The sequence below is a fragment of the Caretta caretta genome, chromosome 2 (assembly GCF_965140235.1).
Source record: "Caretta caretta isolate rCarCar2 chromosome 2, rCarCar1.hap1, whole genome shotgun sequence".
Classification (NCBI taxonomy): domain Eukaryota; kingdom Metazoa; phylum Chordata; order Testudines; family Cheloniidae; genus Caretta; species Caretta caretta.
The window spans coordinates 252,156,005-252,289,709 of NC_134207.1; the positions used below are offsets into that span (position 1 = coordinate 252,156,005).

At 43.2% G+C, this 133,705-nt stretch overlaps 1 protein-coding gene across 1 annotated transcript; it reads left to right on the plus strand.

The window, feature by feature from the left end:
* Positions 1 to 17,705: 17,705 nt before the first annotated feature.
* On the plus strand, positions 17,706 to 84,893 carry CNPY1 (canopy FGF signaling regulator 1). The gene is given in 6 exon segments (XM_048837596.2): positions 17,706 to 17,802; positions 34,455 to 34,570; positions 77,386 to 77,509; positions 77,512 to 77,588; positions 79,355 to 79,451; positions 84,441 to 84,893. Coding segments are annotated over 6 exon segments (549 nt in total). The 3' UTR covers positions 84,479 to 84,893.
* Positions 84,894 to 133,705: the final 48,812 nt, after the last annotated feature.

Here is a 133,705-nt window from a genome sequence, read left to right on the forward strand (position 1 = left end):
ATCAAAACATCTGTAACAAACCTGTGGGCTTATTACTGGGCATTGTGTTAGTCCCAGCTCAACATCCAGCCAGCAGAGAACTCTATGAACTTCAGGGTACAGGAAAGGGAAGGACATGAAGTCAGAGGTGATTAGGCTCTGGAGATAACCAGAAACTTCATTAGTGGTTTAGTGCAGGAGCCACAGGCCAGAGACAGCAGTCTAGGGGCTGGGGATGGTGGACAGAGAAACATCCTGTGCTGGCAGGGGGCCAGCAGGAGAATATAGGGCTGAGATTTGCTGGCCAGGGGACAGTCCAAAGGCATTACAATAATGTGGTTATCTGTAAACCCCTGTACTGAACTGCCCTTAGAGGCTGGGTATAGCTAGTGGGTATATCTCCAGTACATAGTAAACCCGGGTTTAGGGGACCCGCACCTGCAAACCCATTCTTTCCAAGCTAATGCTTGAGCACCCACACCACATTGCTATGCAAGGTTCATACCCGTGCCACTCCAACCACAATGCACTCTGCAGACACGAGTCTGACTTTGCTGGTTCTGGGGGCACATCCCAGGGTTCTTAGCTCACTTGCTAACTGTAGCTACTTTAGGTCTTGGTTCATGGTGTATTGTGGGAGCACTTGTCTGTCCAGCCCACAGCACTTGACTGGAAGTGCTCTTAGCCCACCAATACAACTGGCCAAGCCATTTTTGGGTTTGCATGCTCCCTGCAATTAGAGTCAGCAACATGGATTAAGCACCGGTGGAAAAACTTCTCATGCTCATGCTTTCCCTCCTGTTCTGGGAATCAGGCACCGCATCTGTGAGATGCATATTGTGGTGGCAGTTTTTGTCCTATTGAAGATTCCTCTTGGACGGGATACAGACACGGCAGCCGTGACCCAGCTGGTGCTGCTCACGCCTGTTTCCATAGCTGCAGATTCAACATTGTGTACATGGCTGCTTCTGAAGCAGGGCCATGAGCACAGACTGGTGGGATCAGATCATCCTGTGGACCTAGGATGACCAACTGTGGGTCCAAAACTTCTACGTGAAGAAGCAGACATTCCTGGAACTGTGTGATCAACTTGCTCCAACCCTCCAGCATGCATAAGGGAGGCCATGCTGGTCCAGATACAAATTGCTATAGCCTTCTGGAAGCTGGCTACCCCAGACTGCTACAGGTCCTTGGGTAACCAGTTTAGTGCTGGCAAGTCAACTGCAGGGGTTGTGGACTTTGGTAGTGCACTTTGGTAGTGGACTTTGTGCGGGGATGAGGACTATGATTTACCCAGAGGTTGCAGGCAAAAACAATATTCCTGAAATAACTGCCAGCTTTGAGAGATTGGGCTTTCCCACCTGCACTGGGACTAGCACTGATGTGCCCATAGGTTCTTGTCCACAAGAAGCAGAGTACATAAACTGGAAAGAGCCCTACTCCATCATTATGCAGGCCCTAGTCCACCACAGAAGAAGGTTCATGGACACAAACATGGAATCTACTGGCCAGGTGCATGATGCCAGAGTTTTCCTGAGATCAGGCCTTTACCTTCATGGTCAAGCTGGGATATTATTCCCATCAACTGGCATTGTTATGAATGAAATCATGGTCCCCAATGTTATTTTAGGGGACCCAACATATCCCCTTTTGGCATAGCCTATGAAACCATGCCCTGGTTTCAGAGGGCTTGGCAAAAGAAGGTTCAGCTACATGCTCAGTAGCTGTAGGGTGGTGGTGGGATGTGCATTTGGCAGATTGAAATCCCATTGGTGCTGCTTTTACAACTGTCTGGATGCCAAAGTTGTCAATGGTGTCCCCACAAGTGGGGCCTACTGTGCACCGCACGAGGTTTGCAAGACCAAAGGTGGGCCATTTTGCTAGGAGTGGACCCACAACACTGCTGGAATGGTGCACTCATCCAGAAAGCGCACCTATCCTTACTGGACCAGGATCCACATGCACAGTGGAAATCAGGGATGTTTTGTGCACTCACATAATGAGTTTGCATGGTGCCATGGATGAGGGAGAAGTGACAAAGTATTTGTAATTGTGTAACATTCATCCCACAATTTCTGGGGCTGGGACAGCTCAGGAAGATTATTTTTTGTGAAATTTTATTATGCATTTTAAATACACTTTTCATGTACCTCACCCAGCTTCTGGATTACTGTGATGAAGTTCCATTTTCATAAAACTCACTTATGTAATCTTATGTGCCAACTGAGCATTTTATTTTAAACAACCTTTAAATAACAGGTAATGTAAATGACCAGCTGCCATCAAGATTTAAAAAAGAATGAACAAAACCAGTGCCTATTAAGAAATCAAACAAACAAAAGTGCAAAAGGGTCAAACTATGTACACAGCCAGCATAGCAGTTTTGCTGTTTGTGTATGTCCTTTCTCCTCCTGTTCTCTTTGGCCCTTCTGGTGCATTTTTGCACATGTTGGCCACAACTGAATAGTCCTGGGGGAATGTAGAAGGTACATTTGACTGTTCCGTGTAGTGTTCATTCCTTGGGCCATGGACCAGTCAACCCTAGAATGTCCAAAGGCTGCAGGACATGGTAGTGCATGGACCGGGAGCCTGCAGCCTCGTGGCCATGAGAGCAAGGAACCTCTCAAAAAGCTCCTTCTGTTGCACTCTGTCTTCCTTCCCCATATCTGTTTCGGTCATGCTCCAGGAAGTGTGCTGCCAATCTCTCCTTCCACTAGACAGCCACTTTCTTTCCAGCCTTCTCTCTCGGTTACCCAACGTGCCCATTGGCTTTGACGAAAATGTCCACCATCATTTTATCCCTCACTGTCTTCCTTCTTGTATGATGGAGGGGAGTCTGCTCCCCCAGGTTCCTGTTGCCTTGTCTCTGCCCAGCTGAGGTGGAAGGGCCTGCCAAAGCAAATGGAAGAGAGCACATGACTGCCTGACCACAAGAAAAAAAATTCAACCATTTTCCCCGGGCTGTGTCACTTCACCATCAGAAGGATGATACTCTTTATCAATATTTTTGTTTTATTCATACAAAACTCACTGCGCAGTTCCAAAGGTCTTGCAAGCCGCATTACAAGCCAACACACATCATGGTAAGATTCGCATCACAAAACCAATTAACATCATTTATAAATCCATATGATTTTTTAATCAGGATGTGTGAGAAGAGTTCCTATGATGGGTGTTGTTACCAGCTAGGGTTTTACAATGCTTTTAGGGAAACTCGGAGGACATTGTTGTTCTGGAGGTACCTGAGTGAAAGTGTGAACTTCTGTTCCAGGCTAGCAGAGGAGAGACATCCATCTAGGCTGTCAAGGCTAATTCCCCACTCTGGCACTTGGAGTGCAGAAGGTGGGGGCCAGGAAGGACTCTAAAAATTAATACTTATATTAAACTTCCAAGGTTACAGCTTCTCTCTGACCTTGGATTGGTAGATGCTGCCACCACCAAAGTGCAGAACCCCTTTGAAAGCCCAGGAAGGTGCACTTGGGAATACCTTCCTGTGGGGTACCCTCAAGCCCTTTCACCCCCCCTTATCCGGGAAAGAGCTGAGAAAGAAAAAAAATCAGCTGTTGCCACCAGCTAATTAAAAAACACGTGCACAAACCTCGTGTGGCAAATTGCCAGCACTACTTTGGTGGGTCTCACGCTTTCTCTTCTCGGGAAGGGTTCAGGGCACCATTTCTCGCCCCTGAACTGGGGTATTAACTGCCCCACTAGTGTCCTAGAGGAGGGGAGTGGAGAGGGAGGGACCCAGGCCCACCCTCTACTCTGGGTCCCAGCCCAGGGGCCCTAGGGATAGCGGTAAACCGCTTGAACTAGCAGTTCCTTCCCCTGGACTACTTCCCTCTCCTGCCCTTCAGCTTGTGGGGCTTCCTGCCTTCCCTCTGCACAAACCAGGTCCCTTTACCTAGGGTCTTGGTCTTCTTAGCCCATCGCAACACTCCTCCAAACTGCTCTCTGCTTCAACACCAATCCACTCTGCTTCAACTCCTCCAAACTGCTCTCTATTCCAACACCAATCCACTCTGCTTCAACTCCTCCAAACTGCTCTCTACTCCAACACCAATCCACTCTGCTTCAACTCCTCCAAACTGCTCTCTATTCCAACACCAATCCACCCTGCTTCAACTCCTTTCCTTGTCTGATTGAAGCAGGGGGGTTTATCAGGTGACTGGCTTCAGGTGCTTTAATTGGCTTTAGGTGCTTTAATTGGCTTCAGGTGCTTTAGTTAATCTATAGGAAACTTTCTTCCCTCTCCAGGGAACAAGGCTCCCTTCTAACCCTCTCCTGCTGCTGCCCTCTGGCCTGGGCTTTCCTTGCTTTTTGCCCCTGCTTTCAGCTTCCCCCCCGACCGGGCCAGATGCTCTCCCCCATTCTCCCCCCCCCCATTTTCTTTTTTGTTGTTTTTCTGCTGCTGCTTGAGTGCCAGTCGGCTGCCAGCTGGCTGTTAGCCCCCCCCCTCCCCCTCGGATGCTGCTACTGCTCCAACTGAGGCCCCTCGAGAGAGGGGGAGGTCAGCTGACCCACTCCCCGGAGGGGGGGAGTGGAGGGACCCAGACCCAGCCACTTGCTGTTTGTTTGTGGACCCGTATCTGGCCGAGAGAGTCTCTTATCATCTGCTCCGGCATCCCTGGAATGCTACAGCTGCAAAGAAAGCCCGGAAAAGAAAGGGAAAAGCGTCCACTGGAGGAACACCACACGGGAAATCTACAAATCGCCGTGGAGGGGGCCTTAAGACTGTGCTCTCGTGTGGGGGGAGGCCTTGACTGTGTCTTGACTGTGTTCGTAGGGACACAGGGGGTGTGGCACGGAGCTGCCCCCTGATCCATCTGTGTCCTCCCAACCCCCACACTACTATCCTCACCACTGCCCTCTTCCACCGTCTTTGCTGGCTGTCTAACATCTGCCTCTGGACTCAGCTGCTCGCCCTGATTCCACCATGTGGGCCAGAAGCACCAGCCAACCAAACAGGACTCTCTGTACGAGCGTATGTTGGTTCATGTGCCCCCCCCCGAACTGTCCATCCCACAGCTTGTCCCTTTTTACCTGACCCCAACTCCTGTTAACCACCTGCCACCGCCCCCGCTGGGGCATCGGCAATGGAGGGCACTGGGGTGACCTCCGCCACTGCCATGCCCATTGCCTCCCCAGACTCTAGGGGAGCGCCCCCAGCTGGCAGGAAAGGCCAGGGCAAGAAGAAGAGGAAGGGCCCTGCTAAAACCACCAGGCCCTCCATGGCAGAGGCCACCCCACTGCTGCGGCCCTGCCACCGACCACGGCATCCTTCCCCGCTGCCCCCTCCACCAGCTCTGCGGGTGTTCCTCTCTCAGCCCCCAGGATGTATGCCCGGGCGGTGGCAGCCCCCCCACCTGCCGCCTCGTCATATCTCCCTCCCACCGCCTCCGCCACCATCAATAGTGGCCAGGGCCCCTTCCTCACCATGACAAGGAAGCACGGTGTCCGATGCCTCCTGGTGCCCACCTCGCCCCACGTGGAGACCTAGGTGCGAGCGTTGGCGAGGGTGGTGGGGCCCTCGGCCATTGTGGTGGCCTCCAAAATGTACAGGAAGGTCGTCTTCTTCTTAGCATCGGAGGCTGCCACCCGGGAAGCGGTGGAGAGGGGCCTGGCGGTGGGGGGGGTGTTTGTCCCCCTAGAGCCACTAGAGGACCTGGGTGTCCACCTGGTCCTGACCTCTGTCCCTCCTTTTCTCCCCAGTGCTGCCCTGCTACCCACCCTTTCCACCCTGGGGAAACCTGTTTCTGTTATCAGCCCTCTCCCGTTGGGCTGCAAGGACCCCACCCTCCATCACATCTTTTCCTTCCGCCGGCAAGTGCAACTTTTACTGCCGTCAGCGGCACGTGACGGAGAGGCGCTCGAGGGGTCCTTCCTAGTCCCCCATCAGGGGGCCCGTTACCGGGTGTACTTCTCCACGGGGGAAGCCCGGTGCTACCTCTGCTGGGCATCGGGGCATGTCCGGAGGGACTGCCCCTTAGCTCGGCAAGGAGGGGCACCTGGGATCCCCAAGACCCAGCAGGACATCGGCCCCGTCATTGCCGACGCCCCTAGCCCCCCAGTGCCCGAACCTGCCCCCCCTTCCTCTTCGGACCACCACTACTCCCGCTCAGGCCCAAGGGGCACCTCCCCTACAACACCCAGATGAGCGGGAGAGCCCCGCCCTCGCTGCTGACAATCTGGTGGGGTCTATGGAGGAGGGTGTGGCAGAGATACCACCAGGCATGGGAGAGAGCCTGCCCCAGGGAGAACCCTCCCTCCATTATGCTGCCCCACCTTTCCCCCCCCAAGTCCCTGAGCCATCGCCTTTACCCCCTGACACGACCCCTGCTAACCAGCCCCCAGATGATGCCATGGAGGGCCCGGCCCTAGTCCAGGGGAAGCGAGGCAAGTGGAAGGCTCGAGCTCCACCTCATGTACCGGAAGCGGAGGCCCCCCGGAAGACCAGGAAGGGGGGCACCGATGCCGAACCTTCCGCTTTGCCCAGGAGTGCGTCCCATCCACCGGTGTCAGCCGGGAAAGACATGGCAGCACCGGAAGGTAATGTCTCCCCTCCACGGGAAACCCTCCACTCCGAGACCCTCGAGGAAGCCCCTTCTGTCCTGACACTACCCGAAGCCCCCGTGAACCCTGAGGCAACCGTCATGGCGGGTGCCAGCAGGGAGAACCCCGGGGCGGCGGAAAGTGTCCTCTCCTCCATGTTCAAGGAGATCGAGGCCCTAGATCTGACCCCGGTCGCCCAGGGGGAGGATGAACTTTTGCCAGCAAACCTCGATCTGGGCGACCTCACTCCACCCCTCTTTTCCCCAGGCTCCCTCCCCATAATTGCTACTTCTGCTCCCACCTCCAAGGAGCCCCTGGACTCCTCCATCGACCCGGCCGCTGATGGCACCCCGCTGAAGACCACCGAGCCTGCTCAGGTGACAGCCGGTGCCACGCGGCCAGGACACGAGTCGCCAGGGCACCCCTGTTGGTGCGGAGCAATCAACTTCCTTCCTGGGCGGGGGCCCTACAGAAGTTAATCCACCTCCTAATGCTGTGGTCGCTAAATCCACCATAGAGCCCGTGCCCGGTATCACTGAGAGCTCCCTCCCCACCCCCTTAACCCTCGAGCCTGATCGGGAGGTGCCACCATCCAGCTGCTTGCCTCCTGAAACCCAGAACCTCACCTCTGCCCCTACCCCTGCCCCTACCCCATCCAGTTTACCTCCTGCAATGTTATTGCTGCCCCAGGGGCTGTCTCCTTCCCCTTTCCAACTGATGACCCCCAGGGAGTGGCCTTTGTGTTCTCCTGCCCCAACCCATTAGGGGCTGCTATTTTCCCTCCACTGCCCCCTATTGCCCCCGGGGTTGAGGCAGGCCTAGAAGCTCCAGCCCATCAGGTACCCCGTCGGGGGTCTGCACCCTGCTTGCCTGTTTTAGTGGGCCATGGGGCTGCACCAAGGGCCCCACCGGGGAACAACCGGGAAACCGTAACCCCACCCCCGCATGAGCTGCGAGGAGAGCTGCGGAAGTTTTTAGAAGGTGTCCGTGGCTCCCGCAACAAGGTACAACTTGCTCTCCAGTGATGGGGGGACTTTTCTCAAATCCTCCGGGCCACAAGGGCCCTCATGGGGGAAGGTAAAAGGACGGGGAAGCAGGATGCCGCTGCCTACTGGCAGGTTCGTGTCTTCCGTGACCAATTACTCACCTACGGGATGGGTCAAGGACTGTTGCGCGGCCCACTGGGGGATGCAAGCGTCCCTGCCAGTGAGGATCCCCCCCCGGCCCTCCCCATGACACTTCTCACCATCGCAAGTTGAACACCCGGGGTTGTAGGATGGCTCTCTGCAGGTCTCAGGTGCTCTCCTTCCTTCGGGAGGGAGGGTACTCTGTGGTTTTCCTGCAGGAGACCCATACGGATCTGACTGCCGAAGACAGTTGGTGGCTGGAGTGGGGGGACAGGGTCTACTTTAGCCATTCCACGGTTCGACAGGCTGGAGTGGCGACCCTGTTCTCCCCCGACCTACGGCCCAAGGTGCTAGGGGTCGCCGAGGCCATGCTGGGTCGCCTGCTGCATCTCCGGGTCCGTATGGAGGGGCTCATGGTTAACCTCGTTAACGTCTATGCCCCGACATTGGGCCTGGAGTGGCTGCAATTCTATCAGCAGGCGTCCGCCTTCCTCAGCACCTTAGATTCTCACGAGTGCCTAGTCCTGGGAGGGGATTTCAATACCACCCTCAAGGAGCAGGACCACTTGGGGACCAAGCAGAGCCCAGCCGCCGCGAACACCCTCCGGGAGATAGTTGAACATCACTCCCTAGTGGACATCTGGTGTGACCACCAGCCAGATGACACTTCCACATTCACCTTTGTCCGGGTGGGAGCCCATCAGTCAAGCCACTCCCAGTTGGACTGCATTTATTTATGACGCTTCCATCTCTCACGAGCCCACTCCTCCAGCATTCGGCCGGCCACATTTTCTGACCATCACCTGGCCACCATGACAGCCTCCCTCTGTGTGGAGAGGCCGGGGCTGGCCTATTGGCATTTTAACAACAGCCTGTTGGAGGATGAGGGCTTCGTGACGTCCTTCCGGGAATTCTGGCTGACCTGGCGAGGGCAGCGGAGTGCCTTTCCCTCGGCAAGGCGATGGTGGGACCTGGGGAAGGTGCGCGCCCTAGTCTTCTACGTAAGTCTTTTCTCCCCAGATCCGACTGACCCTGGCGATTGCAGACTGCTCTGGGAGGAGCTCCCTACGGTCAGCGTGAGCGACCGAGACTGGCTAGAGTTGCCTCTCACCCTGGCCGAGTTCTCAGAAGCCCTCCATCGTATGCCCACTAATAAGTCTCCAGGCATGGACGGGCTGACCGTGGAGTTCTACCGCGTGTTTTGGGACGTCCTCAGCCCAGACCTAGTCCCCGTCTGGGCCGAGTCTCTGCAGAGCGGGGTCCTCCCTTTTTCTTGCAGGCGAGCTATTCTTGCCTTATTGCCGAAGAAGGGAGACCTCCGTGATTTACGAAATTGGAGTCCTGTCTTGCTCCTCAGCACGGACTACAAAATCATAGCGAAAGCAATCTCGCTGCGGCTAGGGTCTGTGCTGGTGGACATGATCCACCCAGACCAGACCTACACCGTCCCGGACCGCAGTATCTTTGATAACCTATTTCTGGTTCAGGACCTTTTGGAACTCGGGTGTAGAGACGGTCTGTCGTTCGCCCTCCTGTCCCTAGATCAGGAGAAGGCGTTTGATAGGGTGGACCACGGGTACCTCCTGAGCACTCTGCGGGCGTTTGGCTTCGAACCCCAGTTTGTGGGTTTTCTCTGGGTGCTGTACGCTTCCGCAGAGTGTCTGGTTAAGCTCAACTGGACCCTGACCGAACCGGTCAGCTTTGGGCGAGGAGTACGGCAGGGGTGCCCCCTCTCGGGCCAGCTGTACGCTCTGGCGATCAAGCCCTTCCTCTGTCTCCTCTGCAGGAGGTTGACAGGGTTGGTGCTGCGGGAGCCGGAGCTGCGGCTGGTCCTGTCGGCGTACGCTGATGACGTGCTCCTCATGATCCAGGACCCGGGCTATTTGGCGCGGGTGGAGACTTGCCAGGCCATCTATTTGGCAGCCTCCTCTGCCCGGGTCAACTGGGTCAAGAGCTCTGGCTTGGCGGTAGGAGACTGGCGGCAGGCGAGCTCCCTCCCACCCGCACTTCAGACCATCCGATGGAGCGCGGGTCCGCTGCTCTACCTCGGCGTTTACCTTTCTGCCACGCATCCCTCTCCACCGGAGAACTGGGAAAATTTAGAGGGCGGGATGATAGAACGGCTCTGGAAATGGACGGGACTACTCCGATGTCTCTCCCTCCAAGGGAGAGCGCTGGTGCTTAATCAACTAGTCCTGTCCATGCTCTGGTACCGGCTCAACACCCTGGTCCCGGCCCCGGGTTTCCTGACCAACCTCCGGACATCGATGCTGGGGTTCTTTTGGTCAGGAATGCACTGGGCCCCTGTAGGGGTTCTTCATCTATCCCTGAAGGAAGGAGGACAGGGCCTGAAGTGTCTGCACACTCAGGTCCGCGTCTTCCGCCTCCAGGCCCTACAGAGGCTCCTCTGTGGTGCAGGCAGTTCGGCGTGGAGCATACTGGCGCATGCCATCCTGCACCGCATCCGAGGGCTCCGGTATGACCAGCAGCTCTTTTTATCTCCATCCGGGAGGTCTTCCGCGAGACCTCTCTGGGCTGCCGGTCTTCTACCAGGACCTCCTCCGGACTTGGAAACTGTTTTTAATGACCAGGTCCATGGTGGCCACCGAGGGGGCAGATCTCCTCGCGGAGCCCCTGCTACACAACCCCCAGCTCCGTGTGCAGGTGGCGGAATCCCGCTCAGTGAGCCAGAGCTTGATCCTGGCAGAAGTCACGAGAGTCGGAGACCTCCTGGACTACAACTGGGGAGACTGGCTGGATCCCCTGATGCTCGCTCGGCGCTTGGGGCTCTCCAGACCTCTTACCCCCCGGCGCGTACTTCAGGAGGTAAAGGCCACTTTGCCGCCCGATGCTCGAGCTTACCTCGACTGGATCCTGCTTGAGGGCACGCCCCGCCCACCCTCTACCCCAGGCTCACTGGACCTTTTAATTGGACCCCTGCCCCGTAAACCCAATCGACCCCCTCACCCTTTTACTGAGAGCTAGCTGCATGAACTGCAGCCAGTGTGCTTCCAAACTGCGCCAAGGAAACATCTATACACACTCGTGCTCCACTCCCTTCATGCCGTCACCCTAGTGTCCCGCCCTTTGGAGGTTAAGCAGCCCTGGTGGGCCAGCCTATATTCCACCTTGGTTCCGAGGCCCGTCGGGGACATCAGTTGGCAGCTCCTCCACGGAGCTGTAGGCATGGGCACGTACTTGGCGCGGTTCACCCCCATCCCAGATACTTGCCCCTTTTGCAGTGTGAGAGAAACCCTGGCGCACGTATATTTGGAATGCGCCAGGCTGCAGCCCCTGTTCCGGCTCCTCACAAATCTTCTGTTACGTTTTTGGTTGCATTTTTCCCCTCACCTTTTTTTTTATGCAATCCCCATCCGGGGCCTCACAAAGTCGTGGGATCTCCAAGTTAACCTCCTCCTGGCCCTGGCTAAAACGGCCATCTATAAAACCAGAGAGAGGAAGTTGGCTGATGGAGTTTCCTGTGACTGTGGGGCTGTTTTCCGATCCTCGGTCCGTTCACGTATCCGGATGGAGTTCCTCTGGGTGGCGTCCACCGACTCCCTTGATGCTTTTGAGGAGTGGTGGGTGCTGTCCGAGGTTCTCTGCTCGGTGTCCCCGTCCGGTTCCCTTTGTTTGACCCTTTGATTGGGGGACAGAGTAAGGGACCCCAGCCCCAGCCTTCGCTGCTGCAGACACCACCACCTTAGAGGGGTCCTTTCACATGTGGGTGCACGTGCCCCCCTTCCCCCCCCGGATTGTCCACCCCACAGCCGGCCCCTCTTGTTGGGTGCTTTCAAAGGAGAGAATTGTTGGTGACACTGGGCGTGGCGCCAGGTAACTTGAGGGGGTGGCAGACCTTGAAAGTCGATGAAGCCCCCTCGCTCTGGGCCACCAGGTAACTCGGAAGAGTGGAAGATCATGAGAGTCGAGGAAGCCCCCTGCTCTGGGCCCAGGCAAGCTTGAACACTTCCCTCCCCTGAAGCTAATGAGAAAACAATTGTGTTTGGCTGCTGTGTTTACACATTGCATATGCTGTTGTTTTTGTTTTGTAAGTGTGTTATACAAATAAAAACACTTTTTTGCTTCCAAAAAACCCCCAAAACACTCTCCTGCTGCCCTCTGGCCATGCTGTATCACACTCTTAAGACACAAAAATCCAATCCTGTTCTTAAAGGTAAATTTTATTAAAAGAAAGAAAGAATGAAAGAAAATACATCTGGGAACGCAGGCTATTGCTAGATTATAAAAGAGCAACTACTAGGATTAAGCACCAAAAATAGCTTTCCTGAGGTCCAGCTTAAAGGTTACAAGCAAAACAAAAGCACGTGGGGTTAGCATAGAGGAGTCCACAAGCCATAAAGAAATAAAAGGGATAAACCTAATCGCGTCTTCCTAGACATTTCCTGATCTTCTTACATATCTGGGGTTTCAGATGAGCAGTTTCTAGGTATGATACTGATATTTTTCATACCTGGCCCAGCTTCTTACAGCATAGCTGCTGCCTTGTCCCCCTTTTCCTGGGGGGAAGATAGACAAACAGACAGACAACAACAGACAGACAAAGGGGAAGTTTTTTTTCTTAATTTTAAAAAGTTCTAGCCTTTCCACTGGCTCTTTTGGTCAGGTGCCCACTCACTTCCTTTTACCTATGCATAAGAGTGAAACTTTTTAATCCTTTACAGCTAAAGCAAGTAAAGAACAGCCACTAAGAGTAATTTTATAGCTGGGTGGCTGGGTGTCCACAGAGGGGACCTACCACCTCCCTCCCCCTTCATTTATCACACGCCCCCCCAAATCACAGACAGTGCTAGCCAGCCTGGTTCAGGTCGGGTCCACACTGGCTGGGATTTCTTCCTGGAGGTTTAGGAAAACAGAGTTAATAAGATACATGCACCTCTAATTTGACTACTAATTAATGAAGAATTAAACTGTGTTTTCCACATTTCAAGGACTACAATGACTTAGAATACAGGGACATTTTCACCCGGCTGATTCTGGGAAACCTTCCCGGGAGAATGCATCAACCACTTCGTTAGAGTGTTGTATTTCAAAATCAAAGTCTTGAAGAGCTAAACTCCACTGAAGAAGTTTTTTGTTAGTCTTTTTGACGGCGTGAAGCCACTTCAGTGCAGCATGCAGGTGGAAACGCCATTCCCAAATGTATGGGCGTAGCTTCTCCAGAGCATATACAATGGTGTAACATTCTTTTTCTCAGACTGACCAGTGGCTCTCCCTCTCAGAAAGTTTTTTTCTGAGAAACACAACAGGATAGAATTGTTGGTGTGGTCTTTTCTGCATTAAAACTGCTCCTAAACCATGCTCAGATGCATCTGAGGTTACGACAAAAGGTTGGTCGAAGTCCGGGGCCCTTAGTACAGGCCCTTAGTAAGGGCCACCTGAAGCTGGTTAAAGGCTTTCTGACACTTCTCAGTCCACTGAACTGCATTTGGCTCTTTTTTCCTGGTCAGGTCTGTCAGTTGGGTTGCAATTTGGCTGTATTGCAGTACAAATAGTCTGTAATACCCATCCAAGCCCAAGAAGGATTGGACCTGCTTCTTTGACTTAGGGACAGGCCAATTTTGGATAGCATTTACTTTAGCCTATAGGGGGTTGATAGTTCCTTGACCAAGGTACGTTACCCTGGTGTCCAAGGTACGTTACCCTGTTAAGGCATATTTGACACTTTTTGGCCTTAACGGTTAATCCTGCCTCCCTTATGCATTGGAAGACAGCTTGGAGGTGTTCTGCCCATGAATCTGAGAATATGGCCACATCGTCAAGGTAGGTGACTGCAAATTCCTCAAATCCAGCCAGAAGGTTATCCACCAGTCTCTGGAAGGTGGCGGGTGAATTTCGCAGTCTGAAAGGGAGCATGTTAAATTCATACAGCCCTACATGGGTGATGAAGGCTGACCTTTCCTTGTCTGGGTCATCTAGCAGCACTTCCCAGTACCCCTTAATTAAGTCTAAGGTGGAGATGAACTTGGCACATCCCAATTTCTCCAATAGCTCATCTCTGCGTGGCATTGGATAGTTCTCTGGGTGAGTTACAGCATTTAGTTTATGGTAGTCCATGCAAAAGCAGATTTTCCCATCTGGTTTGGGAACCAGAACCACTGGAGAGGCCCATGCACTCTCAGAGGGGCGGATTACACGCATCTGTAACATGCCCTTGATCTCCCTTTCTATCGTGGTTTTGGCTTGAGGAGCCATCCGGTAGGGTTGGGCTCTAATTGGGCGAGCATCACCTGTATCAATGGAGTGGTATGCCCGTTTTGTCTATCTTGGGGTGGCTGAAAACACTGGTGTGAAGCTGGTGCACAGCTCCTGGATTTGCTGTCGCTGCTTACACCCAAGGGTCATGGAAAGGCTCATCTCTTCTACGCCACCGTTGCTTTTTCCTTCATAGTAGACTCCGTCAGGCCACTCAGCGTCATCTCTCTCCTGGGCTGTAAGCTGGAGAACCTTGATTTCTTGGGAATAAAAGGGCTTTAGAGAATTAACATGATATACTTTAGATTTTAGGGTAGGATCTGGAAACACTATGAGGTAATCAACAGCTCCCAGGTGCTCTTGGACAATAAATGGCCCCTCCCACAATGCTTCCATCTTATTGATCTAGAGCGCTTTCAGGACCATGACTTGGTCACCAACTCTGAAGGAACACTCTCTGGCATGTTTATCATCCCAGGTCTTTTGCTCTTGTTGAGTATCCTGTAGGTTTTCTCGAGCAAGGGCTAGAGAGTCTTTGAGGGTGTTTTGCAGATTGGTTACAAAGTCCAAAATGTTAGTTCCTGGAGAAGATGTAACCCACTCCCATTGCTGCTTCACCAACTGTAATGGCCCCTTAACTTCATGGCCATTAATGAGTTCAAACGGTGAAAACCCCAAACTGGGATGTGGTACAGCCCTGTAGGCAAAGAGCAACTGCTGCAACACTAGGTCCCAATGATTGGCGTGCTCATTCACGAATTTACATATCATAGCCCCCAAAGTCCCATTAAACTTCTCCACTAGGCCATTCATTTGATGGTGGTAAGGGGTGGCAACACAGTGGTTCACCCAATGAGCTTCCCAAAGACATTTCATGGTCCCTGCCAGGAAGTTAGTTCCTGAATCTGTAAGGATGTCAAAGAGCCAACTTACCCTGGCAAAAATATCTGCCAATGCTTGGGTCACGCTTTTAGCCCTGGTGTTGCTTAGAGCTACTGCTTCCAGTCATCAGGTGGCAAAATCCATGAAGGTAAGTATGTAGAGTTTTCCTCTGGGTGTCTTCTAAGGGAAAGGACCCAGAATATCCACAGCTACATGCTGAAATGGAACCTCAATTTTGGGGAGTGGCTGGAGAGGGGCCTTGACCTGGTCTTGGGGCTTTCCCACCCTCTGGCACACCTCACAAGACTGGACATAGGTAGAAATGTCCTTGCACATTCCCTCCCAGTGGAATGACTTCCCCGAATGGTCTTTGGTCCTGTTCACCCCAGCATGGCCACTAGGGTGAACGTGGGCTAAGCTCAAGAGCTATTCCCTATGCTTAGTTGGAACTACCAATTGTCTCTGAGGATGCCAGTCCTTGTAAAAAGAAAAGGAGTACTTGTGGCACCTTAGAGACTAACCAATTTATTTGAGCATAAGCTTTCGTGAGCTACAGCTCACTTCATCGGAAGCATACTGTGGAAAGTGTAGAAGATCTTTTTATATAACCCCCCCCCCCCCCAGGACGTTCTTGTTAAACCCTGGATTTGTGCTGGAAATGGCCCACCTTGATTATCATACACATTGTAAGAAGAGTGGTCACTTTAGATAAGCTATTACCAGCAGGAGAGTGGGTTTTGGGGGGGGGGGGGGTGAGAAAACCTGGATTTGTGCTGGAAATGGCCCAACTTGATTATCATACACATTGTAAGGAGAGTGATCACTTTAGATAAGCTATTACCAGCAGGAGAGTGGGGTGGGGGGAGGTATTTTTTCATGCTTCGTGTGTATATAAAAAGATCTTCTACACGTTCCACAGTATGCATCCGATGAAGTGAGCTGTAGCTCACGAAAGCTTATGCTCAAATAAATTGGTTAGTCTCTAAGGTGCCACAAGTACTCCTTTTCTTTTTGCGAATACAGACTAACACGGCTGTTACTCTGAGTCCTCCTTGTGCCAACCAGAAAGTGTCTCCTTGTGTAAGAGTCCTCCTTCTACAACAAACTTGGACCTATTAGAAGAGCTGAGAGGTGGTGGGTCGCTCTGTGCTGCCATCCAAGCTCCCTTGAGGCTCTCATCCACTTCCTCCTCTGCCTGGAACTGCTCCATTGATGCTGGAGACCTTAGTTCCTCGCTGGGTTGTGGACTTGGGCTTGGTCCATTGGTAGCAATGCAGGTGATGGGGGTGTCTCCATTGACTGTGAACCACTCTCTGCTGGTCACTAGGTGGTATTTAAGGATCCGGTTGAGTCCCTTGTGCTGGTTTATCTGCTGCTGCAGATTCAGGCTCTGTGGCGCCCTTTGGTGCTGGCTTCCCTGACTCTGGTAGGGTTGCAAGCATGGGCTCTGGTGGTGTCTGCTCCACCCATTCCGATCCTTGGACTCGTTCTGGCTGGGTCCTAGGAACTGGATCTACAACCGCTGTCATAGAGTCTGGTCTGGGGCCTGGTTCCACCACCTCTGGCTGGGTTCCCAGGCCTGGGATATCTGGGGACACAGACTGGACCCTTTTAGGAGGCTCAGAAATGGAGTTAGGTGTGGAGGCCTGTTTAGCCTGGCTGTGGGTGACCAACCCCACCCTTTCTGTTAGCCTCGCCTGGTTGGCTAAGTCTTCTCCCAGCAGCGTGAGAATGGGATAATCGTCATGGACTGCAAAAGTCCATATTCCTGACCAGCCCTTGTACTGGACAGGCAACTTGGCTGTAGGCAAGTTAAAAGAGTTGACCTTAAAGGGTTGCACCATCACTTGGGCCTCTGGGTCGATGAATTTGGGGTCCACCAGGGATTGGTGGATAGCTGACACCTGTGCTCCAGTGTCTCTCCACGCAGTAATCTTCCTCCTGCCCACGCTCACAGTTTCCCTTTGCTCTGGAGGTATTTGCTAGGCATCTGGGCCTGAAGGCTCTCGGTGGGATCCTTGTGTGATGAGTTGCAGTCAGCTGGTGCTCTTGGAGCATCTGGCTTTCACATGCCCCAGCTCATTACATTTAAAGCATCGCCCAGCTGACTGTGGGCTGGGGCAAGGTGTATGGTTGGAGAGTAGGGCGTTGGGCCCCAGTGCCCATCTGAGCTACCTCACTCCCCCACCAGACACCCCGCCACCCGCTGCTTGCTAGCAGCATCCCTCTTCACTCCTCTGCCCTCAAGGAGAAGCGATGTGGAGAGCGGGGACCTGGGAGCAGGGGAGGTGGAGTGCAGGTAGACAGGCAGCAGTAGAAGCAGGCGATGTGTGGAGGGGCCTCAGGGAAGGGGTGGGGCCACCGTGGTCCAGGTATCCCTTGGGACCTATTATATCCACCGTCCATGCTTCCATCCAATTTTAGTTTTAAAAAAGTAAGTATTGCCCTAGGTAAGGCCTCCCACTCCTGTGTTCCCTGGAATGCCCTAAGCTGCATTAGCTATAGAGTTTTATATGTTTTAGAGACATAACAATGTACAAATATCATTAAATATCTGTATTTTAATACGTTACTTTTGTTTACATACCTGTGTATATTCAAATTTTGGCAGAACGAGCGATGATTTCTGTAACTTGGGGCTTCTTTTTATAAACTATAATGTTATACTGAAAAGTGTGTGACTTTTTTTTTCACGTGGTCAGTTAGGCTCCAATCCAGCAATGTGGAAGGACTTCTGTATCCCTATCCTACTGAAGTGTCTGTCTGCAGGCATCTCATTGCATATCGGGGACCTTGCTCAATATTTGTACCATGTTTAAAGATATGGGGATCTGATCTTGTGAGGGGCTGATCACCTTCAATCCCTCCTGCTCAGCCTCTCAGAATTGGGCCAAATAAAAAGCTGCCTATAGAAGTGCTGAGGATGATTGTTGATTGTTTCCTTAGGCAGAGACTATGGAAATGGTTCTGCTTCTTTTGGCGTTGCTGATGCTACTCACCTTATCCAGTAACTATGTGGAGGGAGAGCAAGATCGAGAGGTGTTTTGTGGAGGTTAGTGATTGGTTTGTTTGGGTTGGGATTTTTTGCATTCTTATACTTTGACATTGCACAAATAAAAAAAACACGTATGCCAAAGTTTTCAAACGTAGGCGTTATATGTAGGCCCTCTAAACAGAGGCCCTCTATAAAAGCAGCCTGATTTCCAGAGGTGCTGAGTGCTAAAGATGGTCGGGAAACAGAGCCGGGATGGGGGAATTTTGCTAACTTTTTTTAGAAATGTTTGTTTCCGGTTTTTGTGCATTTTCTGACCAACTTTCCTAAGCACTCATTGCTCTCAAAATCTTGCCTCTGCCCTATGGAGGGAGGTCCAGCAACTTCGCTGCCTCCTGCTGGTAGCTGCGGAGTCTCTTCTTCCTGGAGGATACCAGGACTCTCTTAAAGGGCCAGTGCACCAGGGAAATTCCATGAAGGGCTACAGTCCTTCCAGGGCAGGAAGAGGGTGGCCATTTTCTTTTACATTAAAAAATAATGTTCTATGGTGGCTAAACCTCTCTGTTTAAGATACGATGAAAGGAAGGGAGACCATTCAGACCAAACTGCACTTTCCTACACAACATCCTTCCTAAGGAATCCCAAATCAGGGTGTGGTGGATGCACCGAGCAGCACTGGGGAGATGTTAGCTGGGTGTTTCTGGTGTGATAATCAGTCATGTAAAAGTAACATTATCAACACTTAAAGCTAATAGTCCTTTAAAGTGACTGAGGGATTTTAGCAGCTCTCTTAGTGCTGTATTTATCTCTCCGCACACTCAGTTTTCTTTGCAGTCAGGATTAGAATCTTAATTTTTAACCAAGTGCTGTCTTAGATCCTGTTGGAGACAGCAGAATCTCCGCAGGGAGACTCTGAATTGTTAGAATTTCATATTTTTCTGTATCTGCAGAGACCCCCTTGTCCTTGCACGCAAGCCCACCACCATCTATCATCTGGCATTGATACTTCAGTCACCACCAGTCTAGAAGAGATTCAAACCAGTAGCCTAGATAAGAGAGGCTCCACAGCCTCTTGTCACTTCCTTCAGCCACCCAATCCCCTCCCTAGCCCTTTAAATCGTACAACCTTTCTTTACAAACTTCCCAGCAGCTCTGCCTGTCTACTGCAGCTCTAAATTGGCACTTCTGAAAGCAGTGTCTCTGGAGCAGCTCCTCCTGAAATTGCAATTTGATGCTGTGCAGGAAGGGAGGTCTGGCATGCTTGAGAGGTAGCATGGAGGCATTTGAAACGCCACTGAAGTAGGCAGAGGTAGCCTGGCTTTGTTCATGAGTCTTGCCTATATACAGGGCTACCTGTATCGCACCTTTTATCCAAAGCTCTCTCGTCTTGTTGGTGATTCCACCTGGCTCCAAATAACAAGGCTTTGGCATATATTGACAGTAGCGCACACAAGGGGAAAAACTCTCCATCTGTGGTCTCATAGCAGAGAGACAAGTGGCTGAATTTCTTAACAGATGGCTTAACAAACTACAAGAAACACGGGTCCCCCTGAGACAAATAACCTGACATCAGATCGTTTCAACAACATATTGAAATAAATCCTCCCTCATGAATGCTGGGGCTTCAGATGCAGCCATATCTCAGTCCCAGGATCCCTTGACAAAGCCTTGGGTGATGCAAGCACAACAGTTCTGAGAGATACCACCCTGCATTCTCTGCAAGCAGCAGAAGGAACCAGGGTGCCAGGCTGAGCAGTGACTGAAACGGCCTACAGATGCACAGTGATTAGAGAAATTGGGAGCTGAGGTATTAGTACCTGTCAGCCAGTATTAGATCTATTTAAGCCCAATAACCTCTTTGTTCTGAGAACTGTTTGTTTTAACTTTGTGATAGTTGTATCATTTTAACTGGGTGGGAATATATTTGGGCTGCCTATTACAGGCAGAGCTGACACTGTTAAGGTTTCCTGACACTTCCCACTAATCCTGGTTTCAGTTCCTTATAACTTTGCCAAACTTTCACTGTTTGGGCTGAAATTCTCTATACCAGGTGTTTGCCTCAGGCTGAAATTTTGGGGAAAATTTCAGCAAAAATGGTTCCGTTGTTTCTATGAATGAGATTAGGGAAAAAAATGGGTTTTGCCTATGTTAAATTTTTTACAGCCTTGTCACTGAGAAGCTTTAATGCCCCCATGCTTTAGAGTGGGAATTTGACACTTGGCTCTGAGGTTTACCCTAGTTTTAGGATATGCCTTTTGCTGCTCCTGTAAAAAAAAAAATGGCCAAATTGAACATCTTTGAAAAACTGCAGTTCGCATATGCTCAGTTAAGACTTGTTAGAGTTTGGCAACTAAATTATCCAGCAATTGCATTTGCACTGAGTATGTTCCGGCTGAGGGCTGCAGGGGCTGAGCAGGACTTTCCCTACAATTCCTGACCTGACTGCTGTGAACCACTGTAATGCTGGGCATTGGAACTGAGAGCCAGGAGACTGTCTCAGCTATGCTCTCAGTGATTCCACCACTATCACTCAGGCACTGAGGAAGAGAAAGCTGTCTGAAATACAGTTGGGACAAGAGACAGACGAGGAATGAAAGCAGTGGTGCCAGAACAAGGGGATCCAGGGGGCCAGGGTCCTCCCACTTTTTGCCAGGACAGATCCTGCCTCCTTCCCCTCCCCTGAGGCCCCACCACCCAGCCAGGCCAGCAGCTGGTAGAGCCCGGCCAGGGAGCCCAGGCAGTTGTGGGAGCTGTGCAGACCCCTGAAGCAGCCCCCTGCTCATGTCCCCATTCCCCAGGCTCCCTACTCAGCCCAGGGTAGGTGGAGGTGGAGGGCCCATGACTCCATGCCAGCTCCCCACAGCTGCCCATGCGGCTTTGTCCCTGACCAGGCTCAGGGAGGGGGGTGGGGGCTTTGGACAGAGCTTTGGACAGCTTTGGACAGCTGTGAGGAGCCGTGGACCCTCCATCTGCCCTGGGCCGAGGGTCTGGGAGGCAGGGACACGGGCCAGGGGCTGCTCTCCTCAGGCCCCCCACACCATGGGCAGTGGAGGGTCCACCGCAGCTCCCCACAGCTGTCTGGCCGCGTGCGGGTCGTGTCATGGCTGGGCTGTGTCTCTGAGGCCCCACCCACTGGCCAGAGCCGGGCTGGGGACAGAGCCACACGGGGAGTGGGGCCCTCCACCTGCCCTGGGTGGAGGGTCTGGGTGTGGGGACATGGGCAGGGGGCTGCTTTCAGGCCACTTTTGGGAAAGCTTAAACACTCTTGAATGGAAGTGAGGTGAGGGGGTGGTATTATTCCTGTTTTACACATGGGGAACTGACGCATGGAGAGATTAAGGTCAAAAGTGGCCACTAATTTTGAGTGCCCAATTTAGGTGTTAGAAGCTCATTTTTCAGACTACTTAGCATTATATAGCTCTTTATGTGTTCCAAGCACAGCTCCCATTGACCTCATTTGCAGCAGGGAGAGATCAGCACTTCTGCAAATCAGACCTCAGGGTCTCATGTTGAGCATGCAGAAAATGAGGAACACACAGTGGCCACCCATGAAAAGTTAGGTTTAAGTAACTTGCCCAGCATCACACAGGAGCTCTGTGGCAGAAGCAGGGGTAGAATCCCATTCTCCAGGGCAGCATTCAGCTGTCTTCACCATGAGACCATTCTTTCTTTTCCTATAATCGCCTGCCTCATTCGCTAAACACCTTCCAACTTCCGCAACAAAGAGGCATGGGTTCTACAGATAACAGCCTCCTTCATGGGCCATCTTCATTCTGGCATTTCCTAACTTATGAGTGTTAAACTTTGCAACCTCAATGTTTTTTTTTTTTAATGTAGTTTGTGTGTCTGTGATTACTTATTGATGAGAGCATGGTAGGCGAGGTAATATCTTTTATCGGTAATATTGGAAATATCTTTTATTTTTATTTACTTATTTATGGCATAAAAAGCTGTGCTGGGTGTTTTACAGAAAAACATGATCCACACCTCAAACAGCTGTCCAGTATAAAATATATAGTTCCTGAGCCATAGATGCTGGCTGCTGCACCCCCTGGCTTGAAGTGGTTTCCATCGTATACAGTGTTTAGAGTTTGGTTCAATGACTCTCAGCACCCCCACTATACAAATTGTTCCATCACCCCTGTCTTGAGCAGTTTTATATAGTAATTTTCTTCTCAGAACATCTAATCGTGGCCTGAAATCAATCTATATTTAAAAGAAATACCTTCAAATAATGCTGATGTGCAGCCACCTCTGAGGTGGAATATGGCAGCTCTTTAACACTGGCATGCTGCACAATTGTCCAGGACGGAAAGTGAAGGAGAGAACATCTTACCACTCTCTTTAATCATATGCAAAAAACTCAGAACAGTTACCTAACCAACAATATAGCTTTTTTTTAAAAAAAAAAACAACAACTTGTAATTAAATAAATATTCTATCTCTTAAGAACGTACTGCAAGCTTAATTTCTGATGTTACAGTTAAATAAGGAAATATGTATCTGATTAACTGGAATCCTTTCATGCTTATTGCTTGAGTCAGAGCTCTTATCAAAAAGTATTTGAGATTTTAAACTGGGACCTGAGGACAGCCTACATCTCGTCTCTAAGCAGTCTGATAGCGTTGCGATATTCTGCTCTGTGGCTGATAAATATGTTTATTTATTTGTTGGGATAAAACAAATGGTGCTCAGATCTGAACCGTAAAATAAACATATTTTTCTGGCTACTTGTACTATATTATTTGTACTGTTACAAATTGTCAGCCTTGGTTCCTGAACTTCCACACTTTCAGCCACATAACTTGTGATTGAACTGTGATAGAATGTATATTTTAGAAAGACATCCGGTCTTGATTTAAAGATTCCAAATGATGGAGGGGAAAAAAAAACAGATTTTTTCCTTAGAATAAACAAGATCATCCCCCTTCACCACCACCCCCATTCCTTCTCTGGTTTTCATTCCCAGAAGACTGCATACTGTCCTCTTTACATCCTTTATCTTCCTTTCTGAATTTGAGGGTGGTTTCTGTTTTCTAAGTTGCTTTTCAGTTTGGTCAAATTGGAACAATCCCACCATATTCTGAAACTAAGAATATTTTCTGCTGAAGACTTACGTTCTCATTATAGAACCTGTTCAGTAGAGTATAAGTAGGTCATTTTCCAGACATAAAAATCTCCTAAACTCAGTATTTGTTAAAGAATAATTAATAAAGTATCTAAGATGCTTTGGCCAGATTAAGTCTAAAGCTTGATGTCTAGAGGAGTTAGTGTGCCACATTTGACCCTGTTTGCTAGACATTATGGTAATTTCATAGAAAGTGATATTGGCCTTTGTCCCAGAGGTTGCGTCTCCACTAGGGTTTTGGCAAAAAGTTCCCACAATTGCTACCACTAGTGTAGTTCCACTGATGATAATAATAGTGGGAGCTCTAGTGTAGACTGGCTACTGGGCTTTTTAGCACTGGTGTCTAACCCTGCTTGGAGCAGATCTAAAGGATAGGTTTATTAAATACACTTCTGACTGCTGGAGCCTTATATACACTAGTGCTTCCACTGGTGGGAAATTGTTGCTAAAAATTCCTTGTGTAGACAAAGCCTAATGTAGACACCCTTGACTTAGTATGTGGGAAAGGGAGGACTTGTCTCAGAATGTGCTTAACTCCTCCCTAGACCCTTGGTCCCTGCTGGGAGGTGGGATCTGTGGCAGTGCAGTCTTAGTGAGATCACAGTCTGAGAAAGGAGAGGAAAGCAGAGACGCCAGAGATAGCTGGATCTCAACACAGAACCCAGAGTCACATTCCTCCAGCCTCCCTGGACTGTCTTCTTCAGCTCTGGCAGCATGGCTCATAAAGTTGGCATCCTACCATTGGTTTCACCTCCCCTTCTCCTGCTGTGCATACACACTCCCCACCTTCACCTTGCATTAAAAAACCAAAAACACAGAGAGGGGAAATTCTTACTGCTCAGAATTAATGACCTGGCAAATTAGGATAAATGCCACATTGAGTCACTGTTCTCTGACACTCTCCTTTCCCTCTAACTAGCCATTCACTCTAGCCTTGTGGAGCCAAGCTTATATAGCCCTTATGGTAAAATCTCATAGTATTTAACAGTGATTAAACCTATAGGAGTCTATTGAAATGACTCAAAACTCTGTAGTAATAGAGAATGAGATCCTTTTTGAACCATCCCAGAGGAGTCCACAAGAGGATAGAAGCCATATTTACAGCCCACAAGTGAAACATTAAAATATGTATTGCATAAGAGCCCTAGGTCTTTAAATAATTTTGACATTTGCAATGTGATGGTATTTACAAGGGACCTAGCAAAATAAAGTCTGCTTTTGTATGAGGAAATCAGTCTGGTTTTGTTTCTTGATCCTGACAGCTACTACACTTACACACACACATTCTCTTTTTCTTTGGTAAGATCTTTCCTTTCCCATGGACTTAAGAAAAGATCTTGCTCCAACTGAAATCAATGACAAAACTCCCATTGATTTTAATGGGAGTAGGAGCAGGCCCTTCAAGCTTAGCAGCGTTTTGTTATGAAATCGCTATATGTACTTTGTGAGCCAGGTGGTTAAATAATCAGAAAGCTTTTCTAGCTGGTGCTAGAATATAGCTGAGATAGAGGAGAATTCCACTGTACCCCCAAGGAATGGTCTGGTTCCAAAGCCCATAAACTATGGCGATCTTAGTAGAAGATACAGTAACATTTCAGTGAGCTGCTTATTTTATTGGTAAGTTTTAGATACTGTAGAGTTAACAGATTTTTATCTTGTCTGAAAGATGCTTAGTCGAGGGCATACTTCAGTATGGCCCCATTGTTAGCAGACCTTCAACAGCTTGTGTCAAATATCAGTATAATGGACTTACACAGGCTATTGATTTAATGACAACTATTGCTGTTAGGAATTGATCTAATGTTTTCATTAGACTTAAAAAAAATGTTTTAACAACAAGTTCATTCAGAACTGGATAATTGCAAAGCCCTACACTGCTAAGGATCGCATTCCCTATAGAAGTGTAGTTTAGATGATCTTTTTGGAAGATAAGCAGACTAATAATAAAGGGAAGGTTGAGGGGAATTGGAGATAGTCTAAATCTCTTAACAAAAAAATAAATAAATAAGTGTTATTACAAATTGTATTATCAATGAAGCTGGCTGAAATTTTTTGAAGTTTTGACTAAAATATTTTAATGGAAAAAATTCACTCTTTTTTTTTTTACCATCTCTAACCATCAAAATGTTGCCATTAGCCACTTTTCGTATCCCTTTTTGACTATTTGTTTATTATTTTTTATTTCTCCCACTACTGATTGTCCACAGGGATTGAACCTGTGACCTTCAATACAAACAGCATAAGCCTCTTTTGCTTCAGCTAAAGGGAAAACTCTATTAGCTTTTAGCAGTAATAGGCTCTTTTCCTTTATGTGAGCCAGCCAGTCAAGGGCATTTTGGGGAGAGTTTTGCTCTGCTCTCTGCTCTCTCATGCATTTGTGGAACTCACCAAGAGCCCATGTTTTTCTAGAATGGCATGCTATTATTGACTGAAGTTAGATCTGTATATACTTCCTGATTAACTAGCTCAGTGGTTTGCAACCTTTTTCCATTTGTGGACCCCTAAAAAATTTCAAATGGAGGTGTGGACCCCTTTGGAAATCTTAGACAGAGTCTGTTGACCCCCAGGGGTCCACGGACCACAGTTTGAAAACCACTGAACTAGCTCAGTGCTAGAACAGCCAATGAATACGTGCAGAGAAGGAGGTTCCCTTGTGCAGCTGTTATGAAGGTTCATAACCCAGCCTCCCCTCCATCTTTCGGTGATGGTGTTTTTCTTCTGAAGTAGCACCACTTAAGCATTATTTACAACTCATTTTGAAGGGTTAAGTGAGATACAAGTGTTTGAATACGCCTTGTGCTGGCCCTTTGCACAGGGATGAATTTCACCTCTAATGCATAGTATAGCTGTAGGAAAAGACATTGGCACCAGAAGGACTAAATAATATTCATAATAATCTTGACAGGTTTTTAATTTTCTGAAAAGATACTGTACCATAACTGTAACAGACAGCTAGTACATACATAGTTAGATTCTTAACTCTGTTTCCACTGAAGTCAATGTGAGTTTTCCATTGAGTTCAGTGGGAGCAGGAGCAGTTACAAAGTTATCGATTTCAGACACATTTTTCATTTTATTCTCTATGCATGTTAAATAGCTTAATGTTACTATCTGAGCTATAACTACATAAGGGACATGGGATTCTATGTATGTAAATGTTAAAAAATCAGCATCATGTAAAAGATAGCATTTACTGGGTGTAAAGAAAAATTAATAAATATAGTTTTCAAAAAATGCTATTCCTGTCTTCAATAATTTATTTCCCTTTTGTCATCTATTGGATCTGAATATGTAAATTAATGGAAATAGTCTTCTGGTTTTGCAGTCGCCAAGACTGAGGATTCTTAATAACAAATATAACTTTGGAGAAAGGAATTTACTGTCTAGTAAGTCCGAGTGTGGTCTCACTTACGCGGCTTTCAAATCCGCAGTTATTCCTGATTTTCCATGGTACGAGATCAAACTCAGATGTGTGTAAAACTCTGGGCCAGATCCTGAGCTTGTGTAAATTAGCAGCTCCCTGGAAGTCAATAAAGCTATTTGAATTTGCATGAGTTGAGGCACTGGTTCTGTAGTGCTTCAATCTCCTACTTTTCTTCCTATGTCCTGTGCTATAATTTTCTTTCTTTTTAACTAAAGAAAACGAGGTTGGTTTGAGAGAAAGAGGAACCGACTGAAAGAAGGTATTGTGTGCTGAACGAACCCCTTGAGGCACATGGTTTGACTGCCTCATCGGAGCATGTTACTTAGCTCACAGTTGTGCATGTGAGGGCAGGAGACCCGAGAGTAAGTAATTTCCCCGTTTCTCTCTAAAATTGTGTTTAGTAGTACTCACAGGGACACCCTGTTCTTTTTGCCTGCAGAAATCGTTTTGCATTCCTTCAGCAACTTCAGCTTCTGCTTGATTTCTCTATCTACCTAGAGCTTGGAGTTGGGTAGATGGGGAGATAGGTTTGAAGTTATCCTCTTGTGCATGAATGTCTGCTTGTTTCAGATAAAACGTTCTGACATCTCAAACTTCTATCCTGAGCATATATTAGATACAGTCGCTTCATATATATATATTGGCCTTGTTCACAGTGTGATAGTTCAGTGGAACGTTCCCATTAAAAATACATTTTGTGCCTGGTTTGGAGGAGGAGGAAAATGTATAACCCAGCTTCACAGATTCACTCTGAGCTGGAAATTGGCTCAGCTTGAGGTGAATTCTCAAGTGCTGTATATATATGTTTAGAGACAGAGAGAGGAAGGAGGGTCCTGTGATTAAGGCAGTGGACTGGGATTTGTGAGATAAAAGTTCAATACTTGACTCTGGCACCCATTCACAGTGTGACCTTAGGAAAGTCGCTTTATCTGTTTATGCCTCAGTTTCCCACTTGTAAAATAGGGATGATAATATTCCTGCCTTCCCATCCTCCAGTCTTGCCTCGTTAGAATGGAAGATGTTTGGGAGAAATGAATTACTATGTCTTTGGACAGATGGGGTCTAGGTACTACTGTTATGCAAATTATATATTTAAAAGATCAGAGTAAACAAAATATGACTATACTCTAACTCAGCTGTCTGACTGGTTCACAGCTACTTAAATTAAGATCTTTGGTAACCCTGGCTATAGACTAAAAGATCTATTTTTCTTGAGCTTCTTCTATTAGTTCGTATGAAGAAAACATGAAGTGTTATTGTGTTCTGCCTATGTGATGCCTATTGATCAACTTGTGAATCAGGTTTGTAATCCTCTAGTTAATTAAACCATACTTCTCTTTTTCATGCTTCTGAATGCCCAGGAATGTATTCTGTGGTTTCAGGCCAGTTTGAATCCTATATTGGAGGGTCCTGTTTATATTTGCCTATAATTCTTCACTTCTCTCAGTGAGGCTTACCCTGTCACTCTGGTCTCATATTTCACTTGATTATAATATTTTCCTCTTTCCTTCCTTAAGCACACCTTTAAACATGTGTTAGGCTGGTATTGGGAGTGGGGAATATTAACATATAGGACTAAATTAATAGGCAGCAGGTTTAAAACAAACAAAAGGAAGTATTTTTTCACACAACACACAGTCAACCTGTGGAACTCTTTGCCAGAGGATGTTGTGAAGGCCAAGACTATAACAGGGTTCAAAAAAGAGCTAGATAAGTTCATGGAGGCTAGGTCCATCAATGGCTATTAGCCAGGATGGGCAGGGATGGTGTCCCTAGCCTCTGTTTGCCAGAAGCTGGGAATGGGCGACAAGGAATGGATCACTTGATGATTACCTGTTCTGTTCATTCCCTCTGGGGCACCTGGCATTGGCCACTGTTGGAAGACAGGATCCTGGGCTAGATGGACCTTTGGTCTGACCCAGCATGGCTGTTCTTATGTTCTTATGGGTGATAGATGGTGGACAGGGTACTTGGAGCCCCTGCCTCCCCTGCCATGATACTGAAGCTTTCTGTTCCTGGGCCAGATTCTCTAGTCAGTTATTGGGATGCTGTTCCCTTTGACTTCAGCGTGAGTCAGACCATGTAACAGAGACCATGGCTAAGCAGCACTGGGAGCAGTACTGTCACCCCAGAAGAGGTGTGACCTTGGGGGCTGAGGGCATGGCTATCAACTGGCCCCTTTGCACCTGATAGTACCTGAAGGATGGTACTGGGGAGAGCACACTCCACAGTTTAGATGTGTACTCAGTGCCCCCTCTGACTGCAACTCTCCAAATCCATAGAGCCTTCTGCCCTTTGCAGGCATAATGCCTTCAGCCAGTATGGCTTGGGATTGTGAACTCCACACCCCCACACCCAAGCTCCGCTGGCTGTACAGGCCATATTTGACTCCTTCCATTTACTTGGTAGTTTTTTTATTCCTTACAAGTAGACTCCTCCTCCCCACCCCCAATCCTGTTTGCAGGCAGGCCTGTCTGCTGCTGATGTGGGACAGACAGGCTAAAGACAGAGTCCCAAAACATTCTGAGTGTGGGATCTTTCATTCTGCTGCTTCCTTCTTCCTCTGGCTAACTTAAGGCTGCCTCTCTCCTTGTCCGATGCCATGGCAGTTGTGATAAGCTTAGCTCAGGCACTTGAGCTAACAGTCCCACAGTAAACAGGAGCAGCCTGGTAGCAGGGGTCCTCTACTCTGAAACTCACTTCTCCTTTTCTCCCTAGATTTGGTAACTTTCAGTGCTTGCTGCCAGGTTATTCTGTTTCCAGGCTCTAGGTTTGCTTAGAATTCAGGAGTGGAGGGAAAGAAAGGAATTTATTTTGGTGTGTGAAGAAACTGTTTCTTGGTCATTTTGGTCAATGCAGATGTGTACGTATTCCTAATGAGCCAGATCCTTAGGTGATGAGCGTCTCATTGATTTGGATGTAACCCACTGATTGTGGGCTCTCAACAGGCACTCTTATACATAATACAAAAATAAAAGTTCATAGATTCCAAGTCCTGAAGGGACCACTATGATCATCTTTGTAAAGAAAGATGACATCCGTATCCTGCATGATATTGAACAGTACTACTCTACCCAGATTGATGAGATGCCCATGAACGTTGCTGATCTTATTTAAAGAAGCAAGAAACGTTGAAGACCAGTAGATGGGGAGAGGTCCATTTTAGACTTTTACTTTACAAGCAGTCTGAGTCTTATGTGGTATTTTTATTTAACTATGGTCATCTAGTCTGTCCTCCTGTGTAACACAGCCCATAGATCTTCCCCAAAATAATTCCTAGAGCAGATCTTTCAGAAAAACATACCCTCTTGATTTTAAAATTTCTAGTGATGGAAAATCCACCACAGCCCTTGTTAAGTTACTCCAGTGATTAACTACTCTCAGTGTTAATAATTTACACCTTGTTTCCAGACTTAATTTGTCTAGCTTCAACTTCCAGCCATTGGATTGTGTTATACCTTTCTCTGCTAGATTGAAGAGCCCATTAATAAATATTTGTTCCCCATGTAGGTACTTTATATATTGTATTCAACCTTAACCTTTTCTTAGGCTTTGTCTACACTAGCACTAGTTTTGGCAAAACTTTTGTAGGTCAGGGAGCCCCCTCCCCCCACAACTGACATAAGTTTCACTGACAAAAGCATGGGTGTGAACAGCGCTATGGCAGTGGGAGATGCTCTCCTGCCAACATAGCTACCGCCGCTCATTGCAGGTGGTTTAATTATGCTGGTGGAAGAGCTCTCTCCCGTCGGCATAGAGCGGATACATGGGAGACCTTATGGCAGTGCAGCTGCAGCGGTACAGCTGTGCCACTGTAAGGTCTGTAGTGTAGACATCGCCTTAGTTAAGATGAATAGATCTGAGCTCCGGGAGTACAAGTATAAAGCATGGTTTTCTAATCCTTTAATCATTCTCATGGCTCTTCTCTGAACCCTCTCCCATTTATCAACATCCTCCTTGAATTGTGGGCACCAGAACTGGACACAGTATTCCAGCAGCAGTCACACCAGTGCCAATTACAGAGGTAAAACAACCTCTCTACTCCTGCTCAAGCTTCTCCTGTTTATGCATCCAAGGATCACATTAGCCCTTTTGACCATAACATCTCACTGGGGGCTCACATTCAGATGATTATTCACCATGACCCCCAAATCTTTTTCAATGTCACTGCTTCTGAGGATCGAGTCCCCCATCTTGTAAGTATGGCTTACATTCTTTGTTCTGAGGTGTGTACATTTACATTTGACTACATTGAAATGCATATTGTTTGCGTGCACCCAGCCTACCAAGCAATCCAGATTGCTCTGTATGAGTAACCTGTCCTCTTCATCAGTCACCACTCCCTCAATTTTTGTGTCACCTGCAGACTTTATCAGTGATTAATTTTATGTTTTCTTCCAAGTCATTAATAAAAATGTTAAATATCATAGGGCCAAGAACCAATCCCTGCGGGACCTGACTAGAAACACACCCATTTGCTGATGATTCCCTGTTTACAATTACATTTTGAGACCTCTGAATTAGCCAGCTTTTAATCATTTAATGTGCACCATATTAAAAATAGCTGACCCAGAGAGTATTTTCTTTACAATTTGTGGGGAGAACTCAGAATGAACTGAGGAGAAAATTGGAAATGGGAGTGTTCAGCAGGCAATAAGAACCACTAGCCAGAGGGTGCAAACATTTGGGGCTAAGGGAGGCTGCAGGAATTGGGAGCATGAAGATTCTAAAACCAGACTGTGAGCCTGTTTCTCTTCTCACTGGCACTGGATAAATCAGGAATAACTGTAGCTCATTAATTGTGTTACACTTCTGTAAAACTGATATAAGCGAGGGGAAGGATCAGGCGCTGTGCTTATACAAGGAACTGAGGAAATTCTTAAGTATCTGGGAAACTGGAACTGCATGGACTGTGTTGTATACTGGCTTGAGTTCAGACAATCAAGAGTTGAGTCTTCCCTGAAACTCACAATGGAGTTGTAACTATATATGCATCAGCCAGGGGAGTTTGCATTATTTATGCACAGGAGACTGATGAATTCCAAGATAAAATGTCTTGATCTGGAACTCAGTTACATAACTTTTTAAAAATGTGTTTTCAACCCATTACCAACAACTGACGTTGAAGATCAAGATGCATAGTTTCTTATGGACATTTGCTTTTATTTCTGGTGTGCTTTCCTGGAAAATCATAAACCTGTAGAGATATAGCTGACAAAATGGTAAAGAACTACATATTTAGTTTTGGCAGTAAGTCAGACAGACATCTAGGCAGTTCCCTTCCGTTCAAGATGATAACTCAGAGACGTGTTTATTATGTCTCCAGGAATCCCTGTTATTTTAGGATCCTTTCCAGACTACAACCAGTGCTAACTCGTCAATATTTGGAGATTCTTGTCTCTGCTTTGGTTTCCTATCTGGCCTGGAGTACTCAATTGCTGGCCTCCTTTCAACCTTTCCAGTTCATTTCCTGCTTCCATGCAATTTCTTGGGGAGGGCTGTGAGGCAGTCTAAACATTCGGTCTAAAATCTTCATCAGTCCTGGTGGGTCTATGCTGGGTTAACTAATTTTTGAAGTGTATTAATCTGCACACAGCTTCTTGTGGAACCTAGTTATCTTGGCAGTGTGGTGAATCCTTAAATACAGGGCTGATCTCTATGCTCAGCCTCACTTTGACTCTTGAAAATAGCTTGAAGTCCAGTCTTGCAGTGTTCAGAGCTCCCCTTAAGAGGTGATGAGCGCCTTCAGTTCCACCTGAGGAGGCACCTGCAGAATGGGGCCCCATCCTCTCTTACACAGAAGTAATGGATTCTGCTTCCTTGGATTCCCTGTGATGTTCCTTGCCTCTGTCCTGCTACCAGGCCCCCTTCCTAGTTCCTTCTGACTTCTGGAGAGCATGTTTTCTGTAGGAGCCTTGTTTCCAGTTGCTCTCACAGTAGCTGCTTCCTGAGCCCCCCTAAAAGGGGAGGTTTGACAGTGAGGGAAGGCAGGTTAATACAGCTACTTCCATTGCAACTTTGGGAAGGAGAGAATTTGGAAAGACATCTCTAGGTCTGCAGAGCCCCCAGGGAGGGATTCCCATTGTTCATGGATTAGAGTATGGAGTCTTAACGCTTTTGTAGTTCTATATTCCTTTGTGCTTCTTTTAATAGGTAGTACAATCATTGGCTCCACTCAACAGATAAAAATCCAATAGTGGGCTGGGTAAGAATGTAGCATTTTTGAGAAACTGGGCCATATTCTGCTCCAATTCACATCAGTGTAAATCCAGAGTAACTTCATTGACTTCACTGGCATTACTGTGGATTTACACCAGTACATCTGAGAGCAAGATCCAACCCACTAGATCTACAGTGTAAGGAGCACCATTCAGCCCACAGGAGTTGTAACTCCTACCTAACTTGATTAGCTAGCAAAATAGTTACTGTTCCATGAGTACACCCAGTGCCATATAAGCCAGAGGCTTCCCTCAGGCAGTGAACATATGAGCTTAGTTGGAATAGATTTTGTTCTCTTTTGACACTTGATTGGGAAATCAGTTACTTCTGTGGGGGAGAAAAAGTGCTTGTATTGGACAGATGGTATTCCCCTTCTGAAAGACGCAGAGTCTCTAACTAGCTAAGAAACTCAGACAAGGACAGGGCTCCTGGAAGCCATTCTTTTGTCACCACCCAGTGGAATGATTCAATTTGGGACCGAATGCAACAACCGCCAAAAAAAAGGGGGGGGTGAGGTGGGGGGAAATCTGGGGCAGCCCTTCTCACAAGCATGATGGGCCACCATGACTGTATCACCTGTGCTTTGTGAAACCCGCTTGGTTTCAGAAAAGAATTCAAAGGCCGGGCCTTAACCTGCAAAGGCCCTAATGGATTGGGACGGACTATCTCAGAGACTACTCTGTAGGCCAGCTACCCTGTAGGCCAGCTATGCATCACTACCCTGTAGGCCACTACCTTATCGTCCACTACCCTGCCGGCCAACTATGCATCACTAGAACATTACAGCTGGGGGGACAGCTGTTTCCATTGGGATATTTTTAAAATGGCTTTTTATACAGTTTGTTTTTACGAAGTCCAAATTTTGAACAAGCATATGTAGTGTTTCTCCTAAAATTAAGTTGTGTGCGCAATGTCATGGGAAATCAACAGACGGCACTATTATAAATAGTGTTATAAATGTTGCCTATTTGATTATATAGCAGTTAGGGCTTGAATAAAATGCTTGCTGCCAGCTGTGGTGCAGTTCATGCTGAAAGATGTACATACCACCATAAAGTTTGTTCTGCCTTTTTTTCTTTCTAAGAATCCTTGTAAGGGACTATCTCCTGCCTGCAGGTTGTACCCAGGCAAGCAAACAAAATATTTCATGGTGCCAAAACGTTACAGTGTGTGTTTATACTTTTGAATACAATTTATAAACAGTTCTGCTAATATTTCATCTATTTTCCCTGTGTTTTTCTTCTCTAAATCGTTATTACTGGTGAATAAACAGAATGGGAAAAGACATATTTGGTGCACTTAAGCACAAGATGAGGTGAGGAGTGAGGTGAGGAGTGGACTCAAGTGTGAGGGACTAGTTGCCCCGTTTCTGTGATGTGCTGAACTGTTAGCTCTGTCGCTAAACTGAAGGGATTGTGGGGGAGACTTCCTCCTTTTGGGGATTGATCCCCTTCTCCCATCCCTGCTAACTCACCCCTGCCAGAGATGTCAGCCCTATGTCTCATAAAAAGATCACCTTTCTGTACCCTCACCCCCCCTTCAACGGACACAAGCTGAACACGGTGCTGTAGTAGCTTGAGGGAACAAAGCAGAAGCATTTCTCGCAAAGTGCAGTTTAATATGCATTTATTTGCCAGATGGTGCTGCCTTCCCTCCTTGGCTATGGCTTTGAGAAAGCATTTTGTTTAAACGATAAACAAATGAATGGATCCCCATAGCACCACCTCTCTCCAAACACATGCAACTGCCATTCCTGGGATACAAGGCTTATTGCAGGCTACGTAAGGACTGTGTGTGTGTGTGTGTGTGTGTGTGCACACACATACTTGCACCTCATTAATATATTGTCAGCATCTAACTGCCCCCTGCAAATGAAAACCCCTATCAGACAGGCTGATATGGTTTCTCTTGTGACAATGAGTTTTCTTTCTTCCTCTTTAGCTTGCAAGGCACTGGTCGATGAGCTACTGTATGACATTAGGAAGGTGAATCCGAAGAGGACCACTGACATAGGGTCATTCCGAATAAGCCCTGACAGGACACAAGAGAGGACTAGGGTAACAGGAAAATGATCTGACAGTACATAATTGCTGATATGTGCAATTACCAACCACTTATCCAAACAGCAGTTGGTCTTAATCTTCCAACCTTTCTCTTGCTAAGGGTATCAGACACTAAATTGCTTCTGTTTCCTTTGAGACCCAAAGTAATCTTTAGGCTTCAAATTGAGGTATTTTCTTCTTTTCAATACCTACATTTTTGGCTTTTTAATGTTTCGAGCAGTATTATTCCACTATTAATCTTGACAAAAATAAATCAGTGCTACACATGCTATTAAAAGAGAGAGAGAGAGAGAGAGAATATATATATATATATATATATATATATATCCTGTCTAGAGACTGACATCTATCTAATCAGCTTTTGTACTCTGTATCTGAAGTGAATCTATTCCCTTCCTTAGAGCCTGTTTGAAGGTACTGAGTGACTTCAACTCCCATTGACTGCAGTGGAAGTTAAGGATTCTGAATGCTTTGCCAGACCAGGCCCTTAAAATCCACACCCTTAAGCAGCATTGTTAAGCCAACCTAATTCTCTGTGTAGACTATTTCACTAGGAGGGTGGTGAAGCACTGGAATGCGTTACCTAGGGAGGTGGTGGAATCTCCTTCCTTAGAGGTTTTTAAGGCCTGGCTTGACAAAGCCCTGGCTGGGATGATTTAGTTGGTGCTGGTCCTGCTTTGAGCAGGAGATGGGACTAGATGACCTCCTGAGGTCTCTTCCAACCCTAATATTCTATGATTATATGATTCTAGACAGTGCTAGGGCAATGGAAGAATTCTTCTGCCGACCTAGCTATCCCTAATCAACCTCAAGGAGGTGGATTAACTGTGCAGATGGGAGTACACTTCCCATCAGCAGAGGTAGGGTCTACGCTGAAGCGTAACAGCAGTATAACTGCAGTGGTGTAGCTGTGCCACTGTGGCATTTTAAGTGTAGACGAGACCTTAGACTGTAAGGTTTTAGGGCTAGGACCATGTCTTCCTGCAGTGGGGAGCGTACTGGGTGGCACTGGATAAATAATAGAAAATAGCATAATTGAAAAGCCCTTGGGAATGTTCAGCCAGTCGAATCATTCAGTGAATATCCTAGGATGAGTTTTCAGAAGAGAGTGGTTTTCTTACAGAATGGCCCTGTTGTAAAGATGAAGGCTTGCTGATCACTTATGTCAGTGCCCACTCCTGATGATGCTTCTCAGAGCTGGCCTTATTATATGTAAGCCCCCAAGCTGCCAGTCTGAGGGATCAGGGAATTAATTGTGTTCCCCTCCCGTTCTGCTGCTGGAGGAGAAGACTGAGCTGGCCTATGACTTGTCCAGTCATCTTAGGATTGAATGGGTATGAAGCTTTCTAGACAGGGCCCCAGAGATCACATACATTGCTGAAGATGAGAGCTGATTCTGATCACAATGCAACTCCAATAACTTCATTTATATTATAGTAGTGCTTAGAAGCCTCAACTCTAACTCAGGGCCCCACTGTGGTAGGCATGGTACAAACACATAGTGAGAGAGATTTCCTGCCCCAAAGAGCTTACAAGCTAAACAGACAAGACATACTCACAATAGGAGTGGAAACAGAGGTGAAGAGTTTTGTCCAAGGTCACAAGCAGAGCTAAGACTAGAACCTGGGCTTCCTGGGTCCAAGTCCACCACCCTATCCACTGGACCATGTTGCCTCTTGCATTTCAATTCAGTTTTACACCAGTGTACCCAATATCAGAATCACCCACTAATACTAACCCTGCTGCATCTTTAGAGTAACTTTTTGTGTCTTCTCCTTTGAGCGAGAAGATCTGCTTATATGACACTTCAAAGTATAAGAGATGTCATTAGTTGCATGTCTTTTTACATAACATAAAATAGACGACTGTTCTAGGAACACAGATCAATGGATGAGCTAAGCAGATCTGACTGTAGCTTACATTGCCGTGTTTACTCATTAGTAGCAATCTTAAAGTGAGTGAGTGATTTTTTTCCCCTCCCTTAATATTAAAAGTCCAAGTATCTTTAATAAAATCCATGTTCTCAATCCCTACTCTCTAATGTAACAGAAAGGTTCATTAACCCATCTTTCATCATTTGTTTAAACATTATTTTATGACATTGATTTCTTCAGAAGTAAACAAACATTCGCTTGCCGTGCCCGTCAACTAATCTCAAAACTGAATGTAGTTTGCTCTTCATAAACAATGTTTCCCCTAACCCCAGCCTGTAGACAGCTTGCTATTGTTTCAATACCTTCTGGAGGAAAACAGATGAGTGTAGCCTATAGCATCATAACTTTTGGATACCGGAGGAGGAAATGCTTTCCAAGGACAGATATATTACATGGTTTTGTAGCAGAATTAGTTTTTGATACTGGCTGGGATCTTCAAAGGGGGCATAAAGGAGTTAGGTACCCAAATTCCATTGACTATTTGTGAGAGTTGGGTGCCAGCCCCTTTAGCCCCCTTTGAGGACCCCAGCCAGAAGCTTTACAGAAGTATATCCATTTTAGTGTAATTAGTGTAGTGCATATGACAATTAGTCAATGGCAAATGGAGCCATAATATTTATACTTCAGTATGAATTGACCCAAGATAACATTTTCAAAAGTGTCTAAGTCCCATTTTCAAAAGAGGAACTGAGGAGCCAAAGGGCTTTCTCTAAACAGCAGGTTAGTGCGCGGCCAGCCAGGGTGTGAATCTACAACGCACTAGCTCACCATGTGGACCCTTCCTCCATGCACTGTAAGTTCCATTGCACATTTTAATGTACTCCCGTTTCAAACAGCAGTACGTCAGAGCACACTGTGGCATTTACAGTGTGCAGTAGCAGGTCTGGGTGGCCAGTTAGGCCTGGCCTACGCTAAAAAGATAGGTTGACCCAGCTACGTCCCTGAGCGACATAGTTAAGCTGACCTGGCCCCCTGTGTAGACATGCTAGGTCGATGGATGAGTTCTTCCGTCAATCTAGCTACTGCCTCTTGGGGAGGTGACTTGCCTACACCAATGGAAGAAGCCGTCCGATCAGCATAGGTAGTGTCTACGGTGAAGTGCTAGAGCAGCTCAGCTGCAGCACTATAGCTGTGCCACTGCAGTGTTTCAAGTGTAGACAAGCCCTCAGTGTCTGGCAAGTTCGTGCGCTGCAGGTTCACTCCCTGGCTTGTCACACACTAACTCACCATGTAGACAGACTGTAGTCTGAAAGTCAGTCGGGCTAAGGAGCCTAACTGATTGTCGTGTCTGACCACAGCTGATCAAAAAAGGAGATTTTCACAAACATTTTCTCCCATTTTTATCTCAAAAATGTAATAGTTTGAGAAAAACATTGACATTTTGAATTTAGAAAAGTTTAAACCAGCTCGCTGCAGAGCTGGATTTTAAATATAAAATACAGACTGGGGCTGATAGGTCTTTCTTCACGCATGACAGAGTACGTGTTAGTGTTAGGCCCGGTGTGCGTGCACACAGAAAACACACCCATTTAACTAAATCGGGTTTTAAATTAATTTAGCTTTAAAGTGATACAACTCCCTCGTGTGGACCCTTTTAAATTGGTTTAAGAGTGTCTAGCCTAGGGAGTTGCATCACATTTCACTTAAATTCATTTAAGAGTGGCTGAAATCTATTTAGCTTAATTCAGTTGCTGATTTTGAAACTGATTTAATTAAAATGGTGTAATTTCTTTATATAGACCATCCCTTACTTGGGTGAATAAAAGAATCTGCCAAATCTCAGTCAGTCTTTGGAAATTCTTCCCCTCACCCCCCTTTTACTTAGTTCTGAGTTCTGGAACAGTGTCATTTCACCAAACCACACAAAGACAGGACTGTGATTTTGTTTGTCTGTTCTGGTTAAAATGCAATTAGCTGTCTTTCTCCTTGGTTTGTTCTATATGTTGTATATTATCCCACACTAAAGGGGATTTTGCTGTTGATATCAAGTGTGTAGTTACGTCTAGTAATTTAGACATAAGAAATTCCAGTCTTTACATAGTCATTCAAATTTATGTTTGATTTACATTGATTTATAACTTAATTTGGATTGACTTCAGATCTAAATTGTGAAGAAAGCCTGGGAAATTAGGAGTGGCAGTATGAGAGCAGACCATTTACTCTTGTAATCTTACCTTTGGCAGTGGTTTATATATCTGATGCTTGAGAGGAAGACAAAAGTAATGCATTCTGCCAAATATGCATTGTCCTGTATATGTGTCAGGTAAGTAGGTGGAGAATTCCTTCTCTGTGCCAGAAGACAATCACAGCGTATACACTGAAACATGAGCAGAGATATCTCTTGTAGGTATATACATTTCAGTACCAATATTGCTAGGTTAAAATATTAAATTCGTGATAGAAATTGTATCACCAGATCCAGATGATGCCAAAGAGACTAGACTGATAAATCAGACAGATGCATGCATCATTAAAGACTCTCTTTCTACAGAACATACTTATCCATTCATGGGACAGAAAGCATTCTCAATACTACATCTCCACATGTTGAAGAATTAGTCTACTCTGTAGTATATTAAAGTTGCCATTCACAGAAGGTCATCATCATGCCTGATATCCTGGTTTACTGTTACCAGACTCGGCTGCAGGTTGCCATGCCTTGCCACCACCTTCTTTTCCTCCCCCAGCTGCTTTCTATGGAGTGATAAGAGAGACAGCAGCAAAGATGTGGAAGAACCAGCAGGCAGTAATGTGCCTCTTGGCCTGCTACTTTTTTTTTCTAGCCACCCCACTCCCCCAAGCCTCCATTTTTTAAGGCAGAAGGTTCCATCTTGGATCTTCAGATCACTCTATCTCACAATGGAGTCTGCTATTACAAAGAACCACTCCATGCAGCACCAGCCAGGTTCAAAGTGGAGTTGGATGAGGTGTAATCGCTCTGATGGACCCTAAATGGCAACAAATAGATTATTCCATTGGCTGGTGCAAAGTCCATAATTTAACTACCATATTAAATGAATGAAATGTAACCTTGAGTTCCTCTAGAATGGCCTGTGTGGGGGCACATATGAGTGTTCAAGCAAAAAGGTCACATCTCTGTGGTATAACATGGAGTTGGAACTTCCTTCTCAACACTGCCATCACCTGACTTCAGCAGCTCTATAAACATGTCCGTAGGGGACATCTCTCTCTCTTTCTTCTCCTCACCCTCCCATTGTTTTTTCTTTAAGTGTCACTTCCAGATGTTTTCACAGTCTACATAATTCTGTGCCAGTGCCCTTTTTTGTGATATCTATGACGTTCTGCTTCTCGGGCTGGAGCATGTTCTCCAGGAATGCTGGGCAGTCTTACTCCCTAGTCCATAAATAGATGGCTGTTCTTTGTTACCTGTCCCCAAAGTCTTCTGTCACAGTCACTCACGTTTTCTGCCTTGTGTTTCTTTGAGCTTTTTTGTCTAACCTCAAGACATTGAAATTTGCACCCCTTTGATATTCTGTGAGGGTTGGAAGGGTTTCCCAATCAAATGCATGTCAAATAGTTGCTTTTCTATTTTCTACGCATTCTTCTGGTCTGGAGTTATGTCTGACATCCCTCACATGCCTCATCTCCTTCTTAGCTGGCAAGCTCTTCAAGATAGATTGTACCTTTCTCTGTTTTTGACACATATCTACTACAATGGGATGCCAGTCCTGACTGGGAACCCTGGATGCAATAATAATGCAAAGATGTAATTTCTGAGAGAATATTTACTTGCTATTCATCACGCTTATTGACAAGTCCTGATGCAACATGAAGCTGCTAAAAGTGATTAATCCATTTTAGTCATGCTGATTCTTCAGCACGGTTAAAACTTTTTGGAGGAATTTCAGGAAATATTAGTTTCATGGCCTTGGGAAAAAATAATTCTGTCCCTTTGTAGACTTTGGCCCAGAGAATCCTCTCCCGTGTTAAAATCTGGAATGAGGAAGTATATGGAGGATCTCTGTAAAGATTCTTTCATGGAGCTCCCCCACAGTATCATCCCATGCCCTCACAGAGAAGGCTACAGGTCCCATTCCCAAAACCAGGCAGATCTTCCTGGAGTCTAGGGTGCCAGGGCCATATACATGGAGACCCTGTGCCTCCACCCCAGCTCTGGCCCTAGGCAGCCCCTAGGAGCCATGCTACAACAGAATCCCCATGGCTGTGGTTGGCCCTGGGACTCCTGAAGGGTATGGGGCTCTGTGGAAAAGATTGTTCGGCCTAGGGCTAGGTTATCTTTTGCAGGGCTTCTCTTTAGGGGTGGGAGGTGGCTTGTGTGATTTCTCCAGTCTACCCATTCTTGCTGCCTCTTCTCATTCACCACATGCAGATCTTGAACCCACAGAGAGGTTTCATCCAGGCCTAAATGTCTGGGAGGAGAGGTGCCACCTCATCCCATCTCCTCCTCTCTCCTGTTGGGATAGGATGGGAGCAGAGTTTGGTAGAGGTAGGTTCCCCCTTTGTGAAAATCTCAGGGGACAATCTGGGCCTTTGTTTTAATTATTCTTCCTCCTGCTGCTCCTGAAACTCTAAGATGGCTTGTTTCTCTCTCACGGCACCTGTGGAAATGGCTCTCTCCTGTTCTCTTTCTGTGGGATCTGCAGTTCCGTTTTTAGGCCTGCAGCCTTGCTGTTCTGCAGATCCTCCTCTGAGTGGCATTTATTGCTTATTTCAATCTTAGCCTCTTCTTGCAGCTGTGGCTTTTCTCTGTCCCTACAGCTCCTGTATGAGCTTGATCTGTTTTCTTTCCTGCTGCAGCCTGAGGTGGGGGCAAGGCAAACAACCCCTCCGCTCACTGCAGAGGAGCCTCCCTTACTTATTCTTGCTTTCCTTTATCTCCGGCTGTAGGAGGCTATTGCTGACACCATATCAGGTGGTGGAGCCATCTGCACAGTGTAGCCTGATCTGTAGATTATGTATAAGAATCCCCAGTTATCACTGTGAGGATAGAGAGGTTCTGATCCCAAGATCAGGCCCCATATTATTAAAATTACTATATAGTTGGGAACCCTGATGTGTCCAGTTGCAACACTCCCACTATAGGAACTCTTCTATATTTACAAATAATGTATTAATACATTTAGCACAGTCACATACACTCTAACTCAGCAAGGTAGATAGAGATACTACAGAATGTACATCTGAACAGCCATACTCACACCATCCCTTGCAGAACAGCCTGAAATCACCGTCACCTTCCTCATCTTCACCAGTGGCCATCTTTCTGGCACCTGTAGAAAGGGCTACATTTCTCTCTCTTCTACTGCCCACAGCCTGGGATGTCACTCTTATAATATGTTACACTGACGCTACCATGTCTAATGCATATTCAGTAGAGGTTTCTCCACTCTTCCTTATTTGTATTTCCTTCCCTTTCTAATGTTGAAGTGTTCTTCTAGACTATTGATACATGTACTACCATTTCAGCTCATGATCGTATCTGATACTCCTTGCTTCAATGGATTTGCAGTTATTACTTCAATGTTCCTTGCAGTTGCATTTACAGCCTCCTATCTTTGAGCAAGCTCTTCTTAGTTCCTAAAGTTTAAACGTAACTGTTGATCTATGCCAAGGGTTACAGCTGACTTAACCACCCTTATGCAAACTTATGCTTCAGCTGATGTCTTACAGGATACGGGATACTGTAGGTTTCTTGCATTACTGCTTAATATAATGAAAGCAGCTAAATAAAGACAAGGCAGTAAATACAATAAAGGCAAGCCAATGGGGTACAACAGGGAAGCAAGTGTGGTAGGTTCTTGGTTAGTAATAACCTGGAAGTGATACTGAACAGTCAGCACTACAGTATTGTACATTTGTCAGCTCTGTCATGCAGTCGCGGATCTGAACTGGATTGTCATGCATCTAGCTGGGCTGTGGGGAGAAAGCAAATGGTTGCCTACAGTTCTGCTTGTTGGCCCCTAGATGCTGCTGTGGCATCTACAGAGCTGGCTTCCTTTCGCCTCCTCTCTTGCTGCTCCTCCTGCTGGACATGGGTGTGGAAGGAGCAGCTGATCTGGGAGGTGGTGGCTGTGGGGGTAGCCGCACACAAAAAGTTTTGATATCCTGGGCTCCAACCCCAGCCCCCATCTAATGCTCCCAGCACATAATGCCACCACCACTGGCAACCCAGCACCCACCTGTCTCCTCAGGAGCAATATTAGCAGCCCCAACAGCGTCCCACTGAGACTCCGCCAGCCACCCCACCTGTCACCATCAAGCACCCATTCACCTACCTACTAGAGGCAAAGCTAAGTTCTATAACCTACTCTCCAACCACAGCTTGGGGCACGGTGTATTTGAACTTAAGTTTGTGGTTAATTTGAAACTCATTTGAATAGAACTCATTAAACGTTTTGCATAAAATGCCACAACTAGAGCAAAACAAAACTTGACAGTAAAGGTATAATGAGATCTACGGCATTTCTCAAATGCTGCCTCGATGGCCTCATGCGGCCACAAGGGGCTTTTTGTGCAGCCACAGCCTCCGGGGGGGGGGGGGGAAGAGGACGACAAAGCAGTGGTAACAAACATACAAATATCACTTTTCACAGAAACAGACTTACTAGCTAGCGATTCTGAAAAAAGCAAAAGAAACAACAACAAAAAAGACAAGAATATGCAAGGCAAATTATTTGTTTCTATTCTGTTTAGGTCCAGTAAAGAACAGAGACCACTGTACATTATTTTTATTATTGAGTCTGCAATAAAAACCTACATAAATAAATTACAATGATTTGGACGTGTATACATGCATATTTATTTGTTTTTCCTAAAGTTAATTAAGTATTTTAAGAAAAATTGTCACAGTGACCACCAGCAAGAGTTGGTGGCTGCCCTCTGAGGCCGCCAAAAATTTTCTTGTGAGACTCCCTATGTGCGCATGTGCCGTCTGCCCCTCATGTAGTTGACCCTCCATGTTCTGCTCCGTTGGTGGCCTTCTGCAGCCCTTATGTGGCTGTGTGAGTTTCTCCCAATTGTTCTTGCAGCCTGTGACTTTGGGATTCTGAGAGAGGTGCCTTACCTCTTCTCATATCTTTTGCTGGGGGCATTGCTGAGCAACATAGATTAATGAAGATAAGTGTTAACTTCTTATCTGGATGTTGAGATCCAGAAATTTCAGAGTATTAAACTGCTTCCCATTTCTTATGAGAGTCTCTGGGGTGTTCCATTTCCTGTGTTTATTATTGTAAACCATGGCATGCAGTTTGTAGCGTCATCTCTTTGGCATGAAGTTCTTATTACCCACTTGCTGCATCTGCCTGATTTGATTATTTTAGTCTTTAGGCGGCAAAATATCCAGTGGGGCAAATCTAACTCCTAGACATCAAATAAACAATAAGGAATTACTTTGTCGCAAAAGGCTAGAAGCACTACTTGTGTCATAGTCGAAGAGCCTTATAACGGCACCAGGAAATGCCTATGTTGTACATTGAGAATGTGATGGGGGACGATATATAACAGTGGGCAAAATAGCAGCACATTGTGGTAGACTCGATGAAAACCTTTCAGAATCCCTGTGCTGGCATGTTAATCCTGGAATTACCCTGGACTGCAGGTTTAGCGGGTCTCACAAATGGGAAGAATCTTGTCTGTTTTTCATGGATAGTGAAATAAGTGGGAATGTGATTTAGAGACACTTCAGTAGATCTCACAAGTTCATTCAGCGTGAGAGAAAATTCCTCAAATAAATTATCATCATAGTGTGACAGGGTTGGGCCAGATGGCTACAGGAGAGTAATAGAAGGCAGATATATTAGCCCCAGGTTAAGTAGGTCCCTTTTCCCTGGGTAAGGTAACAGGGAAGGTGTTTTTTTTTGAAAGGTAATTTTTTATAACTCTTCACTTTTTCTAACCGTATATAACATGCACTGTGACAGGGTTGGGCCAGATGGCTACAGGAGAGTAATAGAAGGCAGATATATTAGCCCCAGGTTAAGTAGGTCCCTTTTCCCTGGGTAAGGTAACAGGGAAGGTTCCAGAACAATCAGGAACCTTCTGGAGACAATTAAGACAGACAGCCTGATTAGAACACCTGCAGCCAATCAAGAAGCTGCTAGAATCAATTAAGACAGGCTAATCAGGACACCTGGGTTTAAACAGGAGCTCACTTCAGTTTGTGGTTCAAGTGTAAGGAGCTGGGAGCAAGAGGTGCTAGGAGCTGAGAGTGAGAACGCGGACTGTTGGAGGAGTGAGGAGTACAAGCATTATCAGACACCAGCAAGAAGGTCCTATGGTGAGAATAAAGAAGGTGTTGGGAGGAGGCCATGGGGAAGTAGCCCAGGGAGTTGTAGCTGTTGCACAGCTGTTCCAGGAGGAACTCTAGACATCTGCAGTCCACAGGGCCCTGGGCTGGGACCCGGAGTAGAGGGCGGGCCCGGGTTCCCCCCAAACCTCCCAACTCCTGGTCAGACACAGGAGGAGTCAATCTGGACTGTGGGTTCAGAAAAACAGCCAAGCTGAGAGCTGCCGTGAAGCTCCAAGGCGAGCAAATCCTCCAATAAGCTCAAGACCCACCAAGGTAGAGGAGGAACTTTGTCACAATAGATTAAAAATGAATGTGCTTTTATTTTCAGATATTATCCGAGATGATGGAGTTGCATAATGGACAGTATGAACAGCACTTTTTAATAAAGGAAATAGTATATTTGAAAATGTTCTGTGTAGGAGATTGAAGTCGTTAAGCATACAGGCTTGGAATAGAAAGGATACTGATAGCTCCTCTCTTCTCCAATTTATAAAAAGATTACTAATAGTTGTCATAAAAATCTCTGCTAGGATAGCAGCCAGCTTACAGTCAGATAAAAAAGAGTTTAGTTTACATGATTTACCATCTACCAAATCCATATTAATGCAGATAAATTAAGTGATAGTGTACAGTAGGTCTGTAGAAATACAAGTTAAAATATGCTTCTATTGCTCATCACTGACATCTCCCAAATCCCTTTCATCTTAATAAGATGTCAGCTTCAGGGCTGTATTTCAGGCTATATGGTGTATTCTAGTTTTTGAAAAGGACTTTCCGCTCAGAACATAGGAATTGCCTTACTGGGTCAGACCTGTGGTCCATCTAGTCCATTATCCTGTCTCCAAAAAGGTCAGCATCAGATGCTGCAAGAAGAAGCTGGGGGGGAAACCCACCCCACAGTAGTCGGATATGGGATAATCTGCGCCCAGGAAGGTCTTGCCCTTTCAATTTTTTTGATTAGCGTTAACTAGTATAACTCTGGATGTTGTTATTTATATCTCATCTTTAATCTTGCTAAGTTCTTGGTCTCAGCAACATCCTGTAGCAACGATTTCCATAGTCTATGAAAAAGTACTTCCTACTATCATTTAGAATTTGCCATCTTTAAATTTCCTTGAAGACCCATGTTTTGGTGGGCAGTCACTTCGGTGCACCCCCTTGTGTCAAGGCTGGTGTCAATGCCATGGAATGGATCGGTAGGCGTATCCCTGCCTCAGGTTCCCCTAATGGGCTTTCAGTGAGCTCAGTGAGTTTTTTTTTTAATGTGGTGAACAGTGTCTCTCAGGGGTCTAATTTATTTAACCAACAGCTGAACAGACATCCAGGCAAGCCTTCACCCCAGCTGGAGAGCTGAGTTAATCTTAGTCTGTCTGCCCCACCTGAGTTCATCCATCTCCTCCATCCAGCAAGGCCCTCTCAATGTTGCCACCCCTCTGGGGTTGGGTCTCTTGCCATCACCAGTGATCTCTGCACTCCAGCCCCACTCTCATAGATCAAACCACTGCAGCTCTTTTCTGGAGTTGTATGTTGTTTTCAATCTGGACAGCCAGCCCCTGTCTGATAAGGTCCTTTTGCTTGGGCTAAGACTCCCCAGGGTTTCAGGTACTTATAGCTTTTCCCTTGCAGAACCTCTTCCCTCTAGAAGTATCTTTCCTGTGTTCCCTTTCCTGGTGAACTCCCTAAGCAGCTCTCCTCAGAAGTCCCTCTCCTCAGGAATTTTCTGTCTTCTACCAGGCTCCTGGCTGAGTCCTCTTGACCCTTTATTAGGCCCAAGTGTTCCTTAGCTAATCAACTGGTGTTCAGTCACTAAGGCCATCAACTGTTCACAACTGGATCTGGGTTGACTCATTCTTCTTAAAGAAGCTTGTCAGAGGTAAGCTGTGTGTCTGACCCCCTCAGAGGGCCAGCTGTGGACTTGAGTGAGAGGAGCAAGATGGCTATTGAGTTTAGGCCTCTGGCTGCTCTGCAGCTCCAGGGCAGAGACCTAGGGGATCTGCAGGGAAGGTCTGATTCCCTCCTACAAGGCTTTCTTTCAAGGGGAAAAGAGAAGAAGAAGGAGCTGGAAGAAGAAGGGAGGAGGACAGAAGGAGGCAATGACAGAGGTTGCAGTAGTGGAAGGACACAAAGAAGAAGTATTGGAGAGCAGTTTGGGGCAGGGGAGAAGGGGCCTGTTTCCCAAGTCTGAAGGTGTGGAGAAGGGCTTCTCTGGGGAACCTGTTCCACCAAGGGGAGTTCTTGCAACCAGTAACCAGGGGGCTTCTGAGAGCAAGGAGCAGGTCAGAAGCCAGGAGAGGATGTTGGGGTTCAGGAAGACTAGTAGTTTAGAGAGGTTTGGAAAGGAGACCTTGGAGGAGGTCATGGGCTGTACAGCAGTAACAACCACAGGACTTGGGCAGGAGGACAGGCATCATTGGAAATGGTGGCTGCAGTGAATTCCATAGTGGAGTAGGAAGAAGAACAGCAACAGAGCAAGGCATGGCCAAGGGTGTGGAAGGAGGACAGGGGTGTGAGTCAGGCCACCCTTTCTCACTTGCCTGGTGGCAGAGATTGAGTCACAACATCTGGCAGTATTAGTTGATACAGACAATGGAGGAAGCAGTGGGTGTGATGATGGCAGGGGAAAGATGGAAGCCTGGGGTGTGGGAAGAAGCAGTCCAGGTGCCTGGTGAGTCACCAGTGACCAGAGGGAGCTGATATGGGGCTGGTGGCAAAGGCAGTAGTGACTCCTGCGGCTCTTGGTTTGGGGGCTGCACTGAGCAGAAAGGCAGATGTGGACATGGAGCAGAGGAAAGGGGGTTAGGATGAACCAGAGCGGACATAAAAGCAGAGGAGGAGGAAGGAGTGGTGATGGAGAAAGAGGATCAACCAGACAAACAGGATAATCTCTTTGATTAGGGAACAATTATCTCCCAAGATGAAAGGGAGGATTACTGATAAACTGAGGACCCAGGAAGGCAGGGATGAGATGGGGAATTCTACTGCTCAGACTCTCCAGGACAGCTGCCAAGGTTGATGGGGCATGGACTCAGTGGCAGCAGCAGAGCAGGGAGCTGCCTGGGTCATTTTAGGAGCTGAGGCCCCTAGCACAGAAAAGGACACTGACAATGGAGGGGTTGGAATGAGACACTGCATTTGCCACGAGTAGGTGAGGTGCTGTGGGGTTGGTGGCAACTTATGCAGAGGTCTTGAAGCAACTGGGAGGAAGGGATGGCAGCCAACAGGCAGGGCAGGAGGCTGATTTTGGGAGGGGGGATGGCATAGAAACAGGGATGGGGGAAGGAAAGCAGAGGTACAGGGACAACTAATTGGAGATGGGCAAGGAGGTATGCGGTCCATTTGCGAACATGTCTCTAACAATGTTAGAAAGAGATCTCTGACTAGAGAATCTTATTTTGAAAGGCCTGGAGTTTGTGTCTCTGGAATTCAGTGGCAATTCAGCTGCTAGAGTCAAGGGATGTTGACCCTGCTTTCGGAATAACTCTCTGATGGAGAGTTTTTGGAAGCAGTGTGGGAAGGTTTGGGATAAAGGGGATTGGCAATATGTGGTGGCTGTTTGGTTAACTGCCCCAGACATAAGGAACATCACAGTTCTCTTTAGAAACAATTCAGCTCCCCATGAATTGACTGAAGACTGGTTAATGTGGGCAATTGGCAGAGAGAGAAAAGAGTTACTGTTGGTTGGGATTTGGACAGGGGAATACGTGTTTCTGAGGAGGAGTATGGAAGATAATAGATTAGTACACTTACCCAGTTCAGTGGAGCTGGAAGTGGACAGGAGCTATGTTAGCTATGTGGGGCAGCCCCACATCTCTTCTAGGTGTGGGTCAAAAGAACATTTTTTAGGTTGTTCTGGGGTGCAGTCTTCAGATGTTGGGAATATGGCCATAGGGTGGCTCTGTGCTCCAGAAAGAACAAATGCTCACGATGGTGTGCGGGGTGGGGGGTGCGGTGGAGGGAGGCACAGAGTAGAAGGGTGTACTTAGGAAGCCCATCCAAGGTGGGACCCTGATTCACAGTCAGGATTATCTGGGGCACCATCTTTGGTATTGGATCTTTCAGTGGTGGCTGGGGAGGGCTTTGAAGTGGAGACCCCCAGTCTATTGGGAGAAAGACTGGGAGGGGCTGCAGAGGCAAAGGACAAAGAGAAGGTTGTGGAGAGGAGAATGTTTTTTGTGCATATTGGGGGAGTTTGGGGGTCAGCAAAGGGCATCAAGGATTGAGCAGTGATAAAGAGTGCCCTGTAGGACTAGGGAGGAGGCAGTTGAGAAGGGAGGTCTAGGTTGGATATTAGGAAACACTATTTCACTAGAAGGGTGGTGAAGCACTGGGATCAGTTACCTACGGAGGTGGTGGATTCTTCATCTTTAGAGGTTTTTAAGGTCAGGCTTGACAAAGCCCTGGCTGGGATGATTTAGATGGGGTTGGTCCTGCTTTGACCCGGGGGTTGGACTAGATGACCTCCTGAGGTCTCTTCCAACCCTAATCGTCTATGATTCTATGAGATAGAAGAGCAAAACTCAGAGGCAGAGTGAGAGAAAGGAGAAATGGAGGTTCCTAGAAGGAGAGATGAGGAGCTGGCGAAGGAGGATTCACTGCTGAACAGCAATAAGAAGGGTGGAGGTGGTGATCCCCAGGGAGAGAGGTCTCTGGGTAGAACCCCAGTAATGGCTCCGGATGCCAGGTTGGGCTGGTGGGGAGGAAGGGACTTCCTCTCCTCTCTTGCCTTCTGGGCTGCTCTCTTCAGGCCATTCCCTGTTGGTTATTCCCCTGACGATGTTTCCCCCTCCATCTCAGGGGCAGGCCATTCCACCTTCTGCTCTTAATGAGGGGCATCACCCAGAGGCCCCAACCCTACAAAGGATATTGATTGGATGGTGGGATATCAGGGGGTGAAGTGGATTCTCTGAGGCTAGGGGTCCTGGATTGTTTTACATCTCCTCTTCTTCCGGGACCTGTTACCTTAACTACAGAGTTGGGCAATAAATTCCCTCCTCTGGACAATTGGGCAGAAGAGATAGAAGATCAGGAATTAGCTGGGGATGCAGGTGCATATAGCACCCTCATCATGACAAGAGAGGCTCTGGAGTTGGTGGTGGATATTGGGGAGGGGGCTAGAAATGTGGCAATGTTGTTAGGTCAGCAAGAGAGGGACAGAAAGGAGGATAAGAAGTCTGGGGATGGTTGGAGGAAGAGCCTGGGGGAGTTGGCGGTGACATCTGGCTTGGTCCTTGGAAATCGGTTGTACTCAGTAATGGAATCACGCCCACTGACTCTCATTCACCAGCCACAGGAGAGTTTTGTGCCACTGGCACATTGTCTTCCCTGTGCCTATGTTGTTCAAAAGCCTTGGAGATGGAAACCCCCGTAACAAAGCTCAGAGCAAGAAGTGGGGAGGGATTAGAGAGAACTAAAGGGGGAAGGAAGAAAGGAAGGAGATTTGAGATACTGAGGATGGGGGATGGAAAAGTGCATGATTTTAGGGGGAGGCCTATTACATTTCTTTAGAGCACTCATGATGGTGTCTTTTGACTGTATGGGAGGATCCCACAACCCACATAGGCAGACTGGAGAGCCGAGCCCTCTGATGGTGAGGACTTTGCATATGAATAGTATTGGAGCACCAAGGACAAGTGGAAGATGGCACTGTTACAAGACCTGCAGCACTTGGATGTGTTATTGATTCAGGATACTTGATTACACTCTGAAACGGACTGTGAAAAGGCCCTATCCAGTTGGAGGAGAGAGTGGTCCATGTGGTCTGTGGGTGAAAGTGTAACTGATGACCTAAGTATATTAGTCTACATCTTCAAGAGCCATCTTCAGTCCTGGCTGTTGGAGTTAGTACTATCCATATACTCAAAGTCCATTGTTATCACTCTCCCAGGCACTAGGTACAAGCTCATTAATGTTTACAGGCACCTTCTCTCAGGGCGGGACAGAGAACTATTGTTGGAGGCTGTGACTCCTTTTCTTTTTACTTCTCAGATTGCTATTTTTGGAGGTGACTAACTCTCCTGCTCAGGCACAGGATGGTGGTAACAGTGAGGTGTATGGAAAGGGACATCAACAGACCAGGGGAGCAGATGTTCATCTGCTATGTACATTAGTGCAAAAAGTTGAACTGAAAGATGTTTTCTGGAAGAGGATTTAGAGACCACACCTCAGAAGCAGTGGGGTATGAAGGGGGGTGGATATACATGTTTTTAGAGGGGCAAGGAAAACTAGAGTTGATCAGCTGTACATACAGAAGGGACTGAAGTATGTAGGGTTCTGGATTGTCTCACTGGAGGTATCGGATCATTTGTTGGTGCAGGTCTCTGCGTTGGAGTATGGTCATTTGGTTTGGGAGGAGGATTCGGAAACTGAACTCAAGGTTCTTGGAAGTAATGAGTGGTAGTGACCAGGTGGAGCAGGGGGAAGAGGCCTGGATTTTTCACTTCCTCGCCAAGTTTAAGGATTCAGAGTCAAAACCTGAGGTATCTCCCTCCTTGCTGAGCTGGTAGGTGAATAGGAGGAAGGGGGTGAAGCTTGGTAGGGCGGTATTATCTTGGCAAAGGTGTTCCTGAAGTGGCTTGTGCAGGTGGCTCCAGAGCTGAGCCATCCAGTCTCCAGGACAGTGCTGTCAAGGGTAGGCTGCTAGCGGACTCGCTGTGTGATTTTCGGGGGTGTTCGAGGTCAGGGCAGCAGGAGCCTGGAGAGGGTCTGTATATTCCTTGGATCAAAACAAGGCCTTTGATTCGGTGCAGCACGAGTATTTGTGGGATGTGCTACTGCATTATGGGATTCTCCGCCCCTTCATTGCCTGGCTGTGGTCCTTGTACAAGGGGGCTGTCAGTTACCCTTTGGCTAATGGCTGGATAGGACAGAGCGATGTCCCTTTGAGGTGGGGAGGGAGGCAGCACTGTCCTTTGAGCCCTTTGCTCTATGTGTTCTCGTGGATTCTCCTGTTAGGCTCTTGGCAGCGGGTGATGGAGTGAGGGTGGGGACAGAGCTGTGTTATTTCCACTGGGGTTGTAGCTTTCATAGATGACCTATCAGTTGTGGTATCAACACATGAGGAGAGTGACAAGCTGTGGACTTGCCTCTGGTGGTATGAGCAAGCATGATGGGCTAGGTTAAATTTGATGAAGAGTGAGGCATTATGGTTGGGTGATATGGGAGACAAGGGTGGTGACAGTCCAGGCTTCCTGCCTTTGGCTGCAGAGTAGACAGCAGGAAGGTGTACTGAAGAACTTGGGGACACAGTTCTGCTTGGAAGATGTGTTCATGAAACAGAATTGGGAGAGGGCCCTGGAGCAGAGGAGTGGATGGTAGGGTGATGGAGGAGCTGAAATACACTTTCCATCTTCTACAGAGTATGAATGATTCATCAGTACCTGCTCTTCTTTCACTTAGCCAGAATGTACATGCTGACCTTGATGCAATTGAAGGGCAGAGTGATGGGGGCTGTTTCTTCTCTTCCTCTGGGGTTGGAGGACATTTCCCTTTATTAAGAGGTCTGTGTCTGTCAAGTGATGGAACATGGGAGTTTGGGGCTGAGACACCCAGAGGAACTTTTTAGGACCCTGAGTCTGCATTTTTATTTGCAAAGGATGCAGCAGGTCTTGAGCAATCAACCAGGTTGCATGCAGAATATAGTTCCAGTTTGGGTTCAGTGCCATCAACACTGTGCCATCAGTTGGTGGGCACCGTTGGAGGGATGGGGGAAGGGAAGTGTATGAAGCCATGGCAAGGATGGAAAAGTAGGACAGTAGGCAGGAAGAGCCAGAAGCAGCAGCATCAACAGATACAGGATAGACAGAACCAGCTCCCTAAATACCTGATTGCAGTGTTCCAGCACTTACAGAAATAGGGGATATGCTTGGAGCAAGTAAGGGAAGGACAGACTAGGCTGGGGATGTATCAGTAGGTATGAGCTTCTGTAGCTGGCTGGTTGTCTGGGTGATTTGGACATTTTGCGGGGCTTTGAGGCTTCAACAATCCCAGAGGGTCCCATTTAAATATAAAGAAATGGACTGGAGGCTTTGCCATGGTTAAGTGGCTGAGAGGGAATGCTGGAAATCTTGCAAAAACAAGATGGGTGTGCCTCAGGCAAGAGCAATGTCTGCAGGGGGTGGGGTCATGGAGATTATGGAGCATCTGTTGGTGGAATGCCCATAGGCTCAGAAGGTGCAGGCAGGGTTAGCGAGGGTACTTAAAGTACCAATCATCTTAGGTCAAAATTGGGCCCAGTGGGGATACAGGGATTTCTCAGCTCTGGCTAATGAGCAATGGGAGAGTGAGACCCTCTATATCATCAGCATGGTCTTATGCACATTTCTCTGGAAGGCCAGGTGGGAGATGGTGTCTCAGAAGAGCCCCCTGACATAGGCTTCTTTGGAGGAGTTGATGCAGACCACCCAGAAGGAGCTGGTGGGGCAGGGCAAGAGGGAGGAGGAGGTTTGAGGCATGAAGAGAGGAAGCACTGTCTGGAAAAGAAGAGAAAGTGGTAAAGGGACATCCAAGTTTAGTATGGTTGGGTTTGCATCCAGCCTCTTTCCTTTTAAGGTGAGGGAGAAGCCTGGTCTATGGGCTCAGAAACCTTTGGGAATTTGTTTGGGGAAAATGAGTGAAGGAGTAAGAGGATGTTGGGGAGTGTTTTAGCTCATAACATGGTAGAAATTGGAAAGAGATTGTTGTGTTGGGTGAGGGAAGTTATGCTGGACCAAGAATATGGTTCATTGTAGTTACACCAGCTTTCACAGAGACCAGTATGTTAGGGACCCAGGGTATCAGTATTGTGGAGTGACTGTGAGGATACTGTAAAAGCAGCAAAGAGTCCTGTGGCACCTTATAGATTAACAGACGTATTGGAGCATAAGCTTTCGTAGGTTAGGATACTGCTATTGCTGTTGGCTATGATTGTCTTTTATTTGCCATGAAGGGACCTCTTTCTGTGTATCGAGAAGCCAGACTTGTGACCGGGTATTGGGAGGACCCAGGAAGCGGAATCTTGAGCACTATGCAATGAACTCTCTCTGAAGGGATGGAGCACTTGTTATCGGACAAGGATAACTAGTTGTGGATGACTTCTGGTTTAACTGGACTTTTGATGTCAAAAGGACTGTACTGGAGGATGTGGCAAGTCATCAGTGCTGGTGTTCTCCTTTCAAGGGAGTGGGGGAAGGGTAGGGGGATTGTACTCTCTAGCATCAATTCAATCTGTTTTGACCTTCCTATTCTGTGTATTTTGATATTTCTGTTGTGTTGTCGAGAATGTGTTTGTTTTTATGTTGGTTGGTGTGTTTTATAAAAGATCTTAGAGGGGCAGCTACCCAGTGAAAGTCCCCTTGTTCTTGTGTTGTGAGACAGAGAGGACAGAAGCTTCCAAGTTACCTTCTCTATTCCAGTCATTATTTTATATATTTTGATCATGTCCCTGTTATTCCTTTCTACAGAAAATAGATTGGAATATGAAGAGGCAGCAGGAAAACAAAATCATCCATTTACTTCCATGTAAGTCACATTTCTGCCCGAATTTCAAGGCAGCTTTTGGTGAATGTGTGTGGGAGCCCCAAAGTGTTGGGGGTTGCGGGGGCAAGATAAGTGACAGCTTATGTGTTAATCGTTTTGGAGACTGCTCTGCAGCAGGCTCTGCGGCTTCCTTGTTGCCCAACCTTTCATCTTCCCACATAGCTGGGAGGAGACGAACTTTTGGAAGTGGCCTGTGTGATCAGCTTATGTGATCAGTTTATGTGAAAGTCACAAACGTATACAGTTATTGTGGCAAAAGCCACATTAGTTTTTCAAGGTTAAACCTTTGAAACATAGTTCTGCATGAACTGAAGAGAGGAGTATTTAATGGCTATTACAGTAATGCTGCACTGATTGCTGCAGAAGGCCCAAGTTCTTTTTTCAATTAAATCTTTGCTCCTTGATGGAGTCCAGTGGCTATAGGTTAAATTGCGACATGGGCTACATGGTTGTTCAAAGGAGTGAGAACGCCATAATCCCTTACGCCCCTGCATGAGCTACTCAGACATGGGATCCAGGCACATTGGAGTAAGCAGGCATGCCCACTATGGAGCAGGTGGATAGAGAATGGGAGGATAGTTAGCTCCAAACCACCCACCCCTCTAATCCTCCTGCCCAGTGCAGCAGAGCTGATGTGAAAGAAGGGGATGCATGGAGCACGTCATAGTTTCCTGCTGATTTAGGCCAGCAAGGAGGAAGCAGGGGAGAATTGTGACCTCAAAAGGGTGTCTCCCAATCAGAATCCCTCTGCTGTGGTGCAGTGTACACACCACCCTTTGGTTGTGCCTGAAGTCACAATCTAGCCCTGTGGATATAAAGGCCTGAACTGCACTAATACAATACATTTGCATAAGCCACCTATCGAAGCGTATTTTAGACTTTAAGGACCTGTTCCATTAAAACAATTCCCCTTCTGAAGAAGACAATTTTTGCCGCTCCCAAAAAACTTCCATTTGGACTGGGTTAATTGCAAGTGGAAGTGTGGAACTGAGGCATTTAAAAATTTAATGTCTGTTAAAAAAGGAACTGTTCTCCAATTTATTTCCTTAAGTTAGATAAAATAGGCTCTTTGGGCCTTATATGCCACTTATCCTGCATTCTTAACCCCGCTCCCAAAAATATCAACCTGTCAAATCTGAAGCTGCTCTCACAAACACCATCAAAATGGTCTGAACCTTTCAGGTCTGAACATTCACTGTCCCACCTTCGCAAAAGCTAGACTGAAATGGATGTTTGAGTTCTCAGCTTGCCTGCCTAGGATTGTCCTGCAAATCAGAACAATTGAACAGCAAGATCTCAGATCCACCAGGACACACCCATTTTCACTGTTTTCATTGTTGGTATCCATGGTCATATGGAGTGCTCATGACCACACTAAAAGGTATCTCCAGTGTTGCTATTTCCTGGTTTTATGATTATGCGAAAAGCATCAAGAGAAAAGGGTTAGGTACACATTTTCACTTCTTGAGACCTGGATCTATATGACATCCTGTAGGCCACAATTCTAATGTGTCCATTACTCTTAGTCTAGGCACTATTGGACAGTTGTCCTCACAGTGCCATGAATATATGCTACAAATAATAATAGCCAGTAGTTATTGGGTCCACTGACCTGTCTTCTGTGCTAAAGGTGCCTTCTACACAGTATCAGGAAAAATGAAGTTCTTTCCTTTGAAATATTCTTTTCCATTGTGTTTTACATGCTTGATAGAAATATGGTATGGAGGGAAGTTATTTACAAAATATTGCCCGGAAACAATAAAATGAAAGGCCTGGCCAGCATTCTAATAGTGCAACATGCGGTTCCACAAGAGATTCATATGGGCTTGCTCCCCTGCTGGTAATGGTGAGGATCACTGTGTGGACAGTGATCTTGATGGATTTTTGCAGGCTAGTATAGAGCCTCCCTTATTGAGTTGAGAAAAAGCAATGACAAGATCTGAAGGCAGCCCTGGTCACCCATCTTCATCTGGAAAGCTGGGTTGCCCAGCTACAGGGGTTTTGTAACATGTAGACACGACAATGTGAGTTGCAGATGGAGAGCCTGCAGTTGTTTTCTTGCTTTGGTGCCCTAAGGTCATAACCCATACACGATTTTAAATAGCACTTTTAAAATTAATGTATATCTCTGCATCCAGTGTGCAGCTGTATCTTTAATGCTTTGCATAGAGTAATGAAAGTGGAGGCTCTGTTTCTCTTTAGAGACACAATTTACAGCCACCCCAAAGGTAGCCTCAAAGGCATGGCCATCTTTCTGAAACTCACCACTGAGATCTCTCCTAGCACATGCAGAAAGCACTGCTCTGTACAGCTGAGAGGTTAAAATTGACTACGGGGAAAAATAATGTTGACTCCAGGTAGAAGGGAGCTGCTCATTTCCCTCACAGGGGGATAACTGGATATGTTGAAAAGCAAAAAAAATGAAGAAAATAATAGGGCTGGGAAAACTTTTAAGGGAAAGCTACAGTGGTTGCTATTTAAAATACAGCTAATTTACTAAGTGTTCCCCTCTGTCTGTTATGCCTGTCTCTTGTGTCTCATTGTTGTTTGGGCAAGGAGTGTGTGTTGTGTGGTGTTTAGCACAGTTATTGAGTGATCCCTTGTTGAGGCCTTTATATATTATGACATATATACACAAAGTATTTTTAAACCTCTTCATAGAAATTCTTGTCACTTTCCATATTCCCCAAAGTGTGAATGGCTCTAGTCTCCCTCATTTGGAGGTACCATTTTACTGATACTTCCTAGCAAGAAGGAGGGTCTAAGGATGTAGTCTGAGATCAAGATACAGTTTAATATACAGGAATATGTATGTGTGGCATTCAGGGTTGTTGCTATTCCCAACGACCTCCTCCTTCTCCTAGACACTAAATAGTGAGGACATGCTTTATTTTTAGAAGCACTTAATACAAAATCTGGCTAATTGTTTTCCTACATCTCCCCATCACTAGGAAATCAATTTAAAAGTAGAAGAAAACAGCTCTGACATGACCTTCTACACAGGGTCATAGGTACTACATTGATTGTGGAAATATTGAGAGTCTAATACTCAAATGGCCATTCATGGACATTTTAATGGGAAAACAGAGGCAAGAGATTAAGCTACTTGCCTAAATTCACCCAGTAGGTCAGTGACAGAGCCTAGGTCTCCTGAGTCCCAGTCCTCTTCCTATGTAAGTACTTGTGTCCCTCCCTTAGGAAACTTCCAGAACTCCAGGCATTTCATAGACTCTTCTGCTTAAGGCATGGACACTTAGAAAGAAAGCCAGATACCAACTGCCAGGGAGACCCGGACCTTGTGATTAGCTGCAAATCACTGTGATTTCTTCTTGAGAATTCTGTTCTTCTGCTGTGTTTGTAACATCCCTCCTGAAGTGGCTACTAAGGATACTAATATCCAATCAGGATAGTATTTACTGTTTCCATTGTGGCAGTGCCTGAGGGCCCCAATTGTCGACCAGGGCCCACCTGTGTTTGATGCTGTACAAACATAACAAAAAGACTGCCTGCCCCAGGGTGCCTACAACCTCAGGCATATTTATGGAGAGGATCCAAATAATTTGTCTGGATGTGTGTCTGTGTAAAATAGTTTAGACGAGAGTTTATCCTGGGAATTTAGAAACTAGAAGATTAAAAGAAAAACACATTCATACGATACTCAATCTGAAATTAGACATGATCTAAATTTCACAGCACTGTCTCATGAGTCTTTGGTCATTTTTTCTTCAACACTTTTTTCTTCAGCATTTTTTCTTTCTTTTTTCTTTGAGGACTCCAAATTTCCCATCGGTATTTTAGTTTTTACCCACTGGAGAACAGGGCAGTTTTCACAAAGGAATTTTATAAAATTATAAATTAATCTTTGAAGACTGAATTTCCAGCAATGCCATGGTGATTCAAGTAGTTTATCTGATGGGCGATTCACATTTTTATTACTAAACAATTAGCACACAAATTTGGGATTTTCAAAGGGCCCTGTGGGATTTAGGCACCCAATCCCATTGAATCCCTTTGAAAATCTCAGCCTAAAGTTTTAAGTGCTAAGTGCTTCCCTGCATGCAAAGACCACCAGAATCTGAGGGTGGCAGAGCTGGGTGGCTCTCAGTGGAGCATTGAATTGATGTGGGGCTGTAGGGGTCAGAATGAGGGGGAGATCCTGTGCTCTGAGATGCAGGCATCTTTAGCAGTTGGCAGACCTGCCAAGGTCCAGTGGAGTAGAGTTTCCCTTTTGTACAGTGAACTGGAGAAAGACATAAAGAGATCCAACAGAAGGGGCTGGCTCATATTGGGCCCTGGAGTAAGAATGCACCTGCGCAATGAGGAATGACTGGGGGTTGGGGAAATGTGGGGTTGGGGAACTGGGCAGGGTGAGGAAGGGGCCGGGAGCTGGTAAAACTATCATAGCTGATCCGGGAATAACATTGCACACCTGGCAGAGAAAGCTTGAACTCACACTCAAGCATTCACTGTAGAACATGACCAGCTTTTCAAAGACCATAACATGACCCTGGCATCAGATTAAATCAGAGAGTTAGAAAAACTCAAGAAAATTCCAAAAAAGCCCCTTAATTATGTGACCATTCAAGTTGTTAGGTGCAATTAAAGAGTAAGATGCACTATTAAACATGTCTCTTTAAAAATACATAAACCCCACAAACATTAAAACTATGCAAATAACAAGCTAAAATTAATAAAAAATACTGACACTAACCTTAGCTCCCAACTCACAAAGGAGATAATTGAGAAACATTCTTGATGACTAACACCCATCAAACCTTTTCTTTGCCTCTGTAATATAACACTGGCAATAGCTACAAAGTCAAAATGAACCTTATTTGCTCTTCCCGTAGTTTCTCTGGGAACGGTATATAAAAAGCGTAATACCTTACTTTTATTTATACCAGGGTAGTAAAAACATTGGTCTTTCATAAACCCATATACAATCTGCAAAATCATGGACATTTTAACAATTCCAAGCTATCTGAATGTCATCTGTTTCTCTCTAGTAGCCATCGCAATAGTATACAAGCACATCCAAATAACAATCTTTTTCCACTGAGCAACATAATTCCAAGTGCTCTAATTAGACAAAAATCATTAGAGACAAAGCTACTGTAAGAACATAGACTAAATATTAATCATATTCCAATTCACAAAGATATTTTCATTACGTTATGAAAGTGCTGGTTCTGACTCCATAGTTAAGATTGGGTTCCATTTTGCATTTAAAGCAGGTATTCAACCTCTTTTTTTGTTTGGTTTTGGTTTTTGGTATGAAAAATACAGTGTATCCTTCCTAAACCTGCAGCACTTACTCTTTTTGGTTACAGAATGAATTTTCCAAGAATTTACAAGTAAATCTGTTAACTGGTTTATAAATTAAAGTGAATTAAAAACTGGGTCCTTCAACACTTTTTTACCACTGTCTGTCTTTTCTTTGTCCTGAACAATCTTAACAATGAAACAACACAGATTCGTCAAACTTTCCATATAGTTAACTTAAACTAAAATCTTGCACATAGGCAATACATCAAGAAATTAAAATGATCTATTGGTCCCTTCTGGCCATTAACTCTATGACTAATTAAGATAGATACAACAATTGTAAATAACTTAATTATATAGACTGCAGACAGGCTTGGGTCAAGAGTTCACACAAGGGCAGCCTAACTAAGAGAAGGAAAGCTCTGATCTCCACCCACCCATTTATGGGTTAAATGAAGTCTGGTGTTGGACATTGGTGACACCAATACCTCCTGTTGGCCTCCTACAGCAACAAGGTGGGAAGAGAATGGGTATGTACTTAGTCTAACTGGGGAAAGACACTCTCACTGTGGTGCATATCAGAGACATCAGCTGAGACATTATAATTCTTATTGGTGCAAAGTAACTATATCAGTGCAAGCAGTTTTCTTCTTTATGTGGCAAGTTACCAAAGGGCAGTAGTAGATACTGGTTATAAGGAGTGGTGACACTAGCTTTATGTTTTTCTGCCAAGGACTACTGCTAATGGTGGGATGGTGTTTTAGTCCTATTTCAGATGTTCGCCTGCCTCTAGCCTGTCATGAGGAAGGGAAAGCATTGCTAGACATGTGCATTGCCAACTAATGCATGATAACCAATACATGGTTCCAAAAACAGGGTGCATTATTTGGTTATGTACTGCAATAGTACATATGTACTATTACAGAAAGTACAAAGTACTGCAAAAAGGCTCCAGAGGCAATCCCAGCAATTACAGGACAGTAAGCCTAACTTCAGTACCGGGCAAATTGGTTGAAACTATAGTAAAGAATAGAATTATCAGACACATCGATGATCACGATGTGTTGGGGAAAAGTCAACATGTTTTTCTATGAAGGGAAATCATTCCTCACTAATCTACTACAATTCTTTGAGGGAGTCAACAAGCATATGGACAAGGATGATCCAGTGGGTCTATTGTACTTATATTTTCAGAAAGTTTTTGACAAGATCCCTCACCAAAGGCTCTTAAGCAAAGTAAATTGTCATGAGATAAGAGGGAAGGTCCTCTCCTGGATCAGCAACTGGTTAAAAGATAGAGAAAAAAGGGGTAGGAATAAATGGTCAGTTTTCAGAATGGAGAGAGGTAAATAGTGTTGTCCTCCAGGGGGTCTGTACTGGGCCCAGTCCTATTCAACATATTCATAAATGATCTGAAAAAAGGAGTAAACAGTGACATGGCAAAATTTGGAGATGATACAAAACTACTCAAGATAGTTAAATCCAAAGCAGACTATGAAAAATTACAAAGGGACCTCACAAAACTAAGTGACTGGGCAACAAAATGGACGATGAAATTCAGTTGTTGACAAATGCAAAGTAATGCACATTGGAAAACATAATCCAACTATACATATAAAATGATGGGGTCTAAATTAGCTGTTATCACTCAAGAAAGAGATCTTGGAGTCATTGTAGATAGTTTTCTGAAAACATCCACTCAATGTGCAGCAGCAGTCAAAAAAGAGAACAGAATGTTGCAGCGGCACTGGAATAGGCGGGGCCTGGGGGCCATTGCCCTTCCACTTTCTGGCAGGGGCCCCGCCCCGCCCCTCCTCTTCCTCATGAGGTCCCGCCCCCTCAGCCAGGCCGGCATCTGGAGCCCAGCCTGGGAGCTCAGACAGTTGTGGAGCCCTACCTTGTGAACCCTCCACCTGCCCAGGATGGGGCGGGGGATTGAGAGCAGCCCCTGGCCCATGTCCCCACCCCACGGCGGCCTCCCCACCCATGGCAGGGCGGTCCGCGGTTCCCCACAGTTACCTGATGCAGATGGGGCAAACCAAGGAGAAAGAGGAGTGTTGGTGGACTGAAGATGTGCAAGTAACAATCTGAAATAAGAAAATGGTCCAAAGAGAAAAGTCAATGAAGCCATTGAGTGTAAATGAAAACAAATACAAAGAAGCAAAGTGAGCTTCCAAGTAGGCAGCAAAGAAGGCCAAAAACAGTGCCCTAGACAATTTGTATCCTGAGCTTGAAAATGATCCTCAGCAGGCTGGCAAAAAGCTATAGCATTACAAAAATGAACTGAAAGGGAAGGAGGATGGTATTGTAGTGCCATTTGTAAATGGTGTTTGGAGAGACTTCTGGTAACACCCAAACAAGTGAAAGAAAGTTGGAAACAATACGTTGAGAGTATATTAAATGAGGTGAACTGTTTTAGGACAGAATTGCTAATGCATAATCCTAATGTGATTCCTGAGCCTGATATAACAGAGGAGGAGGAGTCAGACAAGCAGTCCAGGAAATTAAGAAGAGTTGCAGCAGGACCTAATGAAGTGACAGCGAACCTGGTGAAAGTCTTGGGCAAGAGACACATAAAATGGAGGAGCAGAATGGTTAAAGCTGTATAGTGAGAGAAAAAAATCCCCCAAGACTGGTGCAAGTGTATCCTAGTCCCAATATATAAGAAGGATGAATTTGGAAACTATTGAACAATAAAGCTACTGTCCAATGGAATGAAGATACTGGAATGTATCCTGGATACTAGGACTAGGAGAATGGTGGAATCCCTCCTTAAACAAAAACAGTTCAGCTTTAGGAAAAGATGAGGAACCACAGATGCCAGGTTTGTAATTTGGCAAGGGATAAAGAAGTCGCTAGAGAACCAACAGGATAGTTTCTGAGCTTTTATAGGCCTAGAAAAGGCATATGATAAATAGAAGGATTCTGACACCAGTGCTAAGAAAATGTGGAGTGTATGAGGATTTAAAAACTATGGTGAATGCCTTATATGATCACCTAAAACAATGTGATTTGAATGACAAGTCCCTTTGAAGTGAAAGTACTTCAGGAAATATGTGTAGAAATTGGAGGAAGTCCTGAGGAGAGGGGAAAAAAAAGATTAGAGGTCTAGAAAACATGAATATGAGGAAAGATTGGAGAAAATTGGGTTTGTTTAGCTCGAGAGAGGACATAACCATCATTAAGTATGTAAAAGATTGTTGTAAAGAGAGGTTGATAAATTTCTCCTCCTTAACTAATGTGGACAGAATAAGAAGCAATGGGCTTAAATTGTAGCAAGGGAGATTTACTTTATACATTAGGAAAAACTTCCTAACTGTCAGGGTAGTTAAGCACTGGAACAAATTACCTAGGGAGGTTGTGGAATCTCCATCTTTTGGAGGTTTTTTAAAATAATTTAGACAAGCACCTGTCAGGGATGGTCTAGATCAGGGGTTCTCAAACTTCATTGCACCATGACCCCTTTCTGACAATAAAAATTACTACATGACCCCAGGAGGGGGAACCGAGGCCTGAGCCTGCCCGAGCCCCACTGACCCGGATGGGGCGGGAAAAAGCTGAAGCCCAAGGGCTTCAGCCCCAGGCAGGGTGGGGGCCTAAAACCTGAGTCCCAACATGCAGGCCTGAAACCCTCAGGCTTTGGCCTTGGGTGGTGGGGCTAGGGCTTCAGTCCTGGGCCCCAGCAAGTCCAAGCCAGCCCTGGTGATCCCATTAAAATGGGGTTGCAACCCACTTTGGGGTCCCGACCCACAGTTTGAGAACTGCTGGTCTAGATGATACTTAGTCCTGCCTCGGTGCAGGGGACTGGACTATATGACTGATCAAGGTCCCTCCCAGTCCTACATTTCTAAGATTCTGTGATGGACTACGTCAGCAGGGAGATACCAATGGACAATGGTGAGACGCTGTGATATGCAGATGACATAACGATAAGGGCATCCTCAAAAAAAGGCCTAGAGAAAACGGTAAACCAATGGTATGACCAGCTATGCAGGCATGGGATGAAAATTAACATGACTAAGGCTGAGGTCATACGGGTCAGCAGAGGTGCCACAGGGAAATCAGACATAGAGATCAATGGAACATAACTAAATCTGACTGACTAGTTCAAGTACCTTGGCACTGGGTTATGGAAGATAGCAAGCTTGAACATGAGATACAATGCTGATTGGGGGTGCTGGAATAATATGGAATGATATATTAGGTGTTGTGTATGACAAGTATGTGCCACTGAGACTAAAAGGCCAATAGTATAGAACAGCAATGTGCCCACAGTGCTGTATGGTGCAGAAGCGTGGACGATAAAGAGACAGCAGATTCAATGCCTACAGGTGTTGGAAACGAGATGTTTTTGCACCACAGTAGGAGTCACACAAAGAAACAAATTTTGAAATGAAAGTATTAGGATGGAAGTCAAAGAGGATCATGTGGCTGACTAAATCTGGGAAGTGGGTTTGGACACATGCAGAGAATGAAGGAAGAGGACCTGTTGAAAATACCATGGTAGGAAGGAGATGCTGAAGAAGCAATGGATGGATTGCATCAAAGAAGATGGTAAGCAGGCCTCGGACAGAAGAAGATGGTGGATGCTTGCATGATGACATGACCCCCGGTGATGGGATAAGGAGAAGAGGACGAATTCAAAATATCTCATGATAGCATTCTCTTTGGCTCTCTTGTTTATCATTTGTTTATGACTTTTTAAGTAATTTTTTAAAACTAAGGAAATTCCCAGAGAAAAAACTGTATTAAAATGGATTTAAAATTGAGAATATGTATCAGTAACTTAAAAAAAACATTACAGGGATATTGTAATTATCCCAAAGCCAAGCATTGCAAATCCAGGAACTTCAGAGTTAAGGTCAGACTTAAAAGAAATTCAAACATAGTAAGAAATTAAAAGGCATATAAGACTCCAGACCAACTGCAAATTAGGTTCCTAAATTTGTATTTAGGCACTTAAATAAGTGAAGGCTTTCAAATGTGCTGAGTACTCAGCAGCTCCCACTGAAGTTGAGACATTTGAAAGTCATGTTACTGATTTGGGAGGCTACCTTTAGGCACCCATTTTTTTAATCTTGGCCGTACTGTAAATTAGGTAACATAGTTTTTGTATGTGTTACTAAAAGTTTCCCTTGAGTTTTGCCAATTAAGGAGGGTTGGGAAGTTTTCTGAGATTATAATACCGAAGGAAGTAAAGATCGAAATGGCTCTCAGCCAGCTGGTGCCAAAACGTTTCAAGAATCCTCTTTGGTCACTACTGCCTGTCAATCTTGTTTGGACAGGAAGTACCCATCAGTTCCAGACTAGTGGAGTTGGGATGCAAAAGATAACTTACAAGTTAAAAGTAAAATTACTTTGTTTACTTCAAAATGTTCTGAAATGCCTTCTATTTAAATCTACAATAATTATCAGAAGATATGCTGATTAATCTATGATTTTCTCAGACTTGTGATTTTGGTGGTTGATATCATGCCAATGAAGTATAAATTTTTTTGTCAATTGGAAATGAAATGTGTGATATTTTTAATCTACGGTAGAAGCTCAGAGTTACGAACACCTTGGGAATGGAAGTTAGTCAGAACTCTGAAATGTTCGTAACTCTGAACAAAACTGCACGGTTCTTTCAAAAGTTTACAACTGAACATTGATTAATAGATTTATAGATACTAAGGTCAGAAGGGACCATTATGCTCATCTAGTCCGACCTCCTGCACAACACAGGCCAAAGAATCTCACCCACCCACTCCTGCGAAAAACCTCTCACCTATGTCTGAGCTATTGAAGTCCTCAAATCGTGGTTTAAAGACTTCAAGGAGCAGAGAATCCTCCAGCAAGTGACCCGTGCCCTGTGCTACAGAGGAAGGTGAAAAACCTCTAGGGCCTCTTCCAATCTGCCCTGGAGGAAAATTTTTCCAGACCCCAAATATGGCGATCGGCTAAACCCTGAGCATATGGACAAGATTCACCAGCCAGATACCCAGGAAAGAATTTTCTATAGTAACTCGGATCCCACCCCATCTAACATCCCATCACAGGCCATTGGGCCTATTTACCATGAATATTTAAAGATCAATTAATTACCAAAAACATGTTATCCCATCATACCATATCTTCCATAAACTTATCGAGTTTAATCTTAAAGCCAGGTAGGTCTTTTGCCCCCACTGCTTCCCTTGGAAGGCTATTCCAAAAGTTCACTCCTCTGATGGTTAGATACCTTTGTCTAATTTCAAGTCAAACTTGACTTAATACAGCTTTAAAACTTTACTATGCAAAAGAAAAATGCTGCTTTTAACCATCTTAATTTAAATGGACCAAGCACAGAAACAGTTTCCTTCCCTTGTCAAATCTTTTTTTAAACTTTCCCTTATTTTTAGTAGTTTATGTTTAACATGGCACTGTACTATGTTTGCTTTTTTTTTTTTTTTCCTTTTGTGTCTTGACTGATGCCTGATTGAGTACTTCGGGTTCCAAGTGAGGTGTGTGGTTGACCAGTCAATTCATAACTCTGATGTTTGTAACTCTGAGGTTCTGCTTATGTTACAAACCAGTGCTACTCAACTCACAGGTCTTTATAGCTCTGAATGGGGGTCTGATGCCTGTGTCAATTGTTGGGCAATGTATCTGACGTTAATGTGATAGCTGCTTTGGGGAGGAGAAATGGCAATTTGGAAAAGAAAAACATCAGAGACACACTCAGGCAGAGGGACTAAACCCATATTTGCACAGGTATGTCTGCTTTGATGTTGAAGCTTTCAGAAAGTTACTCTAGTGGAGGATATTCTATACATGCTACTTCATAATAAGCTTGTCATATTCATTGTGTATTTGAAAGGTTTAATTATTTGTGATTGTTCAATGTTCTATGTAAAAGAATAAATGGACACAAATCAGATGTCAAGAATTATAACATTCAAAAACCAGTCGGAGAACACTTCAATCTCTTTGGTCACTCAATTACGGACCTAAAAGTGGCAATTCTTCAACAAAAAAACTTCAAAAACGGACTCCAACGAGAGACTGCTGAATTGGAATTAATTTGCAAACAGGATACAATTAACTTAGGCTTGAATAAAGACTGGGAGTGGATGGGTCATTACACAAAGTAAAACAATTTCTCCATGTTCATCCCCCCCCACCCCCCAACTATTCCTCAGACGTTCTTGTCAACTGCTCGAAATGGCCCACTTTGATTATCACTACAAAAGGTTTCCCCCTCCCCACCCCCCCGCTCTCCTGCTGGTAATAGCTCACCTTACCTGATCACTCTCCTTACAGTGTGTATGGTAACACCCATTGTTTCTTGTTCGCTTTGTATATAAATCTCCCCACTGTATTTTCCACCGAATGCATCCGATGAAGTGAGCTGTAGGTCACAAAAGCTTATGCTCAAATAAATTTTTTATTCTCAAAGGTGCCACAAGTACTCCTTTTCTTTTTGCGAATACAGACTAACATGGCTGCTACTCTGAAACCTTTCAATATCAAAGTCTCTTTAGCTGTTATAGGCCGAGTGTCACTGTTACAAACATCTCCTTGAGCACTGGATGTATTCTGTTACTGTATGTTTGTGCATCTATAGTTGGCCAGATTTTCAAAGTTAGATATGTACAGTTCCCGGAGTAGATTTCCACATTCTTAACTCGTGCATGCACAAGTACTTGATGTACATGCAATTATGTATGCTTCACTTTGAAAATGTGGACTTACCTGTATGCTGTTATTTTATATGTCCAGCTGAACCCATTAAAACTTGCCATTTTGCCTTGAAAAAAGAAAATTATTTTTAGTATTTGTAGAATTACTTATACTTATTATAGAAAATACCCAGGAATACCCCAAATAGTGTAGTAAAGTTATTTAGCTATATCTAAGGCATTATCAAAGGCAGTTGGCATGTTCTTAAGGTAGATCACCCAGAAAAATATTTATGTGCTCTCAATGTTTGGAATAACTGTCTTTAGAAACACCCTATAAGACACAGCCCATCAACTTCTTTTGTAATTTTATTTATTAGCTTCATGCACTCATCAAAAAAGCAGTTGATATTTGTGGCTTTTGTCATATTAACCAAATTTAAGAAACATCTTAGTCGTACCTTTCCTCTTAAGTTAATCTAACAATGACGAGCTATAGATCAGTTATTACTGTTGATTCTTTTACCTGATGTTGTTGGTCTCGATCTATTTGTTATTCATAAAATACATTTCAGTGCTTAGCTAAAATCAACTCTGACTTTCTGCTTTCTTCAGAATGTGGGTTAATTCTTTTGGAGAAATGTGTGTAGTCCCAAAAGACTGTCATAAGAACATGACCTTTGGTACCTGTCAGTGTAGTAAAGAGGCAGTCTTTCCTGACAGCTGTGGTGATAATCCTCTTTGTCTCCGTTAAGTGATAGCTGATAAGTCTGTATAGAATTAGTTTGTAATGTTTATTTATCAACAGATCCCATTTCTCCACATGGCTAAATGGGTTGGCAGAAACTCATAGGGAAGGCAAGTTTAAAACAATGTTTATATTTAAATGAAAGTTTGTAGTTGCTCTAATTTGATTTGTCTTATATGTAGGTAGCTATATTGTAGGCTAGGAAACAGGCCTAAAACTTGATATTAATACTTATTTTATTAAAAAAGGGCAAAATCCATACCGAAACATAAGAATTTCTAAAATATCTTTTGCAAAAAGGAAATATGGAAGGACTGTCAGCTTCAACGTGTGCTTGTTTTCAACTGACTGAAGTAAGGAAGAGCAGTAAGTTAATTTCTTGCAACCATGTTTTTTTGGACAGCGTAGTCCCAATCTTGAGCTGTGCTGATACTCACTCTGCGTAGCTGAGCAGCAGAGCATGAAGGTGGCTTTAAGCCCACTTCTGCACTTCCTGACTATCTCTTGGACAGTTGGCTGCTCTGTAATTTAGAGCTATCCTGAACCTTCTCTAAACTATGCTGTCTTGTAACAGTCTTCTAGAAAGTGTCACATTGGCCAGGGATCACTAGGGGAAGCCTCATCTACACAATTAGGGCAGTTTTCAGGCCTATAGTGCTGCCTGAATGGTTCAAAGGAACCTTAATATGAACCAGGAACTGGCCCTATAATTCTTTGATTTCCATAGAATTCTGTTATGGGGGACATGTACTTATATCTGTCAATACCCATATTTGAAATGTGGCTCATGCAGATGATTTGAGGTCTGGTCTCAGCATGTTGCCATGTACACACAGAGGAGGGCTCATAGCAGTTAATAGATAAGTGTGCATTAAAGCACAGTTCTACTCAGAAAGGTGACTGTGTAAAAATGACACCTTCGTACTCAGCTGAGCTTGCATATATTGAGAGAGCTGATTCTCAGCAGCACACTTGGCTGGGTTTGAAGGGTGCTCACCTCATCTCAGTGCTGGGTCTTAAAGCATCTTCTGGGATCCACATTGCTGCAGAATACAATTCAAGATTGTGTGTTACTATAGAAAATCCTTCAAAAAATAGGCCTAATTACTGGCGTGATTACCTCTCGCTCTTCCCAGCAGTGCAATTCAACTGGGCCATGTCGGCTGTTGATCCATCTTGCGCAAAGGCCTAAGACTTTCTTTAGCAAGGGTCCTTAGTTGCCCTTTACTGAGGCATTCTCCCAGCCGTTCCAAGCTGAGAAACTAAAGTGACGCTGTGCTAGACTGAAGAAGTAGACAGCAAGGCCCCAATTCAGCAAAACACTTCAGTACCTGCTAAATCCCACTGAAGTCAATGGGTCCACTCACATACTTCAATTTCAGAACGTGCTGTACTGTTTTGGTGAATCAGAATCTAAATTGTCATCAGTCCGGAGAGGCATAACAAGAGAATTAGAGCTGTTTTAATGTCTCCCCCACTTCTGGCTCCAGATCTTCTGTGTTTTTATATGGCTACAATCATTTTGAAATCCTGCAGCCTTTCCTTTACCTGTGAAGTGTGCATACAGAAATCTTAGTCTGGACTTTGTGTGTCATTGTTCTAGTTGTAAGAGTAGTGCTCTTTGCTCCGGAGACTCATAGTAGACTAAGGGGGCAAGCTCTGGCTCACGTGTTGTTTTGGGTAGGGTGTCTTTCTTCAGTAAGGAAAGTGTATTGCCGGGGAAATAGAATACATTAGATTGCAACCCTGTGCAGCTTGGAATAGATAAGAGAGCCCCTTGCCAGGTGGCCAGGGGAGTAAGTCCATTCTCCCAGCTTCCTCACCAGCCGGTTCTGTCCAGTCACCTGAAGCAAGTTTTCAGCCATCCAAAAGTACATTCAATGGCAGAGTGCCCCACGGTGTGCCGCCTTCTACCTCTCCTGAGCTGAGCGAGCCTAGCTGGATAGATGAATGGGGTCATGAGCCAAGTCTCCTGCAGTTAACCATTATTTCCTGTGAATAAAGAATGGTTAAGGTTGAGTAGAATGTCAGCAAACCTTTCATCCCCGCTCCTTTCAGCTGTCTGTGTTCTTACCCACAAGCCATACAAAGTGTTCTGGCTTGTTTGTCAGATATGTGGCCAGCTGGCTCCTTTGCATAATGAGTGTGCTTTGGGAAGACCTGGTGTATTTGGCTGCACATCTGTGGAGACAGTTCCTGATGTGGTATAGTTGACCATTCATTTCCACGTTTTTCACAAGGAGTCCCAAGTGGTACTTGTGTACATTCCACACCCCCAGCATCTACCATGTGGGAGAAGGCTGCTCTTACTGACCCTCTATAATGGAAGGGGTGTTACAGAGATGAGTTTACTCATAATGCTCACTTACTTCCTGAACACAAACGTGACCAATGTCCACAATAATTCCAACAATCAGTGTCTTTAATTTAAAAAATCTCTGGTTCTAGGGAGAGATTTTAGGTGTTTAATGTTCAGTCTGTGGTCATATTCCTAAAAATCACAACCTTATTTTAAGCCCTTCCAGTGACCTTCTGAAATGATTCTGTGAGAAGGAAATTGAAAGGTGGCAATCTCTTGAAAGAATCTAGGAAAGGATAAAAATTTGCATGGTGCTGGGGATCTGATTCACCTAGGCCTTGTCTGAATTCAGAGTTACATCACTTTTACTAAGGGTGTGCTTTTTAAACCAATTTGGTTAAATCAGTGCAAAACACAATGTGGACACTCTTAATCTGGTTTCAAACCTACGGTATCAATTTATCTTAATTTGGTAAGGAATTGATAAACTAAATTGATATACGTCTGGTTAAAATTGAATTGAGTGTCCTCACTGAGTTTTACATCAGTTTAACTAAACCAGTTTAAAAACCAATTTAAAGGGGGCAATTTTTAATATAGACAATGCCTAAGTTTCAGTGTTATGCCGATGTAACTCCATTGACTTCAGTGGAATTACTCCTGATTTATATGGGAGGAGAATCAAGGGCCTGTATTTCTGAAGAGAGAATATGGGGGAGGGATAGTTGCTGTTTCTTGAACTTCTAGAAAGAAAATCTAGGAAGCATATAAACTTTCAGCTGATTAGAAAACTTTATTCACTGTCATATATAAACCTAGTTGAAATTTCCTTAGGGATTTCCCTTTATTTACATAGTTTCCTGTGCTGGAGTCATGAATCCATTGTCTGTACAGATGCTGTTACTTTAAAATCATTCCATTAATAGAACATCAAAAACAGATGCTTCCCCACTTTTGATGTCTTGCTCTTTTATTCAGAAGGTTGGGCACCATCATCCCTCTGCACCCAAATGTGCATGGAAGTGGAAAAGTTATTTGGAAAATCCGTTACACAATTTACAAAGTACTAACTCCTGGGAGAGAAAATCTTAGTGGCTACTCAGAGAGGGGAGTGCCCTGGAACTGTGCAGAGTTTGAGGGGGATACACAGGAAATCCTGGTACTAATTCCATGGATCTCAGGGTATTCCTGTAAAAGGCTGGCCCTCTGTGTTCTTTGGCTCCCTCCTATTACTAGCAGCACAGCTCAATCTGAATCATTAGTGACCTGATTCTGACTGTATAGTTACAATCGTCTGCATGGCTAGAAGCCATATACAGAACCCAAAGTACTGCTGTTATAGCTTCCCCAGTTTGCAAGGAAATGAACAGTACTTCAATCTCTGCCTTCAGACAGACACACCCAAAATCGTTTTCAGCCTCAACCACGTGGTGTTCATGAGAGGGTTTTTTTTTTTGTCTCAGGAGAGGTGAGAGAGGAGAATGAATGGCACATGGACTCCTCTTCACCTGCTTCCTAGGCCTATTTGGGTGGGATAGATTCCCTCTGTGCTGTAAGGGGCTTGTCAGCGACTAGTAGAAATATTGAATAGGGAACATCCTCCTCTGACACTTGAGGAACACTAATGCTCAGGGGCATGTACCTGATTTCTGAATGCTGCGCTAGGGCAGCTCAACGTTCTTTTGAAGAAGGTGTTAAATTTTAAGGAGAAAATGAAAGTGGGCGTGTAAATAAAGTTTGTGTTTTGGTAGGATGGTTTGCTTGGATTGTCCAGTTGTTACTTCAGGCACACTGGGCAGTGTTTGGATGCCCATTAGAGATGGTAAGCAACCGGTTAACGGTTTAGAGCAACACTTAGGAAAATGGATATCCGAGTAAACTGTATTTCAGCTGAAGAACAGGTGTGTATGGGGTGATCCTTTTTCTATAGTGATGAGGACTTCATATTATTCAGAATAACAAACACTTGCCCCTGCAGATTTTTAAGTGACTAGGTTAAAGAAGCGTTAATTAACCGCAATGATAGGCTTATGTTTATATCAGCCATATAAGTGCGTCTGATAGGTTTATCATACCATCTGCAATGTGTTGCCTTTTAAAAAAGAGTTACCTTTTTTTTTTTTTTTTGGTATTTCAGACCTTTTACCCTTTAGGAACATAGGCTTTCTGACACAGACCAGTAAAACTAAGCCTATTCCGGAAGAAACAGAGTCCAGATGATGAATGAGTAGTTTAATCATGTTTTGAAGTCCTCTTTCACGTCTATCCATGAGTTGAAGTGGCAGTGTGCTTGTTGGGATAATATTTCTTTTTGTATGGGTGGAGCTTCAGCTGCCATTATGCGGCTGCTTTTTCTTAGTTGGTTGATAGTGACCATTTTTAAACATTTAAAAAGAAGCCAAAACCATACTACTTTTTGGATACCACAGGAGAGTGAAGTATATTACTATGATTATGACGTTCAGTTCTGGTTAAGAGTTGTACAATAAATTTTTCTGGCACTAGTTAAAGTTTGACTAGCCTGCATTAGGCCAGAGATTACACATGTTTTGAATTCTGGCATTAACTAAACCAGTTTAATATTTGGTGCTGGCCTTAAATGAAAAGGAATGCAACTGTTGAGTTTGTGACTTGCTGTGGAATACCATAGTGTGAATTTCTTCCTTTGTAAGAGAGTTCTTAATTCCAGATATTAAAATGCTGGAGAATCTTACTGAAAGTGAAGTTACGCTGATTAGTTACACTACAAAAGCTAATGTATGTACATCTGCTTGGATCACGTCTTTAATAGAAATAATAATGGCTAACCTTGCTCATGGAACACTTCACTTATAGTGTATCTATACAAACACAATTGACATCACAGCTGAGAGCTGCTTTTTATTTTTAAGTAAACAATATTCCAATTGTCTGATTAACAGAGTGACTTCCTCCCATATTACAAGAATTTCACCTCTTTCCTTAATAACATGAACTCTCCTGCTTTTAAAGTAGAATTTGTTATGAATGGATACTGGAAAGGTAAATTCTTAAACTTTCCTTTAAATGTTCTGTTACACAATACAGTTTCTTTTATTGATTAAGCCCAGATGGTCTGCTCATGTAGCAAACAGATATTTTTACAAACCTTTATTATGCCTCATTAGAATTCACTCCTTTAGATGATTTCTAATTATATTGTCTAATAAAAGTAAACCTTAGAAGCTATTTGCATATTATATGAAGAAATCTCATACAACAAACTCACAGTGGATTCAATTAACATAATAGCTAATTATATATCCCATCAGCCTTTAGAGTAGCTCAGCATTCATGTTTCTCCTGTTTTAGCCTAGAGCAAAGGAGGTTTGAATTTTCACTTCTAAATATTGACTTTTAACTAATATCAAAAATGATTTGAACACTTTGTGGATGAAAAGATGGTGATTAAACTACATGAAACATTTTAAAATACGTGTTTAAAAATTATTTGAAACAATTTCCAATAAAATATAAAACTTTGCATATGATCAGTTCTGGCTCTCTCTCTATTTTTTTTAAAATATAACCAAGTATGTACAGTTTTATTGAAAATAACACTTGATTGTTTTGGAAAATGCATATATACTGCAGTTACATATTCATATCTCTTAACGCACAACATAATGCAATTGTATTCTTTTTGTGGCTGGTTGGGGTATCTATCAGGCAAGAAATTTACGATGAGATTAACAGAGACATAGTAATGAACTGGCATATGAATATCCTGTAACTGACTGATATTAAGGTATTGCCATAGTAGTCTGTAATTAATTCTCTAGCTGTCTTTTGAAATTGGCTGAAATATTCTGGGAAACAAAAATAAACAGCAAAAATTTTAGTGAACTTTTAAAAAAAATTAAAGGGTATCTTTTATTCTTTAAATAATATGGAGAATCAACAGATTATGAAATGATTAACAAAAAAATCAAACATTTAGAATGATCAAAGGCTGTGATTTATTTGAAAAATTAAAATAATTCATGCATTCTATCATCAATATGGCACATCAAATGTAATGACTAATTTGCTGGGTACCATATTTATATTTTTACAAAAAATAGCAGATAAAGTTTGGTGCAGGGTGAAATGGCTTTGTCCCATTACAATGATGGCTGTCTTTTCATTCATATTTTAATGAGGTTAGTATCTCTGAGACAGCTTTTTCGGGGAGGAGGCCCATGTCTCCGGTACAATTACAATAGGAGTTGCTTTATTGACAAGCACTATTCAAAATCTTCACAGTATAGGAAGAAAGGCTTTAGTTTTCTGCCACTTGTCCAAATACTTATTGCTTTTATTATTAAAACACTTTTTAAAAGAGCACTCAACTTTTGTCAGGTATAACTGAGTATTTTTCAACAAAATCTTTTATATTCTTTTAAATTCAAGTTGTATTTGCTTTTAATAAAAGCTCACCATCCAAAAGCTAATAAGTAGACACCAGAAATGAACAGATACATACATATAGCCTGTGTAAGGGTTTACCATATATATGCACATCCCATTCAATATAGTTTACAGGGACTGAGAGTCTGATTCCAGACAAACTAATAGTTATGTGAAAAAATAAAGTTATCCAGAGGTCACATGTTAAGTATAATTTTTTATTAACTTGGCAAGAAAAAATCAACAGTGACTGTTTTAAAGCAGAGTTCTTGTAATTATGATTTTATTAATCTACTTCACGAATATGCTACTCCTAAAATGATTTTCCTAAGTATAATAAGACAACATACTGAAATACAAAGAGAAGTTAAGAAAATGCAGTTCATATGTTGGCTTCTGAGAGCATTATGGGAAATATAATAGGTGGGGGAAATGAGAGCAAAAAATGATGTATAAATATAAGAATAAACAGGTTGCAAAATTCCTTCCATAAGTGTTAACCCCTGTAAGCAAAGTATCTAGGGAATTTTATCTGTAGCTGCTGTTACATGCATTGTGAAGTTTGATTTTCGTTCAGTATGTTTCAAAAGCATTTCCTAATGCAAAGGTGATTTGTTTTCAGCATATAGTAATAGTCTCATTCTCCATGCTCATATACAGTACTTGCCACTCATGATGTATACTCTTGCTCAACCACTGTTAACTTTTGTGATTGGATTGGGAGTTACTGACGGGTAAGGGGATGGGGAAGAGTGTAGTATGTGAGTGAATTCTTGAATAACAGTTGGCCTATAAATAGATCTCTTTTTCAGAACTTAAAATACAGTCTTGCTTGTATTAGGAAAACATGGTAGATCTCTTTTTATCTGCAAATAAATATAGTTAGTATTTCCATTAAAAATCCCCCCTGCTAGTGAGCTGGTTGGATTTATTGTCATGCAAGTAGGTTTAGAGGTGTGTGTATGTGCAGTATAGTATAGTTTATTGCTACTGAAAGCACATTGGGTCAGATACATCTTTGGTATAATCTCATTGACCTTAGTGGAAGTTACACTGGGAGAGAATTTGGTCTATTATGTTAAATCTTTGTCTTTGGCAAGAGGATTTGTAAAAGTTCTATTGTATTTGCAAATTCAGATGCTGTAGTTTTTCTTTTTTCGCATATTAACTATTTGGAAGAGGCAGTCAGACATATCCATGTGCCATGTTGTCTTGTTTTCCTCAACTTCTAATGGGTGGGAAAAAACCACTTGAGATTGGAATATATAATTCAAATCGTCTTTCTGGAACCAGGTTGTGCTGCCATTCGCTTTCCTTGCTTTATGATACACGTTTGCTTTTTAAATGTTAATATTGAAATTAATAAAATAATTTTCACGGCCAAATGCAACTCAACCCAACCTTACTGTAAACTAGAATGCACATCTCTATAAATGTAGATTATTTTAAACTAAAAACTGACTTTTTAAAAAATATATACAGTGTTTGCCTCATGCCCTTTTTGCTTTTTCCAGGTTTCATAAAAAGTAGATTCCACATCCAGAATGAGGTTGGGGGAGGGAGGATTTCATAATAGGACCTAGTTTAAGAAGAAGAAAAACCTTTAGGCTTTAATTTTAATTCTCCTGCCTCTATTTATCTGATCTGTGGCCAGATGGTGGTGAAGCAAGGAAACCCTTTGTGTAAATGAAGCACACATGTGAAAGTGCTTCTGTAATGTAATCATTGAGACCGGAAGGGTTCATACTGTGTCTGAAAAGAGACAATAGAGACTGGATATATCAACATTGCAGAAATCGAGTTCATTTGTGATTCAGCCCCTTTGACTATGGTTGTCATGAAAACTTCCTACTTTGATCAGCAGAGGGTGGAGAGAAAAATCTTCTAAAGGTCCAAGGATGCAGCACTGTTGTTTACTGTGCACTTGGCTTCAGTTCACGCCCCCTTCCGGAAGAAGCAACAGAGATAGGAGCATCTTGCACCTTGACCTGTCTAGACGGGAGAGAAGTTTTTTGTCCCCGTTACCAAGGGCGAGGAGTGCTCTTTGACCCTGGGAGCACTAGCTGTTGAGACTCTCACTAAGTATGTAGGTAGTGTCTAAATGTTTCTGCTGAATTCTTGCTTAATTCTGAAGGAAAGGGAATGGACAAAGACATGGACCAGCTGTTCGAAAATAAAGCTGAAATAGTAGAACCTGGGAGAAGTTAAATTTTGTAAGCTATTATTTTCTTCACAAAACCCCTGGGAGGTATTAAACAGCTGCATCTGAGTTGACGAACAGCAACTAAGGCAGACCAAGTGAAAGCAAAAGACTTTCTAGAACTCTACTTCAACTACAGAAACAAAGTACTTAAGAAATCTTTCACGGTTATGTCGATAAAATATCAACTGTAGTCTATGGTCTCTGTTTATTTGCTGCATGGTATATGTCTTTTTGAATGACAATATGTTTACAAATTAAAATCTGATAACTGCATACTAGAATTGGTTCAGTGTAAAAGGGATGTTTTATGCAAGAGTAAATGTTTTATTTTTCAGTGTCACCTTAGCTTTAGCTGACATTTTTAATTATGTATGTAATATAATATGGGTCAACAGTTATGCAGATTAAGAGATATGCACTGATTTTTTTCTCTGTCTATGACCCATCTATCTATAGAGGTACAATCTCTTAAAGTTATTTTTGGTAATATGTATAATAAGAAAAGAAAATTCCATTTTCCTCCCCCAATAGGTTCCTTTAGCAAAGTCAGAGACCTACTTAACGGAAGTATTGGAAAATATATGTGATAGAATGAATGATTACCAACTGCAAGTGGATCCTCAAACCCAAAAAAGGACATTCAAGAGATTTGCTCCAGGAAAGATGAGAAAATCTATGCAGATTTTAAAAAATTCTATTTTTATTCTGATGCTTACAAACCTCTGAAATTTGCGGTAAGCTAACATAACAAATTGGTAACATTGTATGTTAAAGTATTACTAGTGTATACTCTTTACTGTATGATAAATATAGCTTCAAGTACTAAATTCATGCCTATAGTAAATTGTTTTAATAATAACATATTCTAATATGCTCTGTTTTTGCCTGTCACAGTATCGCGTTAAGTGTTTTAAAATAATAATGTGGTTTATAATGTTATTTAGAAACAGATGGCATTTTAGTTGCAAGAATTACCCATGGATTATACTGTGTGTTCTCAGTTTACATGTTACAAATTTCCCAAACTGGAACAATTCAAATTATGTTTTACTTGGGGAATTTTTGTAAGTGATTAAATACAAATCAGTGTTACTAAGGAAGGATCTTTGTTAATTTCTGTGCAGGAAATAGGGAGTTATGGTGTTGGGTAAAAATCCAAATGAATACTACTGTAATTTTAATATTTATAGTTGGATTAAAGAAGGAGGAGGGCTGTCATCTTTTCTTTAGGCCTTGTTGAATGGAGACAAATTTCTGTGAGCTAATTCAAGAATGCTGGCTTAGGCTGAGCTAAACAAATGTTTAGGTGACAGTTTCATCATATCATTTTGTTTTGTTTATTCATTAAGTATCTTTCTAGTGTCAGGAAACACACAATATAGAAAAGAGTGTATAGGGCAGTGATATGCTGGATATGATTCCACATGTACTCAATTTACCACAAAAGCAATGTTGTGAGACTATTAAATCCATGAAATTAAGCCAGCGTGCACATTTAGTGACTTGCATTTTCACTGAGAAGTAAAGGTAATGGCTGAGTTTCAAAGATGTTGAGTGCTGTGAAATGTTGACGTAAAACAGCTTAAAAATTGTATTCTTGCAATGGCACATTCTAGAGCTAATTTTTCGAGAAATACAAGAGGTGTTTTTTTTTTTTTTTTGGTAGTGGAGTTATGACTTCTTTATTTAAATCAGAGTTTTCCTTAGTGTATTTTTTTTAATTGCAATCCATTTCATGGGGCTTCTACCCTTGTTTAATGATTAAACCATAGTCTGGGCTTTTGGGAAAGTACTTTATGTCCTTCGTAATATGTGCTCAGGATTGCCAAAAGATAACTGTAGATAATACAGCTCTTCAGAACAAAACGTCTCTTTAGACACACTCCACCAAGACTCTGCCTCAGCAGTAGTGTTGAACCCTGTTCAAAACATCAGAAATCCATCTTCTATAAGTGAAGTCAAATTACTGATAGTCTTTAAAATGTTTACAACATTGAAAAGAGACCACTTGGTAGATTACTGTCAATTTTGTTATCTATAGTGAAATCAAAGATGCATTAGTTTGATCAAAGAGCTTTATTTATCTGCATGTTGTGAATACTAGTGTAATAACATGAAATGGATTATTATTTAATTTAACTTTTGAGTGACTGTTCTTTGAGTATAGAGACTGACATTGAAAGGGGTTCTTTCAAAAGCAAGTAAAATGTGACCTGTAAGTGATTTCTTCTCCTAGTTAGTGTATTTTTAAAAAGACAACCAGACAGAGCATATAGTTAAATCTTAAGGAATATTTTGCACTGTAATTTTTCTGAAAATTAACAGTCAATCATTTGTTTGTACAAACAGGAAGTGCAAACCAAAATAAGGTTCCCCTTTCCACTGTATTTCTTTACAGTTCTGGTTTAGCAATCTTGTTTATTTCTTTGCTGGAGTGGTACTGTCTGTGTGTGTATGTGCATGTATATATAATATATATGGTCCTGTTTTATTCTTACAGTGTGAAAATATTATAGAAGAGTATGAAGATGAAATGTTCTCACTTATCGCCCAGGAGGCAGACTATCTAGCTGACAAGCTGTGCAGTGAAAAATCAGGTACTGTGTCTGATGTAACATGTGCTCTCTCTACAGCATTTTTTTCTCCCTCCCCCCACCCCGAAACCTAGTGTACTGCTCTGGGTGCAACAAACCACCTTGGAGGGGAAGTGTTACCTGCATAAACAACAGCACTACATAACTAGCTTAAAAATGGTTCGTTTAAAAGAAAGATTTTAACATCTGTTTTTAATTCTTTTGCACATTTTAACGTAGCATAATTTCAGCACTCCACATCTAATGAAGTGTGTTTTTCTCCTAGTGTTACACGGCCAGCACATTTTTACTCTGTGTATTTGTTTTGCCACCCCAAAGCAAGAAATGAAAATAACCTCTTGCAATAAAACAGAGGTGTGGGGGGAGGCTTTTTTTTAAAGTTTAGTTGTTTATTGCTCATAGTTCATGTTACAAGCGAGAATTAACATGCAGCTATCAATTTGTGAACAGAACTCTTCATTGAGATCAGTGAAGAGTTCTGTTTAAAACTTTAAATCTGCTGGCATGCTATAGATGTTTGTTAGAAAAAATGCATTTAAATATATTGGTATTCCTATGTCAAATATATTCCTCTCAAAAATGTAATGCCTCTTAGAACTTTGAAACTAGGAAAAAATGCCTTGATAAATGACATTTAGTTTATTTATTACGAAAATTCATACATGATGCTATTTGTTAGTCATGTTTTCAATGGGATTTTATTTTATGCAATCATTTTTAAAACCAAGAAGCACATCACTGACTGCACTTAATATCATAAAATTATAAATGTGGTGGGACCATCCTTTTGGGATGTGCTTTTTATAGTGAAAAGTGATAGAATATGCATTGAAATATTGATCTCAGAATCAATGTTTGTAATATTAGTATGTGTTTTAAGGTTCAAAGTCTTCAATATGTAGCACATACAGTAAAAGTGCTAAAGTTGATTTGATAGAAGTTAAAGGAAATAAGTATATAGAATTTGTTCATGTTAGTATGTATTTTAACATATGCTGAAAAAGTTTGATCTAGAGGACTGGAAAAATCCATTATTATAAAGTTTAAAGTTCTTTTTATCAGCTATGCAGATAAATCATTTAAGAAATGGAACTTTCCAAAAATGTTTCAATTTTTAAAAAAAATAATGTATGCTGTGGTTATAGAGCTATATTTGGGCTTAATAATCAGTAGATGAAGAGATTAGCACAAATCATTCTCAAAACACCACAGCTCCTTCAAAACGCACAGTATGGTTTTTGCTGTTCTGCTTGTTAAAGAAAAAGGCAATTCAAAGGTAAAAATAAAGACATAGAAAGCACAGTGCAGAAAAGCAATCATGAATATACTTTTCGTAAACGAATAAATTGGGTAGCTTTCTTCACCTTGCTGGCTGTTGTCACAATTGCCTGTAAACCTGGTGTAAAATAACTTGCTGTTTTGTACACCTTAGATAATAGGCCAAGTTACACAGAAATTATTTATGCTAAAGAGCAAGCTATTGAAATCTCTTTCTTTATTAACAAGATGTCCTCATTTTTTTTTATAATCATTTTGTTGGGCTTCAACTCAGCTGTATGACCATATTTTCTGCGCATATTCATTCAACATTATAACTTTGATAAAACAATTCCCTAATTTACAGTGGAGAAGATTCTCATTGTTACGTGTTAGTGTTACTCACATGAGCATCCCCATTGAAGTAGGTGACAGTTTACATGAGTAGGGAGAGCAGGTCTTGGAACTTGCGTGACTGAGGCAAAATCAAAAATTCTTTGCAGAAGGGGAAAAAGTTTAGTACTTCCTCTTACCAGCAATTAGCACAGACAAATAAGGTGCCATTTAATAAACAAAACAATGCAAATAGTTGCCACTGCAAATTCAAGTAGCTGCAAAAACCATAGTCACACTAAAAAGAAAACCTCTCTAACACTGTGAAGAAATGCAGAGGGAAATAAATTAATCTGCCATTCTTTGCATGATCTGATTTTACAAGGAAAAAAAGTCATTACGTTAAAGGGAAAAGATAATAGATTACTCATAAGAAGACTTTTTTAAAAAAGGCCACTATGCACAATTTTTAAAATTAATTAATATAATAAGCCATGAAAAGGGATAAAAAGACATTTATTAAACACCAGTGAAGTTCAGTGAAAGCAAGATGCCACAAATAATCTTGTGGCTACAGCTGGTTGAGGAAAAGTATGGTACCTGAGTGGTGGGAAAATGTCTGTCTGAATTTTCCATGGAATTTGGCATCAAACTCCCGAGAAAATGGAAATTGCAATTCTCTGAAAAGCATTGTGTTAAGATGTGTGCCAAGTATAAAACATTTATATGTAACTTACCAAGGAGTACAGTTGATAAGAACTAAAAGTGCCTTTTGTAATATTTTGTCTATATTACAATGGTATACTTCATTAATATGTTAAATTAAAGCAATATTATAGACATGTTCTTACTGTCAACTTTTGGCGCTTTGCATCCGTAGTTGTATGTGTGCATTCAAGATACCATTTTAAAGTTTGTGGGGGCAAAAATTATCATACCAGAGTGACCAAAGTGGACACAACTTTATATAAAGTTTTGCTATGGGCAAATAATTGATTTTGCTGCTATGCATTTCATCTTAAAGGAAAATCAAAATAGTCGGTTTAATCTCCATAATGTTAATTTGTTGAAAGCAAAGGACGTGAATGTGACTTATGCTGGTAACCTATAACAAACGTCCTATTATCAGTATAATAAATATATCCCTTCTAATCCATGCTAAGGTAAAATATTAAAGGGCACAATATCCTCTCCATGCATAAACATGATGCTAATGGGAGTCATGTGCACACTGAGAAGAAACTACCCACAAGACATGTTTAGTACTTCTTTTTTTAGTCGCATCTCTATTCTAGATGTTATATACATGTTCATAATACACTGGTGTTTCTTGTTTGATTAAAGAATGGAAAAACTTCAGTGAAGTGTTTTAGAAAGATCAAACTGTTTGATATTTGTAACCATAGATCAGTTTTCTGTCACATGTATCCTTTGATCACACAAAAAACTCTCTGCTACCCATTCCATAGACAAGCAACCAAAAGTGCTGAGACATGCCTTTAGATGTTCTGCAATTTTTCACATGCCCAGGAGTCTAGGAATTAGTTCTCAAACATATTATCTTTTTTTTTCAAGCTACAAACAGGAAGGTCAAATTTCCAGTTTGACCAATAAAATGATAAAGTATTTGATAAATAAAATCAGACTGATGTATCCTGAATTAAAAACTGTTGTCCAAAAGTTTTCATCCCCCCCACCCCATGATAATTGTGGAACACTGACATATCAGTTGTTTCTAATTCAAATTTTGTATTGAATTACGATAAAGTGCATAAAGACCAATGAGAAGTAGGAAACCAGCCAACAGTGGATTATATTAATGCATAGTTTAGTGTCAGTTGTTTTATCAGTGGAAAACAATACAAGCACTAGGAGTGAAAGCTATAATTAACGTAACAGTGAGACTTCTATTACAATCCTTTTTTTACGTGCTCATAACTCTGCAAAATTATTCTTTTTGGCGGAAGTTTTCCATTCTTGGTCTCATCCCAAAGGTGATTTTTAATTATTCATTTACTAATTATGAAATTTTGAGCAGATTCTATTCACCCATTTTTGAGTTATGCAAGGATGGGGGGGGTAAAACCCTTTTCTACTGTAAAAAGACTTTTTCTGCAATTGTATTACTCAAACAGTTGTGATTTGCAAGTTGATACTTTCTAGGTTGCTAGTTCTCACTGAGAACTAATCTCCAGGACAGTTTGCCAAAGCTAAAAAATATAACAGTTATAAGCAAAGAAAATACCTGTTTTGTGTATGTGTGGCATGTTAAATTTCTACTAGGTTAAGTATTATGATACCATTTACTGGGTTATGAAATAAAGCACATTCATTTGTTATACAGATGTGGTATTTTGTTGATATTTCACTGTGGAATTCCGTAGATTCACTGATTTTTTTGTTTTGTTTTGTTTTGACCATGCAGCTATGGAAATTCACAGTCAATACAAAGACTTGTGTTTTAGGCTCCTTTCCTGCAATGGAATCTGTTAGCACAGACTTCAGTAAGACTTTACAGGGATAGCAGGGTACATGCTGGCAAGTCTCATTACAGAATTGGGGCCACAATCTCCTTTTACTTTTTAAAAAAAATTAATTCAATAATAAAATCCCAAACCATATTTTAATGTAGACCTTAAGGTTACAATTAAACACTCAGAAGTCAGGCAATACACAAATTAAATTTCATATTAACCCGAACTCTTCACATTGCATAATAGTGAGTATTTTCTATCACTACTAATGTTGCTAAATGTAACTTTAGGACATAATATGCCCAGTTCTACCCTCAGAGATCAACACATAACTCCAGTCAACTTCAGCGAGAGCGTGGAAATGTCTGAAGAACGGATTGAAACCCATGTGTGCAATGTGCTTACATTAAGGCCACTGTGGAAACCTTGGGTGTTTCCTGAGTTTGAAGTGTTTAAATATGTATTTATTTTTGTGATGTGATAATTTTTGTGATGTGATAATTAAGGAATCTGTATTGCATGGCTCATAATGGGATAACAGTTGAATTAAAATGAACACACAGATTATTTCATAGCATTTAAAACGTTTTACAAAGACGCCACACCACATGCGTTTGGATAGATCTGATTCATACCATGTAACAGAAGTGTTGGCCCCTAAAATACTTTAACCTAACATATCTGAAAACCAGGGGGCAATGACTGGTAGTTTTAGAGTACTTTTAAAAGGGCCTGGTTGCTCTGTGTTAAAGAGGGGTGGATCATCAGTATCCAGGAAAAATACAGGCTTGGTATCAAAGCCTCAGTATTATGCTTCAGACACCCACTTGTCACTGGTTTATTATTATTTATTCAAAAGTTATGTGCTTTTAACAAAATGTAACTGTTTAAAACATTAGTAATGTTATGTAACCTTTTCCCCCCTCAGGTCTTTGTAAAGAATCTGCTACTCACACTGAGCTATAGCATCGACTAAACTATGAATTTTACAGAGTGAAGTAAGATGACAACCACAAAAAAATCTTCCTGTGTAATCAAATAGTGATTCTCTGCCCTTTTTGCCCCTGTAATATCTTTTGTTTTTTACATTTATATTTTTAGATGTGCATCAATTCCTGTTTGTTTAATTTTTTTTATGTTTTCATATTAAAATATTTATACTGAAGTTTGCATGGTTTTGGCAAGATCTTAGGTTTAACATGTAATTAACTATTGACCGATTCTATAGGTAAAACAATTGACTTCTCAAGATATTCATGGCAGGTGTGTTAATTTTGACAAAACCAATGTCTAATCATAAAAAAAAATGTACTATTTGAGTGTGAAAAATTATGGCTTTTGTTTAACTAAAACAAATACTTAATACAATTTAAGAAACCTATTACTGTTCTTGTGCATTTGTCCTTTATTTTAACAAATGGTTGATTCCAATGTACTTCCAAATATACATGAACAAATTTTACTACAAAATAGTTTTGAGTACCTGTTAGCTTTATATTCTCTCTATGGATGAAAGTGAGACTCTTTCCAAATATTTATCCTTTCCCTTATAAATTATATAAGTTAATGAAACACACATGATTTCTTTAAAACAAGCCGTTCCCTTAAAATTTCCAACCCTAAGTTTCAAAACTTTATGTACAATGAAAAGTTGAACAAACACTGAAATATTTAATCTGGTGGCAAAGCACTACTGATACATGCTGTAAGTGTTCAGAAAGGCTGCAATCAAAAGATATTAAAAAGTGATCTTATTTAATACTAATAATTACTGTAATGGCATTCAGATTTTAAACAAGCTTTTCAAAAGGAGAAACATTAAAGTACCCTTAATATACCCCACACAGGTAAAATGCATCTAGTCATTTGTTTTTAGTGCAAGGTATTTATTAACTAACACAAAGTATTTCTTTATATTTCTCAATATTTTATAACATTATCTAGTACAGTAGCTATGGGATATATTAATAATCTAGCTATCAAAATCTTTGTTCACTTTCTGAAAAATTCTGCTTAAAGTTATTTGTCTTTGATTATTAAAAATACATGAGCACATTCTGCAGTCATTCCACACGCAGAACACCGATGGTTGTAAATTGGCGTTTAGTGTGTGGAATATTCCCCATAGGATGCTGTATGAGAATATTTGGTTATGTCTCAAATATCTGTTGAAAATATTATTTTGAAAGACTGAACAACTTAGTTGTATTTTTGAGTTTACCAGGATAGCTCATCCAAACCATTATGAAGGTTCAGTAGAATGTTCAGAGGAAAAACAGATTGGTTTAACCTAAAAAGAGTTCTTAAAAATTTATGTCACTATAGTTGCAATTTGACTACCATCTAAGATATATAAACTGGCATACAATATTATGCAAACAAATCATGCATACTGACTAAAAGAAAGATTTAGTATCTGTGAAAGTTTCTTTTTGGCATATTTACAAACATTTAAATTTACAAGATGGAGTATTTATAAAGCCAGGCACAAATCCTCAAACGGTGTAAACTGGCATAGCACCACTGCAGCCAATAGAGCTATGCTGATTTACACCAGCTGAGGATCTGGCCCCATACAGTTATCACGCAAAGATATGTTGTATGATTTAATGTTCTCTAAAAGTGTTCTACTTTTTTTTGAAATGTGGAATATTTTCTGTCCTCTCTTATTGGCAGTTCAGTGTTATAGAACAAATTAGCAAGAGTTACAGTTTGAATACAACAAAGCAATAGTACTATGTAAAAGGGAAACATTTGCCATAGTTAGAGAACATTTCTCATTTTTCAATAATATAGTTGAACTATAAGCTTGCATGTATATATTAACATTACATCAAGAGCAAAAAAGTTACATTAAACTTTAAACTACATTTCTATTACATTATTCAACAAAAGGGTAAACTTGGTCAACTTTTACCAAGTTGAGGACTTCAGTATTGATATAAAACTGATTTACTTAGCAAACGCTCTGAATACGAACCATAAACAGTTAGGTTTCCAGTTGGTTTAATTTAGACTCATAGAGTAGGAAAAGTTTCAGAGTAGCAGCCGTGTTAGTCTATATCCACAAAAAGAAAAGGAGGACTTGTGGCACCTTAGAGACTAACCAATTTATTTGAGCATAAGCTTTCGTGAGCTACAGCTCACTTCATCGGATGAAGTAGGAAAAGGCCGCCTATCCATATTTGAGTATAAAATTAAATTGAAAGGGTCGAATTCCTCCCTTGTTTACACTTCATGCAATCCTATTGATTTTTTTGAGGGGATGGTAAGGGCAGAATTTGGTTCTGAGTATATTTTTAAAAAGAAATGTATTAAAATGTTATAATAAAGAGACACGCAGTCCATGTGGAATCTCATCTATTTAGAAAAAGAAGTCAGAAGTGGTTTCAGATAGTACCTCTTAACTGTCCTGCCAGTTTGGGGGATTTGACAATCACAGTTTCCTCCCTCTTATATAAATAAATAAGAATTTATTTCTCTCTCCATTACTGTGTGAAAAACCCATACAAAAAACAAAGGAAACTAATTATACTGGAGAAACAAACCAACTGATTGGGTATTTGACAGCCCCATTTTTTTTTTTTAATAAAGTAAATAAATTGGGGGATGGAGTAGAGGAGTAGAGGAAATATTTTCCTCAAATCTTTCTCAGTTACATTAATTGTAGACGTTGCATGTAATAAATATTTTCAGACTTTGTTTTTCATGCCCCCTTTAAAATGTTGATGTTACGTTATACTTTCTTGGCTAAGCGCTGAGAATCTTTTGTGATAGTGCTGTGTACTTACAGGATATGAATGAAAATCTGACTGTCTGTCTGGGGTGTTTTACTATTCATCAACGGCCATATGCCGTCTTCAATCCTTGCATACAGCCACTGAGGTCAGTGTGATTTCTGCTGCATCTAGAAGGTAGTACCGGTATATGGCCCTTCAGTATCCGTTGTTATCTTTTCAAGACTCTTTCTGCACATTTTCACTCTGTTTTTATATTTCACAGTGAAAACAGTATTGGGAGACTCTCATATCGATACTCTTGGTTATAAAATGTAGGCCAGAGTCACCACCACATTGCTCCAGTTTTACGCCAGCATCACTCCACTGAAATCAGTCAGGTTGCTCCACTGTAAAAATGGAGTAACACAGTAGTGGATCCCACCTAATATCTGCTGTGACCATCTTGAAAAAGACTTTTGTGTGAATTTTCACCTCTCGTTAGTACTGTTTTGCTACTGCAATTACTATATACTGAGAAATGTATTTCATCTTTGAGGCTCTCTCTAAAGCATCTTAATTATTGTTCAGTGAGAAATGTTGTGCCTAATAAAACACTGCATGCATTTTACCTTTTATAAATTAACAGATTATGTAAAAGACATCCTGGGTGTACTTGGGATCCCATCTATCGAGGTATTTATATCACACTGCTCACCATGATATCTGATTGCCAAGTGAAATATTGCTGCTTAGTGAATAGTTAGCTAATAAAAAGTAATCCACTGTTGTAAATAGAAAGTTTGGTTTACAGCTCTGATAGGTTCTTACTTTTCCAACACATGAATATTCACTCAAAACTCAGGGGAAATGGAATCAGGATACATTTCTTTTTTAAACCCTATCCCATCCTTATTTATACCATCCTACAGTCATGAAGTCATAGGGTTATGCAAGTATAACTGCATGAAGAATCTGTCCTATTAGTTCAACAGAAACATAGAGATTGTTTGGAAGAATCCAGGGTCAGTTTCTCAGCTAGTGTAATTAATTGAGGGTAGTTCTACTGGCTTCAAATGGAGCTATGTCCATTTGACCCAGCTGGGGTTCTGGGCCCCAAGTTTTTATTCAAGTGATGTTGACACCATTCAAATTATACATTTACTTGTTAATGGTTTATTTCATTCTCCATGCCAAGTCTACCAGGCAAAGAACAAATTTGCTGTGATAGATTTTAGTTTTAATGTGGATTACTCTTTGCTAGGAATGAGCTGAAACCACTACATTCATTTCACTTAGGAATGGCAAGTGGAATTGAACCAAGGTCCCAAATGGGAAAGATCAATATGTTATTTACTGAGATAAGCCCTAAAAACAAGGTTGTTCAATAACTAGTCATATTTTCTATTCATATTTTTCTCTGTGCTCTGACATTTGTTTATACATATGATAGCTTCATCAAAATACAGTTTTAGAAAATGCTTATTAGTCTGCAGTATTTTGGTATTTTATTGACATAAGGTGTAATTATGTCAAAATATTCTGAGCCAAATATTAACTTGTATGGTATTCCTAATGCACATTAAGTTTATCACAAATTAGGGCATCCAAATCTAAATTTAATTAAATACTATTAATGGCTCTTACATAGTGAGCTGTATGAAATGCTCTGCAATTATATTATACACATTCATATGCAGCATATTTTGTTATGGTAGCTAAGTAGATAATTAGTATTAAGATTATTCAGTTGCTAGATAGCTTAAGCTATGTTAGTCTCTAATAACTGCTCCTACATTTATATGCTGCTGTTGAAGGTAAATCCAGATATACATCAAGTAAGACTACTTGAATTACATCACTGAGCCAGGTAAGGTGGGCAGTGTTCAGAATTGTAGCTTTCACCTGGGGGAGGAGGGGGTGGAATAGGAGACAATCTTTTCCCAAGAGGTTAGAAACGGGCATGAGAGGAAAAATGATCAAATTATCTTGGTATGTTCTTCTATTGTGAGCAAAGTGTCAATTTAAAAAATAATATACACCCTAAAGTGTCTAATCCAGGACATTGTGAGATCATACAAAAGATGCAGGGGGGCTTTCAGTAAGGAGAGAGCAAGGGGGTTAGAAAATAAATACAAGATGGAGTTGCTACACTTAATGGCTTTCACGGACCTAAGTGCCTGAGCAGGGTTGTAGGATCACATATTGCTGTAAAAATGTTGATTAACAGCAGAATTGTGCATAATACAACCTAGGTTAATACAGTGACTTTCTTGAGGAGCATCTCAAGAAAGCTTTCTGTTTAAAATAACAATTCACAAAGCTCATTTTAACTGATTGAAAAGCTTTTGAAAACAAGGATGTCTTCGTGCCTTTAAACATATTTACAGAATTGTCTTGTCTAATGGCACTCAGCAATGAATTCCATAGCCTTCAGGAGCAATTGATAAAGAGTCTGGTAACTGCCTGCTCCAATCTACTTTCGGGAATGTTAATAAACGGGTACCTAAGGAATCTTAGGTGTGTGCTGTGGAATACAGGGAGCTAAATGTCAGCTAATTAAGCAGAGCTGAGACCATGAAGGATCTTGTGAGTTAAAAGTTAAATATTAATATCAGTTTCAAACTTTATGAGAAGCTGGCTTAGTGGCAGAGGAGCAGATGGGATATATATCCAGCATGTTCATGACATTTTATATTGCTAGCTAATCTTGCAGCAGCATTCTAAACCAGCTGAAGTTTTCTTAGCCCACATTCTGGAAGAACAGCCAATAAAGAATTATAACAACCCTGGAGGTGACACAGGCATTAATGAAGGAAGAAAGAAAAGATTTCAATATGTTTCTCAAGTGGTAAAAATTCTTCATTCTCATATTAAATGCGAGATGAAGGAAAGGTGGGAGCTCAGAATGACTCAGTACCAGGCTAAATACTAGTGTATATATTTGGCTTTTTTCTTCTTTTTTTGTGTGAGAGAGGGAGCTGATCAATTGCATTTTCTGCTAATGAGAACCTCTGTTCTATTGGAATTGAACTCCAGCCAGTTTTGATGTCACATAAGCACTGAAGCAGCAAAGAGATGCCACTGCTCAGATCTGTGGTGAGGGCCAAATAAATCTAAAACAGTGTCAACTGTTTAGTAGTCAACACCCAATTACAGCAACTTACTATTTAATAGAGTCAAATAGAGGCAAATAGTTTTCAGTGTGAATTTGGGACTCATAAAAATGAGCTGGCTAGAGCCATTTAAAATAAAGGAGAAGCACTATGTAAAGTTTCTCACAAAATATCACGTCTAATGTGCATTATATATGCTCTTGTCATCATTATTAATTGTATTACAGTAGCGACTATAGGTTCTAACCAGAATCAGGACCTCCTTGTGCTCGGGTAAGAGATGATCCCAGGCCCGAAAAGCTTACAATCTCAATAGACAATGAAAAGGTGGGAATATTATTATTTTCATAGCTAGAGAACTCAGAGAGATTAAGTGACTTCCCTGAAGTCACAAGCAAAGCCAGGAATTGAACCCAGGACTTCTGAGTTGCGGGACTTGTCTGCACTACAGCTACAGCAAAGGAAGAGGTTTTTCCATTGCTGTATTTAATCCACTCCCTCCTGAGGTGGTAGCCGTATCAACAGGAAAATTTGTCCGTCGACCTAGTGGTGTTTATGCTGAGGCTTAACTACATCTTATTCACACCCCTAAGCAATGTAGCTAGGTTTAGATATAAACCAGGCCTCAGTCTTGAGCCTTAACCACACAACTAGGGTTGCCAAGTGTCTGGTTTTCGACCAGAATGCCTGGTCGAAAAGGGACCCTGCAGCTCTGGTCAGCACCGCTGACCAGGCCATTAAAAGTCTGGTCGGCAGTGCAGCGGGCTAAGGCAGGCTGTCTCCCTGCCCTGGTGCCACACAGCTCCCAGCATGTCCCTGCGGCCTCTAGGCACTGGGACGATCAGGGAAGCTCCATGTGCTGCCCCTGCCCCCAGTGCCAGCTCTGCAGTTCCCATTGGCTTGAAACAGCAGCTATGGGGCCAGCGCCTGTGGGCACAGGCAGTATGCACCATGCAGAGACACCTGGCCATGCCTCCGCCTAGGGGCTGGACATGCCAGCCACTTCTGGGAGCAGCGTAGAGGCAGGGCAGGAAGGGAGCCTGCCTTAGCCCCACTGTGCCACTGACCAGGAGCGACCTCAGGTAAGCGCTGCCTGGCTGGAGCCCTCACCCTGACCCCCCTCCCACAACCCAACTCCCTGCCCCAGGTCAGAACCCCCTCCCATACCCTAACTCCCTCACAGATGCCGCACTCCCTACCTGCACCCCAACCCCCTGTCCCAGGTCAGAATCCCCTCCTACACCCAAACTCCCTCCCAGAGCCAGCATCCCAAACCTCCTCCCACACCCCAACCCCCTCCTCCAGCCGTGAGCCCCCTCCTGCACCCAAACTCCCTCCTGAAGCCTGCACCCAACACCCCCTCCTATACCCCAATCCCCTGCCCCAGCCCTGAGCCCACTCCCGCAGTCCAAACCCCTTGGCCCCGGACCAGAGCCCCCTCTACACCCCAAACCCCTCAGCCCCAGCCCAGAGCCCTTCTGCATGCCAACCCCCTGCCCAGCCCAGTGAAAGTGAGTGAGGGTGGGAGAGAGTGAGCAACTGAGGGAGGGGGGCTGGAGTGAGTAAGGACTCAGAGAAGGGGCAGGGCAGAGGCAGGGCCCCAGGGAAGGGGCAGGGTGGGGGGACAAGGGTGTTCAGTTTTGTGCAATTCAAAAGTTGGCACCCTACACACAACGATCCTTCCTGTCCTAAACAGAGGACATGAATTATATGGCTTTGTCTTTTAGACAAACATATCCTTAAGATCAAGAGCAGCTACCAAGTGCATGTTCACTGCTACCCAAGAACTCAAGGGCTAGTGTTTTATCTTGCTTTACCACCCTAGGGTATGTCATGATGGTCAGACAGTGTCCTGCATCTTAGTGGGGCTTTTCAAGTGTGTTATGGTAACACATCTGAAACTGTGTTAGCTGGCTGTGTTATAGCCTAGGCTCTCCCTCCATGAAAAGACAGGGCTCCAAACATGTTTACTTGCATTTTAATGGGGTATTTCAGTTGTGTTTAAGCTAACATGATTATCAGCGGGGAACACACCACCATCAAGACAGGGTTCTAGGCTCCTCTGGAAGATAAACAAGAGCCAGTATCATTCGCAATCCATGAAATGTATGACTGCTGCTAGCATATTTGAAGGTTTTGTCTGACGCATTCAAATGGCTACGAGAGCGGATACAGGAGAGGTACAGATACAGCCTCACTCTTGGCAAGCAACAGGAGGGCTGCTTTCGATGCCCACTTAGAATTGTTTTCTGTGTGCAGGTTTGTCCTTGGCATGTAGGATGTGGTTTTTCTCCCAGTGCTGTAGTGCCCTTGAGCAGCGCTGTCCTCCATTTGGCTCAGTCCACATGGATCCCTGAGGAACAACACCACAGTTATCCTGTTAGGCTCAGACAAAGCATCGACTGACAAAGGAAACAGAGTATGAGCAGATTTTATGTTTAAACTGACACATGCAAAGAGAGCACCAGAAAGCCCTCTGTGAGCCCCCAGGTGCTTTGCACCTAGATTGCTGAAGGTAGGGGGAGATAAGGTCATGCTTCATATTAGGCTTTGAAAATGAATACACTCAAGTATGAGTCCCCCTCTTAATTCCCCCCGTCGCCAAATTTTCAGAATATAAAACTGAGCTGCCTCAGTTGGTAGACGTTGTCAGTCCAACGATCGTCCTCTGTCCAGTCCCATGGCTTTAATTCTAGTCCATCAAATCCCTGCTCCCCACAGTGCCCTGCCCCATTCCTCTACAAATGCCAGAAAGCAGCAGCCTGACACTTCTCCCTCACAATCTTGTTTACATACATCCCGAATCAGTGGGTCTGGCATCTGGCTGCTTGTTAAGTATGAACTGTGGTAACGCCCCCCTCGGCAGCTCAACAGTGGAACCCAGATAAAAATGTTAGAGGTGGGAGAGCAATAAAGAGTCCATATAGTTCTGGAGATGGGAATTGGCCCTTTTTTTTAAGGCCTGGGTTTGTAAGCCCACCCTAGGCCATTAGAGAAATTCAAGAGTTTTGGAGGCTTGTGGACCCAGGTCATCTTTATATAATCCATAGCATTTATATTATGCTTTTTCATCTGAGGCTATCAAAGCACTTTACAAAAATGGAGACGCCAAGGCACACAAAGGCAGTGTCATACCATGATTCAGTGGAAGAAATGAGAATATAACCCATGTCTCCTAACTCCTAGTCTAGTGCCTACCCACTGCACCACATTGCTTAAAATGACTTAGCTGGGATGATGCACACCTTCATGGCCTCCAGGTTTGATTATGTACCTAGGTTTGACCAGAACACAGCACCCAACTGCTCAGCAGTATAGGCAGTCAGAAGTACATTAACCCAGTGAAACTCTTCCTTTACTGGTTCCCTGCACAATGCTACACCAAATTCAAGGCTTCAGCCCTCCTCTTTCAGAGTCCTTGATAAGACTGGCGCACGTTACCTGGAGGCCACTCCATCCATCACTAACTGTGTGACTCTGTTTGACAGTTAGTGGCATTGTACAACTACCGATTCCTAATATTTTATCCAAACCGTTTGGTTCCCATTGTCTTTCCCATAGTTTTGTTTCTGTTGCCCTGTGGTGGGCTCTTAAGTGCTCAGGCTGAAAACTGTGTCCATGCTGCAAAACCTGACACAGATCAGCACGTCTGCTCCCTTTTGTTTTTAGAAGAGGGACATACACTGAAGGCTTGTGTAGACTTTGCACCTCAAGCCTGCAAGGTATGAGAAAGCTGCAGCTTTTCCTGACGGAGGAGGTTCTTCAGGCACAGTTGCTGAGCCTGCTCCCACTTTAAGGCAGTTTTCTCAAGAGTTTCTGCACCAACAGCTACCTCAATGAAGAGGCTGTTAAACAGACTCAGAGGCGGTGAAGACGTGACTTACATCCAGCACAGATCCAAGTGAGAGTGCAGCCTTGTCTCCACTACACGAAAGGTAAGCCAACAATCAAAAACCGATATAATTACATTGCATGTTCACATAACGCTACTTCTGTCGGCAGAGAGCGTCCACAGTTGGTGCTCTAGCATCAACAGTGAGAGCAGTGCACTGTGGGTAGCTATCCTGCTGTGCTACTCGCCACCTTCTGCAGCTAGGAGGGGTGGGAAGGCAGAGTGGATTGCAGTGCTTGGGCTCAATGTCCCGTGATGCAGTTTTCTCTGTCCCAGCATTCCAAGGGCTTCCGACTGTGTTTCGCAGCATTTTTCAATGGCCCCTGTTTACTGTGCACCCACCATCTCTGTCCGAAAGGATGGCTCCTGTCCTGCTCTCTACTGTTGCGGTGGCTGTTATGAACACATTGTGGACAGTCCTGCAGTATATCATGAGCTTCCAATCTGAATGGGAATCAGAGGTGCCTGCCCTGCTGTGTACCATGGAAAGAAATAACGTCAGATTACTTCTGACGTTCACAGAGCAGCTGAACATGAGGGACCGTCACTTTTGGGATTGGAAAACAAGCACTGAGTGGTGGGATTGCATCATTATGCAGGTCTGGGATGATGAGCACTGGCTGCAGAATTTTCAGATGTGGAAAGCCACCTTCCTGGAACTGTGTGCAGAGCTCGCCCCAGCACTGTGGTGCAAGGAGTCCAAAATGAGAGCTGCCCTCTCAGTGGAGAAGCATGTGGCCATCGCTGTATGGAAGCTGACGACTCCATATTGCTACTGGTCAGTCACAAATCAGCTTGGAGTCAGGAAGTTGACTGTTGAGGCTGCAGTAACGCAAGCATGCAGGGCCATTAATCACATCCTGCTGCTCAGGACTGACTCTTGGCAATGTGCATGAAATAGTGGATGGCTTTGTGGCAATGGGATTCCCTATCTGCAGAGGGGTGATAGATGGCACGCATATTCCAATTTTGGCCCCAGTCCATCTTGTGATGGAGTACCTCAATAGAAAGGGCTACTTCTCTGTGGTACTGCAGGTGCTTCTGGGTCATCGTGGGCATTTCACTGACATTAACACTGAGCAGTCCGAGAAGGTACATGAAGCACACATCTTGCTGTATGCCTGTACAGAAAGTTCCAAACAGGGATTTTCTTTCAAGACCAGAAGATTCTAGTGGGGCATGTTGAAATCCCCATAGGGATCCTGGGAGACCTAGTGTATGCCTTACTCCCCTGGCTTATGAAGCCTTACATGGGAAACCTGGACAGCAGCAAGGAGCGCTTCAACAATAGGCTGAGCAGGTGCAGAATGACTGCTGAATGTGCCTTTGGTAGATTAAAAGCACACTGGTGCTGCCTTTATGGCAGGTTAGACCTAAATGAGGAAAATATTCCTGTGGTCATAGCAACCTGCTGTGCGCTCCATAGTACTTGTAAGGCTAGGGGTGAAAAGTCACCCCCGGGGTAGAGTGTGAAGGTGGATCACCTGGCTGCTGAATTTGAGCAGCCAGATACTAGGGCTATTAGAGGGGCACAACGGGGAGCTATTCAAATCAGGGAGACTTTAAGGCAACATTTTGACAATGAACACTAGTAATGTGTCTTTCTATACAGCACTCTGCCATGCTTTGATAACTTGCCGCCTTGCATGAAAATTGTGATGATTTCAGAATGGGATTTCTAGTCAGCAAATGATCAAATTGCCACTACATATTACCACCAGCAGCAACCACTATGTGTAGGAGACAAATAAAGATTGCAAAAAGAAAAGGAGTACTTGTGGCACCTTAGAGATTAACCAATTTATTTGAGCATGAGCTTTCGTGAGCTACAGCTCACTTCATCAGATGCATACCGTGGAAACTGCAGCAGACTTTATATATACACAGAGAATATGAAACAATACCTCCTCCCACCCCACTGTCCTGTTGGTAATAGCTTATCTAAAGTGATCAACAGGTGGGCCATTTCCAGCACAAATCCAGGTTTTCTCACCCTCCACCCCCCCACACACAAATTCATTCTCCTGCTGGTGCTAGCCCATCCAAAGTGACAACTCTTTACATAATCAAGTCGGGCTATTTCCTGCATAAATCCAGGTTTTCTCACATCCCCCCCACCCCCATACACACACAAACTCACTCTCCTGCTGGTAATAGCTCATCTAAACTGACCACTCTCCAAGTTTAAATCCAAGTTAAACCAGAACATCTGGGGGGGGGGGTAGGAAAAAACAAGAGGAAACAGGCTACCTGGCATAATGACTTAGCCACTCCCAGTCTCTATTTAAGCCTAAATTAATAGTATCCAATTTGCAAATGAATTCCAATTCAGCAGTTTCTCGCTGGAGTCTGGATTTGAAGTTTTTTTGTTTTAAGATAGCGACCTTCATGTCTGTGATTGCGTGACCAGAGAGATTGAAGTGTTCTCCGACTGGTTTATGTACATTGGTCAAACTGGACAGTCTCTACGTAAAAGACTAAATGGACACAAATCAGATGTCAAGAATTATAACATTCATAAACCAGTCGGAGAACACTTCAATCTCTCTGGTCACGCAATCACAGACATGAAGGTCGCTATCTTAAAACAAAAAAACTTCAAATCCAGACTCCAGCGAGAAACTGCTGAATTGGAATTCATTTGCAAATTGGATACTATTAATTTAGGCTTAAATAGAGACTGGGAGTGGCTAAGTCATTATGCCAGGTAGCCTGTTTCCTCTTGTTTTTTCCTACCCCCCCCCCCCAGATGTTCTGGTTTAACTTGGATTTAAACTTGGAGAGTGGTCAGTTTAGATGAGCTATTACCAGCAGGAGAGTGAGTTTGTGTGTGTATGGGGGTGGGGGGGATGTGAGAAAACCTGGATTTATGCAGGAAATAGCCCGACTTGATTATGTAAAGAGTTGTCACTTTGGATGGGCTAGCACCAGCAGGAGAGTGAATTTGTGTGGGGGGGTGGAGGGTGAGAAAACCTGGATTTGTGCTGGAAATGGCCCACCTGTTGATCACTTTAGATAAGCTATTACCAGCAGGACAGTGGGGTGGGAGGAGGTATTGTTTCATATTCTCTGTGTATATATAAAGTCTGCTGCAGTTTCCACGGTATGCATCTGATGAAGTGAGCTGTAGCTCACGAAAGCTCATGCTCAAATAAATTGGTTAGTCTCTAAGGTGCCACAAGTACTCCTTTTCTTTTTGCGAATACAGACTAACACGGCTGTTCCTCTGAAATAAAGATTGGTTATCTTTCAGAGAGTTTGTTTTCATTAGATACCAATTAACAACACACACCAAAGGCTTGATGGGAAGGGAGATAAGAGGGCAGGTCAATGTAGGCTCTCATAACTGCAGGTAAGGCTAGCTATCATTTTGGAAGCTGTCCGAAGGGGTGGAGTGAATGGGGTATTGAGACGTTCCGGGAAGTTGCAAGGAATGTGGGGGAGGAGTTTGGCGAGGGCATGGAAAGCAGTTCTGTATCAACTGCATGGGTGGGGGGCAAGCATACATGTTTTCTGCCTGGAGCGTGATTAGGGACTTCAATATCTTTGTTTACTCCTCCATCACTTTTATCATCCACTCCTGGCCACTTACAATGCACTCCTCACTCTTCTTTCTGTCCTGCCTTTCTATTTTAAATGTTTCCTTCAGGGTCTCTCTCCACTCCCTGTGTTCTCATTTTTTCAGCCTCTGAGGATTGAAGCATGTCTCAGAACATGACTCTTACCTGCTCACTTCCTTATCTGGTGGAAGCACTCTGCCAATATGTTCCCCTAAAGGCCACATCTTCAGAAAGACAATAAACAATACACAGAAGCATGATTGTAAATGCAGGCACAGCATTGAATCATGATAGTAAAATACACCTCTTTTTACATATGAATAACTTTTTCACTGTTCCTTGGCAAGCACACATCTTGGCGAACATCCTGGTGAGTTCGGGGTAGGGGGTGCGGGTGGGCACTCAAGATGGGGCAAAGGGTCTAGGTGTTTTCTTAAAAGGATCACTGCAGGTGACGAGAGACAATATTGTAAATTTTGCCACAGGTGGGGAGTAATTGACATTGATATCTCATTCCTGAGGGTAAGCAAGGATGCAAGGGTGCATCTCCTGCATGCATGTGGCTTCAGACCCAGCCCCTATGCTGCTCACCTGTCTGCCGCTTTGATCCCTGCATAAGTGATTGCTGATTGGTATGGAAAAGTTTTCTAAAATGGGGGAAGGAACAAATCAGCTCTGCCAAGAAAACTTCGTCAGAGGATTGGCGAATACCTCCAGGAAAGTTTCCTAGAGATCTCTTAGGAGGATTTCCGTGAAATCTCAGTGTGCATTAACAGTTCTGCCACATTACTTAGATGTACAAGGGATCATGGAGCACACGCAAACACAGCTAGTCTTGTACATTTCTATCCCTTCACCCACTTCTAGAATATACAGAGCAAAAGACAGATCTACCTCATATAACCAACCAGCATCAACTCAAAAAAATCACTTACCAGGGCTCTCCTATCATGCATGCCAGAGACAGACTGCTGGGACTGGCTAGACCCCTCTGGAGTGGAAAAGAGGTCCTGGCTTGCCATGCCACTGGATGACCCTGCCATGTGCTTCACATTGTCCTCAAACTCAACCTCCTCATCAAGGACTTCATCCTCAGGATTGAGTCCACTGTCTGCTGCCTCCAGCCCTGCTGAAGTATCCATGGGCTCTTGGTGGTGGAGGTGGGGTCGCCTCCAAGGATGGCGTCCAGCTCCTTATGGAAGCAGCAGGTCTTTGGCACAGCACCAGAGTGACAGTTTGCCTCCCTTGCCTTCTGGTATGCTTGCCTCAGCTCCTTTATCGTCACATGGCACCGATGTGTGTCTCGTTTGTAACCCTTATCCGACAAGCCATGAGAAATCTGACCATAGGTATCAAAGTTCCTACAGCTGGAGTGGAGCTGGGACTGTACAGCCTCCTCTCCCCACAGTGCCAGCAGATCCAACAACTCAGGTGTGCTCCAAGCGGGAGAGCATTTGCTGTGTGGTACATTTTGCCAGGGTGAGCTGGGAAGATGCGATGGGAACTCTCCACACCAAGCAAACAGAAAGTGGAATTTCAAAAATTCCCAGGCCTTTAATGGGGGGAAGAGAGGATACCTTTGTACCTGGGTCCAGGGCAATGGAATTCGAACTGCTGACCAGAGCAGTCAGGATGGGCATTGTGGGACATCTTCTGGCAGCCATTTACAGCAACCTAACCAAGCATGGTGTCTACACTAACACTTTGTCAATATAACTTTGCTGCAAAAAGCTCTATGCCTCTCATGAAGGTGGTTTTATTTTGTCAGCAAAGCAGGAGCATTTTGTCAGCAAAAGAAGCATTGCAGTGTGTACATCTCTATTGCTCTGTTGATGAAACCTGAGTTTTGTCAACAAAACTGAGTAGTGTAGACAAGGCCTGAGAGAGAAGTGGTATACATCCCAGTTAGCTACTGACCCTGTGTGCTCTCAGGAGTCAGAGGCTATGGTGCATGAAGAGAAGTGCCATAGATCAGAGCATTCTTCCTGTTCTCATGAAAGAGAAACAGGTCCAAAGAGTCCTCACTGCTGAGACTATTCTCAGACCTTAGAGACCAAAACACATGGGTCACATCTCAGTTTCAAGTGCTTTGATTCCTCCAAAGCTAGTGACTCTGGTTTCACAGTCTTGGCACTAAGTGGTTGGGTTCCAAGGGTGCAATCTGCATGACCCCACTCTACAGTATGTGTTTGTGTGAGCTGACCTCCTCCTCTTGCTCCCTCTCTGCGCAGGTCAGTGAAGCTCCAAAAGTTACCCCTCTGAACATTTTGGGATATTAGTCACCTTCTGGTCCAAGAGCTCTAAGTGCCCATGATGGGGGGGCGGGTGGCGATGCATGGTCTGGGACCCCCACTGGTGCTGGGGGTAGGGGGGATTGGCGGGGCTGGCAGGCTCCCTACCTGGCTCCTTGGGGCTCCCTGGAAGCGGCAACATGTCCCTCCCTCAGCTCCTAGCTCCGCGCGCTGCCCCGAGGGTTTGCAGCTCCCATTGCCTGGGAGCCGCAGCCAATGGGAGCTGCGAGGGCAGTGCCTGTGGGCAGAGGCAGCACGCAGAGCTAGGAGCTGAGGGAGGCACATGTCGCTGCTCCAGGGAGTGCCCCCAAGGTAAGTGCTGCATGGAGCCCTCACTCCCTCTCATGCCCCAACCCCCAGCCCGAGCCCCCTCCCACACGCACCCAAACTCCTGCTGCTCCTGGGGGATAGGGGCGCAGTGGCCCAAGTCTGCCCGATCAGTGGCTGGTGTGGCTGGCCCAGAGGCCACCTCAGCAACTCGGACGTCACCATGAATAGGTCGGAATATGAACAAGAGGCTGCTCGGCAGCTCTCCAACACCACTTTCTACAAGCCGTTACCCTATGATCCCACTGAGAGTTACCAAAAGCAACTACAGCATTTGCTCAAGAAACTCCCTGAAAAAGCAAAAGATCAAATCCGCACAGACACACCCCTGGAACCCTGACCTGGGATATTCTATCTACTACCTAAGATCCATAAACCTGGAAATCCTGGGCGCCCCATCATCTCAGGCATTGGCACCCTGACAGCAGGATTGTCTGGCTATGTAGACTCCTCCTCAGGCCCTACGCTACCAGCACTCCCAGCTACCTTCGAGACACCACTGACTTCCTGAGGAAACTACAATCCATCGGTGATCTTCCTGATAACACCATCCTGGCCACTATGGATGTAGAAGCCCTCTACACCAACATTCCACACAAAGATGGACTACAAGCCTTCAAGAACACTATCCCCTATAATGTCACGGCTAACCTGGTGGCTGAACTTTGTGACTTTGTCCTTACCCATAACTATTTTACATTTGGGGACAATGTATACCTTCAGATCAGCGGCACTGCTATGGGTACCCGCATGGCCCCACAGTATGCCAACATTTTTATGGCTGATTTAGAACAACGCTTCCTCAGCTCTCGTCCCCTAACGCCCCTATTCTACTTGCACTATATTGATGACATCTTCATCATCTGGACCCATGGAAAAGAAGCCCTTGAGGAATTCCACCATGATTTCAACAATTTCCATCCCACCATCAACCTCAGCCTGGTCCAGTCCACACAAGAGATCCCCTTCCTGGACACTACAGTGCTAATAAACAGTGGTCACATAAACGCCACCCTATACCGGAAACCTACTGACCGCTATTCCTACCTACATGCCTCCAGCTTTCACCCTGATCACACCACACGATCCATCGTCTACAGCCAAGCTCTGCGATACAACCGCATTTGCTCCAACCCCTCAGACAGAGACAAATACCTACAAGATCTCTATCAAGCATTCTTACAACTACAATACCCACCTGCGGAAGTGAAGAAACAGACTGATAGAGTCAGAAGAGTTCCCAGAAGTCACCTACTACAGGACAGGCCTAACAAAGAAAATAACAGAACGCCACTAGCCGTCACCTTCAGCCCCCAACTAAAACCCCTGCAACGCATTATTAAGGATCTACAACCTATCCTGAAGGATGACCCAACACTCTCACAAATCTTGGGAGACAGGCCAGTCCTTGCCTACAGACAGCCCCCCAACCTGAAGCAAATACTCACCAACAACCACATACCACACAACAGAACCACTAACCCAGGAACCTATCCTTGCAACAAAGCCGGTTGCCAACTGTGCCCACATATCTATTCAGGGGACACCATCACAGGGCCTAATAACATCAGCCACACTATCAGAGGCTTGTTCACCTGCACATCCACCAATGTGATATATGCCATCATGTGCCAGCAATGCCCCTCTGCCAGTCTCTACGTAAAAGACTAAATGGACACAAATCAGATGTCAAGAATTATAACATTCATAAACCAGTCGGAGAACACTTCAATCTCTCTGGTCACGTAATTACAGACATGAAGGTCGCTATCTTAAAACAAAAAAACTTCAAATCCAGACTCCAGCGAGAAACTGCTGAATTGGAATTCATTTGCAAATTGGATACTATTAATTTAGGCTTAAATAGAGACTGGGAGTGGCTAAGTCATTATGCAAGGTAGCCTATTTCCCCTTGTTTTTTCCTACCCCTCCCCCCCAGACGTTCTGGTTAAACTTGGATTTATGCTGGAAATGGCCCACCTTGATTATCATACACATTGTAAGGAGAGTGGTCAGTTTGGATAAGCTATTACCAGCAGGAGAGTGAGTTTGTGTGTGTGTGTTTTGGGCGGGGGGGGTGAGAAAACCTGGATTTGTGCAGGAAATGGCCCACCTTGATTTTCAGTCACTTTGGATAAGCTATTACCAGCAGGAGAGTGAGTTTGTGTGTTTGTTTTTTGGAAAAAAGGGGGGGGGGATGAGAAAACCTGGATTTGTGCAGGAAATGGCCCACCTTGATTATCATACACATTGTAAAGAGAGTGGTCACTTTGGATGGGCTATTACCAGCAGGAGAGTGGGGTGGGAGGAGGTATTGTTTCATGGTCTCTGTGTATATAATGTCTTCTGCAGTTTCCACAGTATGCATCTGATGAAGTGAGCTGTAGCTCACGAAAGCTTATGCTCAAATAAATTGGTTAGTCTCTAAGGTGCCACAAGTACTCCTTTTCTTTTTGCGAATACAGACTAACACGGCTGTTACTCTGAAACCTGACAGTACCTTAGATCACTTTTACTAAGTCCAAAGCATGTCTGAGGCATGTCTCTCTTGCAGACATGTGTAAGGCTGGAGTTTAACATTACACTCACCTTAGCAATGGAACCTGGGGCGCACTCTAGGAGAGCAGTTTTGCAATCTGTGTTTCATTGACAATGCTCAGTCCTTTTGAGGTTGTTACTGCTAATTAATCTCGTGGAGATGGCGATCTGTATGGACAATAATTAAGTAGATTATCAGTATGGACCCATGCTTCCTCGCTGCTTTGGAGACTCTACTGAATTCTAATACATAAGTGAGGTGAAGTTGGAGCCTTTTAAAACCTAGCATCAAATATTCCATTGTATGAAGAAGATTGTGTGGCCCCAAAGGTCACTGCTCTCCAGAATGTCAAGTCTCAGCACAGATGGTGCATTCTTTTTCCAGAGGTGAGGGATCTACTCAAACCAATTTACTGCTAATGCATGCAGTGCTGTTGTAGCCATGTCAGTCCCAGGATATTAGAGAGGCAAAGTGGGTGAGGTAATATCTTTTATTGGATCAACTTCTATTGGTGAGAGACAAGTTTTTGAGCTTCCACAGAGTTAAAGAAGCTTGAAAGTTTGTTTCTCTCACCAACAGAAGCTGGTCCAGTAAAAGATATTACCTCACCCACCTTGTCTCTCTAGTTACTGGTAAGTCATTTTTCTGATACTGTCAGTGATGCTGTGGTTCTTGCCACCTCCTAGCCTGATGCTGCCACAGGACAACATGGCTGGAGGAAATTGGACAAGGCTGAGACTCCTACACTGCACCGATCCCTGGTTGTGGGTTTTGGGCCCCTCAAGCACTTAGCAGCCAATATAAATTAGAGTAGCTCTCTGTAGTACAATTTCCACTGGGAGACTGTCCCTGTATACAGCAGCCCAAGGATGATGGATTATGCCTCCTTTGTATGTGGAACTGGAATGCTCCCCTCCTAACCCAGGGCGTGTTCCTCTGTCATAGGCAAGGGTCTGGTGCATTATGGTTTAGAATTTGGGAGTACATTTTTGAAGCTGGGAGTAGAGCTTTTAGCAGTTTGACTCCCACTAAAGTCACTGGGAGCTTCACAGCTGACATACAAGCAGTGCTTCCAATAATTAAACCCTCCTTTAATACCTATTATTTGTGAGCTACTTTCATGGAGCTCACACTTTAGTTAACTTTGTGTCAGACACTAGGACTGTACCCTAAAGTACTCTTCAATAGGATATTTTCTGTATTACATTTTTTTAAGTGTCATTTCTAACTCCCTTAGGGCTAGATCACCACACCCCTTACTCAGAAACACAGGGAAGTAATTCCTCCTTTATTCAGCCCTGATCACATTAAGATTCCAGCCAAGAAGGGTGAGGGGAATGGCAGTGGCTGCTTCCCACTGCAAGCATTAGGGTTGGAGAAGACCTGGCTTTGCAGTTAATTGGCCCGAGATGCTGTCCAAGAGCGCAGCGGGAAACTATGCCACGAAAAGGGCTGAAGGAACTTGCTTCCTGCCCAGCGCACGGGGGAGCAGGAAAGGACTTGAGACTCTCCATCACAATTTGTTCCCTGCTTACTCTAGGAACAACACAACTAAATGTTGCCTCAGGAAAGTCTATAATGGTAAAATGTACCTCATAGGTTGTGGTATAATCCATTCAGCATTACCTAAAATTTAATGATAGAGCCACTACTGGGACAGAACATTCCCTTCCAGCACTCCAGCTCTTGAATTATGGCCCCACCCTACTTTCTAACGCTGCTATAGACAAAAGGCCAGACTCTGTGGGCTAGCCAAAAATATTAACAAGCTGGAGCCAGCTACTGTGCACAGCTGATACTCCTTATCATACCTTAGCCACAACCATCTCACCCCATCTGCCATTGAGATCTTTATGCGGGAATTTTGCTTTGCACCTAATGGAATATTTTTCACACAGCCCAGTTGCACAAATAAGATTTGCAGACATACAGTTACCCAGTTTCACCACCACCACTTTTCTGAGCAAAGCATCCTGTCTTTATCAGTCTTGTGCTCTTCATTATCATTCTGTGGTCTGTTATCATTCTGTGGTGTATCAAGAAAATCATCATAGAAGTCCACATTTCCCTCCTTTCTGGTCAATTCCAGCAAGTGGAACTACAGTGGGGTCATCATACCTATATATATTCAACACCCATTTGTTCATTGCCTCACTTTCCAGGCTACTGACAACTTCACATCTGCTTCAGCTTTTCTCCAATGGTGAGACACACCCATACTGTTCATTGCTGGATTATCTGCCCCATTCAGACTACATGCTGCCCCCTCCCTCAACACAGGAGCTCTAATATCTTGTGTGATCTGCCGCCAGTCCCAGATACTTGAATTAAGACTTCTGCTGTGGATACTCCCAGCTGTGGGGCAGGATGCACTGACACCTACTTTGCATTCCATGTGTAACCACCCCTAAAAACCCAAGGGGAAGGGTGTATCACAGTATGGTTATTCTGGAGCTCATGCATGGAGCAGCATCCCATAAATATCAGCAAGGCCACCTCATTGTTCTCTTCAAATTCCAGTTTAGAACTCTCCTCTTCCATGATGCCTACAAAAACCCCACTGATATACAGCTGGTGTGCTGTGACCACAGCTTATCATGCTGACCAGTTTTGTCCCATTGTTATGTTGCACTCCCTCTGTCTGTTGTACGCACATGCATCTTGTTTTACACTGAAATTGTAAGCTCTTCAGGGCAAGGACCTCTTTGTACAGCACCTCGACTCTTGCTGTCCATTTCCCCCTTCATTTGAATCGTTTGTTGCTACCGTTCCCCTTTTGTCACAAGTATTGGCAATATTGAGCTAGCTCCCCATGCCATTTGTCCTCAGATATGTCCAACATTTGAAGACAAGCCACCTTTGTGATCTTCTGAACTACAGCCCACAGCATAGATTTTGTCATTCTTCTTTTCTCAGTCATTGGAGCTGGAGCTATGACTTCTTTAGTGGACAGGCTGTTACTTCTTCCTTCAGCTTCTTCTTGCTGGATTGTGGCTGTTGGTTACTGCACCTTGGGAATCCTTGGCAGGCCCGGCAGCCATCCCACACCAGTCTCCATGGTAACCACCCTAACCACCCGCACTCACTCAAGTGAAGTGATGCTGAACTTGCTCCCTCAGTAGTGACGTTGGCCACTTTAGGGGCTCTAAACCATCTGTTCCACCCTTACAACTTGTTTTCTGATCTGCGCTCTGTTCTGACAGAAACCCTGTAAGTGCTGCTTCTGCTATTTTTGTACTTTCATAGACTGCGTCATTTAGTGTAAGGGACAATTCTGCACTTGCAGGGAGATGGATGATCTAATAGGTCCAGTATTCTTTTCTACCTCTAATTTCTCTGGTGATAACGTTGATTCTCCGAGAGCAACCTCTAGGAATTTATCCTCACCCTCAGACTCTTTGTAACTTCCAGGCCACCCCTTCTGCCTAGGTGGATGTGTGCTTTTTTGGTAGTCTGCTCAGTTGGTGGCATTGAAAACCAATCATGCTAGGACATAGTAAGGCTTGTTCTTCTGCAGATGGAAGAGCAACAGAATTTAAAAATAATCATCAAAAGCTAGCATTGGTCTGGGACTCAGGAGACGTCTAGTCATTTCCCAGCTCTGCCACAGACCTCCTGGGTGACCTCAGGCAAGCCACTTAACTTTTCTGTGCCTTAATTTCCCCCTCCGCGAAATGGAGATAATAGTTATTCCCTACCTCATAAGGATGGTGTGTGGATAAATCCTTTGATGTTTTCAAGCTACTCAAATACTACAGTGATATGAGCCACATAAGGACTTAGATAGATAGGTAGAAGGTTTTTCCTCATATAGGTGAAAACAGACATTGCAGCTGCATGATTTGAAATTAATTGTCAGAAAAATCTCTCATCTTAGTATATTTTCAGTAAGAAGAAATAGCCTTAGAGTCCAGTCCTGAACCACATATGCACATAAGTAACTTTATCCTGAATACAAAGAGAATATTTGTGTGAGGGAAGTTACCTATGTGAATGTGGGGATGAGGATTGTGCACTTATGGAGAAATTTTCAAAAGTGCCTAAATGAATTAGGAACACAAATTGACTTTCGATGCAACTTGTGTTCCTAAATCACTTAGGTACTTAGGAGAATCCAACCCTTCGACATTTGTGTCATTTACTCACCCGTCACATTTTTCAACTGAGTGAGGGATTTCAACGTTTTACAAAAACTAAAACTAAACCAAATGCCAACATGTTGGTGTTTTGATTATAGAAAGGCTGATTTTTTCCATATTTTTGCTGTGATTTTATTATTCGTGCAAATTAAAAACTGCATCTGCTAAATGTCATGTAATCATCAGTACCTCCTATGTGAATCCTTGGCAAACATACTGTCATTTCATTCCTACCTTTCTTGTACCAGAAATAAAAGGTAAAATGGAAACATTAGAGGCAATAGCCATGGTGTTACTTCAACCTCTCTACTGGTATTTCTTTTACAGGTAAGATTTTTATCCAGACCAGGGAATGGAGCCCTTCAGCGCCACAGACTACAGCCAGAATCTGAATAGGGCTTTATATTCAGTTGCCATATGACACCAAAACTGAGTGAAATAAAAGAAAAGTTGGGAAGGACTGAAAGTCAATCATGAGGTAGCCCACATGACACTGATTCTCTGTGACAGAACTCCAGACACGAGTGGAGAAATGCAAGCAGAACAAATGGCAGAAAAAATGCCGAAAATGCAGAGGAAAATCTCACCAAAGAATAACTCAAAACAGCGAATTGTTGGTACGTGTCTCAGCCAATGACTAGCAGCCGAAATGCTGAAAGGCAACTGAGGAATTACAGGCAGCAGAGAGAGAGAGAAAAAAAATCATCCAAGCGTTAAGTAGCAAACAGTCCAAACAATTTTCACGACAAGAGGAAATGAATTTCAGCCCTGCTAAAGGTTGACTATCAAGAATGAACAAATAAATGTCCAAAGGCTACCGGCACAAAAGGGAGCTCACAGAAAACTGCAGGGCGAAACTCCCAAGGATAAAGGAGTGAGAGCTGGTATTAAAACAGCAAGGCCAGGAAGATTAAAAAAGTGAAAATGTAGAAAGCTGGTATTAAACTCATTAGGCCAGATCATCAACTGGTGTAAAATGGCGTAACTTCATTGAATCCAATGGAGCTAATCCAATTTACACCAACTGAGAAACTAGATCATCAATTTAAAATTGACCAAATCAAGTAAAACAAATCATAACAAACCCAATAAATTTCAAACTAATGTAAAAAAAACCAGCAAGAATGCAAGCAGTCAGAAGACAAGAACAGCGATCAAAGAAATATTCTGAACCCGCCTTTCTAAAATGCCTACCTTCAAAGGGAGTTCCCCGCATCCTAGTATCTTAGTCCCACCATCAGGCGTGGAGGGTTTTAGAGGCTCCAGAACAAAAGAGCTAAAAAGGTAACAGTAGATATATGTGCATAAAGGAGAAAACATAAGAACAGAAATGATAATCAAAACTAGTTGTTAAAGCAGCGGTCACAAAATTCATGGGATGCTCTACAATCCAGACACAATTCAGATTGTTGTTTCTGCCACTTTTATTTGAACAAATTCATCTTATTTCAACTGAAACGGATTAATCCGAATAGAACAGAAATGAAAACTTGATTCCATAAATACAAGCCATTAGTTCTAAAAATTCAAGACCTCAACATTTCTAAATGTGTATATGTGTGCATGGGTGTGTGCGTATGCACACTAAAAATCAGGAAATTCGCATCTAGAAGTGCCAATATTATCAGCTTTGAGACGAGTATCACAGTTCATTAGTAACTTCAAGACAGACCCTGGGCTTGTGTAACCACACTGAAATCAATAGACGTCACTGATTTCCATCAGCTGTGGATCTGGCCTTTGGTTTCAAAAGTGGAGCAATATGATCCACTAATGTAAAATGTGTAAAAACTGTGGCCACAGCACTTTGTATCGAGAGCAGTCTTTTTAGCATGCTTGCGGGAATGTAAAGAATTAATCAGTGTTGAACATAATAAAAGTATTGATATCTCCTTGTCCTTTCTAAACAACAGTCTTTAATCCAGCAATATAATGACGATGGTAAAAGCAGCTTTGGTAGCAGAAGCAAAATGTCTGTCCAACGGACAGCAGAAAATCTGTCGACAAGTATATGCCAGCAGAGTAAATTTATATTACCAAAAGGTATTGTTCAAAGTAAGAACAGGCAAGTCTTAAAAAACAAAATCCATATATGGTACACATTCTATTTTTTTTAAAAAAGCAGCAGACTGGAGATGAGGAATACTGTACAAGCCACCAGAGCGAGAAGAAGCAGGGGGAATCTTATAAGAAGCCATAATTAAGCTGCAAAAGCTACAGTTCTTCTGAAAATGAAAAACAGAGAGGACAAGAAAGAGCCAACGTGGCTTCATAAAGGACTGCTCAAAGATCTGAGGCTTTTAATTTTTTTTAATTAAAAAAAAGCTGTACTTGAAATGGTAAGGCAAGAGGGGGCGTGGAAGGAAATCAAACTAGCATATTCAGGTTTGGTTAAGGATTATAGGAAAATAATAAAGGTAGGGGGAAAGAAAAGTTAAAAGCTAGCCAAAGAGGTTAAAAATGGCTTTTAAACTCATATCAAAGAAAAAGAAATTCTGGAGAGACATTAGGCCATTAATTAATAAGGAGAGGAATTAAGTTAATGGTGACTCAAAAATGGCTGAGCCACTGAACTTCTTTTTAAAATCTGTCTAATAAGAAAAGGGAAAGAAGTCTGGATAACTGAAGTTGGAAGGAATGAAGACCTAGTAAAATAATTAATATCAAAGAAAAGAACACTTGGAAACTTTTAAATCTAGTTATTTATTCAAGTAATTTTTCCTTTTTGTTTGTTTGGGGTTTTTTAAGATTATCAGAGATGTTTGCATTTATATGAAATATATTCATTATTAAAATTTGCCAAGAAAACTCTGAGTTCTTTGTGTGTTGTGTATTGTTCGTGAGCACTTTATTGCAAGTATTCACTGCTCAAAATTCCAGCTGTGCTAGTTAGTTTTCAGTGAACACTTAGAAATATAAAATTTGACCTATTACCTGACTGAATGAGCGTAACTCTTAGAATCAGGCCGCCAATGTGTATACTCACATTTACGCTCACTTTTGCTTTCCTAGAATACTCACTCATATATGCCTAAAATTTGCTGTTTCATAAATATTCCTACAAGCAAACGTATTCACTGGAATATGTGCAGAAAGTGAACACGGTTGAAGTGGATTCATTTAAAAATTTGAATAGGTATTCACAGATGAAAGTGCAGTTTTGGAAAATGTGAACATATAGAAGTTAGCAATCTGGATTGCATTCCTCTCCTATGGTGATAATGGAATTAGCTAACAAATCTCCAAAACGTTAACAATTATAGGGAGAACTGAAGATCTCCTAGAAAATTAGAAAAAAATAAATGTGTTACCAACATTGACAAAAAGAAAAGAACGGTCCTCATAATTGTCATCCAGTAAGCTTACTTTCTATACTGTATCTGTCAAAATAATCATATAATGGAACAAATATTAAAAGAAAAACACTACTAAAGGCATGTTTATAAAAGGAAATTGACCAGAATAGATATTGTGGAGTAAACTATTCTTCAGCAGCTATTCCAGAATAGCTCCACTTGTAAACACACTCTTCCAGAATAAAAGTAATTTTATTCTGGAATGATTAGTATGCTCTGTGAGTGAGATAATTATTCTGGAATAAAATGATTTTTATTCTGGAATACAGTGCCCACACAGACAGCTATTCCAGAATACCTATTGTGAATTGGTTTATTCCACAATAGCTATTCTGATCAATTTTACTGTGTTATCAAGCCCTTAGAGCCTGATCCAATGTCAATGAGAGTCAATGGGAGTCTTTTCAGCTGCTTCAATGGGTGCAGAATCAGGCACTTACCAGACAATATTACAAATAAGCAGCATGGATTTACGAAGAACAAATCTTGACAGGCAAACCTGGTTTCCTTTTGGTAGCATTAAAAATTAGTGAATTAAAGTATCACCATCAAAGTAGACGGGCTTACTTGCATGAATAAGTGTTCACCAACACAACTATGGGCTGCACAACTGGGCCCTTGGATTTTAGCAGAACATTTACTGCAGCCTCTCAAAAATATTACTCTTAAAATTAATTCAGATTAACTTGGCAATAAAAAATGCATGGGAAAATTATTGTTAACAATGAGAAGTGATGAATGGCAATGTACTAGGGTTGCCAACTTTGGCAGGCCATATTCCTGGAGGTTTCATCACATGACATAATCTTTAGTTAAAGATTTTTAATTTCTGGAGACTCCAGGACAATCCTGGAGTACTGGCAACCCTACAATGTACTGGATGGGGAGAAATGTTGAGTGGCGAATTAAAGAATTGATGTTAGGTCGTGATTTAGGCCCAGTCTTCCAATTTACAATGTGCAGGTGAACCCCTGTACTTACACAGAAGTCCACTGAAAGCACCGGGGCTCTGTAAAAGCACAGGGTGCCTCCTTCATCTGGTAAATTGCAGAATAGAGGCCTTAAGCCCCAGTTCAACGCAGCACTTGAACACATGCTTTACTTTAGTCATCCTTATTCAGCAAGTCACTTAAGACTTAAGCATATGCTCAAACACTTTGCTGAATCAGGACCTATTTACCATCTGCATTACTGACCCAAAAGAGGAAGTAAATACCATGTTGATGAAATTTGCAAATAAAACTAAGTTAGGAGGACTTCCAAACACCACTGAGGACAGAGAAATAATGGAAAGGGATGCAAAGAGACTGGAAATATGAATGGAAAATAAAAATAAGATTCACCTTGGATGATAGAAGCAACTACATTTGTGGAAAAGCTATCTAAAAGCCAGATAGTCAATCCGTTATAAAAACCCAAAGAACAGTAATGCTGGCAGAGATTTAGGGATAATAGTAGAGAGTAAATTAGACATGAGTTTGCCTTGAGAAAAAGGTCAATTTGATCTTGGACTGAAGATATCACATCACAGATCATGGAGGTAACGAACCCTCGGTGTATGGCTCTGCTGCAATGGCACCTTTGGTATTTAATTATGACACCACATAAAAAGATAGTGACAGTCTGAAAATTATTAAGAGAAAAGCAATAAAAATAATTCAGAGTCTGGCAGGACTGATTAGTGAACAGAGGTAGATTAAGATGTATCCAGACCCCTGGTCGGGAAGGTGGCCAGGGACCTACAAAGCCTGGATCTGTGGCTCCATGAAGGGCCCCCACAAATAGAGACATGCGGGGCCAGGGAAGTATGAGTTGGATGAGACAGGATGGCCGCATACTTGATCCCTGGACCTGTCTGTCCTTTGCTGTTTTCCCTCTCATTTGCACAGGGCACACTATGCCATGCCCAATGAGGACCCATCTGAAATGGTCCATAACGCATAGCATGGTAGCATGTTCACCTGCAATAGGAGAACAGGAAAGGATAAGCAGAAGATATCTGCAACAACTCAAGCACCAAGGCAGCAGGGTCAGACAGAATTACATGCCGTTATCACTCATACCCTGACCAGAAAAGACAAGAGACAACTGAGTGGGAGGGCAAAGCAGGGGAGAAGTCTGAGGCATCTTGTCTGGTGTTTGTGGAGATGGGATGAGGTGGGGGTGGGTGTCAAATGAGGCCTGGTTTGGGTTTTGAAAGGGAACAAATTTAGGGTGCGTCTTCACTGAAGAGTGAACTTGGGCAATTGGCACATGGATCTGAGTACCTTGCCAAGGCCGGATCTGAGCAGACACACTACAAAACCCAACCGGAGTTACTGTAACCTCACTGGTGCTGCACTCTCCTGTCTGTGTCTTTATGATTTCTGGAAGCATATCCCATGGTTCTTTGTGCTGCAGTAAACTGAGCTGCTCTATGAGTCTTTCCCAGTGAACTGTGGGAGAAGTTGCCTAGCCTTCTGGGCACAGGAGCAGGAGGGGTCTTGTGGGAAGGCAGTGGAGGACTAATCAGCACTCGAGTGCTTGAGCTGATGTCCTCACTGCAAACTGGTTGAGTGAACGCCTCCATTGGTTTTACCCTACAGAGCCAGAAAAGCCAGCTGCCAGGGTTGAAAGCACCACCAAACTCAGGTCAGAAGTTTGGGGGAGGAGGGGTAGAAAGGGGTGAGGGGTTGGGTCCCCACTGGAGTAACAGTTAACACCATAGTGAAAACATCCCCAGAGGGGTCATTGAGTGTATGTGTGAGTGAAGGGGAGAAGAGAAGACAGACAGAGAGATGGAGCAAATGTGAATGCAGACGGGGGATCATGGGTGTAATTTTAAGGGAGGCATTTCCCCCCACCTCACCCCAATTTTCAGCCCCCTTGCAGGGGAAGAAGGGAGGAAGCAGAGCCAGAGCAGGCGTCTGAGGCTGCTGCTCTGTCCAGCTGTGCTCGGGGCTCTGCCACTCTTCCACGGAACAGCTGGTTGACTGACAGCTGGGCAGGGAGGTGGAAGGTGCAATGCAGCCTCCTGCATTAGGGACTACTCTACCTCCCCAAACTGGGCAGGTGGCTCAGCTCTCCCCTCCCGCACCAGCTCTGAGGGCTGAGCAGGGGGTAATCTCCCCAACTGGCTAGGGCTGGCCCACAGGGGAGACAAACTGCCAGCCTTCTGCCCAGCAGCTCCAGCCCCATCCCCTACCATGAAACAGGATCAAACGTGAGGGAAGGGAGTGAGGGGGACAGACACCAGCAGGGTGGGACATGGGTCTGGGCTGAGAGGGCTTGTAGCTGAGGGAGCTGGAACTGTGCTGGCAGTAGGAAACCATGGGGAGGGGGATGAGGGGATCATAGCTCAGGGTGGGACCAGCGCAGGGCTGGGCGGGACCATAGCTCAGGGTGGGATGGGGCCAGGGCTTGAGGGGACCAGAGCTCAGGGTGGGACTGGAGCAGGGCTGAGGGGACCAGAGCTCAGGGTGGGACTGGTGCAGGGCTGGGGGGAGGGAGACTGGAGCTGAGATGGGGGGACATAGGCCCAAGGAGGCCTTACAGGATGAAAGAGACACACGAGAGCTTCTGAGGAAGCAAGCTGGGCAGGACACAAGCTCTGGGAGAGCTTTGATGAGAGGTGTCATGGGACTGAAAGGTGTTTGGAAGAAGGGAGGGGGGACTGGACACTTTGAGAGGAGGAGGTTTGGGTAGAAGAAGGGATTCAGAGCCTTATGTGTGAGGTAGTGGGGAAAAGGAGACATATTGCTGGGGGCCACAGGGTGTGTGTGGAGGAACTCATTGTTTTGTGAGGGTCTGTCTCTCTCCCCCAACTTTGCTGTCAAAATGGCTCTACTTTAGAGGTTCAGGGGAGAGTATATGGAGAGAGAGAAGGAAGGATTGGGGGAAGTGAATGGGGTGAGGACTGTAAACACCATGTGTGAAGAGTGAGAGGAAGAAAGCGAGTCAGACAGAGGGAGGGAAAGATTTGGGAATGGGCAAGTAATTGAAGGAATGGGGATGGAGAAGAGAGTGTGGGAGAGTGGGGTGGAAGAACAAAAGACTCCTAGCAAGAAAGGATCCCAACAGCCTGCCCCCAACTTAGCTCACGGGACAGTTTAATGTTGGGCCTAGATTTGGAAGGAAACTGGCATGAAGGCTGGAAAGGTAAGTTATTGCCATTGCTTCCTTTTCAGCAACGTTAGTGTGCATGGAGGAAAAGGGATTGAAGAGGAAGAGTTGAGGGTGGGGAGTCCATCTAAGAGGAAGTATCTATTATGGGGGTGCCTCAATTTTAGGGGGGGAGCACAAAATATTAGGAATCCAGACCCTGCAGCACCTTACTTCACTACTACTCATAAGGATAGATTTAAAGGGTTCAACATGGAGAAACAGTGACTAAGTGGGGCCATGATAAGAGCTCAGATATCACTTCAGTGATGGGTGCGTTAGAAAAAGCTCAGCTAGATAGATGGGTCTGCAGGTATTTGGAGGGTCTAAACATCAGTGAGGAAAGGACAATGCAAGATGCACAATTCTGAACAATGGAATTTCAGTGAAAAATTTAGATCTAGTATCTGGAAAGCTTGCTAAACAGAGCTCTATTAGACTGTTGAATAGTTTGCTAAAGGAAGTGGTGAAAACCACATCACTGAACACATATGAAAAATACAAGTACTGAATTAAGCACTGGAGGGAAATACACCATAATGAGCAATTCTGCATTGGCAGGGGAATGGACAGCATACTGTAAGGCATCATTAGAACATAAGAGTGGCCATACTGGGTCAGACCAAAGGTCCATCTAGACCAATATTCTGTCTTCCAACAGTGGCCAATGCCAGGTGCTTCAGAGGGAATGAACAGAGCAGGTAATCATCAAACGATCCATCCCATCGCCCATTCCCAGCTTCTGGCAAACAGAGGCTAGGGACATCATCCTGAATTGACCTGAATCTGTGATGTGATGCAAATTTTTATTCATGTACCATTTGTTCCTTTTATTCAAAAGATTGTGTGTTTGTTTCAATATAACATGGATAACCAAGAAACCTTGTTCTGTTTTTGCTATGTAGGTAGGGAGTGTAGTTTAATAAACAAAGCAAGGGGTGAGGGGTTTTGTACTCATGTGCATCACAGATGGACACAGCCAAAAATCTTTCCCCCTCATATTCAGAGATTGTTTTGCATCAGTGCTTGAGGCAGGATTCAGAATATTGATTCACATCCACTTTCTCAGAATTTTCCTGTGCTTAGAGCATTTTTAAACTTGAATTCATTTTTTACAGCTGTCAGTGACTGATTCTTTAATAGTAGATTTCACTGGGTATGTTCTCTGAGTAAGGAGTAGAGCACATTGAGAAGAGCTGCAAACTTATCCCCCTCAAAATTCAGTTTTTCCTGAGAGTATTTTATAGAAATTTTGAATTTTTAAAAAAACCTTGACAAGTTTAGTAAGGAATATGGAAGGTTCTTCTTTGACTGAAAGTCTGGTTTCAGTTTAGTAAGTTAGTGTACACATCAAATACCAAATGGAAAAAACTTCCATTGATGTCAATGAGTTAAATATGGGAACAAATATGGGGGAAGAGATCCAGAATACTGCATCTCAATGGTACTTTATTCCCTTATTTTAATTAGTAAATGATAATGGAATATGATAATTAAAATAAATACAGTAGGGTAGTCAAGCTTCATCTTCAGAGCACTGTTTGCAGGGGTTTTTTCAATCTGGCTTCACGGTCAGCTGAGCACACTTTCCCCATTAATCCTTCACCTTGGCAGGTTCCGCAAACAGCCTTTTCTGCTGACATTGGGTAAGAGGGGAGTCTTTCCTCACCCACGCTGCAAGGCTCCTGGTCCCAAGGCCTTAAAGAAACAGCGAATAACTTTCTCACAGACACTACATACTTCTGGAACCTCTTCCTTTCTTCTAATACCTCTTATTTCCTAGGTCTTTGTATACCTCAAAATAACTCCCAGAACCTTAAAAGGCCATGCCACGTGCCTGGCTGACCGATTGTCACCGTTACCCTTAAGGGACACTGTGATGCTGTGTACCTTGTGGGAACATCCTACACCCCCATGTTCATCTTTATGAAATGATTGTGTGGTATCCAATGCAAAGTTTGTCATGTTGGGTGTCTTTGGAAGGCTCACAATGCACTGAGCATGGTTGTTATAGTGATGTTCTAGTAATTGTTACAGTAATGTTATAGGTTATAATTACATGTATTTGGTTATGAGGCTGAAAATGTATCCTCATGGCTTAAAATAAGCCCAGGCAAAAACTCTCCAGGAGCAGAGAGGCAGTTCACGTCTCATCAGGGCAGGTATGAGACAAACCCAGCCCAGCCTCACGGGAACAAGGGACGTTGGCCTAGGAAGCAACAAAAAAATCTGTTCGAGTGAGTCACCCCTCCTTTTTTTGGTCGGTATGGGACTGTGATGAAGCAATGCTCACCTGACTCTGAAGCGGTCGGAGGGGGGGCAAAGCTAAGAGGGAAGAAAGAACATGATAAAAGGGAGAGACGTTTACCATGCTCCCTCCACCTACATCTACAGACATCACCACCAAGCAATGGAAGCACTGATCAAAGGGGAGAGCCTGGTTGAAGAGTAAGCAGCCAGCATGTGGTGAGAAGCATCTAAGTTTGTAAGTTTGACATGCATCCAACGAAGTGGGTATTCACCCACGAAAGCTTAGGCTCCAATACGTCTGTTAGTCTATAAGGTGCCACAGGTCACTTTGCTGCTTTTACAGATCCAGACTAACATGGCTACCCCTCTGATACTTAAGTTTGTAAGGACATTGAAAGTGTTAAGATCAGCTTAGAATGTGTTTTGCTTTTATTTCATTTGACTAAATCTGACTTGTTATGCTGTGACTTGTAATCACTTAAAATCTATCTTTATAGTTAATAAATTTGTTTGTTTATTCTACCTGAAACAGTGTGTTTGGTTTGAAGCCTGTCAGAGACTCCCCTTGGGATAACAAGCCTGGTACATATCAATTTCTTTGTTAAATTGACAAACTCATATAAGCTTGCAGCATCCAGCAGGCATAACTGGACACTGCAAGACAGAGGTTCCTAGAGTTGTGTCTGGGACCGGAGATACTGTCTATGTCATTTGGTTTCAACTAGCTGGGAGCAGCTTACATGCCAGAAGCTGTGTGTGAACAACCCAGGAGTGGGGGTTCTCACAGCAGAGCAGGGTAAGTCTGGCTCCCAGAGTCAAGGATTGGAGAGACCTAGCAGATCACTGGTCCGGATAACAGCAGAGGGGAATGTCACAGGCACACTACCCCATCACAGCATGCATGGTGCTTTAAAGCTAAATTAAAGAGACAGTGAAATCCTAGCCCTGTTGAAATCAATGGGAGTTTTGCTATTGACTTCAATAGATCCAGAATTTCACCCACAGTCCCTGCCCCCAAGGACAATCTGTGGGCTTTATCCTACAGTGCTTACCCACACAAGAGTTCTCTTCTATTCAAGTTCTTATACCACCCTTGTTGCCATAGTATCTTAGGCCCAGATCCACAGAGGGAAGGTCCTCTCATGGACTGGTAACTGGTTAAAAGACAGGAAACAAAGGGTCGGAATAAATGGTCAGTTTTCAATGTAACCCTTCTGCCAGGTGGAGCCAGCAGCAACAAAGGTTGGGTTCAGTATCTAGGAGTTCCTTTTTATCAAAACAACACAAAACTGGCTCGAGCCCCCACCCAGTGACCTTGGACAATTACTCACCCCCCTTGGGTGCCTCTAAGAGGCAATACTTCCCCTCCCACAAGCAGAGAGTCTGAGCATAGCAAAAACTTTTAATAAGGGGAAAACTTTTAAGGGGGGAAGTAACTCAGCATTAATTTGGGAAAACACTGCAACTAGAGTTCATAAACATGAACCATGAGCAAAAGACCCATTCCCAAGTAAGCTGGGCAGTGTCCTTCCCCCCTCAGGTTCTAGAAGTCAAAAGTCAACTCAAAAGTCCCCTTAACGTGCCCGTCCCTTCTCTGCACCCCAGTCACAGTTGCTGTCCTTGGCCAGTACAGCCCCAGAATTCAGAGTTCACTTCCCATTTCCCATCCTTACAAGCTCCGCTGCTTGGGCACTCGCTTGCTGCCCCGCTGGCCACTTGCCATGCCTCTCCACCAGACACCCTGCTAGATGCACCTCTCTGCCAGCCACCAGGCTGGCCACTCACCAAAATGCCTTCAGGGCCCACCACTTAACACAGCTCTCAGTGATTTCAGCTGTTAGTGGGGGAGCCTCACTGCTGGTGCTCGCTGGGCAGTTTCTTGCAATAGAGACAGTGTCCCAAAGTAGGTCTAATACATAGACCTAAGTATCAGTGATTTCAGCTCTGCAGCATGTAGCAAGACTGTCAATTGAGTCTAAATTAGCTCTGTTATTATACCATGTTACCACTCAAGAAAGAGATCTTGGAGTCATTGTAGATAGTTCTCTGAAAACATCCACTCAATATGCAGCGACAGTCAAAAAAGTGAACAGAATATTGGGAATCATTAAGAAAGGGATAGATAATAAGACAGAAAATATCATATTGCCTCTATAAATCCATGGTACCCCCACATCTTGAATACTGAATGCCAATCTGGTCTCCCCATCTCAAAAATGATATATTGGAAAAGTTTCAGAAAAGGGCAACAAAAATTATTAGGGGTATGGACTGACTTCCAAATGAGGAGAGATTAATAAGACTTGGACTTTTCAGCTTGGAAAAGAGACGACTAAAAGGGGATATGATAGAGGCCTATAAAATCATGACTAGTGTGGAGAAAGTAAATAAGGAAATATTATTTACTCCTCATAACACAAGAACAAGGGGTGAAATTAATAGGCAGTAGGTTTAAAACAAACAAAAGGAAGCATTTCTTCACACAATGCACAGTCAACCTGTGGAACTCATTGCCAGAGTATGTTGTGAAGGCCAAGACTATAATAGGGTTAAAAAAAGAACAAGATAAATTAATGGAGGATAGGTCCATCAATGGCTATTAGCCAGCATAGGCAGGGATGCTGTCCCTAGCCTCTGTTTGCCAGAAGCTGGGAATGGGAATGGATCACTTGATGATTACTTGTTCTGTTCATTCCCTCTGGGGAACCTGGAATTGGTCACTATCGGAAGACAGGATACTGGGATTGATGGACCTTTGGTCTGACCCAGTATGGCCGTTCTTAAAGGCTTAGCTGTTGTGACACTAAGCATTCCAATGCCAAAACTTTGAGTGCCTAGATAATCACTGAAACAACAATGCAATCCACAAAGCCTGAATTAGGTGCCTAGGCTTCTATACAATGCATGGGGAGAGAGAGGCACCTTAGAATGCAAACCACAAAAGCTAGCACACTAGGTAGGGAACTGCTTCAGCTAGCCAATGGGAGATGCTGATGAGAGGGCTTGAGCTCCTTTCTTCTCAAAGAGTTAGGCACCTAAGTTTGGGCTGCTGGGAGGCACCTATCACTGCTTGGGATCCACAACAAGGAAGCTCTCCCCTGAAGTCAGGCAGCTTAGGCACCTAAGCCGTTTCTTGTGAGAATGAGTTAGCTGCCTGCCTCTCGCCACACAAAATGGCTGGAGAAGGCGGTGATGATGCCCACCTTGTAACTTTTAGCCCAGTGGTTAGAACACTCACCTGGGATGTGGGAGACCCCTGTTCCCAAAGGAGGGAATTGAATCCAAGTTTCCCACATTACAGGTGAGTGCTTTAACCACTGGACTAAAAGTTACAAGGTTGGCACGTACTCCTCCAGCCACATTTTGAATGGGACCTGTTCTGGTATACCACCTCTGAGCCTACCTACTGACTTGGGCTCTAAAGGCAAGATAGGTGCTCCTCTGCCTATCTTCCCCCAGTTTGTGGATCACACTGAGGCTTAGCTTGGCAACTGTGCACATGCCTAGAGGCAGAAATTTAGGTGCCGAGGAACTTTTACCCTGAAAACTTTGGCACAGAGTGAATTTAGATGCCTACAGGATTAGGTGGTAGCTGAGCTGGAGTTTTGTGGATTGCAGTGGAGCTTAAAACTGCAATTTGGGTGCCAAAGTCGCTTTGTGGGTCTGGGACTTAGTGCCTTCCAATAGTGCATTAAACAACATGACTAATGTTTGCCATGTGTGGTGTGTTCTTTCTCTCCTCCTCTCCCTGGAGGAAGGGGAGGGAGATGTAGGGTTTTGTTTTGGTAATGTTTTCTTTGTTTAAAATGTACATGCTGCTATGTGTTTGTGTTAGAGAAGGCAAAGTCGGTGTGTGTTGCCGTTGGAGAAGAAGGTGGTGAGATTTGCCATGGCCCTTAGTTCCAGTAGGAGTTCTTTCCACTGTGGCAGACTAGCCACCAAGAAAGCTCTGTCTCTCACATAGATAAGCTTTACCCTGATGATAGAAAGTTCTATTGTGTGCAAGGAACACAGCTGTTGATCACAATCCTCATCCTGGAGCTTTAGGTGATCTTTTAGATATGCTGTACCCAGGCCACTTGAACATACAGACTGGGACTGCAGTCATCAGTAGTCCACTGGAATTAATACAAGAGTAAATGTTGCAGGATCAAGCCCTAAGTTAAGTAAAATATGGCACAAGGAGGCATGACAACCGACAAAGGTTGTGGTTAATGGTAGGCAGATATACACAATAGAAGGTCATGAGGTTACTTGTTTTTCCACTGTATGTATCATGTTAGTTCTGTTTAACAAATGTAATTGATTGATTTTCCTATTTTTAGAAACTTATTTTATTATATTGGCATGAGAATGGGACTGACGATGGAAGGAGAGAGTCAGAAAAAATGTGCCGAGAAAGCTGAAAGACATGTATTTCACTCTATACTATTAAATAGGAAGTAATATATTAATATATGGACACAAATCAGACATCAAGAATTATAACATTCAAAAACCAGTCGGAGAACACTTCGACCTCCCTGGTCACTCGATTTCAGACCTAAAAGTCACAATTCTCCAACAACAAAACTTCAAAAACAGACTCCAACGAGAAACTGCAGAATTGGAATTAATTTGCAAACTGGACACCATTCAATTAGGCTTGAATAAAGACTGGGAGTGGATGGGTCATCATACAAAGTGAAAACTATTTCCCCAGGCTAATTTATTTCCCCTACAGTTACTCACACCTTCTTGTCAACTGTTTGAAATGGGCCATCCTGATTATCACTACAAAAGGTTGGGGTTTTTTTCTCCTGCTGATAATAGCGCACCTCAATTAATTGGTCTCATTACAGTGGGTATGGCAACACCCATTTTTTCAAGTTCTCTGTGTATATAAATCTCCCCACTGTATTTTCCACTGCATGCATCTGATGAAGTGGGTTTTAGTCCACGAAAGCTTATGCCCAAATAAATTTGTTAGTCTCTAAGGTGCCACAAGTCCTCCTCATTGTTTTTGCTGATACAGACTAACACAGCTACCACTCTGAAACCTGTACACTATACAATAGTGTATATATTTTTATATTTATATATTCAATTTATATATAAATAAGCAATATATCTTGAAAATACTTTTTATCGTCCATATTGTACAGCACGGTAAATAAAAAATTGAATATTTTTTTAGTTCAAAATCAATTTTTTAAATTTAAATCACAATTTCTTTAATATAAACTAACTATGGGTTTATTTTTAAAAAATAAACCTGTTTAAAATTAAATTTGAAAGTGACAACCTATGTTAAGACCTAAACTTATTATAATCTATTAAAATCATTTAAATTAAATACAAAAAATAATTAGTACACTGAACTGGAAGAAGTTACTGGATAAGCACCTGGAACCAGAGTTTGATGAAGTGCTAAACCAGCTTTTGACTTCAGTGGCCTCTTTTTCAGGTGCAGAGAGAATATATTCTTCATTTCAATTTATTCAACTAGTTCAGTTCATTCAATGTTAAGAAAGCAATTGGGAGTTGAAAAATCAGGAGAGCTTGTTTTTCTCATCCAATCAAACAATAAAAATTAGATGTGGGAGGATGAGATCTACTAATTCTAAAATCTTGAAGGGCATGTGTAGTGACCAGATATAATCAATTCAATTCACTAACTACAGGCTTGTAGACCTAAAGGTCAGAAGGGACCATCAAGATTATCTAGTCTGACCTCCTGGCACATTGCAGTCCACAGAACCTCACCCACCGACTCCTGTAATAGACCCCTAACCTTTGGCTGAGTTACGGATGTCCTCAAATCATGATTTAAAGATTTCAAGTTGGGAATCCACCATTTACACTGGTTTAAACCTGTAAGTGACCTGTGTCCCATGCTACAGAGGAAGGCAAAAAAACCCCAGGGTCTCTGCCAATCTGACCCAGGGGAAAATTCCTTCCTGACCCCAAACATGGTTATCAGTTAGACCCTGAGTATGAGGGCAAAACCCACCAGCCAGACACCTGGGAAAGAATACTCTGTAGTAATTCAGAACCCTCCCCATCTGGTGTTTCATCACCAGCCATTGGAGCTATTTGCTACTAGCAGTCACTGCCAATGTAGGCAGTCTCATTATATGATCTTTTCCATAAACTCATCAAGCTCAGTCTTTAAGACGGTTGGGTTTTTTTGCCACCACTACTCCCCTTGGAAGGCTGTTCCAGAACTTCACTCCTCTGATGGTTGGAAATCTTCACCTAATTTCAGGCCTAAACTTGTTGATGACTAGTTTATAGCCATTTGTTTTAGTGTCCACATTAGTGCTTTACTTTAATAACTCCTCTCCTTCCCTGGTATTTATCCCTCTGATGTGTTTACAGAGAGAAATCATATCTCCCCTCAGCTTTCTTTTGGTTAGGCTAAACAAGCCAACCTCCTTGAGTCTCCTTTAATAAGGTAGGTTTTCCATTCCTTGGATCATCCTAGTAGTCCTTCTCTGCACCTGTTCCAGTTTGACTTCATCTTTCCTAAACATGGGAGACCAGAATTGGACACACTATTCCAGATGAGGTCTCACCAGTGCTTGTATAATGGTACTAACACTTCCCCGTATCTACTGGAAATAGCCTAGGACTGCATTAGCCTTTTTCACAGCCACATCACACTGGCAGCTCATAGTCATTCTGTGAGACACCAATACACCCAGATCTTTCTCCTCTTCTGTCATTTCTAACTGATATGTCCCTAGCTTATAGCAAAAATTCTTGTTGTTAGTCCCTAAATGCATGATCTTGCACTTTGCACTATTAAATTTGATCCTATTTCTATTACTACAGTTTACAAAATCATCCAGATCATCTTGTATGATATTCTGGTCCTCCTCTGTATTGGCAATACCTCCCAACTTTGTGTCCTCCACAAATTTTATTAGCACATTCCCATTTTTTGTTGCAAAGTCAATAATAAAAATGTTAAATAAGATTGGTCCCAAGACTAATCCCTGAGGAACTTCACTAGTAACCTGCCTCCAGCCTGACAGTTCACCTTTCAGTATGGCCCATTGTTGTCTCCCATTTAACTAGTTCCTTATCCACCTTGCAATTTTCATACTAATCCCTATCTTCTCCAATTAAACTAATAATTTCACATGTGTAACTGTATCAAATGCCTTACTAAAATTCAGGTAGATTAGATCTACTGCATTTCCTTTGTCTAAAAATTCAGTTATCTTCTCAAAGAATGAGATCAGGTTGGTCTTGTACAATCTACCTTTCATAGAACCACGTTGTATTTTATCCCAATTACCATTAACATCTATGTCCTTAACTTACTTTCTCTTTCAAAAATTTTTCCAAGAGCTTGCATACAATTGAGGACAAACTAACAGGCCTCTAGTTTCCAGGATCACTTCTTTTCTCTTTCTTAAAAATCGGAACTATATTAGCAATTCTCCAGTCATAAAATATGACCCCAGAGTTTACAGATTCATTCAAATCCTTGCTATTTGGCTTGCAATTTCATGTGCCAGTTCCTTTAAAATTCTTGGATGGAGATTATCCAAGGCCCCCGATTTAGTCCCATTAAGCTGTTTGACTTCCACCTCAGATGTGATAATTTCTACCTCCATATTCTCATTCCCATAAGCCATCCTGCCACTACCTCTAAACTCTTCATTAGCTTTATTGAAAGTATTTGTTTAGGTGTTGGGCCATGTCTAGATTATCTTTAATCTCCATCTGATCCTCAGTGGTTAGCAGTCCCACTTCTTTCCTTGTTTTCTTTTTATTTATATAGCTATAGAACCTTTTACTATTGGTTTTAATTCCCTTTGCAAGGTCCAACTCTGCTTGGCTTTTGGGAGTTCTCACTTTATCCCTGCACTTTCTGACCCCCAAGAGGTAGATGTCCTTGCTGATCGATCCCATCTTCCATTCCTTATAGATTTTCTCTTAATCACCTGTTTGCGATGCTTGCTGATTCAGGTTGGTCATCAACCCTTCCCTACGAATTTTTTCCCCTTGCTTGGGCTGCAGGCTTCAGATAGTTTCTGCAACTTTGACTTAAAGTATTTCCAAGCCTCCTCCATATTCACATCCTTGAGTTCTTCAGTCCAGTCCACGTCTCTAACTAATTCCCTTAATTTTTTAAAGTTAGCCCTTTTGAAATCAAGAACTCTAGTTGCACATATATTGCTGTTTATCCTTCAATTTATTTAAACTGAATTAGCTCATGATCACTCGAACCAAGGGTGTCCTCTACAACCAGTTCTTCTATGAGGTCCTCACCTCTCACCAATACCAAATACTTCCTTTGTTTAATTAATCATTTAGTTTCAAATGCAAAACATGTTTTGATAAACTTTTTTCCCTTACGTGTCCAACACATTTAAGGTAGTTTTTTTTTCATTAAAAAATGTTGCTTTTGTACATTTTTAACTGAATTTTAATTTCCATCCAAACTTGATCTTAACACTCCGTGAGTGAAAAATCAATGGTTATCTAGTAAATAAGAAATGCACCATTCACCATTTTCTAAAATAATAACAAATGTAAAAATATCCTTAGTGGCAACCAACATGAGTCAGAAGTCCACAATTTGGCTATATGAACTTATATGAATAATTTGGCTATATGAATTTGACTATATGAACCAGACTATTATTTAAATATTTCCCTACGGAAAAAAAGCATCATCTCAAAAATTCTGTCCTTTCCACAACTGCTTTTTTATTGTTCTCCAGATATAGGTCTTCTCCCCAATCTTCTTTAACTGAGAATTTAAAACATTTACAAAGCCAATAAACCAGCATGTAATTTGCTACAAAATAAAAAAAACATTAATTACAATTGTATGACTGCTGTAGTTTTCTAGACGCTTTGATATGTTTGTAAAAGCATTTTATAATTATTTGTTAGGAAGCATTTGTATCATAATCTTAGTGTATCTGCTCTTGTGTATATTAGAAATATTATTGTTAGAATGCAAGTGAGAGCTTTCCCACCGGTAAATCTAATTTATGCACCATTATTATGAAAGCATTTTCAGTCTGTTGTTAGATTTGGGAATAGCTTGCTTAAAGTGCCACATTTGTCATTTCACACTTTCCCACCACCCTGTATGTAGATTATACTTTCTTTGAGGCACAATAAACAATTAGTGATTTATAGAGTTTGACTTGTGAATGGGAAAACCATGGAATGTACTCACTTTGGCAATGTTCTCCTCTTCTCCAAAAAATGTTGCAAAGCCATATAATGAGAGCACAAATCTTGTGAAACCAGTGCTTAGGGTCTAAAGTAAATTACAAATAGACTGCTAGATTCTTATTTTACATTGATCTCAATCCAGAATAATGACACTGACTTCACACTGGGTACATTTGGGCCAGATTCTGATCATACTGCTATATAAATCCAGTGGAATTCCATTCAGTGGAGATCAGCATCTGGCCTAAAATGAGTACATGGGCAAAAGGCAGTCAGTCAGACCCACAGCTAGTATAAATCAGTGATTTATGCCAGCTGAGCTTCAGGCCAAGGAAAGTCAATTATTCACTTCTTTCTACCTAGGCTTTGTAACTCTTGTAGCATTTAAGATCACACATAGTTATAAGGAGCCACAGACCCCAGTCTTACAGAGTGTTTTGCCATTGATGTCAAATGCAGTGGGGTCAGGTCCGCAGATAGTAAAGCCAGATTGTATCTGCTGCCACATGTCAGTAAATCAGGATGAGCTAAGGACAGAGTTTCAACCTTAAAGATTGGTTCCGTTCCATAAAAATGAAACAGGGAGGTTCTAGATTTATTAGTCCTGATTCTCCAGTCTTTCACCCTAGCTTTACACAAGTGTGACTCCATTGATTCACTAGAGTCATACTTGATTTACATGGTTGTAAGTGAGAAGAGAATCAGGCCCATTGTGTCTCAGTAAATTCCAGCTCAAATTTGTTCAGTTTACAAGTAAATAAATCATCTTTCTGCCTGCCAGTCTGCAGACTTCCCCAAAATCTGAGAGTCAAGCTAAGTTCTTTCCTGAGTCTATCCACGTGCCTATGTATCTAGGTTCTCATACTTCATCAATATCAAGGCATCTGAGTACCATATAAATATATCAAAGTAGACATGTGCAGATGCCTGTGCATCACCAGTAATGAATATTCTGCAGGCCAGATTCTGTCCCCTTACTTATACCTATGCAATCACAGTCCCTTCACATTCTTTTCTGCTACAACTGTGTAAACCCATTTGTCATGTCAGTTACCCAAATTGGTTTAAGAAAATCTCTAACTATTAGGGATCAGGATGAAACCTTCATGTTGCGGGGCAGATTATCCCACACCTGGCTTCTGTGAAACTTCTTGCACCTTCCTCTGAAGTGTCTGATGTTGTACACTATTGGAGTCAGGCTAATGTACTAGATGGACTACTGGATCACCAGTAGGGCAATTCCTATGTTCCTAATGGAGTGCATTTGGAACTTAGGCCTGGTCTACACTTAAATCTTAGGTTGACATAGTTATGGAGCTCAGAGACGTAAAAAATCCACACCTTTGAGAACCGTACCTACGCCAGCCTAAACCACTAGTATAGACGCAGCTAGGTTGATGGAAGCATTCTTCTATTGACCTAGCCACCATCGCTGAGGGAGGTGTAGTTACTACAGTGATGAAGAAGACCTTCCATTGCTGTAGAATGTGTCTACACAACAGGATTCCGCCAGCACAGCTCTGGCACCCTAGTTATGCCACTGTAACCTCCATAGTGTAGTCAAGCCCTTACTTGACCATTCTGTTGATGAATGAAAGAGAATAGAATCCATCCCACACTTCCGTAGCTGTGTTGGCCTTGCAGTAAAAAGTAGTAATTACTTTTTTTTTCACTAACAGACTTGGATATGACTGTGAACACACACAGAGCTGATCTGTGCCATTTTTATATAGTCACTTTTCAGAGTAGAATTGCATTTTACCTGTGAGTTTCCCAGCTAGTAGCAGTTTAAGGCAAACCTTTTATATTATTCCTAGGTGGTTCTTTTGTATATAAATGACCCTTGTTTTTCAGAGTTTAAAATGGTGAAAATCTCTTGGAAGTGTGCAAGAGCTAAGACAAATTGGTAAGCTCATGTTTACCTAACAGACCCTGTAACTAGTTTGAATGTACTATTGTCATAGAAAACTGCCAAAGGGGACATAAAACTGGTATTTTTGATCAACAGATTCTCATATTTCTGGAAGTACAAATAAGAAAATAAGGACACATGATTACACTGATTATTGACAGGACAAACAATTGTCTATTTTGCTGGTGTAACTACTTAACATGGAGATACTCTCCCTCCCTCCAGCCTGATCCTGCACCTGCTGATGTCAAAAGCACTGACTTCAGTGTAGCAAGATCAGACCCCTTAAGGATAGTTAACTACAACTAAAAGACCTGATCATACCCTCAAGATCTGCATGTGGAGGGAAGCCTCCATGTGCAGCTCTTGCTTCCAGGGCAGAAGGGGGAGGATGTCAGCTTATCCTTTGGCCAGCCCTCTCCCACTGTTTTTTATATGGAAGAGGGTAACTGGAGCTACAGACTGCAGTAGGGATATGTGTTTCTAAGGGAGAATAGATATTATGATAAACACTGCACAGCTGGATAACAAATTCAGTATCAGATGTCATTTGGTAATTTTGGATTCAGATAAGCATTCACAAATTTAGGGAGGGCGAACTCCTTCTTCTAACTGTGTAACTTAAGAACATGAATGCATAAGAACGGCCATACTGGGTCAGACTAATGGTCCATCTAGCCCAGTATCTTGTCTTCCAACAGTGGACCAGATGCTTCAGAGGGAATGAACAGAACAGGGCAGCTAGCGAATGTTCCATCCCAGCTTTTGCTAATCAGAGCTTTAGGGACTCTCAGAGCATTGGGTTGCATTCCTGACCATCTTGGCTAATAGCCATTGATGGACCTATCCTTTTGCATCTTGATCATTCAGTGGCCCCACTGATGGTTTGGCAGGCTTCCTGCTTCTGATGTACTTTAAAAATTGTTGGTTTTGTGTCTTTTACTAGTTGCTCTTCAAAACCTTTTATGGCCTGCCTAATTATACTTTTAAACTTGACTTGCCAGATTTTATGTTCCTTTCTATTTTCCTCTGTAGAATTTGATATACAATTTTTAAAGGATGCCTTTTTGCTGTTGACTGCATCCTTTACTCTGCGGTTTAACCATAGTGACATTTTTTGGTCCTTGTGCTGTTTATTTATTTATTTGTTTGTTTATTTGTTTATTTAGTCTGAGAGGCTAGTATGATGTTTTTTAAAAGTTTCCATGCAATTGCAGGCATTTCACTCTTGTGAGTGTTCCTTTTCATTTTTCATAGCCCCCTCATTTTTGTTTAGCTCCTCTTTTTGAAGTTAAATGCTATTATGGTGGGTTTCTTTGGTATTTTCCCCTCTAAGAGGATGTTAAATTACGTTATGGTTGCTGTGACCAAGCAGATCAGCTATATAGACCAGATTGTGTACTCCTCTGAGGACTAAATCAAGAATGCACTCTCCCCTTGTGGATTCCAGGGCTAGCTGCTCCAAAAAGCAGTCATTAATGAAATCCAGAAATTTAATCTCTGCATCCCGTCCTGACATGAAACCAGTCAATATGGGGATAGTTGAAATTCTCCATTATTATTGGGTTTTCTGGTTTTGTAGGCTCTCTAATCTCTCTAAGCATTTCACAGTTACCGTCACCATCCTGATCAGGTGCTCAGTAGTATATTCCTGCTGCTATTCTCTTATTATTCAAGCATGGAATTTCTACCTGTAACACTGCCTGCAGTGACTCAAGCGCATGAGTATTAACCTCAAAGCAGACTGCTAGGAACCCGGGCACAAATCCTCAATTGGTTGTGAGTTCTATACTTTAGATTCACCAACCAGTAATCAAGTATAAACTCCCCAGTCACTATCACAACCTTAACATGGAGTCACAGACAGACCCCTTGGGTACTCTGATCTTTCTTGCCATCCAGGTGAGCATACCTTTGTGTTAGATGGCCCTCACACCAAGAATCACAGTAATATTCAGGTTACTCCCAGTCCCAAAGGACCAGTCACTTTCCCTAGGTCAATTGCCCCTTAAATCTCACTCCAAAGACAACGCTTGTAGCCAATCTTAAGACAAACTATATAAAGATTTATTAAATAGGAAAAGGAAACAAGAGAGTTATTTACAAGGTTAAAGCAGGTAAATATGTATACATGAATGAGTTACAATCTTAAGTTTCAAAGGGTAATAGAAGCCTCTGTAATTAGCAGGCTCTATATGTCCTTTTGGGCTAACTCAGGCTAAGCACAAAGGATCTCTTGCTTAAGCCTAGAAACGCTTTGCCCTGTAGGGTCCAAGCACTTTAGATACCTAGTCCCTTTTGTTTGGAGATTTTATCCCCCTCCTGCATTGTGCTCTGAGCTTCAAACTCAGCTGATGGGAGGAGTCCACTTTCATGACTCATCTTCAGAAGGAGGAGAGAAGAACAACAAATGGGTTTTGTCCTCTTGTACATAGGGAAAGTCCAGTTGCAACATCTGGTATCAATGGATCTTTCCTTTTGTGAAGAGTGTAACACTTTCTGTTGAAGATCACCCCTTCATACTAATTAATGTCTCTCTCCTGTCTGGTGATTTATGCAGTCACAGAGACTCACAATACAACAGCTCAAATATTACCTTACAATATGGGATACAGATGTTATAAGTGAGGTTAAGGCATGTAGAAACTCACAAGCATTCGATAAAGTCTAAACGCATTCTTATCATTCTAATATCCATTTTAACAAAACTAACACACAGGTGAGCCAGATTGGTTCCAGCTATGTATTTGTAAGTGTTCAGTTGAGACATGGGGATCTGGTCTGCCAGCATCACACTATCCATGATTGGTTTAGACAGTTTGATTCACTTAAGATATTTACTATATTTGGCTTTATGCTTTCTTTACATATAGTGCTACTCCACCAACCAGTGCAACCTACTCTGTCATTCCTATGTATTTTGTACCCTGGTATTACTATGTCCCATTGATTATCATCGTTCCACCAAGTTTCTGTGGTGCTTATTATATTAATATTCTCAATTAATACCAGGCATTTAAGTTCACCCATCTTAGTATTTAGAGTTCTAGCATTTGTATACAAGCATTTATAAAATTTGTCAATATTTTGTACACTGCCTTCATGTGATGTCATTGAATAGAGCTTTTTCATTTGACTGTTTTTCCTCAGCTCTTACCTGTACTTTATAAACTTCTATTATCTCCTCTTTACTAGGATATGAGTATCCCCTTTAATAAATTCTCCCCTTTGGGGTGTCTCTATCCAAACTGTGTGCTCCTCCATACCTGTTGGCTTTCCCCCAGCCCTTCATTTAAAAACTCCTCTATGACCTTATTAATTTTACATGCCAGAAATCTGGTTTCGTTCTGGTTTAGGAGGAACCCATCCTTCCTGTGTAGGCGCCTCCTTTCCCAAAAGGTTCCCCAATTTCTAATAAACCTAAACTTCCCCTTCCAATGGTTGTATGAGGCTCTGATCCTACAAATGCTTAAACTGGTACCTTTCTTTACTCACATATTTAAGAGTTTGCAGGATATGGCCCTAGCATTCCAGTTAAAGATACAAGACATGATTCTGACCTCACACCACTGTAAGTCATACATTATTCAACTGAAATCAATAGAATTAAAATGGCACAGAGTCATGCACATATAATTTGGATGTATCTGAAAACTGGGCAAATGAAACTTGGATAAGAAAAATAGGGTAGAATGCAAAATATTAATTTTTTAGAATTATCTGCAACAAACCTCTGGCCCCTTGTTCACTTTTACCAGATAACATGGTGTGTGGTATACTAGGTAAGATTAAACATAATGAAAAGTACTGTGGACTAGGGGTTACTCTGTTATTCTAGGGCTCTTTTTCCTCAAGTCACATTGGGTCTGATTCTCATTTATACTAAGGCCTTTTTATACCACTGTAGCAATGCAAAGGGGTGTTCTTAAAATGTCTGTAAATTCACTTTTAAGGCTCATTTTCACTACTGGAGCACTGTAAAAAGTCCTCAGTGTAAGTGAGAATCAGTCTCATTACGTATCTGTGCTTCAATTTCCCCATCTATTCAATGGGAAATCCAATACTTACGTACCTCACCATGGTGTTAATAAGCTTTATTCATTAGTGCTTGTAAAGGATCACAAATAAAAATGCCATATAAAGTGCTGTGCAAGGTATTTTTAGCCTACAGATTTATTTATTTATTTTTTGTTAAAAATAAGTTACTTTACATTCCTAATGACTACTTATCTAAACAAAATAAGGGATATTTAAAATTGGTCCAAAGTTTCATAGATTTGCAGATTCTATGGCCAAAAGGAACTATTGTGATCATCTAGTCTGACCTCCTGTGTAACACAAGCCATAGAACTTCCCCAAAATAATTCCTAGAGCAGATCTATGAAAAAATATCTAGGAAAAAAGTTTCAAAATCATTATGGTTTTAAGGGCTATCACATCTCTATGTACAAAGAAAATTATTTTGATTCTCAAGGGCATATAAAGGCATTTGAAAATTACAATGCCATTTATAAAAGTTCAGACTTCTATTTTGACATGCTCCTGTGCTCAGAAAGTGACCAAACATGCTTTTTTTACATTTTGTAAATCAATAACATTTACTCACTTTTTGTGCATTTATGGAGTCACTTTAATCCAGGGATACAAATGCACTTTACATCCACTAATTAATTCTCACAACAAGCACATGAGGTGGATCAGTAGTAGCCCATTCTACAGATGGTGAAACTAATAGACAAAGTTTAAATTACTTACCTACGGTCACACTACAAGTGGCTGTCTACCCTAATGCTTCCCGCTTTGCCATCATGAGAGGAGTTGAACTATAGTTAAGAATGTTGATAAATTTGTGGACAACATCCTGTGTGTTGAGAGGACTGATGAGTCAGTGGCTGTGACTAGAAAAAACTCCAGCTGACTGGCACGCAGTTCCCTGCCATCAACACTGGGCAATACATTTCCCCAACTAGTTTTTGTTTAATAAAAGAATTTTCTCCCTAATGGGACCTTGTAGAACTGACTGAGTCAATTGTGAATTTTGATGGCGCAAAGTTCATACATCCTAGAAAGCTGGGACGTTGATGGAAATACTAATGCACAGGCACTTAGCTATTACAAGACTAGTAGGCACTGCTGTGATTATACAAGTGTGATGCCAATAGGCTCAGAGAAGGTAAAAACTTACCAAATGCTCTCTGCCAGCCAAACACAAGTGACTTTGCATTTGCTTTGGAAGAAGCTTTTCTTTGACTCTTCTGACTAAAAGGTGAATACTGTCTTTTTGAGGGAAGAGGGTAGGAAAGGGTGATATTTACAAGTGAATGGAATCCATTATTCCAGATTTTGTTGGAGGCAGGTTGTTTAATACCCAAGGTAGAGGAGTACATTTCTAACAAACAGAACACAATGAAAACATCATCATTTATATTTAGATACTTGCCATGAGCAAAAATTTGACAGGCAGGTTCCACAATTTACACTAACCTTGTAATGTCACAGTTAACAATTGTCACTGAAAAGTTTTGCTAGCACAGCCTCTGTCCATTTTTGCCAGTAGGCTTGCATCATGACAATTAAGTGAGAACACAGAATAGTACAATGGCCTCCATTATAAGAATCCAATTCTAAAAGAGTTCACTGAAAATTCTGCCTGATTAGTAAATACCAGTTGTGAATGTACTGCAGCTCCGCACAGTCAAGGAAAGTAACTTCCTGCTCAGGGCCACATTTCCACTTTAGCTAGGAGTTCTAAGAACAATCTCTGGCCCA